Source organism: Macrobrachium rosenbergii, chromosome 56 (genome assembly GCF_040412425.1).
Source record: "Macrobrachium rosenbergii isolate ZJJX-2024 chromosome 56, ASM4041242v1, whole genome shotgun sequence".
NCBI classification, from domain to species: Eukaryota; Metazoa; Arthropoda; class Malacostraca; order Decapoda; family Palaemonidae; genus Macrobrachium; species Macrobrachium rosenbergii.
Genome location: NC_089796.1, coordinates 21,656,057 through 21,800,235, shown reverse-complemented (window position 1 = coordinate 21,800,235; position 144,179 = coordinate 21,656,057). Strand labels below are relative to the sequence as shown.

Sequence of the window (144,179 nt, the reverse complement as noted above, 5' to 3'; positions counted from 1 at the left end):
GTTTCCTTTCAGGTTCCCTCTGAGGTGGGTTGTCTTCCCTGACTTATCCTTAATTTCCCTCTGTTCCTTCCCTGCTTTTCATTTCCCCTTTTCCTTACCTTGCCTCTCATTCTCTCTCGCCTTACTTCATTTCCATCACTTTCATCACTCCATGTTCCATTCAGTACTGTCCTTGTTTTCTTTTCTCTTGCCCCTTCACACACTCCAGAGAACCTGCCTCCAACAGCCCCTTCTCCAAAAAACACCCTTGAACATACCTTTCACCATTTCTTCCACCCTTTCATCATTTCCCTCCAACTTTTATCCATCCTCTTCTGACTCTTTCATCTCCCCTTTCATTTCTTCTTTTGCACTCCTTAGCATTATATATCTCCTCCAACTGACTCCTCAACTCCCTCATTCTCCCTCCAGCTTAATTCTGGAGTTCCCTAGCCACCCTGGTTGTAGTTCCTCTCTCAGTTTCTCTATCTCACTCATCCTGACCTCTTTACTTTGTCTACCACACAAACAATCCTAACAGCAATTATACAACAGCCCCATGTTGGTTCAGGCCAAATACATGTGGCAGTTTAAAACCACAAAAAACAGTACACAACACTCACCCTGATCCTGGCCTAGAAGATGGAATAATTTATGTCCACGGTCGCCAACACCCAAACCACAAAACAAACAAGGACCTACATAAAAAAAGAAGATAGAACTATATACACAACAAGAACAGCACACTAACAAGAAAAAATAACAACTCTCAAAAAGCACACAGAAAAAAAACTGTCCAGCCAACAGCACTGGCCGGCACTAGCTCTGACTCAAGACTCACTCAAAACCGAAAAATTTATTCCACGACAGACAGCGCCCGTAAACAAACTAAATGACCTCATCCCTCTTCCAACAACTTAAGCACTCCTAACCCAAAGGGAGATGAGATCTCTCTCTCTCTCTCTCTCTCTCTCTCTCTCTCTCTCTCTCTCTCTCACACACAGAGCGTTGGGAAATGCTAATTAAAAAACTCACTCATCCCTCCATAACAGGAAGTTGTCAATCATTCAGATAAGAGACAGGCCTGTATAGCTCTCTGAGCCAGGGAAGAATTTCCCTATCTTTTTTCCCCTCTTCAGAGGAAGAATCTGTTTTTTCCTTTCTTGCCCAGGGAAGAAACTCAGTTTATGCCTCTTTCCTTAGGGTGACCATATTCTACAAATGCCTAACTGGAAACCCAGGTTTAACCTCATAGGAGATATTGGTAGAATAAAGTCAGTTCAGATAGAGGTTTGGTAAAGACGGTGGTTCCCCCTCTGGTCTCTCTCTCTCTCTCTCTCTCTCTCTCTCTCTCTCTCTCTCTCATCCCCTCTTCATTAGAAGAGTGTAAGATTGTGGTCACTCTCCCAAACATATAAGTTTTGTAAACTGTTAATAATACTTTAATGCTCCCTTGGTAGAATCTGATATAAGAGTATATTGTAACAGGCCTGAGGTAAAAGTGATTTTACTGAGGAAAAAAAAGTTGTGTAGTGGTGTGCAGAAACTGGCATAAGGTAAAGTGGTATTTACTTATTTTTTTTACCATGGTAAAAAGGTGGATATAATCTTTTAAAAAGCTAGATATAATCTTTAAACAGATTTTGCCTTAGTGAAATTATTGTTGATAAATTTTTGTGCATTTTTACATATTCTTGTCTTTACATTTCTTTTATTTGTTCTTGTGTTTGCAATTTCACAGTGTTACCCAAAATTTTGTGTTGGTGATTTAACATTGATTTGGTTAGCATTTTATATGTGTTGATACTTTGATACTTTATGATTGCATACTTGAGTTGATTTCATTTCTTAAGATTTCTTTTTCAGATTTGGAGTAAATCTTAATAGTTTGAATTTTGTTTAGTTAACGTAATTTCATGATAAATTAGTTTTGTGAATTAATCTTGTTTAATTCACAATTAAATCTTGTATTGTTTTCAAGTAATAGTAAATTTTTCAGATTGTGAATTCTAATTATAACTTTGAAGTTAGAAATAAATTTTGTATTTAAAGTTTAAAGCACATGTTTTCATTTGACCACGAGTGAATATGGTTATTTGTGTATGCACAAGGTAAGTGATAAACATGTTCTGTTCTCCTTTCCTGTTTTGAAGTGAACAGGACCAGGGAAAGAATTATAGTTGTTTGATGGACTGATGCCCTTTCCCCTGTAGTATATTTATTGCTTAACAGTTACCTCACTTGTAACTTGATGAACCTAGATTGATTTTTTCAAGTGATAAGCAAGTTTTAGGGATCACTGTTACCTTTAGAGTGTTCTGTTGTAATATTATTGTTATGAGGTTTCAGGTATCTGTCTGAAGTGAGGTAAATTTTTGGATTTAATAGTTGTGTAATAACCAGGTACTTGATCACTTCGTGACAGTATATTTGGTGCCCAGAGCTGGGAGAACAAAACAGAATGTCACTCTGATTTATGGTTTATACTGGTGGTGTTAGGGATACATTTTGATAGGAGAGTGACCACATAGTTGTTTTGAATTGTATTGTACAATATTTAGTTGAGTAAATTAGAGAGAATGGCTCTGTTTGAAGTTCAGGAGTTTTTAGGTGCTCCATCCATCAGAAAGTTATCTGAATCTAACCTGACTAAGGCACAGTGGAATGTCTTAGCAGTGACATGTGGGGGTAATGTAACTAGTGATATGATTGAGGCACAAATCAAATGTATTGCAATCCGAGCATTGATAAACGCTGGTAAAGTAGATAGAGAGTTAAATAAGGCATATGAATTGTTGAATTCAGCTGAGATAGAATTTACATATAAGCAAGGGCAAGAGAATGGGAACAGTGATGCAGAGGCAGAGCTTAGACGTTTAGAAACAGAAGAAAATTTGTGTAGACTGAAGGTGCTAGAATCAGAAGAAAAGTTTCTTAGGCTGCAGATGCAGGCTGAAAGAGAAAAAGAAGACAGAGAGAGAGAGCAAAAGAAGAAAGGGAAAGAGCAAGGAAGCAAGAAGAGCATGAAAGGGAGTTGGAGTTAATCAAAGCTCTATCCACATTACCTGTAAACCCGTATAACTATATCCAAGGTAACACAGACCCTGTGTTTGATGTAGTGAGAGTACAGAAGTTAATTCCAAAGTTTACAGAAGCAGCTCCAGATGAGTTTTTAGAGCACTTTGAACAAGTGGCTACAGGTATGGGATGGCCAGAGGATAAATGGTCAGTCTTGTTACAGAGTGTTCTCATTTTTAAAGGAAGAAGTGCCTATTTAGCCTTATCAGCTGATCAATGTAAAGAGTACAGTGTACTGAAACACAGTATTACAATGAAAGATTCAGATCTTTGAAGAAGGATGACAAGATGACATTCTTGGATTATGCCTATAAAGTAAGAAGATGTTTCAGACGATGGTTGGAGGCCACTAAAGTTAAGTCTATGGACGAACTTGAGGAGTTAGTAGTCTTAGAGCAATATCTGAGAGGAATTCCTGATCACACAAGAGCTTATTTAAGAGAGAGAGAGGTTAAGAAACTTGACAAAGCTGCTACCCTGAGTGAAGATTATAGTATCATCAGTAGCAGAAGGGATTATAATGTCCAGTATCAGAACCAACAACTCACAGGTTATAGGTCTCAGTTGGAATTTTAAGAACACTGATGTGAGAAATCCTTCTAGTAGCTATGCCAGTACAAAGCCAGGATATACCCCTCAACAATTGAATGGTAAACCCTCACCTTCCAGTTTCTCAAGACAGGTGCAGAAGACTAATGTGGTTTGCCACAAGTGTGGAAGAGTAGGACAGTATAGTCGAGATTGTTATAAGACGCAACAGCAGACCAAGCCAGTTGGACAAGTGGTAAAAGGTAACCAAGTAAAGCCAACTATGAGGAATAGTGTGGGAAACAATGAGACTAGACAAGCATAGTGTTTAGCAACCAGTGGAAATGTAATTTCAAGCAGTGAGTGGCTGAACAGTGTGGAGGCTTTTAAGCCATATATCTATGAAAGTATGCTGACAATTCCATCCTTGAGTGGGCAGGTACTCATGTTGTGGAGGTTCATTTAGAAACCAATTATGAGATGTATGAGACCTTTAAGCAATATGGAACAATTTTTGAAGTAAGAATGAATCTTGATGTCTGTAATGAAAAGTGGAGTTCTTGGAAATTATTCAGCAACCATGAGGAAGCTGTCAAGGCAAGTTGCAACATGGTATTTTAAAAATTCATAATGTAAACATTAATGGTGCTCTCTGTGAAATTGTTCCTGACAGCCAGAGAGGATAATGGTAATTACTTTAAAATGAACAGAATCCTTCAGAAAAAGGTTGGAACAGTAAAATTTGATGATATCTCCCATCTCCCAAAATAGTGTCCTCATTCATGAAAGTCTCCTACACAGTCGTGTATGCTTTGCAACATGAAAACAAACAGCAATGAAATGGTGATCAGTGTCAAACCCCATTTAAGTTTTAGTTATGGTAGGGGTGTAATCTTCAACAGAGATCTGTATGAATTTACAGAAGAAATATTAAGCATGTGTGTGGCAAAAGTGTGGAAGGTACATAAAGCTTCTTGAACATTGGTGATTATCCTTCCTTTTGAGGGGCCTGATGTATACTCTTCCATGTAAATATTGAAAGTGAAAGAATCTGAAGTTGCCCCAGGATACCAGCATAGATATGCAGAACAGAAATTAATCAATTTTAGAGCAGAAAGAGAGTAATCCTACAATTCTCCCTTTACTGAAAGAGTTTGCTTCAGCTCTGGCAACTTGTAATGACACAGCTCGAGGCTCTGACGAGATTCCTTATGAAATGATAAAGCATGCTTCTGTAAACACAAAGTTATTTATACTTAGTACTATTAACAGAATATGGTGTGATACCAGTTACCCTACAATGTGGGAATTATATTTTTTCTTGCTTTTTTTCCTGGAAAAGATAAATTTTTAGCAGCAAATTACTGACCACTTGCTCTGACAGCTTATGTAAAATCATGGAGAAGAAGGTAAACAATAGACTGGTGTGTTACTTGGAGAAGAGAGGTATTTTATCACCTACCTAATGTGGTTTCCATAGAATGCACTCAACTGGTGTTCTGATCCATCTTGAGTCGTCCATATGCGAGGCATTTGCATCAAAGCAGTATCATGTGGCTGTGTTTTTTGACCTGTAAAAGACATGTGATACATCTTGGAGGCATGGTATACTTAAAAGTATACATGAATTAGGTGTGAGAGGAGAATTACCTCTATTTATCCAGGTATTTTTGGAACATAGATTTTTCCAAGTTAGAGTAGGTGACACCCTATCTGAAAGCAAATACCAGCAAGGAATTCCCCAGGGTAGTGTGCTGAGTGTGACATTGTTTGCCTTAGCTATCAATGGGATATCCTCTGTTATCCCCAATGACATTTTATCCACAATTTTTAGATGACCTGTTCATATCATTTGCTGTAAAACAAATGGCAACATTTGAAAGGAAACTTCAACTGATTTTAAATTTCCCCTCAGTAAAACTGGTATAGTGCACTTTTGTCATATTCATGGAGTGCATCCTGACCCAGCTATATACATCAAAGGCCAGCAAATCCCATTTTTAAAGGTAACCCGGTTCTTAGGATTAATTTTTGACCTTAGGGTGAGATGGGTTCCTCATTTGAAAGACAAAGTTAGGTGTGGAAGCCTTGAATATATTGAAGGTGCTGGCACACATATCATGGGGTGCTGATTGCAATATGCTTTTAAAATTATATAAAGCCCTTATCTTTTCAAAACTAAACTATGGATGTGAAATATATTCATTAGCAACACCAAGTCGTTTAAAGATTTTAGACTCTTCACACCATGCTGGAATTAGGCTGGCCACAGGTGCTTTTAGAACTTCACCCATTTGTCTAGTTCTTCAGAACTGGCAGGTGTCTAGTTCTGCAGAACTGGCAGGTGAGTCTAGTTCTGCAGAACCTGCAGAAGGTGCTGGAGATACTGGGGGAGGGTCATCTAGTTCTGCAGAAGGTGCTGGAGATACTGGGGCAGGGTCGTCTAGTTCTGCAGAACTGGCAGGTGAGTCTAGTTCTGCAGATCCTGCAGAAGGTGCTGGAGATACTGGGGCAGGGTCGTCTAGTTATGCAGAACTGGCAGGTGAGTCTAGTCTGCAGAACCTGCAGAAGGTGCTGGAGATACTGGGGCATCTGAGTCTGGAGATGCATGTTAAGTAGAGGGTACTGGATCTCTTGCAGGCCTCTCTACCTTCTTAAAAAAAGTGTTCCAGGCTAAGCTGGATGGATACCTTCCTCTTCTCCCAAATCTCCATGTAACACTGCAGGGAATCCATGACCCCTCTGGCAACCTTAGCTGTACCTGGCAGTGTTGGGGTCCTGAGCCAATCCCTCCTCCATTAGGGCAAAACCATCTGCTAACTCCTTGGTTGTAAATCTCTTGGGCTCTGGGGTTGGTGTCTCATCATCTTCCTCAGTCAATTGCTTTTCTAGTTGAATGAAGTCCTCAGCAGATAATTCTTCGCCATGAGATGCCAACAGCTCTGTGACATCATCAGTCTTCACCTCCAAATCAAGCTGCTTGCTCAGTTCAACAACATTCTTGATGACAGCCTCAACTGACTCCTCAAAGCCATAGAAATCATACACAAATTGGGGACACAATTTTTTCCGCACACCATTCAAGTTCATTTGCTTAACTTCATCCCAAGAATCAGAAATGTTTTTTATAGCAGGAAGAATATTGTAAGATTTCTAAAAGTCCTTTAGAGTCAAGATTTTGTCTTTATCAGTTGCCGTGAAAGCCATAGCAGATGTTCTTCTGAGGTAGTAAGCCTTGAAAGAGGCAAACATCTTGGTCCATAGGCTGTAAAACGGAAGTAGTATTAGATGGAAGGAAAACCACCTTGACATCAGGATGAAAGTCATCCAAATGGGCAGGGTGACCAGGGGCATTGTCCAGCACTAGCAACATCTTAAAGGGCAGCCCTTTTTAACACAGTACTCCTTCACTTCTGGCATAAAATAGTTGGTGAACCAGTCCTCAGATATCTGAAGTGTCACCTATGCCTTCTTGTTGGATTTCCAGATGACATGTAGTTGATCTTTCCAAATGCCCTTCAGTGCCCTTGGATTGTCTACCAGATATACCAACATAGGCTTCAGCTTGAAATCACCAGCAGCATTAGCCCCAAGAAGCAAAGTCAGTCTCTCTTTGCTGACTTTGTGGCTTGATGCTGTCTTCTCCTCCTCCTTGACAATGTATGTACGAGTAGGCATGCTTTTCCAGAACAAACCTGTCTCATCTACATTAAACACCTGTTCAGCACAGTAACCCCCTCCCTGATTACCTCAGGCAATGCACTAGGAAATTCACTTGTTGCTTTCTCATCTTCTCTCACTAGCAGCTTCCCCTTGCACCTTAAGGTTATGGAAATTTGCTTGAGCCTTAAACTGCATGAACCAATCTTTGCTAGCCCCAAACTCTTCATTTTCACTCCCTTCTCCCTTTTCTCTTTTCAAGGTTTCAAACAATCCTTTAGCCTTCTCCTGAATCAACATTAGGCTAACTGGGATACACCGTTGATGCTGGCCTTCCAGCCAAAGCACTAATTATCGTTCCATCTCAGTAATGAGACCACTACGCTGCTTTGTAATCACAGTTGATTTCACAGGAGCAGATCCTTTCACATGTTCAAGTATATGGTTTTTATCTCTGATGATCGTCGACAGGTCGTACGATTAAACCCGAGTGCGCAGCCAATGTTCGACGATGTTTTGCCCTTTTCGGATTGTTTTATTATACAGTGCTTCACCAACTTACAGTGGACTCGATCGTACGGCACTTTTTCAGCGTCAGTACTAGCGTTTTACAGCGCCGTAAATTGCTGATGCATCAAGTTACGGCATCATAAGAGCTGTTGACGATGGTTAACGGCAAGAATAGGCATCAAGTTAACGGTGCTGTAACTTGATGCAACATCAGGTTACTGCACCAAACATCAAGTTACAGCGCCGTAAGTGCTGTTAAAGGTGAAACACCGACTTATGGTGGAAATCAGCTTACGGCACGGCGCTGGAATGGATCCCTTGCCTTAAGTCGAGGATCTACTGAACTTTCACTTCCATGGAGATGGCTTTTCTTTTCTTTGTAACACTGCCTTACACTTGGGAGCCATATTGTAATTCAAAAAGTTCTCAAAAAAAGCAACACAAATGAGAGAGAGCGAATGTAACACAATTCAAGATGGCGTACAGCGAGCGAGTGACCAATGCCATCTTCCCTGTACTGTATTGCAGTGTGGGACAACGTTATTCGTCCACTCCAAACACAAACTAGTTCCCAAGTGAAGTTTGAATTTACGTCTGAATGATGGAACAAGAATTTTTGAATAAATTTATCAAAGATTGTGAGACGCTAATAGCGAAAAGTATTTTAGGCACTGTGAATCACACCATAGGTCTCCACAACCTTATGGATATAGGGTAAAAGAGATTTTGAATAGTCTTCACATTGCTGGGAAGAGGTGCTTCCATTCAATAGAACAACCACCTCTCATTGGAAGTTACTGGAGATGATATTTTGCAATTACTTCATCGGCACTAAAAGTCATATGATGCTCAATATTTAGGGAACATGTTGAAGAGCATAAAAACTCGACTTTTATCTTCACTGATGGCTCCAAATCCAGTGTTGGCATTGGAATTGGAGCAAATAGTGATTTTTATTATAGAAGCACATTACTGTCAGGACATCTATTTTTACTGTGGAACCGTATGAAATTTTAACTGCTATTGAGAGAACAGCAACTTTTGAGGAGGGAAACTAATTTTAGTGACTCAAAAAGTGTTCTACAAAGTTTAAGTGCTTTTAATTCTACTAATCTATTGGTTTTAAAAGTGAAGTGTTGTTGGATACCAGCACTTGTAGGAGTGTCTGGTAATGAAAAGGCTGATAACTATCAAAAGAAGCTGTAGCTGATACGCTTCCAAGGAAATAGACTTCATGTAACAGCTGGGGTAAACAAAATGCAAGAAATTACATGTGCCATATTTCCTTGGAAGTATAGGAAAATGCCCAGAAAATGGGAACTGTACTCTGCCACGTAAGGATAGGGCATACCCGCCTTACACACAAGTACATATTGTGATGACAGCCAGGTCCCTTTGACTATCAAACATATGCTAATCGAATGCCCCAGCCTTAGGGACCTGAGCAGAGGCCTTCTCTCTGAGGCCCAAGATGAGAATGGCTGGTAGGTTCTAGCCAAAGTCCTTGGGGAAGAAGTTGTTTTGATGCCAGTGGCATTTTTAAATTTGTGTTAGAAACAGGTTTTCTGCAAAAACTATAGATTTTATTTATTTTTTTCTTTTTATTTTTCTTATAAAATAGGTTTTATATAGGTTTTGTCATTCTTCACAAATGATATGGAACATTAAATCAATCAATCAATCGATCCAAGTAAAGAAAATTAAAAAATGTTTTTAGAGACATATTTAGAGAAGTACATTCTTCTGTGGTATGCTGATTTTATCTCAAACCAGGTAACGACCTTGTTTTCAAACTTAGATTCTAGTATTATTATTATTATTATTATTACAGTATTATTACTGAAGTTTTGATTAGTTGTAAAAATTAGTTGTTGATGCGCACTACAGTAATTCCAGGAATGATGACATTGCTTTCTGTGCATTGATCCCATCTGGATGTAGACCTGTGTTTGCTGAAGCTGTTAACAAGATGTTAATACAGTTAGTGCAAGTTGCAAATTAGGGGGAATGAAGTTACACCCTAACTAAACTCAAAATGATTGCTAGCAAGGCTAGAGCAGTAAATCTCTCTCCCCGCCTACCCACCCAGATCTTTTCATTTAGTTTTTATGCAACTAATTCAAAATTCTAGGTGCCATTCTGGATTTCAGATTCACTTTTGAGGGAACTTGTCTATTCCTTTACTGGTTGCACAAAAAATTTATATAGTGAGAGAGCCTTTCAAGATTTAGGGAAATGTTTTAATTTTTTATTTCCTTCTATTGAATATTGTCACCCTGTTTGTCTTCAGCTCCTGACTCACATCTTGAATTGTTGGCCAAACTTGGAATTTGTTGAATTTCTTGTTCTTAATTTTGATATTAATCTGTGGCACTGTCGTTCAGCTACTTTATTGTATGTTCTGTAGTAGATATTTCATAATTCTGGTCATCCATTGTGTTAAAATCTTTCCAGGCTAAACCATCCAATTAACACATATGTGCATTAGATGGCCATATACCTAACAGTTTGGTCTTTTCTTATGTGAGGTTCTATATTGCACAATTTTCTAAAAGTTTTACTCCTACTGTGATCAAATTGTGGAATGGCCTTCGTAATCCTGTACTAAAATCTTTGAAATTTCCAAAGTTCTGGATTGGTTTACAGGTTATTTTGTTGAGCAGGCAGACGTGAGTCTCACATCATAATTTGTTGCTTGCCTTATTTAATTTACTATGTTATGGATCATGTTTTCATGGTTATTTCTATTTTGTAGTTTATTCTGCACTTCTCAGCTTCCATTTATGTACTGGGCAGATTAGCAGATAACTTCCTTCATTGCCCTGGGAATGGCACAGTAGAATAGAATGCTAAAAACTTCCTGTTCGGCCTGGAAGTAGAGTTCAAGCATATGAGAAAACCCCAAGCTCAAACTGTCTTTTCAGCCATTAGAGGAATTTAGGACCCCTTTGTTTTTACCTCCCAGGGACTGAGCTATTCTGCTTGACTGTTCCACCTTGGCAGATAGCTCGATGGTGTGTCAAATTGTCCACTCATGTATCTGCCAATGCCAGCTTGCACAGCAGGAGCAAGACCTTCCCATTTTTATTTGGCATGTCACTATGTTTGTGTTTTTGCTAACAGTAATACTGAGTGACTTATCAAATGTTACTAGAAACTTGCAGGAATGGCAGTGCTTCTTGCATTTCTAGAATGTTGATATGCAGATGAGGTGTGTCTCACAGCTGCAGACCTGACAGATGAACACTCAGGAGTGTCCTAGACCTCTGATGCATCTGTCAACAGAGGCATTTTGGGGTGAGAGTTCAGTGAAACTCATCCTAAGAGGTTTTTGTCATCACGCTAACACTTCTCTGTTCTTGGCATGAGATGATGAGGCAACTGGGTGGCCAAGGTCAACCTGTTAGAGCCAGTGTGTTTGGTCCTCCCAGGATAGGAACCAGTGCTGATATCTCCCTGAGTTTGCTGTACTTCAAGCATACCCAGATACTTGTCTGTGAGGTCTAACCTCTCTCAGTTTGCCCTGGCTTAACCATAAAGTAGGAGGACGCTGTTGTGGAGCAAAGTGCCTTGGAGAACTACAGGACCATATAATTGCCTAGGTAACACAGCAAACAAGCTCATAAACGACACTCAGGTTTGAGAACCATAGGGAAACACCTGTGGAGGTGTCATCATTTAGAAACAGAGCTTCAAATGTTGACAGCCCTGTGCCAGACAAGTATGGGCACTTCCTAGAGCTCTGATGGATGGGTACTTGTAAGTACACATCCCTGGGAATTATAAAAGCATCAAGACTTCCTCCGTTATGGACTAATACACAGTGCATGTTGTTTCCATCTAAAAGTGAGTGTGAAATACAAACTTCTTTAATAGTGAGAGTTTGAATACCTGTCTCCAGTCCACTTTGCCCTCTCCATTATAAAGAGGTGACTAAAATACCCTGGAGGCTGGTCCTGTACAACTAGCACCCCTCTCCGTCATCACCTTCACCCTGCTGACAAGGCTAGCGATCTTGAGAATCTGAAGAGGAAAAACAGACAGTAACAGTGTTCAAGAGAGGGGAGGGTAGCTGTCTCTGAAGAGATTACTGTGATCACCCCAGAAGAATGAAAATATTCAGGACATTGTTCCATGTCTCTCCTCCATTGCCAAAGGCAAGACACGCACCCCTGTAATTGTGGCAGCAGTGTAATAGGATTGCTAATTCAGCAACCCTCATTCTTTCTTCTTCCCTTCTCTCTCTGCCTAGCCTACTGGAGGAAGGAGAAAGGGTGGGAAAGTTTCCCTTCTTTCTATAGTATAGTAAGAAGGTTGGGCAACTAGTCTGGGTTTGGAGCAGATGATTTTCTCCCAACCTCAACCAGAATGTAGGTAGAGCATATTGTATAAAAGGGATTTTGACAAAGGAAAAATCTATTTCTGGGGGAAGACCTGTGTCACCCAGTGAAATGGTTCCAATAGCACTCATTTCTAGGTATAACTATATATTTCACTGGGTGACACAGGTCGAGCCCAGAAAATTAGGTTTTAGAAATGATAGATTTCACATTGAAAACAATCAAGGCAATAACAAAGCTATCCTAACCATACCCTATGTTTAGCTACAGATGTCCCTTCTCCCAGACAGAATTTAGTAAAAACAGTATATGGTGGATTAGAGGGACTCTAGGACTTCAATTTCTCTTTTCCACCACCTACTCTGCATTACCCTTGAGAGGGGTAATGTGATGCCTCATACTGATGTGCCCCCAAGGGTAGCCTCTTATTCATCTTTCTCAAGGAGATCGAGAAAGTGTTCAACACTGGCAATGGGGGGAGCAAGGAAAAATTTATTGTTCCTTCCTTCCCCTTAGTGCAAGAGCAGTTTAGTCTCATGATTGTTGTTGCTGTAGTCAAAGGAGCCAAGATTGATGCTGCTAAGACATCGTTTCCAGTCATAGGGCAGTGGTTTGCGTGAGTGCTGGAAGGCAAGGAACCATCTGAGCAGCAGATAAGATTAACTTGATCCAAAACACCATGAGCAAATGCAACCATAGCAGTCAGAGCAACTGCTTTGGCTTTTGAATGGACCCTACAGAAACTCCATACAAGAGGGTTCACAAAAGAATGACCATAAGTTACTTCATCAGGATCATTAGGCTCACAAAGAGCAAAACAATCTTTGTACCAGCTTTGCTGTTGAGGTCTTAAAAGAAAAGCAAAGTCTTCCAAAATAAACAAGCAAGCATTAGAGTAGCCTTGAGCTCTCCTTTGCATGATACTGGTTCCTTCCCAGTGTTTAACCCTCTAACGCCGAGCCTCTATTTACAAAAACGTCTCCCGATGTCACGTATTCGGGAGTTGCTACCGGCGTAAAGAAAGTTTTTTAAAAATCACAGCATGCTTAGTTTTAAGATTAAGAGTTCATCTTTGCGCTCCTTTTGTCACGCCTGAAGTTTGTTATGCAACCATCAGAAATGAAAAAATATCATATATAAATATTAAACATATGACAGCAAGAAAAAAATTTATATAATTTATACAAATCAGCGTTGTGAGCAAACAGTTAAAGCTTAACGGGTTATTTTTTTCTTTGTATTGTATACTAAATTGCGATGATTTTGGTATATAAACAAATTGTAAAACGATCAAAGCAACACAGAGAAAAATATTATCACAAAATGATGCATGAAATTAAGTAACGCACGGACGAAAAATTTTTTAAAATTCACCATAAATCGAAATATTGTGCTAAAGACTTCCCGTTTGACAGAAAATGAAGCTAATTGATTTGAATATTACTAATTTGTAAGTGTTTTAGCTTACAATTTGCGGTTTTCGACCATTTCCGGTCGAGTTAAAGTTGACCGAAGGTTGAAATTTTAGCAGTTATCATGATTTATGTGAAAATATTTCCATTGATAGCTACAATATAGGTTATTTTCTATTTATTCTACATGATGCGCACATTTCATATATAAAAGTTTGTAACGGCTAACGTAAAACGATTAAACATTACGACAGCATTGTGAAAGAATTTCGAGATGTTCGGCCAAGTTACAGCGCGAGCGTAAGGAAAAAGTTTTTTTTTAGAAATTCACCGCCAATCGGAAATATTGTGCTAGAGACTTCCAGTTTGTTGCAAAATGAAAGGTACATGATTGAATATTACTAAGTGTAAAGGTTTAGCTTATAGTACGTTTTTACCATTTTAATTCGATTTAAAGTTGACCGAAGGTTGAAATTTTTAGCAGTTATCGTGATTTATATGAAAATATTTAAAAACTGATAAAGCTACAACCATAAGTTATTTCTATTGTATTCTGTAAAAATTGCGCACATTTCCATATATAAAACTTTATGTAACGACTAATATAAAACGAATTTCAAACATTACGACAATGTAAACGAAAAGAATTTCTGCGGGACGTAAGGAAAAGTTTTTTCAAATTCATCATAAATCGAAATATTGTGCTAGAGACTTCCAATTTGTTGCAAAATGAAGGTAAATGATTGAATATTACTAGAATGTAAGAGTTTTAGCTTACAATTGCATTTTTACCATTTGGTCGAGTCAAATTGACCAAAGTTTGAAATTTTGGCAGTTATCATGATTTATAAAATATTTTGAATGATAAAAGCTACAACCATGATTTGTATTTTCTGTATTTTACATGAAATTTCTTTCATTTGATATATAAAACTTTATGTAATGGCTAATATAAAACAGTGCAAAATTACGACAAAATGATGAAAAATTTCTGAAATTTTTGGCGAAAGTTACCATGCGGACATAAGGAAAAGTTTTTCAAAAAATTCACATAAATCGAAATATTGTACTGAGACTTCCAATCTGTTGCAAAATGAAGGTAAATGTCTTGAATATTACTAGAATGTAAAGGTTTTAGCTTACAATTGCCGTTTTCGACCATTTCGGATCGAGTCAAGGATTGACGAAGGTTGAATTTTTGTAGTGGGCGTGCGGTCGTCCACTCGGCATAACAGACAATTTTAGTCGGCGTATGGTCGTCCAGTCAGCGTTAAGGTTAAATTGCCGTCAGTTCAAGTGCAGATGTTTATTTGCTTGGAAACTATGAAGAGGTGAGCTCTTGATACCAAGAAGGTACTTTACTCTAATGCTGTGGAAAATTTGTCCAAATCTTTTTCCCTGTGATTGAAGTTTGTCTTTTGCTGAGTTTTTGCTTAGTATAATATTACTGTTCAGCAAGTTGTTTTGTCAGTCTGAGTCTGCAGAATAAGAAATGACCTCCCCATGGAGAAACTCTAAAGTCTTCATTCTTGGTTATGGAGTCAGTTGCCATGACCTGCTTCCAGGCAGCATCATGGTGCAGAGAGTTTTTGGTAAAGTTCTTACTTCAGCAAACTCAGGGAGGTCAAGGCACAGTTCCTGTAGTAACAGAAACCAGCTCAACTTGGCAGGTCATCCTCAGTTATCTGTTGTCCCTAGAGAGAACTATGCTTCTCAGGCACCTCCACCAGCACTCACTTTATTGGCAACTGGAGCAGCATTGGATAGCCTCAAGCAACCATTTTTCTCACTTCATGTCCTTGAGCCAAGAGAAAAATGAATTTTCCACCTCTATAGACACATCAAGAGGTGTGAAATATACATGGGAGATCTATATGCTAAAGATGTGTGGACAAAGAACAGCCTTCATCTGCACATCAACATCTTGGAAATTTTGCAGTGCATATAGTCAAAACATTCCAATATCATGTAATGGTCACTCCATATTGTGGATAAGCGACAGTGATTTGGTAACAGATGCTCAAGTGGGTTTGCCATTGAGTTGAGCTGTTAGCCATGTACATTCCAAGTAGAAGAAACATTTTGGTGGACCAGCTAGTTGGTACAGTTTGGTCCTTCTTTCTTTAGTGGGACAAGTTTATCAAGCTTTAGGTAACTACAGTGATCAGCTTCTTTGCTTAATGTTAACCAAGTATTCTGCTCTTGTGTTCCAGACCCCTCAGCTACCTTGGAAAATGCCTTCCAGCAGCTTGTGGGACATCCTGGATGTCTTGCCTTTCCTTCTGTCAGTCTTAATTTGCCATGTTCCTCACCCCAGGTATCCTGATCTGCTAGAGCTTCTGGTTGAGGCACTCAAAAGATTTTTATTTGGTCCAGTCTTCTCTGTTAGACATATTTTGAGGTAGCCTTAATTACTTGTCCACCCTCATTGATACAAACTCCTCTTGGTCCCTGCAGTGAAACCTATTGCACTATCTTGAGTCAGGTCTTCCATCTGATGGACATAGACCTATCTAGCTCAATAGAGTTGCCCACACTCACTGGGGCTTTGAATAGTTCTCCCTATCTCATTAGCTTGAGCCTAGCCTCCACAGTGGCATGTCCAGTCTGGGCAAGAGCTCCTGAAGCCAGGGGCATTGGCCATCCATAACCATTTCAAGGGTAGGTGTATGGCACTGCCAGACTCTCTACCTCATTATCCCAGGGATATTGCCCACCTTTGTAGGACCTGTGTTGGCTGCTCAGCAGGTTGTGTAGTTTCTAAACTCCTCTCAGATGCATCTCAGGTTGTTGGATGGCCACATTGCTGGCAGATTTCAATCCTATCTTCAAGACTCTCGTAAGGTACGACTCCCTCCACTCTCCCTTTTTACTATGATTTTCTTTAAAGGCATCATCTGCAGTCATCAGTTTGACTGACCCAGATATTAGCCACCTTCCCACTTATGCAGAATAAAAACTTGGATAAAATTACTAAATATAACATTTTTAGGAGATTTGGATTTTTTCTAGGCATACAAACCCGAACCTTTTATATATGAGTATCTTTCAGCATGAAGTGGATCAATCATTGAACTTGGCAAGTAGGTGGGTACTGGTGGTTAAGAGGGGTGAGTAGGGGAATACTCTTCTCTCGCTTATCGATTCCAGCCACTTTTTCTATGGCTGCAGGGACCAAGCAGGGCAGTCGAGGCGAGTTAATTATAAAAGGGTCTGGTTTGCATATTTAGGAAAATACAAATTACTCTAAAAAATTATCTGTTCCTATGGGAATACAAGCTATCACCTTTCATATGTAAGGGAACTTACCCATTAGGTGGGTGCAGCTGGGTGCCTGTGCAACTTGAAGAGGAACCACTGTGGGTCCCAAGAAATTATCTAAGGACCTGTTGGTAATGTCCTTCAGGTAGAATGAGAGAAGGAATGCCTACAACCTAGACATCTGCTCTCATTGCCCAGAAACTCCACATAGTTCATCTGGTAGGGCTAATGCCAGTCCTACGCCAACTGTGTGTATCCTTGAATGAGCACAAGGGGTGATGTCCTCCTCAGAGGAGTCATAAACTCATTGGGTACATCTCAAAGCCATAGAAAGATGTTCCTGGGCACATATTCCTATGTTAGCCTAAGACAAAGAACAGGAGCTGTACTCCAAACTAAAAGCACAGGTCCTTCATGAAGTATCTTATGGTTTGCAGTGGGTGTTAGAAGCATCCCATCCGGAACAACCATTCAAAGTCTCAGTGGGAGGGGTCTGAAAAAACTTTTGAATCTCCCATCAGGAGCAGAGAGACTGCTCCACATCAAGACAGGAGAGAAAAGACACATCCCATCCCTCCAAAGCCAGACAGGGTGCTAGAAAATTCATTGCTACTTTTCCTCAAGGCTTTGCTTGTCAGACTTTCTTGAGAAAGAAAGAACTGAAAGAGGCTTCACCCAAGGGCTAGTGAGGTGCTTGGGCTAGGCTGCAAAAGAGAGTTTTACCTCCCAGTTAAGAGAATAATGCTATTGATGGAGGAAAAGCAAGTTCTAAATGGCCTGTCCAAGTCTCAGTGGAGAAATCCAAGGTTTTCAGACTGAAGACTGACTTACGGCTAAGTGCAAGCCATAGAGCATAGTCTGACAGGAGATAATCTCACTAAGGATGAATGAGGAGTCCATGATCTGCTACAGTATCACCCTGATCGGAGGGAGACCTCCAGCCTCGAGAGTCAGCAGCACTGGATGCCACTCGACTATTAGCCCTGAGAAGCAACCGGGGTCATTTTGAAAATTAGTGATCAACACTCTTCATCACCTAAGGAGAAACTGGTTAAATAGTAGACAGCATAGAGTACAAAACATTACCAGGAGGATAATGGAATATAAATTCCATTATTGCCCCTGGGTAATGGGATGGGAGAACAGAATACCATAAAGTCATGTTCAGCCTGGAAACTCCAAGATTGAGCACAGAGAAAACCCCAGCTCAAACTGGCTTTCACCATTTGCTAAGAACTATTCCATACCAAACTGACCCAGCCACTGAATTACTGTAGTTTGCTAGTTAGTTCCCCACCGGCAGACAGCCCATCAGTGTGGCAAACCATCCACGTATCCATCTGCATGTGCCACAAGGGTAAGTGAAACCAAAGCCTCCCTCTTTGCTTAGCAAGGTTCCCAACAGTTATGCTGTAACAGGCATTACTGAGTAACCTATTGACTATTCTCAAAACCTGCAGGGAAGCAGTGCCTCCCACATTCCCAGAATGTTGACATGCAGATGTGACAAGTCCTATGGCCAGGAGAACCCCCCCATGTACAATCCAGGATTGTTCTAGCCTCCTTCAACGCATGTGGAGACTGATGCACTTTAGGAGGAAGAGGAGTCCAAAGAATGCCTCCTAAGGGGTTCTGTCCCCATGCTAAGACGTCTGTGACTTGCACCAGGAAAGAAGGGTGGTCGTTGGGAGCTGACAGTGGTGCCTCAGCATCAAAGATAGAGAAGGATTTTGCCCATGCAAAAGGGCTCCTATGAGACGACAGGTGGCTAAGGACAACCCACCAAAGCCAATCTAATTATTCGTGCTAGAACAGGAATCGGCACTACTGTAATACCTCCTCAAGCTTTTCATGCTTGTGAGCATACCCAGGTACTTACCTCACCTGTTAAAAGGAAGGACTCTCCTGGAGAGACTTGTTGACCAAGTAACACTTGGCACATACCAACAAAAGTCTTACAAGACATTCAGATGGGGAATTTAGTAACTATCTGTATAGCTGGCTTCATTTAGTCTCAAAATCACCAAAAGGAAAACTTATGAATTCTGAGAGACAGATACTCAAAAGTACATTCCTCAATGATGATGTGAACTACTGCACAGCTTGTACCATTCCATCTAACACATGGCTTTTTAATGATTAGGGTTTGCAGAGCTGAATCCAGTCCCTGTTGCCCTCACTTGAGAAGAAGCAATCGTAAAGTACTTTGTGGAGACTAGTCCCTCACAATTTCTAGCACCTTTCTCCATCGTTTCTTTAAACCAAGTAGGTAAGCTAGAGATCCCGGAAAATTAAGGGGAAGATAAGGAGGGATCATCTGAGAAAAGGAAGGGCAAAATCTTGATAAGACTAGAATCTTCACCCTGGAGGCCTGGGGTACCCAGGACTTTGTTCCCTGTCCCCATACTATTACCAAAGGCAAAACACGCAACCCTGTAAATGTAGCAGCCAAATTAACGGGATAGTTACATACTAAACCTCCCCAACCTATTCTTTTCCCCATCTCTCTTAGCTAGCTGAAGGAAAAAGCTGGGATACTGGTCTGAGATTAAGTAAGTTGGCTTCTTCTCAACCTAAAAACCTGAAGGCCTAACTGCACCTAGAGATTTGGCTACAGATGATTTTACTGCTACTAAGGGTTTGATAACATATCGGGTGGTGGAATAGAGAATATGGGAGCCCTGCTCCCCTTTCCATCACAGGCTCTGTGTTGCCTCTGAAAAGGGTACCATCGAGTCAAACACTGATCTGATGAGGTTTCTTCTCTTCCCTTAAGGAAAGAGGGAGAATGGAAGAGTTTGACAATGATGATGGGTAAAAGTAAGGAAAATTTGCAATTCCTTCCTGCCCTTACTTGAGGTCTACTTCCACTAAAGACAAGAACCAATAGGCTATGATTGTTTCCATTGTGGGGAGGAGCTGTGATTCATGCTACTAAAACATCCTGCACAGGAGGAAGTTGTTTGCTTGATTGCTGGATAACAGGAACTGATTCATAACACTACAAGCAGACCACAACCAAAGCATTCAGAACACCTGCTTTGCCTCTTAAGTGACCCTTCAAAAACTGTTCAATAAGGTTCATAACTGGATGGCAGTAATAATTCAAGATTTGTTAGGCTCTTCAAGACCCCAGTCCAACGATCAATGCATGAACTCTGCTGCAGGGATAATGGAAGGAGGTAAGGCCATCCAAAAGGTTTGTCTTTCTTATTTTCTGCAAGGTTGTTGAGGAATGCAGCCAAAGACAGACTAGTACTTGGGATGTTAAGAGTAAGTCATACTTTGCAGATTCTCATATGACAACAATGCCAAGTGTCACTTGATTCCTTGTACCCTGAGATGGTGTGAAAGGGATTATTGCATTTGGGGAACTAAATGTCTTGAAAGGGGTAAATCCAGGCATAGAAGGAAAAGGAATGGAATTTGGTGCAAGAAGAGCTGGAATGGTCCCAGTGGTGTCACCATGGGAATATTGGCCCTTAAGAAGCTGGCAAACACCACCTGTCCTTCTTCCTCTTATTTACCAAACTTCCCCTGTTGTGGAGAGGACCATGTTTCTCCCATGTCACAAGGGAGAGATCAAGTGCAATCTTTACCTCTACAAAATGAGCAAAACTTAAGTGGGCTTACTGATAAGGGGGACATGAAGTGATCACTTGACCAGCCCAAGTCCCTCACACCAGTGTTGGGCATGTTTCTTTTCCATAACGAAAGAAAACATCAGGACCAGAGTGACACAGTATACTATCAAAAAGTGCATGTTACACGAAGCCAATTTCTTTTTCCATAAGGAGAGAAAAAACAAGACCAGAGTGACACGATATACTTTCAAAAAGTGCATGTTATACAAAGAAGCCACCACACTGCCTTTGCTCGTTTTTATAACACGCATTTTTGATAGCGTATTGTCACTCTGGTCTTTTTTCTTGCATTATGGAAAAATACAGGCCTAATGCTGGTGCAATGGGTATGTTTCTTTTCTAAAGAAATGGCTAGTGTCAGTAGCTAAGTGAGGGGTATTCCCTCACTCGTCGCCCCTCAACTACCAGTTAACTACCTTGTTACCAAGTTCAACAACAAATTCAGCTTGTGCTGAAAGATTTCCATAGGGACTAATAAGTGCAAGGTATAAGTAAATGAAAAAATGGAAATATCCTTCGCAGGAATACAGTAAGTAGAACATATTATGAAACTTACAACCTACCTTTACTGCAGCATTTGGTTCACATTTTCCAAGAGTGCGAGTTCGGACACATCTGTCTAGCTTTGGGACCCATCAATTTTGCATCCTTAGGAGGTTAATGGAGTCATTGCTCCCTACTCATGATCATGACTGGGAGCATGGCATTTCTGGGTGGAAATTGAACTTGCCAATCAAGAGTATATCTTCCTACATAAATAGTTGTCTTCTGCATAAGAGGTAAAGGTATTTCTTGAGAATGTACACTGGTATTTTGCATGCAGTAGGCACAAATCGAGCCTTTTATCATCTCATTTCAGCCACCTTGCAGCTCTGACATCAAAGGAAAAACTGCTGGCTTATGTTAGGTGAGTGGGTCCCCACCCCACCTTCATCTGCCCACCACCAATTAACCATCTTGCTACCAAGGTTCAACATGTCCCTAGCTAATCCTGGGGAAATTCCAGTATAAAAGGATTGGTTTGTTACATAAAAAATACAAATCACTAAAAAACTGGTATTTTCAAGCTCGTTCTCCCTAAAATATTAATTTTTCAATCGTAAACAACCTCTCAGCTTCTAGCAGTCACCTTAATGTGCTCTGGATAAATATTTGATACCAAATTGTCAACAAATAGTAATATGCAAACATTTGTTGACATCACTAAAGAAATGTTTATGCAATTCTGGAGGTACTGTATTTTATACAATATTGCATAGATATTCTTTTCCATCTAACACTTAACTAATCTATACTCTGATGATTGAGTGTTTCCAATGCCTTTATTTTCTCCACATGTATTCTGTTCATTAATTTATGTCAGTTTCATATTATTAAAAAATTTACTTTTTTAACTTTTCTGATGCATGCATTCCCTTTTGCTCTATTTCATATTGTAAACATGGGACCGCTTGAAAATTACAAACCCACTTCACCACAAGGCTAGATTACATTACACTCATTTTACCTTTTACTCTCTCATGCCATTAATTTTGTGCTATACTGCTTACCTTTTATGCATGCATTTCACTCATCTTTTGCTTTTCTTAAGCTTACACATGAATACTCTTGTAAAAATCTTGGTTGATTATATCTGAAATTTTTTTTACAAATATATGTTCTACTGATTACTTTAGCTCCTGTGTTTCTTCATCCAGTCGTTCATTCATCAGCAAAACAAATGTTTGTCACAAGTCATTCCTTATGAAAGATTGATTATTTCTTACACGGGAATATCTTTGAACTGAGCAATGGTATGAATGCACCCATCTCACTATCAAGATACTTATATCCTGAGCAGTGCATCAAAAGACAAGGAAAATGGGAGAAAGGGGGTGGGAAAACAAGTTATTAGTTGGTGTAAGATTAAAAAAATCACTGACCCAGAGAGGAAGTTTTCAAATGGATTGACCTTGAAAGGAACTTGGGAAAATGAACTGCACATAAATGTACCTAATGCTGCTGGTAAAACAACTGTGGTTGGTATATTTACATACTTAATGGTGTAGGCAAAATATGCCCACTACACTAAACACAGACTATGATCAAGAACATTAATATATACATTTATCAGACAGATGTAAAACCTATTCATTACTTGGAGCAGGACTGAAGAAAAAAATATAGCAGTAAGAAAATTTATTATCGAGTGACCCAGTAACACTTGCTTTGCCCGAAGCTAAACCTAGTGAGTTTTAGAGAAGGCCACATAAACTTTTTTTGTTTTGCCTGAAGGGGGAAGACTTTTAATAATACTAAAAAGAGTCATTACACTTTGGAAGTCGACCCTCTTATGACTGATGTTCATGTGATCTTCTCATTTACCCACATCAACTGAGATTATGGGGGAAATCCATCTAGTTGTGATATGGCATTATATTGCAATTATGGTACAGGTGTGGTAAAGGTTACATTAGTGGAACAGCTGTGGTGGTGGTAGTGGTGGTGCAGTTGTGGTACAAACGTGCAATAGTTAATCAGCGGAAATAAATTGTACAGAATAAAAACTTGGATAAAACTACTAAATCTAAGTGCCTGGGATAAAAAAAAATGAAAAAGAATAAGAAAATATCTTTGGTAGGAATGAATAATAAAAAGGGCATTTTTAAAAACTTATAACCTACGTAAAAGCAAACACTTACAGGACACTGGAATGATGAGAGACCCATCCTTTGCTGTAAACAACAACCACATGTGCTTTAGACTTGTATTAAACAATGATATTAGTACTCTGTTACAGGTTTTTAATTCCATACAATTTAGTTATCAATGACAATTCCACAGCATCTGCAAGATTTAACAATAGAATTTCAACAATAACAAAAAGTTATATGCATTAATACTGGGAAATACTGAATTTCATAATTCATTTTGATTTGACACCACAAGGATACGGTAATTTAACCATAAGTAAAATCATTGTATCAGAGCCTCTGATGTATGACAGTAAATTCAAATGTCAACGTAAGCAGTTAAGTTACTGCTCATAGAAATTTCACAACATTCACCTGCCTTAGACAGGAACATTCACATTCAATACATTATTTTATAAGGTTTGGGGGAGGAAAGGAGAGGAGGGAGGAGGAGGAGAGGAAAAAAAAAAAAAAAAAAAAAAAAAGGCCTGGAAAAGTCATTAATATCATTGTGCCGTGAGGGGGGATCAGAAACCAAAATGTGGATCACACAAGTGTTAAATGAATGGGGCACTATTTTTATGACACTCCCACAACCAACATTTATATCCAAGAACCACCTTCTGCTTGTGGTACCAGAGTATTTTTGAGAAAGAAAAAGAAACAGATCATAAGCTGCACTTCATGGGCTGCCGTATCAGACTAAATTCTACTGTTGGCATATCCAAACTAAATCCAATCACAAAGTCCTTTATCATCATTAATAAAATAGAATGAGCCATGAACAGTAGATATTTATTACAAAATCTTTATTTTTAAAATTTGGTAAAATTTCCCTTAAAAAATTAGAGGTAGAGATATTTTACATTATGCTTTCAACATTAATAGAATAGAAATTAAAGACAGAATTAGAGAGCTATAGCACTAACCTATGAGGCCATATAATCAAAGATGAATTTGGGTTGTAAATATTGTACTGTTGTGATGGCCTCTTTAACAGGAAAAAGTAAAATAATAATCAGGCAGGCAATAAAAATAGAATTCATACAGCATGGGATACCAATGGATCTTCGATATATTCAACTGGGGAATGTAGTCAAAATAGGCCACTTAAAAACTCCATGTGGGAGGGGGGAGGGGGTGACTAGTGCCTTATTGTCAAATACTTTACCTTATTTTGAGCTGTATTTTTAAAATAAGCTAATTGTTTGCCCTTTATAAATGTATATATATATATATATTTACAAGAAATTAATCAATACAGGTTAATTTGATTGTATATATAAAAAATAAAATGAATGAAAAACACTCAAGGTAAGGTGAAGTGGTTTGACATCTCAGTACTCTTGAGTACAAATCAGGAATAGTTCAATATTTCTTTTTATTATTCGTACCCGTCACAAGAACAGCTAAATGCTAACTTTGTACTCACTTTTTGATGGCACAAATAACTGTTGGTGGTTCCAAAAAAATTTTTTAGCACACATCATATAAAATTCTATGAAATAATAAAAAACTCTATTATCTGTACATTTAAAACTTTCAAAAAGCATATTCCATTCACAAGTGGAAAAAGGTGAAGCCAAAATACAATATGTACAGTTAATTATAACATTTATACAAAGCTTTGATGAATCCAGTGTTGTTTTGTTAAAACTGCCATAGTTGCATCCTAGGGATTTTGGTTGACTGTGGTTGGGGTTTTCTATGGTTGCTTCTTGGTGTGGAATGAGTGCTATGAATTACACGCGGTATATATATTTATATATAATATATAGTATTTATATAGTAATGAGGCTCGTAGCATTGATATGATTTAAAACAACTCAAAATTACAGCAAAAAATAGTCTTGAAGTCTTTATTTCCACATTAATTCTATAACAGCCTCTTGAACTACTTTTTCAGCTTGAGCCCTGATAAAAGAAATACGATCTTTTTAAAAGACCTTTTATCTATCACAAATAATTTAGGCACACAGAAGGTATGGTCATTAATTTTATTATTTTTTTTATTGCTCACTGGTAGTAGCTGTTTAGTGTCCAGCAGACAGACAGACACTTTAAACTCCTGTCCAAAAATAATTAACAGTAGCCATCGTATCGCATGTTGCACTAGTAGTTCCATTCAATCACCTTCTCCACCTTAATCCCTTTCCAGCAGTACACGTCGAGCTTTCAACGTCAACGACTAAACGTGTACTGAAGGTAACCTGAGTCAATAGCGTACGGAGCTACAACAACCCTGCTGTCGTCTGTGGCGTCTTGGTCATCAAGCACTACAATGTAATATTTTTTTTTTCCTGGACCTAATGTTTCTCCATTTACTTTTCTGGGGAAAACTCCAAATTTACTTTGTTTCACAAAGGTTAATCATAGAGGAAACTTTTTTTCCCAATAACATCTAAACGGAGAATACAAAAGAATGCTCAACCACCTATTAGCACCATTGGATCATTTACTTCATTTTCATGATTCTTTTTTTCTGCAATCAAGGTACAAATGTATGTTTTTCTTTGGAGGTCATCACCGTAATAACCCAAGATGCTGGCAGTTGCATGACCTGACCCCTACTGAAATAAAGATGACAATGAAAGGAAATCGGGAAACAGCCCGACATCAATGGGTGGCACCATTGATACCTGCAACCTTGTCAGCAGGAAGCAAGGCACTCAACCAACTTGGCTTTTAAAATCAGATCATCTGATGTGCATAAGCAAACCTAATTTTAATTGTCATCGTAATTAATCCTGACCAACACAATGGCCACTCTTTCATGTCTGGGCCAAATCCTAAGAGGTCCTTTCAACACATAGTACTGTACTACACTAGATTCACGTCTTTCTTCGTTTTAAGAATGCCCTACTTGCTTCGCTTTGAGATTTTTTTTTTGTTTTTCATAATAATTCTAGTAATCATTAGAAGCTAACATTAGTTCACATTAAGTAACCATAATACTTTTTCTACTACCATTTTAGGGTCACCGCTGCACCACATAGGAGAGACAGACAATGCCAATTCTCAAATGGCAGTGTAACACACAATCATTTTGCAAGGTCATCGTTTCATCACATGAGACGGCTGCATTGAGGCAATCCATCCTAATAATAATAACAGTTTAAAACCTCCTGTACATTCAATAGATGTAATTTGAAAAGACCTTCAAAACACAGGTTGAGATTCATGCAGCTTAAATTTTTCTGAACATACATGCATAAATTGTATATAAATATATTTTTACTTTGCACTTTATAGCTTACTGTATTTGAAATCGTGTTATATATCCCAAATCACTACACATTATCTGATGAATGTACAGTCATTTCGTTTATAAAGGCTGGGTGACATGATCGGTGGTAACATGTAAATGGTAAAAGACATAACCATTATTATTCCATTCCTGTTCAAGCTTCATCTACTGTGCATGTTTTCAATTTATATATATATATATATATATATATATATATATATATATATATATATATAAATAGTTTCAACAACTAACCCATTCTCAACACTAATAGAGCATTTTTACTTATATGTGCTTACATTTGAAAAAAGGTTTTGTTGCTAGTATACAAATATTACAATGGTATATATATTAAAATACAAAATTTTCCCATTTTGTAAGAGAGCAAACAAGGATTATTTTTTATCAGATCATAATTATTAATGCTTATGCCTACTCTTCACCACTGATCTCGTCACATTACCACATCACAAAATCAAAATGCGAGTAATATTAATTACACATCTACTTAAAATTATAGGAATTGGTGCATGATTATGACAAATGCACTCTCTGAGGTCTCAGTTTCTTGTAATTTTTTCTTTTAATCATAAATTTCAGTTAATAATTATTGGACCACATTCCATCTTTATGCCTTGAACAAATGGCAATGCCAAGAGAAAAAAATTGAGTTTAATGTTCCTCAACCAGTTAAAAAAAGGAATTGCCATCGATAAGACATAACAGAATCTGGTGCTTCATCGCCAATCTCTGATTCTACACATGACGAATAAACACCCAGTCCACTAACATTCTATTTACAAAAGTCATTTGAGGTATGTCAGGCTTGTTAAAAAAATTAAGTAAAACATCAAGAAACATAACAAATACAGCGCCAACTACAAAGTCCTTCATTAACACCTTCCAATCATTAAAAATCATACATTGTTACCATTATGTCCTTTTTCTCTCTCTCTCTCACAGACCCATACATTTACATTTCCAGTAACTTATATTGTATATTTCGAGCTTCCTATAAAGAAAAGTCAATGGCAATATTAATGGTTTGAAAAAGTTAATGATGATTAATGTAACAAGTGCGACTCAAAAACCTTAATGCATGTGTTTGGATTACCACCGTCTCCAGCTGACCCGCAGTAGTAAGTGACCTTCATGCTGGAGGGGAGTAAGTAGTCTGAGGAACCTTCACCAGGGATTCGCTAAGGAACTTCAAGAACTCTGGGGGGAGGACCTCCAGGAGGGTTTCAGTAGAGGCAAACTTACCCTAAGCAGTTTCAGTTGAGGAACAATTCACACGTGAAACAAAATACGCTTGGTTACAACCACTCTCTCTTCCCGGAACCTGGCTGAACAACCACATCTCAACAAGAGAGGGGCCAAGTCGTCTCTCAAAACCTAAAGACTGAATATTTCTCTTTCAACACAAAACACACTATATCACGCCTTGAATACACGGTAACATAACATTCTCAAAGAGAAATTCACAATAGACTCCTAAAACACAAATTCTTTTCAGACTGGATCAAAGCTTGATGAGGAGAAAGCAGCAGCCAATGTTAATGAAGCTTCAATGAGTCAGAAAAATCTGAACTTGGAGATTTGGTGACTTTCTTTGAAACACATACGACACTTGCATTCATATTCATTACACTATAGATAATTGTGTGTTTTATGTATGTGTATATGAAGTGAAGTATGTTTGATCAACAAGCAATATTGCAAATACAAACAAACAACTTCATTTACTAAATATTTGTATTAAAGGAAAAATACCAATATTTAATAAATGAACGATAAACCTTCTGAATACCATACCCATCATGAAATATCAAAAACATGTTGGACTCTTATCTACAATTGTTGTGGTTGGCAAATGCAAGTCATTCACCCTAATCCAGTATTAGTGAGGTGAGAGCCTGTTAAGAAATTCTTCATAAATAGAGATTGGCATTTTTGTTAACATAGCTGAAGATCAAAACTGCAGTACTAAACCTGAAAATGCGATTGTAATGCTTTTTATGTTCTTACTGTGGATGTTGTGTATCAACAATAGCTTCTGAAGTCATAAAGCTACAGAACAACCTAGAAACCATTCAACTCCATTTCACTGGATAAACAACTTTAATTGAGGTATTTGCGGCACCGTCGTGTGCCACAAGTGCACGGTATTTTATCGTCTTCTATTGGGAACTTGTAGTCATAGGTCAATTCTTCTCCACGCATTATCCTTCTGAGTGCAAAGATTATAATGTGCTTTTTGCCAAGGATATCTACAACACGAGAGTAACAGTTAGGCTGGAAAAAAAGAAAAATAATGAGGTAAATAAACTGAAATCTCTGTACTAAGAATTTAAATTAAGAATAAGTTTTGTATGACCAGGAAAAAAAAAAGGCTAAGGTACCTGTAGCTGTAGTTAACAATCCTCTTATTCATTAGACCAAGAATTCATAAATAAAATCAAACAAATCTCTTATTAGGCTGAACACTACTATCCGTAGGCACTGTTGGTAGAGTACCTGAACTTAATTTGCAAGAGTATATAAAAATTACAACAAGGAAGACAGGAATTATGTGCTGAAATAAACATTATCTTAAAATTCTTTCATAACATGTTTAAAGATAATCAAAGACCAATGGAAAATCAACAGCAACTTACATCACAAGAATGATTGATGAATCTTGCTGCGTTACCATGCATGGTAGCATCAATAACAGTATCATCATCAATTCTGAACATGTAGCACCCGATGCCTTTAGATTCATAATCTTTTTCACGCATATCACACATGCTTGAACGTATGACCTGAAACAGCATGGTAACAATGAAACATTTGCAGTATATTTTGTTACTACTGCATATCTTTATCTATATTTCTAATCTAAACTATATATAATATATATATATATACACACACACACACACAAAGTGCTAACCCTATATTTTTCATATATTCATTTCACTTTTCCAGCACTTTATTTTGTTATATATGATTTTTGTGAACGTTTTTTCATCTTCACTTTTCTGTGGGAACTTTCACCAATTCGTGAGTTTTTTCTATGGACTGTATCTCTAAAATTATCACTAATTTGTTTTTCTTCTTAGAGCAACACTATTTATTCACTAATTACTGTGTTTTTTCATATTGTGTTTGTGACTAAATACAGATTTTTATGATAACAATGACTTACAGTGTACTTATACTGTACTACTGGATCTGTTTAGCTCATTCTGGGTTGAGCATAACAGGTTTACGATTCTCTCTCCCTCTCTCTAAGGGTAACGTAAGATGTATCTGAAATGATATTACTGTAAAGTGTTTTTGGATGGTAGAGCATACTGTACAATATCTAAAATATTAGGTAATTGTTCGCTAATATAGTTACTGTGATGGCGCAGTGGTAAGGTTCTCACTTCCCAGTCGAGAGGACCGGGGTTCAAATACCCGGTGGGCCACCAAACTAATGGTCTGAAAACTCGAGAGGGTTGGTAAGAAAGTAGGTTTTAGCCCTGAGGCTGGGGTTAAACAGTTGGTCTAGCAACGCAATGGCCACATGTCTTAGGTAACGGGACTTCTCCCCCACTGGCTGTTGGCCTGTGGTACTCATCTGCTTTAAAATTTGTCCAATTCAGTACTCAATGCATTTTGATAGGAAAAACTTGTCTTCGTACTCATCCTCTTCTTGGTACTCAACGTTCAAGCTAAATCATATTTGCGTCAAGACCTGGCTTGCTACACCTTTCTTTCAAAAGAAAGGGTTCAAGCTTTAGTCACAGAATTGCTTTCAGTCAGTGCGCAACCCTTGTTGGTCAGCTCTAACTTTTTTTGGGGGCTCATTTTTGTATTTATTCTGCACTCATTTGCATATAAGGTACAGTCAAGGGATTTATCTTCTTTTTTATTCACTTTCCTGTTTTTTTCAAATGTGTGTGGACAGGGTGATCAGAAAGCAAACTTCCTTGGTGGATTCTCAGGAAAATGCCTTTGTCTTTACCTAATCTTTTCCTTCTGAGCATTTTATAATTTCTAAATCCATCCTGACTGTCCTCCCTCAGTTGTTGTAGCAAACCTGCTGTATTTCTTATTTGCCTTACAAGGTGTGCCTGCCCCACCTTGTTGACCAGTTGCTTCCAGAGCTTTTTTCAGTGACATATGGTGATGTTTATATATAATTTCAACAGAATTTTTGTTAATGTAAATATTGATGATGATGGCATTGTTGTTTATTGTCTGAATGACTTTTACGTTACTGTTGTTGAGTCTACAGTAAACCCCCGCATTCGCATTCTCATGGTTCAAAGGGACTCACGATTCATGGTTCCTCTGTGGAACATATCTAGCCATCATTCACGGAAAATTACCATTCATGTATTTTTCACTGAGAAATATTCACTAATTACTATATTTTCATATAATTTTCATGAATAAATGCACTTTTTGTGATAAAACTATTAAAATACTCAGTATAAACATTTTTACAGGGTTTTTTCTTAGTTTAAGCTATCAAAATGGGCAGTTCTAAGTGTTTTTTAGAGGGGTTTTAAGCATTCATGATTTTGACCTATTCATTCGGGTGTGGGACACATCCCCATGTATATGGGGGTTCACTGTATTTATTAGTTCTATTAATGATTTTATATTATTAATTTTGATTCTTTCAGGAGACACTGAGCTGAACCCTGGGCCAGTTACTCATTGCAATAAGAAAAATTGCAAAGTACTTTACTTAAATATTTGAGGCTTAAGGTCAAATTTTCTAGATCTCCGGGGTTGTGCCCATAACTACAATTTGATGTTTTTATCTGAGACTCTTGTAAGTAGTAACAATTCGAAGGTTGAGTTTGATGGCCCTGATTTTTTTACCGTCGCAACATCTCACATGCACAAGGTATGGCTGTATACAAAAATTCCTGATGGCCTATTAATCGTCAGAGAAATTTGGAGCGTACTTGCCATGAAGTTTTTTGTTTTAAAATTTTCATTAAGATCTACTATGTGTATGCATTTGCTTTTACCGCAATCCAAATATCGACGATTCTATATGACTGCCTCTTGGAAAGGATTAGTATGGCTCAGTCTCATGATTTAAAGGCTTCATTCGTTTTTGTGGAGACTGTAATGCAAAGCACAGCAAGTGGCTAATTTCAAATTACACAAATCAACATGACTGGTCTGCTCGAATTCTGTGCATCCTCCGATTTTATCCAGCTAACTGAGGAACTCACACACATTTCTGGTAATAGATTAGACCCCATGTTCACAGATGTTCCAGCTATTGTGGAATCCAAGGTCTATGAGTATGTAGGCACTTCTGATCATTGTGCCACTGAGATGGACACATCTGTCAATCAATCAGTATATTCCTAATGCCACTATTGGAAAAATAGTGTGGCTGAAATCTAGAGCCAACTGGGATCGCATTATTGAAGCTTGTCAGGCACTTAATATTTCAGATGCTATATTAGATCCTGATCCCAAGAAGCTAAATGAAATGCTGATGGATATTTTAGTAAAGGTATGTCCATAGGAAGGTCATCAAATTCAGGACAAATGACCAGCCACAGTTTGATGATACATGTAGACAAGCTTACCATAACAAACAGACCAAATTCAACACAACGGAGACAAAATCGTTCAAATGAAAATTACAAGCAGAACATATCATACAGCTGAGAGAAATTACAATATACAGCTGAGAGAAATTACAATAACTCCCTGAAGAGGAAACTTGAAGGAATTAATCAGCCTCATCTGTGGTGGACCAAATTGGTATTATCTATCTTTGGTCAGGCTTGCCTTCGATTCCACCACTAACATACGTTGGTTACTGGCCCTATGGAAAATGCTGAGCTTCCATCATTCTTTCGAAGCTAAGCAACCAGCTGAGGATGTCCCTCTCCCTGATACTTCTCATCCTGACCCTATTCTTACAAAATTGGCATTTCACTCTAAGGATGTTACAAAAACTCTGGATAATCTTGATAGCTGGAGTGGAGAAATTCCTCATGGTTTCTTTCCTTTTTTTTTAAAAAAAGGTTTCTAGTGTTTGTCTCCCAAGATCAACAGATTCTATAGATTTTTATGTTGATGTAGTATCTTTGCAGATGCGCACAAGCCTGTTCCAAAGAGTAGCATATCTGCTGACTGCAGTAACTACAGGCCAACTTCTATTCTCTCTGTGCTCTCCCAAGTTGCTGAAAAACTTATTTTTAAGCCACTACGTATGTGGAATCTAACTGATTTTTAGTTGGTAGTCAATATGCATATAGAAAGCAGTTAGGTATCTGCGATGCTCTTTTAGACTTGACATACCATTTGCAAGAGAACCTTGATAAGGGTTTTGAGTGCAGTGTATTTCAAATATATTTTAGTGCTACTTTCAGTTTTGTAAATCATAAGGTACTTATTTATAAACTTTAATCTTGGAGTGGGTGGATGTTTTAAGATTACTTAATACTTAAAGATTTCCTTACAGGTAGGCAGCAGCTGGCTGCTGTTGATGGGATCTTTAGTGAACTGAGCTACTTTATCTGGAGTTCCACAAGGTAGTGTTCTTGGCCCACTATCATTTTTGGTGTATACAAGTGATATGGTTGTTGGCCTGGAAAACCACATTGTTCAGTATGGCAATGATGCAACACTTCTGGGTGTAGTAAAGTCTCCACTTATGAGAAATGAAGCTGCCCTCAGCCTCAATTGGGCCATAGGCCAGATCCGTGGGTGTAGTTGGTGGGGTATGAGGCTGAACTCCAGTAAAACGAGAACACTATTGACTAGATCTTGTACAAATTTAAACCCCATCCTCCCCTTCAAGTGGATGGGACTTTGCTGAATGAGTCTGAAGCTTTACCTATTCTAGGTGTAACTTTTGTGAAACATCTAATGAAAGTTTCAGCAAATGCCACACGAAACTTAGGTATTATTCGTAAGGCCTCATATATTTATAACTGAAAAAATCAGTGCAACCTGTTGTAGGTCACTTAAGCTTCCTTTACTAGAATACTGTTCTCCGATGTGGATGCCTGCTTCTGCCAGAGATTTATTTCCTTGAGATAAAGTGGTTCATGGTGGTAAGTTTCTGTTGCCTAATATTAGCAGTTATGACTTGGACCATTGATGGATGGTCTCTTGTTTGTTGCTTTTTCATAAGATGTATTGTAATAAGAGTTCTTTCACATTCACAATTGATCTCTGATTTGCTGAGCAGCAGCACCAATATACAGTAAACTTGCCTCGCTGTCGAACTTCTCAGTTCCTGAGGCCATTTATTCCTCACACTGCTGGACTGTGGAACAGTCTCCCTGAGGATGTCATGCAATTGGATCCCTGGGGATGTCATGCAACTGGAACTTTAAAAGTTCAAGCAAAGATGCGCTGCATTACTACCCTAATGCTATTCTCCTTGCATTTTAAGACATTTTTATCTATTTATGAATTTATTTTTAATAAGTGAGATCTCTTCTTTCTGAATTTCCCTTTACCTTCTCTTACTTCCTCATGAAATGGTAGTGATACTAATGATACCTAAAAAACATTCATCAGAGGCACAATAGTGCAAAACATGAGATAATAGCTAAATACAAAAGTGGGATCTATGTGTCTGATCTTGCTGCCAAGTATCATATGCCCAGAACTACGATCTCTACTATCGTTAAAAAAATAAAGCAGCAATCAAAGCAGAGGATATAGCAACAGGAGTTAAAGCTGTGGCAAAGCTGAGATCTCAGACACTTGAGGAAGTGGAAAAATTGCTTTTAATCTAGATTCATGAAAAACAATTGGCATGTGAAAGTGTTTCCAAGGCTGTGATTTGCAAAAAAGCAAAGGTGTTACACACTGATATTTTACAAAGTCCGGTACGAGCACTTAAGATAGCCAAGTGTTCAAAGCCAGCCATAACTGGTTTGATACTTCAAAAAGAGAACTGGCATTCACAGTGTGGTGAGGCATGGAGAGGTAGCCAGTGCCAATAAAAATGCTGCCGATGAATTTTTTCATGAATTTAGGAATTATGTGAAGGCTGAGGGTTTTATTCCTCAACAAATATTTAACTGCGATGAGACAGGATATTTTGGAAAAACATGCCCAACATGACCTACATAACTTGTGAGGAAAAGGCATTGTTAGGTCAAAAACCAATGAAGTGAATTGAATATAAGTTTAGGTCAAAGGCCAAGCACTGGGACCTATGAAGTCATTTAGCGCTGGAAGGTAGGTCTGAAAGGTGTAACAGGAGGAAAACCTGGCAGTTGCACTAAAATATTTGTTAAGAGAGGGTGGATAGTGAGATGGAAGAAAGATCTTCTTTTAACATGCTTTTTTCCCATTTGTATGGGGTAAGCACGATGCCTTCTTTTGAAGGACTTTGATTTGGCTTTGGGGTAGACTGTGTAGTCTTGATCGGCTGCCCTGCCAGTCATCGCTTAGACCCCGGTAGCTTATGTACATGTATTGTACCAGTCACCAGTGCCCTTTTCTCCCAGCAGCGAGGAGTCGTTGTGAGATTAGGTCGACAGTCGAGACGTGTGAGGTGTCTGTTATGTTTTTAGATGATGTTGGAGTGGCTTTGTTTATGTATGTATTACTCTGTAACACCCATTTGCTTTTAAGCAAACCTATCTGTTGATTACATACATAATCCCGGGGTGTCTACACGGATAGCAAAGTGTCTGCCTCTCTGACTGGTCGGCTGTGGATTTGAAACCTGCACCACACACCTCTAAGAAGTCCGAGGCTGCTGCTCTAACCAACTTGGCCATGAATAGCAAACCAATGAAGGACAGGATAACTATGTTGCTATGTGGGAATTCTAGCTCAAGCCATTAGTGGTCTATCATAGTGAAAACCAGTGAGTTTTCAAAAAGAGCAACATTAAGAAAAACAAGTTTATGAAAACCCATTCTCAACATAACAGTGAGACTACTTGACTTGATTTATTTGGTCACCTAATGGCTCCTTGCCATTAGGGGACAAATAAATCAAATATATTCAAATAGTAGAGAACAATATTACTGTTTTGTTTTAAATCTTCATACTAATTACATGCCTTTGTAATGTTTACCTGCCCAGTGATGTGGAGGGCAAATAGCAAAAGCTTGGGTCACCAGGCAGATTTTCACGGAATGGTTATAAAGTTGTTAGCCCAACCACAAAAATATATTTACTGTTGTCTACCTCATAAAAATACTGTGCTTTGTATCAACGCAACCTTTTATGTTCTTGCTTTTGCAATTAATGTGTGGCTTTTTCTCAGGTGTTTTCAAGTTCTGGCTACAGTGTACAATATATTTACATACTGTACAGGCAGTTCCCGGTTATCGGCTGGGCTCGGTTATCTGTGATCCGTTTTTACGGCACCTGTCTAGCAACAAAAATTGCCAATTTCCACTTATTGGCACTGATCCATACCTAAAAGAGGCGCCAATAACTGAAAATCAGCGATTTTCAGATATCGGCTATTTTCGGTTATCATCACGCCACCAGAACGGAACCCCTGCCGATAACCAGGGACTGCCTGCAATTGCAATATTGTTAATTTACACTCAGAAAGTAGTTTTATATGGTGAAAGTGTCACTTTGTTCAACTGGCAATCATGCTCAGCAATTCTGAAACAGGTAAAATACTAGGTAACTGCATTCATGTATGTACTCTACCTGTTTTTTTGAACAGGTAATCACACTGGGAATTTAAATCATTGTTAATCAAATGTATAAAAAGATTTTTCTAAGCTTTGGTTATTTAATGTTTGTGCTGGAAAAAGGTTAATCAAGTTATTTTCATTATCAGTGCATCCTCAACTTATGCCGCTTTTTCAGTGCCGTTGACAGTGTTTTACAGTACCGTAACTTGAAGTTGCATTTAGTTACGGCACCATAAGGCCATTTTTTGGCGCTAACAGCAAGAATAGGCATGAAGTTAACAACGCTTACAGCTCTGTAACTTGATGGAACATCAAGTTTTGGCGCCTTACAGCGCCGATAACACAGAAAAATTGACTTATGGTGCAGTGATGGAACGGATCCCCCACTGGAAGCTGAGGACGCACTGTTTATTGGTGTGCTTTCTAGGGCAGTTTTATTCTATTTACATACTTCCTTTATGCTTTTGTTCTACAATAGCTTACAACAAGAAAACAAAGTATGAGTGAGTGCAGCAGTGTGGGTTGTTCTTTGTACAGCCTCGGGCTCTTTGTTTGTCAGTACATATGGCAGGGTACCAGGTAAGGCCTGAGGTGCCTTCATATCATCACTGGCTCAAGTCCCAACATTCTGCGCATTTTATGCTACAAACAAGTGTTCACCCCAAAACACTTGTTAAAGTGCATGAGAAATGGGATGCAAACAAGTTATTTGGCTTTGCTCAGAATAGACCTTAAACAGCATACATTCCTCTCTGAAAACCATGTAATTAACAGAAGTGGATTCTTATGTATGTGACAGTTCCCTAGTCTCTTCTTAGTCAATCAAGTAACATATTTCATTGGACAGTGCCTCAACATCCAGCATGCTGCTTCCAGCAACTGATACCACTAATGGGTAGGGTCTAACTTATTGCCACAATTTACTCAATGCACTAAATTTAGCTAAACCTAAGAAATTCAGCAATCACTACTCTACAATCAGGAAATGGGATGAAAATAAAGAAGCATTCTATACAGACATAAAAAGTCTTGTTTTCAAGGATAAATCACATACTGTGCACATATAAAAATAGTCAAGAAAAGTAGAGATTACTTTTCTGTAGCTAATATAGTGCCTATCCAATACTACTCTTTATAATCCATCAGTTAAAAATTAAATAATACAACTACGAAAAGCTCCCCAAACTCCATCCAAGTTTAAACAAGGGTCTATTAATTATATTTAAACCAGCACCAAAGCCAACCAATCAAAAAAACTTTTTTATTACCACCTAGAGATTTCTGTACAACACTGGGAATTGAAAGTGCATTAGAAGCACCCATTCTCTTGTGAAAGCCAAACTGCTACCTAAGGAAACTGTGATTGCTTTCATCATAGGCATTCAAATGTTTTGCCAACAATGTTAAAAACTTTAAATAATGTGGGATTTCCAGAAGTAGAGTTTATGAAAACCCATTCTCAACATAACAGTGAGACTACTTGACTTGATTTATTTGGTCACCTAATGGCTCCTTGCCACTAGGGGACAAATAAATCAAATAAAGATATTCAAATGGTAGAGAACAATATTACTGTTTTCTTTTAAATCTTCATACTAATTACATGCCTCTGTAATGCTTACCTGCCCAGCATACTCTATCACCATCTCTCCAGAATCAATGTCTCTCTTACAGAAGAGTCCTCGACCATGGATGCAAGATCTAAAGACACCCACAGCTTCTCTTGCAGTTTCTCGAAGATGGCGGTACCTCATTGCCATTGGCAATTCCAAGCTTGTTGCACGTCTGTTAAAAAATACAGAGGTTGAATAATGTATAAAAAATGACAGTTCCATCTCTACAACCCCACTGATCATTAAGCAATCAACTGGATAACATAATTATAACATGGGTTTAATAGGGAAGTATTTCTAGTAACTAAAAAATATTTTGGAATTGGTCATAAAAGAGACCTCACATAACTAAAAAGCCACATAATTAATATGCACATAATTATGAAACAAAATTATACAAATAAAAAACTAAAGAAAGAAACAGGAAAAAATATAAAGAGAAACAGGAGAAATGATTACATAATTGCCAAGCTGCAACAAACTCCAGACATCTTACTTGCATGTCAACTCAAATAAAATTATAAAACCATCTGGACAAAAGAAAAGTGTTAGGAGATTTAAATTAAAAACATAAATGATCATAATATTTTTTTGTAAATATTCATCTTACTTTCAGCATTGAGGCATAAAATAATCAAATAGGACTATTTAAAATTTTATGGTTGCACTGCAACCCATATCAATGTTATAAATTTTTTAAAATTATTATTTTAACATTTGAACCAACCTAGGTTTCATGACTAGTGAACGAAAACTTTGGACATGTTTAATCACTTTTTCCAAAATTTGGCTGCACGTAATATCTTCTTACGGTTTTGATATACTGACAGATTTCACTCTAATGACACATACTATGGCCTTATTTTATAAAATTAATGTATTTTTGCATTCAAATAAAATAAATATGCAGCATGTTAGTAGCCAGTTAGTGAATTCTGAACAAAATCTATTCAGTCATGTACCATCACTTATGAACATGGCTGTACTGCAATATTATGAGAATGATTTACATGAAATGAAAAGTAACTTTCATAAAATATTTACTCCATACTGGCAAAGGTAAATGCCAGAAAAACATAGGCCAATACCTGATGGCCCACAAGGTCCCCTTTTTCCCCCCCCCTTAGAATGGCTCTAAATATATCCCCTAGGTCTTACATGAGCTGAGTATCTGATAGAGTAATTGTTACCCAGATGCTGTAGACTACCAGTACTTGTATGTGGTAGAATTCCATAATGCTGTAATATTGCCAGTATTTAATCTAATATCACTATCATTAGTGCCACTGTTATTATTATTACAATAAAATCCCTAATAACTGGCACCACTGGGACCAAAGGGATGCAAGTTATTTGAATTTGTTGGCTGCACAAGATATATCTGTCTAAAATGCCACATGCGTTCCCTGTTGTTGTTGATGGTACTGTTGTTTATTGTTCTGTTGATTTTTACAATGTTACTATTGTTATGCGTTTATTCGGATTCTGATTTTGTTAATTTTATTTCTTTCGGGAGACATTGAGCTGAACCCTGGGCCTGTTACTCATTACAGCAAGAAAAATTGCAAAGTACTTTACTCAATATTTGGGGCTTAAGGTCAAATATTCTTGATCTCCAGAGTGTTGCCCATAACTACGATTTGTTTTTATCTGAGACTCTTGTAAGTGGTAACAACTCAAAGGTCGAGTTTTCAATCCCAGGGTTTGAGGGCCCTGACTTTATTTATTGTTGTAACATCCCACATGCACAAGATATGGCTGTATACCCCAAGTCCAGCTGACCTATTTATCATCAGAAAAATTTGGTGTGTAGTTGCCAAGAAGTTCTTCGTTTTAAAATTTTCAGTAAGTTCTACTATGTTTATGTACTTGCTGTTTACTGTATTCCAAATATCGACGATTCTATATATGACTGTCTTTTGGAAAGGATTAGTATGGCTTAGTCACAGGATTCAAAATGAAAATTTTTTAATTAATTTGTATTTTTCATAGCTAACAAACCTGCAGTCTTAACATTAGGATAAATCTTCTGGCACCAGCTGGAAACCAGTATAAAACAACAAGAATTTTTTATGCAAGAAATTGGTGGCATCTGGTATCTGTCATGGAGGTGAGATGAGAAGCAGGCAGCAACCTTGTTTCAACCCCATGATGTCTTAGTTTTCTTATAGCCCATGGTTAACTGAATGAGGGGTGGCTAGAGGTGGGCAGTAAATATTAAGACCGCAGGTTTGTAAATTTAAATTAATTTAAAATTTGTCATTTGTTCATACAGAGCAAACCTGGGTCTTAACATTAGTGGTGGGAGGTAAGAGAATCCCGAACCGACTGGAGGTTGGGCACACCAGGTCATAATTCCTGAATAAGAGAATTCAAAGGAAGGAGACCTAACCTTCTTATCTCTTAGATATGTGGGTATCCAACAGTCAGACTACTGGGCTAAGTCCAAGGCAGAAATTCATTGCATTAAAGGAAGTTACAGAGCTATATCTGTTCAGATAACAAACTAAGCTAGCCACCCATACGAGTTTGTTATTATTCCTCTCTCCTTGCTAGAGAGAGAGATAGAGGAAGAGTTGCTATTGCTAGGTTTATTCGTGTAAAATAAAAACAATTTAACAGTAAGGCTACTTCACTCACTTTACAATCTTGGAGTGGGTGATATGTTTTATGATTACTTCAAGGTAGGCAGCAGCAAGTTGCTGTGGATGGGATCTTTAATGAACTGAGACATATTGCGTCTGAGTTCCACATGGTAGTACTCTTTGTCCACTGTTATTGTTAGTGTATACAAGTTACATGGTTGTTGGCCTGGAAAACAAAATTGTTCAGCATGCCAATGATGCAACACTTGTGGGTGTAGTAAAGTATCCACTTTTGAGAAATGAAGCTGCCGTCAGCCTCAACTGGGACATGGACCAGATCAGGGGGTATAAGGCTGAACTCAGTAAAATGAAAACACTATTGATTAGCAGATCTCATACAGATTTAAACCCCATCCTTCCCATCAGGTGGATGGAACCTTGCTGAATGAGTTTGATGCTTTAACTAATCTAGGTGCAACCTTTGACTCGCATCTAACTTTTGAGAAACATTTAAAGAAAGTTTCAGCAAATGCCGCAAGAAAGTTAGGTATTGTTCATAAGGCCTCGTATATTTATAAGTGATAAAACCAATGCAACCTCTTTTAGGTCGTTTGCACTCCCTTTACTAGAATATTGCTCTCCAGTGTGGACGTCTGCTTCTGCCAGAGATTTCTCTCTTTTAGACAGAGTGGTACATGGAGGTAGGTTTCTGTTTTCTATTACTGGTAGTTATGACTTGGACCATCGATGGATGGTCTTGTTTGTCACTTTTTCATAAGTTGTATTTCAACAGAGATCTTTCACATTCACAGTTGATACCTGATCCCCTTTTCCTGCCAAGAGCAACCAGATTCGCTGAACAGCAGCACCAGTATGCAGCAAATATGCCTCGCTGTCAGACTTCTCGGTTCCAGAGGTCCTTTATTCCTCACACAGCTGGACTGTGAAACAGCCTCACAGATGTCGTGCAATTGGAACTTCAAAATTTTAAGCAGAGGTGCAATACACTGCTACCCTAATACTATTCTCCTTGCATTTAAATACATTTTTATCTATTTGTTAATTTATTAATTTATTTTTTTCTTTTTAACAAGTGAGTGGGATCCCTTCTTTCTGTATTTCCCTTTATCTCCTCTTACTTCTTCCTAATGAACATCATATTCTTTGGAAGCCTGAATTTCAAGTCAATGGCCCCTCTGGGATTGTTCCATATGAATAGGTTTTATATTCTGAATAATAATAATAATAATAATAATAATAATAATAATAATAATAATAATAATAATAATAATAATAATAATAATAATCTTGTATTCCACCTCTCCATACCAGAAAATTTACACAAAGTGCAGCATGCGTCAAAATCCACACAACTTAAAACCAGAAGACACCATTACTTTGAATGTCACCCAAATATGAACTCTGTGCTAATTAACTAGGTGATCATGCAATAAACTTTGTAAAAAAACGAACACCACAGCATGCAAATGTGTTGGTTTGAATTTTCTTATTCCTGAGCCACTAACTCAAAAGTACTTTTGCTGAAAAATTAATGCATACATCTTCCCCATTCAAACACTAGTAACTTACCTTGTTGTTGAAAGCTGTATTTCATCTTGCTGCACTGGAGCACGCTCAGGCATACGACGATGTTTTGAAGCCAACCAACTAAAGATATCATAGGGAGAGCGTGTTTTGAAAGACTCGGTACGGGCACAGCCTGTTGGGTTCTCTTCAACAGCACCTTCTTCTTGAGGTCTACGATGGAACTGTGACAGTTTTAATTACTTTAGAAACACATTGCTCACCAATTTTGAGGATTGCACATACTGTATATGAAAAAATATTCAACATCGCCGTTAACAGTTAAATCAATGAAAAGTATTTCAATCCTGCTTCTACGCTAAATTTCAACAAACACCGGTTTATTAATCCATAAGAGCAACTTTTAAAACTTACTGCTAAATTACAGACCTTCAAAACCAAATGCACACAGTATACATGATGTATATCTAAAGTCCCAAGTTCAGCCCTACAAGGAGTCACGACTTCCTTGACTGCTTTATTCTTTCTTATGAATATTGCAATTGACTAACAGAGTTGCTTTATAAAATATTTCTATTTCTTCTTTCCCAAGTATTTCTCTACCATATTTATCCACATTTGATCATTAAGTTAATTCTCTTCACTTATCCAGTCCTATCATTTTAAACATGTTGCAAAGGATTTACTTACTTGGAAGGAGTATTTATGACAGTCTTTAGCACCAGGCAGCTGCTCAAGCAGGTACTGAACAGCATTATGAGTGAGGCCAAGCATATGAAGACCTGATATAGCTCCTCCACCAGGCCCACTGTCAAACTGTACACTGTTGGCAACCTTGGCATCCATTTTCATGTTCGCCCTAGCAGCTGATACAGCATCAAATACCTTCTGCCACACTTCTGATATATGGCGGGACTCCACATGAAAGCCATCCTCTGAGGTTAATTCAAAGACAATGTATGGTTCTGTGCTACAAGTCTTGGGTTTTTCAAAGATGGATGGATCATCCTGCGAAGGATTAAGCATAGGGTTGATAGAGAAATTTGGTAACTGTTCATTAACATACAGATCCTGTGATATATCTTTATTGGCAAATATCAGGTCTTTTTCCTCATCTCGACTCTTTGTTTTCTTTCTTTTTGGACCAACAGAGACTTTGGCCTTAATTCTCAATTCCTTGACTTCTGGAGCTGGAAGAGGAGCATCTGGACCAGATAGTGGCAAAACACTAAAACCAGTGCTAGTAGAAGTGTCTTTACGCACAACAAGTCTGTATGACTGCGTCTCCAACTGTTCTTTTTTGTCTTTATCTACACTTCGACTAGCAAAGTCATTTTCAGAATCAGATTCTGAATCTGAAGCCACTCTTTGGAGTCTATTCTGAACCTTTAAAAAGTCTTTGGACTGATTTTCCTCATGCGGAGTCACTCTTTCTAACTGTAATACTTCCTGTCTCTGCTTCTGACGTTCCATCTGCTTCTCTTTCATTGCATCTCTATAACTGTAGGTAGGCCTTGGACGTACGGTGGCAACTTTAGGACTTGTTTCAACAGAAGTTAACTTTGTTGTAGAACTACATGTTGATAGAGAAACTACAGATGTAGTGGTGATTACCGCTGGTGCAACTGTTGCTACAGTTCTTACACCAGAGATTGGCCTTTCAGAAAAGGGAAGACGAGAATGACTTACACTCTCTTGAACAGATGATGTGTCTCCAGCACCAGATGTTGTGGTGGTACTGAGGGAAGGAAGGGGTTGAATGACCTGAGGGGCTACCGATGCTTGTGGCCGTTGTCGAGCTAATGGAGCTGAATAATTGCCTATTGCAGATGATGTTGGTAAACTTACAGATGGGGTATGGCATGGCACTGCTGAACTTAAAGTAGTTCCAATGGACTGGCTCAAATGAACTGGCTTAGCTCCTCCACTGCTGAATGACAGCTCCGGAGACAAAATGCTTGCAGTTTGCTGTGGCTGTTGCTGCGATGTGCATATTTGGCTGTTATGTATGTCAGAAAATGACAAGCAAGGTGATGAATGCATCTGTCCAGTAGGTTGCTGCATATGGTGTGATGCTGCAATCTGAGTACCTGGCTGAGATGAAACAGCAGCAGGATTATACTGCATAACTGAGCTGACCTGCTGTTCTGGGTGTTGTTGTATAACTTGAGTCTGTGTCTGTGGCTGCTGCTGCTGTTGCTGTTGAGGCAAATACTGAACAGGCTGCATACCAGAAACCATTGCTGGTTGATTTATAACTAAAGCTTCTGGTGTCGTGAATGAATAAGTTATGTTTGTGTTGACAACTTGTGGCATTACAACAGAACTTTGCTGTGGGGTAACAACAAGCTGCGGCTGAGGGACAACTACAGGTGTAGTAGGGTAAGTTACCAAGCTTCCCCCTCCACCTGCCATTTCCCCATCACGGAAACTACCTACGTACTGTAGAGTATATCCCTGTGGAACAGCCACAGAAGGTGCAGAGACCATTGTCAAAACCTGAGCCTGAGGATTCACTTGTGGGGAAACTTGCTGTGCAACCTGTGTTGCTACTGGAGATGCCATCTGCATAGCAGGACTTAAAGTTACTGGAGAAGCTAGCTGAGGTGTGGCTGAATAAGGGCTTGACTGTCCACTAAACTGCTGGAAAGTTGCAGCAGTGGGTGCAGCCTGTGTTATTAACTGAGCTGAAGTACTCCCCATTGGCTGCATTGCTACCTGTATTGGAGCTGCTGTTACTGCAGTAGCAGGTGCCATCTGAATGCCAGAATTTACACCCTGATAATGATGTTCTTGGGCAGGCATAGATGGAGCCCGACGGTAACTATAATTACGTGCCCCTCGGAGCAAACGCATATTTGAATACCGTCTGGGACTTGAATTTTTCTTCACTATAGGACTAAACTTAACAGGCGACACAGGAGGTGGTACAAAGACATCTGTACCAGGTGATGGGCCTCCTGGGACTACTTGTAACAATTCCACATCTTCCCCAGAGGCTAAAGAATTTTTCTTGATAGCTGTTCTCACTTGCCTATGAACTCCAGGTTGGCGAGGTAAATTAGTGTCTAATCTAATTTTTTTAACAGCCTGTTCTTCCCCTGAGGGTTTTGGACGGCCAAGTACATCAGGGTTATCTTGAGTCGTCTCACCTAAAACATTACCAGCTATTCCCTTGGCCTCCAGGTTGGAAACAATATTTTCTATCAATGAAATGTTCTGACTGGTTGAGAAGTCCTGGAGAGGAATCTTTGGTGAAGCAGAACCTTCAATGGATTCTATTCTGATAGAGGACATAGAGCTTTTTGGAGTTTCAGAGATTTCCTGCATAGTCCCAGACACTGGGAATGGGGGTAAATCTGTTTTTATTTTGTCATCATCATCATCTTCAAGTTTAGTACTTTCATATGGATCATCCTCATCCTCTGAAGTACTAGAACTGTCAACTTCAAAAGTACACGTCTCAATGTGCTTCTGGTAACTTTCCTTGGTTCTGAAAAGAATAGAGAAATTACCTTTCATTTATCTCTAACCACATATCAAATGAATGTGAAAAAACCTTGAAATAAAAAAAATGGCTTTGCCAAAGAGTAAAATTTCTTAAATATACAGTATATACAAACAATTACAAAATCTCTAAATTTCTTGGAAAGATGCCCAATACTTTTTAAGTATATAGTAAAGGATTATGCTAACAGTTCTCAAGCAATGTATCTTATAAGGACTAGGAAATAGGTATAAAGAAACCTACTGTTTTATATAAACAAGTTTTTATACAAAGCATTTCATCATGACAGCCTAAATTTGTGAGAGGCATCCAGGTGCATGAAGCATAAAGTCCTGGAAGAAAGGAAAGGAAAGAAAAAAAAAAAATCCCTGTGCAAGATCCGCCAACTCCCTTATTACTTGAGATACTTCTTGACATTCCTCATTCTATCTTACCAAAGTGAAGAGAGAAAGACACTATAATTTATGATGAATGGTTTTGTATATAAATTTTTTTGTAAAAATATGAATTGTAATCACAAACCCATACATCACAAAACAGCCTGAATTACTATTTAGGTGGAGGGACAAAGCAAACAAATCCAGAAGCAAGACATTGCCACTAAAAGTTCATTAGAAGGAAAGATAACAGGGTGTAGTGAAGTGCAGGTCCACAATGAATGCTCATGGGTTTAAGATTTGCAATGGAAGGATCTCCAGGCTTTGGCCACTCCCATTATTATTATTATTATTATTAAAACAATTTAACCATACCACTGAGCTTACTTATCAGCTCTCATAGAGATGGCCTGAAAGATTTGGATGAAATGCCAGGTCTAGGCCAGAGGCCAAGCACTGGGACCAAATAGGCCATATGTTATGGTGATGGAATGAGTGAATATGAAATTAAAAACTGCACAATGGGCATACTATCTAATACTGGAACACACTCACACAACAATTACATTTACTTATGTTTCCATATATACTCACTAAAACGGTATATTAAAATTCAGAATAAGTTAAGTAATATTTTAATTTTCTTATTTTAAAAATCATTAAATGCCTTCATGGTTTTGGGATTTTCATTATTTATTTATTTTTATACTTTATCAATTGAATCACAGTTCTTCACGCACATTAAAATCAAATTATTAAAAATGTAGAAGATTTTGATAAAATTTCTCTCATTGATCTACGTCCAAAATTTGATAATCGTTGCTGGTTGAATTTTGGACATTCACACAATACAAGCTTGACTCTTATGATCACTTTGCACTCCAGGCAAACGAGTATGGCCTATTTGAAGACGTGTCAGAATTACTTGTGTGTATCTCTAACTCACTCTCTGATAAGATGAACTCCATTTTCCAACACTGGATTTTATGTTTCAAGTTATTATTTTCAGCTTCTTCATTCTATATATTTTGTCATTTCCTTACAATGATTGTTTTTATATAACTTATATAGTCACTAATAGGGATGTTTACATTTGCTATCATCATGTGGACTGCTTCTTTAGCTGCTTTATCAGCCTCTTTGTTTCCTTCAATACTTACATGGGCAGGGATCCAACATATTTCAATATTTTTTCCATTTTTATACAACTTATGGGGTGAAAACTTAATTTGTTCTACAATATTATTTTTTGGATTGTAACTTTGAATGGCTTCTATGGCACTTCTGGGATTGCTATAAATCACAAAATTACTAAATGAGGCTTTTTTACTTAATTTTATGGCTGAATGCTATTGCACATAACTGTAAATACGGAGGCATTATCACGTAGAGAGAACTGATATGTTTTGTCTTGAGATACTGCAGCATACCCCACTCTGCACTGTGATTTAGATCCATCTGTGTATATTGCAAAATGTGGACCTTTTCCGATATGTCCCACTGTATGTTGTCTATGGTGTTCTGGAGTATGTGAGTAACTTTTTGATAAATATTTTAAGTGTGCAAATTCTCATTTTACTTATATTTTACTACTGAAGGTAGTTATATATTTAAATTCAGTGACTCGAACAATCTTCTACCTCTAATTGGGAAAGGTGGTAAATGACTGTTAATAAATACATGTCCCAACCCAAATGATTTTTTGGTTGGAAAATCACTTGTCTGAATTCTCAGAGCACTCTTCATTATCACTAACTCTATGGAGAAGGAGAGGTAGTTCACCACATTCAACTTGTAAAGATGACTTTGGTGATGATCTATTATCATATGCCTTTTCAATATAAAAAAAAGACAGCTATAGTAATTTGTTTTCATTCAAATCCTCTTTGTATATGGTCTTCTAATTTACATAGAGAATCCAATGTAGATCTGTTACATTGTGACCCGAATTGAGTGGGAGACAAAATTTTGTTTTCTCGAATGTGCCATGTGAGTCGAGCATTTACCATTTTCTCTAGTAATTTCAATAAGCAACTTCTTAAAGAAACTGGTCTAATTGTTTACATTACTAATTTTGAAGCCATAAGTGATCATAAAACTGTAACAAGGATGACTTTGCCAAAGGTGCTAAGTGGCAGATCGATTCAAAACAAATATTGTCACCTTCATGAGCAGATTTATTGCTGTTCAAAAGAGCAAATTCCAACTCTCCCACATTAAATTTTCTATTATTGTTATTAATTTCTATACTATTTTTCTTTGTGTGTTTCTTTGTGTGTAAGTGTTCATCTAAACTTTTATCACAACTTACTTTTGCAAAGTTTTCTCCTATTGCAATACTTATTTCCTTTGGATCACATATTCTTTTCCCATCTTTTAATATGGCATGTCTAGGTGGTTTAACATGGGTACCATTTATTTCCTGAATTTTTCCCATATTTTTTGTATGGGCATATTATCAGACAGATCTGACACAGATCTCCTCCATGAAATGATTTTTCCTTGAATTATTTCTTTTTTAAATTTCGCAGATATTTTGTTATATAGAGGTTTTAATGTATCAGTTTCTAGTTTTTGTAGATTTTATTCTAATAATGGTAATGTTTTATTCATTTTACTGAACTTTCTATTCAAATTATCTAATCGTCTTCCAATTTGGTGTCTTATTTTTATTAATTGTTAGTTTTTCAGACCACCATGGGACTTTGTGTTTTGTTGGATGAGATTTTGATTTTGGTATTTCTTTGTCTGCAGCATTTTTAATGAAATCAACAAGAAACTTATTTGTTTCACTATGATCTTGTAGATACTCAAATGGTGGGATATTCCTAGTATGGAATTCATATCCTCCCAATCTGCTTTATAAGTGTTATATTGAGGGACATGTTTGGTGGGATTATTTTGTAATAATGAAAATAATATTGGGAAATGATCACTGGTATGCAAGTTATTAACTGTATTCCAATCCAATCTGTCTACTATGCTTGTTGTACAGAAAATTAATCTACTGAGAAAAACATTCCATGTGTTTTTGAAAAATATGTGCCGATTTCTTTGTCATTTGAATCTATGAATTCTTCTGTTTTACTTCCTGTTCTATTCGAGTTTGTACAATTACAGTCCCATATCGGGTTGTGAGCATTAAAATCACCTACTATTAATGTAGGTTCCTTGGCATTAGGTGATTCTTTAATTTTATCAATGTCATAACTTTTATTACGTTGGTTGTATAAATTATAAATTACATTATCATTTTTAATTCAGATTTTAATGCCTGATATTGCAAGTCAGTAATGTTTACAGGTACTATGTCTTCTACCTCTGTGGTAGTATTTTATGTTAGTATTTTGTTGTGCTCCTATTTGCATTAATACTTCAAATGAATTTGATAGAATATTATCCATGTCATTTCCACCTGTTTCTTGATTCTTTGCTATTTTAGTTTTTTTCTGTAAAGCATTAATTTCTTCTTGAGATTTATTTTGCTGTGTTTTGTTACTTCTGTCTGTATGTTTTTGTTTCATTATTTGTTCTGGTTATCGAAGAATATGTAAGTTTCTTAGAAGGATCTTGAACCCTTGTCACTTTTAATTCCAATTTAGCCTCTTTTATAGACATCCCTGTTCTTTCTTGTAACATTTTCAATTTTGTACTGTATAGTAATACATGCATTCTTTGGATCTTGCATGATGATTCTGCCCACAGTTTGCACACAAGTTCACTGCACTTCCATTGTGTGGTATATTCAGTAGATCCACCAATAAGTACATACCGATTTATTACAGCAATTTTTCTTGTGTGCCCAAACTTACTGCTAATTTGGACACAGCAACGGCTTAGGGACTAGGGTCTTAACTCTCTGTTTTGGCCTAAAATTTTTGTTTTTTTGAGGTAGACCTTCACCCTCTAATTTTATTTTTGCTATTTTTAATATTTGTTTATTGCTTTTTTTTACTTGGTACAACATATACCTGACAATCCTAGACCTTGGTGTATCTTTTTTAGAGAATCTAACAGCATTTTCTTATTGATTGGTTCATTGTTATTTCAGGAAGCACAACAGTACCGTGAATACTGTTCATAGTATCATGTTTTTCCACCCTTACATTAATATTTTCTATATTTTTCAAAGAAAAATAGTCTTCGGACAGACTTTTTGTTGTGGCTTCTGTAAGTCAAGTCTTCCTTCTTTGTCGGAACAACATTTCCGTCATTGGATGCCTATTTAATAAATAATTTTCTAATTCTAAAGCAGAAATATTTTGGTCAGCTTGCAAGTTAGAAACCTTGACCAACTTCCACTCCCAAAGAGGGAGCCGAAGTGAGTCAAGGTTCGGGTCATGACGGTACTTAGGTTTTTTGGGTCTAGTTCTAGTAAATGGTATTAATGTTTTAATACCACTCTGACTTTTGTGATCTGAGTTTTCCTTATAACAGTCCATATCCGTGCCAAAAGTCGTAGGGAGGTTTGATGAGTTTGCCATTGAACGAAAAATAAAAATTTCGTCCTGGATGAGGTCCCTCTCACCATATACTGTTACCCACAGTGGTAACTGCCCTGGAATCCTCACTTGGATATACAACATAACCCCCACAGTGCCTTAAGGGTTGTTAGACTGTCGAGATTGGACCCAGCACTGAGGGCATGGCTTGACATAAATATTTCCTCTTGCTCAACCACATCAGATACTCTAGATTTACGAGTGGAATGGCATGCTGTCCAACTCCACCCTCCAAGTTAAAAGAGCAGTGAATTCAATAATCTAATACCATGCCAAGGTCATCAACGAAAGAGGAAGAAGGGAAGGGGAAAATTTAGTAGGAGGAGTAAAGGATTCACAGGTCCCTATGTTCAGTTGAATTCACAGCAGAAAGAGTATGTGTAAAGAAGCATACACTACCTGCAGTGGATTCCTTTAACTCATCAACTCATCTGGGAGTAAATGGTTGGGTTTAACTGACCACTGAGCTGATTAACAGCTCTCCTAAGGCTGGCCCAAAGGATTAGATTTATTTTAAGTGTCTAAGAACCAATTGGTTACCTAGCAACGGGACCTACAGCTTCTTGTGGAATCTGAACCACATAATGAGATCTGAATTTCTATTACCAGAAATAAATTCCTCTAATTCTTCATTGGCCGGTCGGAGAATCGAACGCGGGGCCATCAGAGTGCTAGCTGAGAATGGTACCCGCCCGTCCAATGAGGAACTGGGGTCAGGGGGTAGCCACCCCAAAAGGCAATGAGTCTGCAGTGGATGAGAACCCAAATGACACTATAATGAACAGGCATAAAACTGAATTCATGTACAGTAAACGCCCAGGGGTCGCAGGGGATGTGTTCCAGACCCTCCCCCCTGCACAAATACTTAAAATCCATGATTACTTAGAAACACCCCCCCCCTCTAAAAATGCTTATAACTGCCTGTCTTGAAAGTTCAAATAACAAATGTATACTTAAAGTCTCAACCTACATCAAATATACCTTAAATTATTATCCTATTACTGTATTAATCTTTGAAATTATGTGATTAATATATTAATATCATTTCAAATTCATCTTGAACATTAGTACCCTTAAAAATATATACATACATGCTTCTAACCCTCCCAGCCAACTCAGAAAGAGAGTGAGTTTATCTCTTAAATCTCTTGGGGAATGTTGATCTATTTCTCTATAAAAATTTTTCCTGAGAGAGAGAGAGAGAGAGAGAGAGAGAGAGAGAGAGAGAGAGAGAGAGAGAGAGAGAGAGAGAGAGAGAGAGAGAGATTATCTCTTTAATCTCTTCAGGAATGTTAACCCTTTAACGCTGAAGCCCTATTTACAAAAACGTCTCCCGTATGCCGGCGGCGTTCGGTGAGTTAAGCGCCTGAAGCGGAAAAAATTTTTCAAAAAATCACAGCAAGCTTAGTTTTTTAAGATTAGAGTTCATTTTTGGCTCATTTTTTTGTCATTGCCTGAAGTTTAGTATGCAACCATCAGAAATGAAAAAAATATCATTATCATATATAAATATTGGAATATATGACAGCGAAAAAAACTCATATATAATTGTATATAAATCGTGCTGTAAGCAGAACAGTTAAAGCTAATGAGTTAATTTTTTTTAGTTGTATTGTACACTAAATTGCGATGATTTTGGTATATAACAAATTTTAAAACGATCAAGCAACACAGAGAAATATTATCACAAAATGACGCATGAATTCGTAACGCTCGGACGTAAAAAATTGTTTTTTTTTTTTTTTTTTTTTAAATTCACCATAAATCGAAATATTGTGCTAGAGACTTCCCGTTTGTTGAAAAATGAAAGCTAATTGAATGAATATTACTAGACTGTAAGTGTTTTAGCTTACAATTGCAGTTTTAACCATTTACGGTCGAGTTAAAGTTGACCGAAAAGTCGAATTTTTCTATTTATCGTGATTTATATGGAAATATTTCAAAACTGATAAAAGCTACAACCATGAGTTATTTTGTTGTATTGTACATGAAATTGCACACATTTTCATATATAAAACTCTATGTAACGACTAATATAAAACGAGTGCAAACATTACGACAACGTGTGAAAGAATTTCTGGCGCGGACGTAAGAAAGTTTTTAAAAATTCACCATAAATCGAAATATTGTGCTAGAGACTTCCAATTGGTTGCAAAATGAAGGTATATGATTGAATATTACTAGATCGTAAGAGTTTTAGCTTAAAAATTGCGTTTTTGACCATTTTAGGTCAAGTCAAAGTTGACCGAAGGTTGAAATTTTGGCAGTTATCGTGGTTTATATGAAAATATTTCCAAACTGATAAAAGCTACAACCATGGGTTGTATTTGCTGTATTGTACATGAAATTGCACACATTTTCATATATAAAACTTTATGTAACGGCTAATATAGAACAGTGCAAAAATTGCGACAAAATGACGAAAGAATTTCTGAAAAATTTTAGCCGAGTTACACTTCCGATTTAAGAAAAAAAGTTTTTTCAAAATTCACATAAATCGAAATACTGTGCTAGAGACTTCCAATTTGTTGCAAAATGAAGGTACATGATAGAATATTACTAGAATGTAAGAGTTTTAGCTTACAATTGCATTTTTTGACCATTTCAGTCGAGTCAAAGTTGACGAAGGTTGAAATTTTTGTAGTCGACGTGCAGTCGTCCACTCGGCACCCAACAGACAATTTTAGTCGACGTATGATATGTCCAATAGGCGTTTAAGGGTTAATCCATTTCTTATTACAACATTTATGTTATCTTTTCCTGACAGAGAGAGAGAGAGAGAGAGGGCTGAACAAAGTATCTATTTATCTATCTATTCATTTCTCACATTCTACTCTTTGGCAAGAGAGAAAGCAAGAACAGAAGAGAAATTGATTTGACCATGTTGTGGCAACATCAAGAGTAATTTGACATACTTGACAGGTTCATCCTCCCCAGTGAGCTTGAAGACTCAGGAAAAAAGACTGGGGGTGAAATTTGTTCGTTTAATTATTTTTTTCAATGTTGTAAACACAGCAAAATTTCAATAAAATTTTTTTTTAGAAAGTTTTACCCAAGCCAGCGAATGGTAGAGAAAGAATATGAGTGCTGGGATGCTGTATACCCAGGTACAATGATACTCGACATGCTATTGGCTGTCATCTACAAAGCAGCCAATCCAGGAGCGCTATTCATTTTCCTTGGCACTCATTGGCTGCAGACTTGGCGTTAATTGACTGGATCCTTAATCCCACCTTGCGAAGATGGAATTGTGGAAGCCTCATCTCTCCCAGTTCACTGTGTAGTACGTAGCATCTTCTGATCGGGTGTAATCGTGAATCTGTGTCGTTTGAAATCTTTGTGTATCAGCCAATCATGCTCTAAAATGCCTCCTAAATGCCCTGCTCTTTCTAAGACTTCTGGCAAAGCGTCTAAACGAAAGAAGGCGGTCATGAAGCTTGATGAGAAGGTAAGACTTCTGGATATCTTAAAGGAAGGCAAAAGTTACACACCAGTGGCCCACCATTTTACCTTGAAAGAAAGTACCATGGAAGGCTGTAAGCATGAACTTCTTCGGTAGTGCAAACACAGTTTTGACGTGCGTTATAAGGCAATTGTTAAGATGGAATCTGCACTGGCGTTTTGGATAAAGGACTGCTGTAAGAAGAACATCCCCCTCGACTCCAACATCATTCGAGAAAAAGCACAACTACTATTCGACTACTACGGAAGGCGGTGACATACACACACACAAAGGCAATGACGCAGGGGAATTAGAATTTTTTGGCTTCGACAAACCTGTGCCTGAAGAAGAAGAAGAAGAAAAGAAGAGGGGGAAGAGCCACAAGCAGGACCATCATCAACTTATCAAGGTTTTCAGGTCAGCAAGGGGTGGTTCCACTGGTTTAGAGGCAGCTCCAACTGAAGAATGTTTCTCTGCATGGGGAAGCAGCATCTGTAGATACGTTAGTGGCTATGAAATATCCAGAGACCTTCAAGAAAATTATAAAAGAGAAGGGCTGCCATCCAGAACAGGTTCAATATGAATGAGACTGGCCTGCTCTGGAAGATGCTGCTGTCCCAGACATATCTCATGAAGGACAAAGCCACGGCCTCCGGATTCAAGGCCCAGAAGGATACGGTTACCACCATATTATGTGGGAATGTGGCTGGCTTCATGCTGAAACCAGGCCTCATTTACAAGGCTGCAAACCCCAGGGCCCTCAAGAATAAGAACATGGCGTTGCTGCCTGTCTGGGATGCACAACCCCAAGGCCTGGATCACCAAAGTCCTTACATCTAACTGGTTCTTTTAGAGCTTCTAAAACTAAGCTATACTTACTTTAGAGCTTCATCCCTCAAGTTAGGCAATACCTTAATGACTTGAGCATGGAGTTCAAGGTGTTGATTATGGATAATGCTGGTGGCCACCCTCTTGATCTTTATTACCAGGGAGTCCAGTCTGAGTTCCTCTCTGCCAACACCACCTCTCTACCCCGTCTATGGACCAGGGCTTTGATCTGTGCCTTCAAGGCACTCTACACCTGGAACTTCCTCGAGCACCTCGTGAATGCAATGGACACTGACCGTGAATTTACACTGAAGGAGTATTGGCGTAAATTCACTATTTCCACGTCTGTCCATCATCGACTGATTGTTGAATGACATGAAGGAGACCCTTAATGCTTCCTGGAAGAAGCTGTGGCCAGTGTGTGTTCACAATTATACAGGCGTCTCTCCTGAAGAAATTCAACATTCAGCCACTGATAAGGCAGTCCAGCTGATGAGGATTCTTGGTGGAGAAGGCCTTGAGGACATCACCCTGGATGAATCGGCACCCTCACTGATGCCCACTCTGACACCCCCGATGGACCAGGATTTGGAAGAGCAGACTAAGTCTGCCAGCGAGGAAGAAGACACACCAGGTTCAGAAGACGAGGAGGAGGATGAGGGCCTGTCTTTGGAACGTCTGTCCCAACAAAAGAGGATGATTAAGGAGGCGCAGGATGCAGCTTCGTTATGGGATCCTTGTATGGAACGCTCCTTAAAAGTTTTCAAATGCCCTTGATGCGGCATTGATGCCCTATAATCAAGCCCTCATAAGCATAAAGCAGCAGCGACAGCAGCTGCCTATCACTATGTTTATCAAACGTACAAAGAAAGACCCTCCAAATCCCTGAAGAATTGTCTCCCCAATCACCTGATGCAATGCCTCTCCAAGCACCTGAAGAAGTGCCTTCCCAAGTGCCTGAAAAAGTGCCTCCTGAAACTGAGATCTAGGTCTACCTCCACAAAAGGGCTGCTGCTGGAGGGGAGAGGCAGTCTTGGGTACAATGGCAGGCAAATCCTTGGTGACTGAGCCAACAGATCTTGTATCGCCTTTCTCTGAAGGTTGGATGCAATTTCCTTAACTGTGTCCTGAGGGAAGAGCTGATGGTCCAGAGGTGAAAATAACAGGGCCAATTTCTGCTTCTGTGTGACTCTCTTAGTAGTAAAGGAGCACCAGAGCTCTCTCTTCTTAAGTACTCCCAAGGTGAAAAGAGCGGAAAGCTCTAGAGAGCCATTCTAATGGCCTTGTCTGCACGACAAGACTCCCAGCCAGTCCGAGGTGATGTCTCCAGATAAATCCTGGAAGTCCTCAATTTTCTTGGTCAGTGCTCCCATTGTCCAGCCAAGACAGCTAAAAACTTCAAAAAACCTTGAAAAGATTCTTAACCCATAAGAGGTCAACCATGTCATATGACGTGTTGCAGTAGTCTTACCACACAGGTTATCCACATCATATGACATTCTTAAGTTTTAAATTTGCACGCCTTCATAGCTCATTGTACAGATATTGTTTATGTTAGATGGGTGCTTGGCAAACCTCCAAAAATGCAACAGCGCCTGAGGCCAGCCCAGGGTTGCCAGACTGGGCTACAAATCACAAACTAGGCTCCTTTTTGAACCTCTGGGAGACCAGATTTCACAATCTGCTACTTGTGACTTTTTGGGCTACTTTTGATTTGACTTGGGCTATTTTATTCAATTTGGGCTACTTCCATTTATTTTTTATAATAATAATAATAATAATAATAATAATTACACCAATGGCCATACAATGGTCTTATTGCCTTATTAGTCATCATGGAGCAAGGTCGAGCTGGATGGTCATGCTCTCAATCTCCTTCTCCCTTCTCTGTGCACTTATTTTATAGTTGTAAGCATCGACCTGATGATTTTGAAGGTGATGAATGCATATAGTGAAGATTCAGTAGATGATGATGATGATAAAGATAAAACTTAGGTACATGAAGATATTAGTGATAAACCTGAAGTCGAAAGCGAAGAGGAAGTTTCAGCGAATGAAGAAGTTTTAGCTCTTGGAGAGGGTATAGCTTCCACTTCCTCAGCTACCTCTATTCTCCAATGCTCTCCAACACCACATTCTCAATCAAAAAAGAGTAGAGGAAGAGTTAGCCCATCGGTGTTTCTCTCTACTGATAACTCTGATATTGATGATCCCCCCCTCATCCCATCCCATCCGATACCCTCACCCCATCTCCGACACCACCACCAAGAGGAAGACGAGCTGCTCCTTCATTTTTAAGAACTGCACAGAGGAGGGGAGGTATGGGTGGCCAGGGAGGTAGGGCTGGCCGTGTCAGAAACGTCAGACCAGCTGATCCAGGGTGGCAATGGATTGGTGGTGATAACTTTCTGCCTCACACCTTCGATTTTGATGAAAGTTTATCAGGAATACAGGTGGATAATTTTTAAGAAAATAATTGTGAAAGTGATTTTTTCATTTTTTTTTTTATGATTCTATAATGGAACTGATTGTAGAAGAGTCAAATCGTTACTTTCATTTTATGCAAGGTGGTCATACATCAAGCAAATACTCAAGGGAACTACAGTGGTATGACATCACAGTATCAGAGATGAAAAATTTCTTTGCCTTGGTTAAGCTTATGGGTATTGTCAGGAAGGGCAATTATCGTGATTATTGGGTCACCGATCCTCTCCTGAATACAACCATTTTTTCTAAAATAATGTCTATGAATCGTTTTATAAACATTCTATGTGTAATGGATATCTAACTAATGCAACAGGCAAGATAAACAAATTCTTGCAGTCTTTGATCATATAAGAAATAGATGCAAAGAAGTGTTTTATCCCTTTTGTAATGTGGTCACACATGAGAGCCTTGTTTTATGGAGAGCTAATACATAATTTAGACAGTACACTCCTTCTAAATGTCAGATTTGGATTGAAACTGTTCATTTTATGTGGCTGTCAAACTGGTTTTTTTCAAGGTCTTATATTGTGCACTGGTGCTGACATTGACACTGACACAGAAGTTACACTTGACGAGACTTTTGAGTTGTCTGGTGGTGTAGTGCTAGCCCTTAATGAGCCTTATCTTGAGAAAAAATAATGTATATTTGTCGATAATTGGTATACCTCTCCAGCTCTCTTTCAGTATCTTCATTCCAGGAAGACAGGAGCCTGTGGTACCATAAAAAGGTGATGAAAAAACATACCAAACATCACTCCTATCATCCACAGGGGTGAAGTAACACACAAGCAAGCAAATAATACCCTTGCTGTTCACTGGAGAGACAAACGGGAGGTTTTCCTCCTCACATCTGTTCACAATTCTCTCATGATTCTCAGTCAGAATGTTGATCCTCATACTTGTGAAATATTATCCAAACCTGAATGTGTCACTGATTATAACACTAACATGCATTTGGTAGACAAGTCGGATGCAATGATATCATCTACTGATTGTGCTCATAAGACAATAAAATGGTACAAGAAACTTTTTTTTCCCCATGTTAGATATCACAATGTTGGATGCACAAATACTGTTTATGCTCAAGAGCCATAAAAAAATGTACACCCCCAGATTTCATAATTGAAGTGATACGCCAGCCGTTAGAAGATAATGCTGCTGAATGGCCCTCACCCAGTCGTCGCTCTGCTGCCGGAGATTCAGCCCGACTTTCTGCACATCATCTCATTCGTACAATGCCAGTGCCACCAGGTGCCAAAAACAGGAGTACAAAGGGGTTGCTATGTCTGCTGACATACAAATTGTCGACCAAAGCAGAGAAAAGACACTCGCTTCAACTGCTGTGAATGTGATTTTCCACTATGTCTAGAACCATGCTTTGAAGAATATTGTACTCTTAGAAATTTGTAGTGCTACAGAAGAAGAAAATGGATAATGTCAGGAAGGGCAACTATCGTATTATTGGGTAACTGATCCCCTCCTTTGTAAGCTGCAATACTGAATAAAAAGTAAAATAAATTTGTTTCTAATTTAAATTTTATAAGACAAATTTATATAATTGTTCATAAGTGGGAAAAAAATGTGTATTTGGGACCTATAAGGAGAGAGAGAGAGAGAGAGAGAAATGCAAACTTCCCGTTTTGGATCTTTAAACGTGAGTTGTGTGCCCTTTAAATGCGATTTTCTTCCTTTTGGGACCATTTGGCATGGATTAAGCAAAAAAAAATTATTTTCAATTTTTTGTAACCTGAGGGGGTAAACTTTCTTTACAAGCCACCCACGTACCTTATTACAGGTTAACAAGGTGATCTAGTTCTGCCAACGAAAACATTATTTTTGCTGACGAGAATGCAGAATGTCAGGAAGAGTCGATGAGGCCAGAGAAATCCACTTGAGAGGAGGCAGCGACTCCCAAAGAAGATGCTTCCCCGGTGGTGTACGAATTAAGCGTGAGGGAGGGAAGGCGAAAGACCGTTTTCCTTGCTCCCTTTTAGCTGAAAGCCAATCTCCCATCTCCTTGAAAGACTTCATGGAGGACAAAAAAAATCATCATCTTAGGGAGTCTACTCTGCTTGTCTCCTCATCAAAAAGGTCAAGGCAGGAGAGACCGGAGCAGCTGGGGCAAAAAAAGTGGAGAAATTCCCCAGCAGATAATGTAGAAGAGCTGCACAGGAAGGAGGAGCAGGTTTTTGATTGACCTCTTCCTCTTCTGAGGAGATCAGGGACAGGATAACATCATGGGAAGTCTTGGAAGCAGACGGAGCTTTCTTCAACAAACTCATGATTTTAGCTAACTGTTGCTTAATAGGAACCAACATGCTAAAATCAGACATAATTCTGCCAAAAAACTAGGTAACTAATCCAAAAGCAAGTTGTACTTCACCAAAAGACAGCTAAAAACCATGAAAAAGCTGCTGCAATGGCGCCGATGTGTACGACGAACCGGCAGAAACAAAACTGAGCTTACCTGTCAGCTATTTCCCAGGTGCTCTGATAGTGGGCGGGGCCCGTCACCTACATAAAAACAATAGAAGCGCTACCGCAAATTTTTAAAAGGCTGCCACACAAGTAGAAATGTCAGTTATGTAATTACTTGGTAAGTTACTTAAATGAAACAAAAAATTATCATATGAAAATATTACACACTACAAAATTCAAATCAGAAAACAAAAATTTAATTCTCAAAAGTAAAAATGCTATGCACACTAAAATTATATACTTACTACACCAGGTTCCTGATTACAGATCCTTCATACACTCATAACAAGGTATATAAAGGTTAACTCACTGCCTTTAATATTTCAGAAATTAATATTCCTGCATGCAAATCCTAGTCAAAATTTATGAGAACTCTTTTCCTAGACATAGCTTTTTCCGAATTAAATCTGTCAAATTCTTTTAAAAAGCAAGAGAGTAAACCATTATAGAGCTGTTGGTAACAAAAAAGCTGGCATTTATCTCCTTCCTTACAAAAGTTAGGAAAATGGCAGAATAGTGAAACTGAACACTCCACAGACCATACTGCTCAGCATATTAGACAAAAATGCTAGAAGTCCAAGCACATCAAAACTGACAAATCAGTATCAATGTCTGAGAGCCTAATACATTATACATACACAAAAGTATGACAGCACCCCGTTACAATTTGGGAAAACTGTAAAACAAAGCAGGTAAGTGGAATAAATAAGTTCAGGTAGAATTAACAGAAAAAATTCCTAGAACTTCCCATAATTGCAAGAAAAACCACTGAAAAGAACTCCAACTGTAACACATAATAACACAATTAAAAAAAAACAAAAAAGAAGAGTAGAATGAGAACAGCTAAGTACCTCTAGTAATAAGGAGTTGGCTAAGTATGGCTAAAGATCTGTTCTTTTTGGAATGTTTTGCTCTCAGCCCCGAGAGGAATCTGACATGATTAAATCAATTTTATGAAGAATGGGTTTGGGATGATCTGTAGTTGCTATTTGCTAAAGTTCACATGTGCATACAAGACAATATAAATTTACACAAAGAATACCAACATTAGCAAGAACTTATGATTCAAATGTTTTACAAGGTATAGATAAAAGTTTCCAAACTGAAATGAACCTGAAATGCCTTAAGAACTATGAAAACTGTAAAATAATTGAATGAAAATATAGATAATTCCATACCTATAGAGTCTCTTGCATTTGCCACATTTATATGGTCCCTCCTCCCCAGGGGAACTTCTGGCTAAACTTTGCTCCTTGATACGCATGGCCAAGGCAGAGTGCAGAGGTGGTGTTTGTGAATCTTCTTGTTCTCGTGACCTTTCTCCTTCTTCCAACATTCCTTCATCTTGACTCTCACTCATTTCTGCACTAGAGGATGATCCATCAGCAGCACCATCTAGCTGCAAGACTGTTTTATGGCGATATTTATGAACACGTGACTTTGAAAAATCACACAAGTTATTGTTATTGTTAACAATACTTACAGTAATGTCACTATTGTCATCTGAAAACTTAAGGACTTTCTTTGATACAGAATTCTCTTTGCCATTTTCATCATCACTAATCCCATGATTTGACTCGTGCTCTTGTCCCTCCTGATCTCCAGACTCCTTATGGTCTTTCACTTCCTGTTCCTCATCAGAATCCAAAATGCCACTCCACTTTCGCTTGAGGCTTTTACACATCATGCCTGAGCCTTCACCTCTTGGAATCTCTATGGTTTCGTTGATTTCGATCTGGACGGTCTCATATGGCTTGCTCTTTCTCATCCCACTTCTTAAAGGATACTTCTTTATGACAGTTTTGTAATTTCTCTTCATACATATCTTCTTTCTCTCATTCCCCTTTCCACCAGAACTGAGGCTATCTTGTTCTCCAGAAATGCGAGGTGATCGTCGGGACACTGGGGGAGACTGATCATGAGCAATGTTATCACTGTGTTCACTAGCAGAGGATGAGCGTCTGCCACTGGTGGTTGATGGCATTGGCAATACTCGACAAATTTGCTTGAGTGCTGAACTGGCTTTGGCTGAAACTAAAGTAGAGGAGTTCTGAAGGATGCACCTAGCACTTTGTGATGAGTCACTGTTGCTATCAGTGTGACCCAGATTTTCAACAACAGCTCTGCAACAAGTATCAGGACTGCTCGTATTGCTAATAATTCCACCAATGGATCTTTCAGGGCTACTGTTTTCTTCCCCAGTGCTGCTGCTACTGCTGCTGCTGCTGCTGCTGCTGCTACTACTACTACTACTACTGCTATTGTTACCACTGCTGCTGTTACTACTGCTGCTGCTGCTACTGGTATTATTACCACTGCTTCTGCTGCTGCTGCTGCTACTACTACTATTGCCACTGCTGTCACTTTTGTTATCACTGCCACAGTTACTGGACTGACTGGGACTACTGGGAGAGACTTGTGCACTGTTACTGCTGCTCTTGGCACTGCTTATAGAAGGAATCAAAGGCACTGAACCAAGATGCTGTTCTTCTTGAGTGGATGGAGGTGGTATTGTGTCCATTATGGGTTCTTTAACATCATCATCATCATCATCATCAACAGCAGCACCTACATCATCTCCCATTACTGCTGCTGAAGATGTAGGGGCTGGCTGTTGCACTTGGTAAGAAGTATTTTGGTGTGTAAGATGGCTATGGTGATGGTGGTGGTGAAGAGGATGGCTTTGAGGAGGTTCAAGGCTCGACTGTGAAAGTGCCTGGGAATGCAGAACCGGAGGAGTCAATGATGCTGCTACTGTATCATCATCCATCATCACCTGTGAGTTACCAACTGTTTCCTGAGACAAAGTTCCTGAGTGAGACACCTTCCCTGAGTCCATCATATGATCGCAGGTGCTCAAGAAATCCATATCTAAGGGGCTTGGCCTGCCTGAGGTTGAAGGGGTTGAGTGCAGAGTAATAGGGTCACAAGCATCAAGATCATTAAGCACCATAGAAATAAGTTCATTGTCATCAGCACTGACAATGGCTGGCAAGTCATTGTCAAAGAGCAAACTTTCTTCTTCCACTGAACGACTCACTTTATCTATAATATCATCAATACACTGGCGTACATCCGACTCAACAACTGCTGGTGGTGTACGACAACGAACTACTTGATCTACATTCCTCACAACCTCTTTCTCTTTAATACTGCGGTAAAGTGGACACAAATGCGGAGGAATAATGTTAGTTTCTCTAGATTTCTTTTCTACTTTGCTTTCCTCCAGATGTTTAAACCACTTTCTGACTGCGGCCATTTCCCTCTCAACAGCCTCCTCACCATTTGAATGGTCAATAGTCCTGTGGATAATGGCAGTTGCTCCCTCCCCAGAGATCAATGAATCCTCAAGAGAGGGCACTACCTTCTTTGTTCGACATGTATATGTAACTTGTTTGGTGGGATCCACAGTGCTCCAGTACTTGCGGCTACACACAAAATCTACAGGGATCAGTGCCTCTGAACTATCTGATTCTTGAACAATTCTCCCCAAGCTTCTAATAATAAGTGAGCCTATGATTATATTAACCCTGTTACCAGGAACTTTCTTCCACTTCTTTTTTTCTGAATCCATATCTACATAAACACAACGATTAACCTGAAAATCATCAGACTTCTCTTCACCGTTGGTAGGACTCATGTGTACAGGACAGTATATTCTTTTATCTTCCATAAATTGACAATAACTTCGTCTTGCACACATAAAGTGGTAAGTTGCTTGGCAAGTTTTGTGACAACAACCAACAGTAGCCCCCCTTTCCTGGCATGTGGAACATTTGACTAATCGTCCCCTGTTAACAGCCAAGTATACATTCTGTAAGCCACCATCAACTTCTTCATAAACTTCAGATGACCAAAGGCCACAGTTGATATGCATCCATTCATCCTGACCTAAGTACAACAACCGACCAGCATAGTTTGGTTCATCATCCCCTTCTCTTGCACAGAGAGCACATTTACGACGATCTGGAGTGCTAGACTGACCTTTAAGAGGACTAATGCTTCGCTTACGACTTGCAGACATATCACGCATGGTAAACTGGTGATGTGTAGTACTTCCTAATAAATGGGTATGAAAAGCATAGTTGTGATCGAAGTGAGGAAAAGGAAACGGCCTTTTCCGGTCCACCAATTCAAATATATTAGCTGTTTTTAATTCAAACCATGGAAAACTTTCTTTCATGTGTTTGGCATAAGTGGCTAAAACATTTCTAGTCTGACCTCTATTTAAATGCCGGCCATTTTCAATGACTCTGGCTGTATCAACATGAAACTGTAGTACAGTGTTATATTTACCTTCTCTGAGCTTCTCTTTGACACTCAACAAATCTTTGGGTTCTTCTGGGTCATCTTGAATACTCTCAATTTCAGTATCAGTATCACAGTATGAGCTGGCCTCACTACTAACACAATCATCATCAATATCTTTGGTGATCTTGTCTTTGGGGCTTATTAGCTGGTTCTCTACTTGTGCTAGACTACTACTGTTCTTTTTCTCCTTGGTGCCTGTCTCACACTTCTTATCTAACAAGGCTGCAGTGGACTCCAACATAGACAAATTACGATCTTCATAGAAGAGATTACGAATGACATGACTGGCTGTAGTCGTCTCATCATTTGGTCCATCAACTTGTGTGCATGAGACATCCCTTCCTATTGTACATAAATCTGTCTCTTTCACATTTAGTAAAGAATGGAGACCACTTCCAGCACTCCTTTCACCTTCTTTGTCAAGTTGCATCACTTGTCCAGTATCAATTATTTTGTTTCCTGACTGAGAAGATAGTTCCCCAGTGCTTATGGAACTATTTTTGGGCAAAGAATGTAATTTAGGTGTGGTGGTAATATTTTGCCTTTCCTTGGAATCACCATTTTCATCACTATCACTATCGTGAAATTTTGGTGAAGATGAAGCAGATCTTGATTTGCATATGTCTTCAAGCCTCACTGAACATTCTCGTAACTTTATGCTATCATTTTGATTGTGTGTCCCACATTCAGGGGGACCAAGTGTTGTCCAAGAAGAAGAGGAGCGTGTGTTGCGTCTCTTAAGTTTAAGTTTAGGCTCCTCTTTAAAACTGTTTGAAACCATTTTCTCTTCTCTGTGATACTCTATGTTTTTAACAGACCAACTGTTATTAGCAGAGCTAGCCAAGTCCTTGATTACATCATTCTCAAAGATAATGTCCCTGCTGGTACTGTTCATCATCTTCCCTCTTCCTTCATAATCAAGACCTGGCAACCCTGTCTCTCTCTCATTCACTTGAGGTAGTCCCTCAACCCTCTTTCGCACATTCTCATCCAAAGAATGAATATGAGTTTCTAGGATGTTTTGATTGTTCACTGTTTGACCACAAACATCAATATCTGCAGCAGTACATTTTACATCATTACTAATCTGGCTGACTGCCATGTCTCTCATACATGAATTCACATCATGAGAGAGATTCTGATTTTCATTTGAGACAGCACTTTCACTGGCTCTGTCTCCCAGCAAAGGCAGTTTTTCTTCAAAATTTCTAGAACACTGTATAGAGTTAGAATTTACTTGGCTGCTATTGGCAGTTACATCCAAGTAACAGTCTCCTTTTGCAGCTTCCAGTAATTCAATTTTCTTCTGAAAAGAAGTAGCACTCAAAGCTGGTAGACATGAAAGTGGGGATAACAGAGAAGTACCTAACTTCTGTGGTTCTTTCTTAACTAAATGCTTGGCACATTTGCTGTTGAGGAGAGCATTTATCACAGCTTCACATCCAGCTAACAGTTCATTATTGACAGCATCAAGCCAGTTGGAAGAGGATTCCAGCACACAGGTCCGACAGACATATTCTACAGTGTCGGGAAGGAAACTGAGAATTTGGTAGTGTTCATTGTTGAGGCTCTCACAGTGGGCATGGATCCACTCACCACAGCGTCCACACTCCATCATCTGCAATTGCAAGAAATACATTACTTTCTTGAATATTCATCCAATTCTATCATTCAACAAAAACAGACATTTTGTAGAGGTCAAATTACCTTTCTTATCTGACAATTTAAACAGTTTTTTGGTTTTATAATATTTTGGAAAAATGTATGGACTAAAATTAATTTTTAGTTAATCAAAGTTCAATAATATAAACTATCGCTTAATAAAATCTTGCCTCGCTTTCAAAAATGGAAGGAAGCATTGTTATATATGACCTCCACAAAAATAGGCAGTTTAAAAACTGTATAATGCAACAATATGGACAAGATTTGGCAATGATTAAAATACTGCTCACGTAGTGGACATTCAAATTACACAGGGCCCTAATTTACTTAATACAAGAAAAATAAATACTAAGAGAAAATACACAATTACTTTGATAGATTAGAATAAAAGGAAAGAGTAAAAGCAGAAGAAAAATACTCTAACCTGTCATCCCCTCACAAGGAAAAAGTAAATTCTAGGAGAAACGCAATCAAAAGAAGCCCTGAGATATGGCAAACATACAATAAGGGAAATTTTTACTGACATACAAAGAAATATCCAAAGGGGAATGAGATTCAGGGGACGAATAAAATACTCAAATGCGAAAAAATTATATATAAAAAATCTGCATTTGTGGGTACTTGGGGTTCCAGAAAGAGAGAGAACATCCTGCCCTAGGGCATCACGAGCACAAAGAGAACAAGCTAAGCACACTATCGAAGCAGCAAGAATCATAAAAAAAAAAATAAATAAATAAATGAAAACAACAATGAATCTGGGAACAGATTAACACTTTACCTTTCCTATCACCAAACTTGGCCAAAAGTCCTACAGACAAAAGAAAAAAAATCAGGGTATTTGGGTATCTGCATCAAAATCTGATGGGTGCTATATTACGGACAACTCCTACTTATGATACAAGACAAAAAATTCCTTCTTAGAATACATGATTAATACTTTTAATGTAATATGGTCTATCTTATAGCCTACAAATACAAGGGTTTAGAAGTTAAATTACCAGTCTACAAGGGAATACATTAAATCCAGAATAAGTGCTCTTACTTGATTTCTGCCTACACTTGGGGAAAATAAACATACAGCTTATGTAAACTAATAACACAGGACAAGGCACAAGAAGTTCATTAAGGACTAACAAGTAAAAGAGGCAGAGTATAAGCTTCATGGTTTACAAAAACAAAATATCAATTTCAGTCTCCATTTCCTGTAATGTAACTTCACACAAAACCATGTAACGTTGGTCACATTTCGTACATTCCTCTTGAAACTCTTACAAATACTTTGTACCTAATTTGGATTTTGTACAATGACCAAACCACAGGCACAACAACGTAGAGTGGGTAATTTAAGAGCTCACGTACATCAAGAGGCTACTGTGGCCCCTCAACCACTAATCAACAAAGAAGATTCCATACATGAGGAGAGCAGAATAACATCGAAAACTATCAGGACTATGAGTTACATGATTAAAGAAAAACTGAAACATGGATGTCTGGCAATGAGACAAAATAGGGCCATCAACATGGTATAAACTGCCCAATAAACACCTCGGCCATCAATAACGATTATAAAAATAAACATTTATAATTAACCTTTCTACTTTTCCTTTTATTTAGCAAAGCATTCCCCACAAGAGGGAGAAGGGTAAATGATTACAGTCTTGCACAGTGGACTGCAGATAGTAATACTAGTATAAGTTCTTTGCAATGCCCCCTGGGGCCCCAAGGTGCATCACTGTCCAATACTTTAAACTTTACATTAATTTACTTTCCATATCACTCAAGAACACATCCTTTGGGTGAGCCCAGGAGTCAAGAATTGTGAACCAGTTGCCTGATCAAATTACTTTTTAAGGATTAGTGTATCCACACCATTAAATATGATAGTAATACAGTGTAAGATAGGTCACAGTACTTTCAGCCTGTATATTTAAACAAGGGACAGTGGTGAGAGGCTGGCCCTGGGATGGACTACAGCAAGTCTAGATGTGTTTATTAACTGTAGACTGACTCATTATAATCAATAATATACACTGCGTATTATCATATAGATATGGCATAAATTCAGAAAATGGGTTTGTGCTTTTTGAACAGCTCCTAGGAGAGAGAGAGAGAAGAATAAACTAATGAAATATGAATGAATGAACAAATAGAATAAATGGAAAGAATAAAAGCACTGTAAAAACTTTCAATTAGCAGAATGCAAGTCAAAACCATCCTTAATTGAAAATAATATAAACTCCATGGCCACTGCTTTGGAGGAAGAGAAACAATCTCTTAAAGGGCAGGTCTGCAAGTCCTCCAGCGTGCAATGCTTCCACTGGCTTGCCAACTAGCTTCAACGATCAGCTGGAGGTAAGAGAATTCTAAAGCATTCAGACCAGCTAATGTACCTCCCTAAAACCCCTAAGTTAATGGCGACCAAGGCAGAAGAAGCAACAATCAAGTCTACTCAATGGGGTTTGCCTTCGAAGCCTCTATAAGACAACTGTGTCTTTGAATAACCTCAATTAACATATCAGGAGTACTTCTTCAACTTCCTCAGGGATGGTTCCAGTGGTGTAAGACCCTTGGTACCAATCAGTTCCACAACCAAAGAAAAGCCTTCCACCAAGGCAGAAGGAGCAGGTGCACTATAACAACTTGGGAACACTCATAGGAATGGAAGAAAGTCAAACCAATCCCTAAAGATGAAGGGTTATTTCTCCCCACCAACCCAGCCAGGGCATGAAGACCAATATTGGTCAACATCTTTGACTGCTACTGCCAACCCAGCTACCAAACTGGCACTAAGTGTTGGAGAGCCAATCCTGAAGACCCTTATCTGTCTGTCGGGGACCAAACGAACCTGGCTAGTGAACATAGATATACAGCATCCAACCTGGGCACACAGGCATTGGTGTGTATGGTAACACAGGCATTGGTGTGTATGGTATACAGTTCAACCCAAACTGGGCCACTGCACACAAGTGACTTGTAACCACAGACAGATACCAAGTTAGATGTAAAACAGTGCTAACAAATAAGTAATAAAACCAAAAACATACAAGAGAGCATGACACAGGTCAGATCTCCCCCTGTGGACAGGAGACCATTCAGGAGCACTCTCAAGACCTGTGGACAAAAAAAATCTGTCAGCCCTCTTCTGTAAATAGTGGCCCTTGCGTGGAATTCTACAGAACTTCTTACTGGAAAATGATTGCCATGCCTTCTTCCTATCTCGCATACGAACCAGTGATCAAGAGGTCATCTAAAAGGCTTAGAAGGCAGAAGAGGAGGAAAGCAGTCAGAAAAAGACAAAGAACAGGAGGGGGAAACTTGACCACATTCCCCATACTCCTCTCTAATATGGCTAAGGATGCAATTTAGACGAGCCTCTGGTAGGACTCAAGAGTGGCGACAGTTGCAAACATCATCACACCTCCCCAAAACACACACACACACACACACACACCTGTAACTGGGACGGCAAAACCATCATCACTGGTATCAATATCAGCAGCAGTGTAAACAGCATCTGGAAGCAACAGGCAGCAGCCAAAGCGGACTGAGATAGAAACAAGGCAGCAAATGGCTCACCTTTATCCAAAAGGATAGCCAAAGAGCCACCAGAAACTCCTAGAGATCTGGAGAGAGCTTGGGAGAATCTTGCATACCAGGGAATGGGATGGTGATCCCAAGGGACTGCTTAATAAGCAAATGAGAATGCTCAATAAGCCACTGAGGGCATCATGGGAAGAGGAGGGACATTTGAATGATTCCAAAATTCCCCCTGACTGTCCAGCAAATGGAGACTGATGAGAACTGGCCTCAATGACAGTCATAGCCCCATCAGATAAGGCAGCTGAGCTCTTCAAGGTGGAGGGAGATGTGTTACCTCCCAGCAAAGCAGATGCCTTCTAACCCATATTCTGCTTACATACCAACTTATGACACTGAGCAGCAAAACATCAATTACACTCCAGGCAAGGAAGCTCTTTGGAACAATCATGACCTCTGCAAAATAGAGAACACACCACTGGGGAAAGACGAGGAATGAGGGTAAGCTTGCCAAATGCATACACACCTACAACCAGGAAACATTTTCAGTGTCTAACCTACATTCAGTCACAGACACAAAACATAATAAAAAATATCTACAACCAAGAACATAAATATCACGAAAGTGATTGTCACTCCCAGCAACCAGAAGTGCTGAGGAACAGAGACAAGTTTACTTTACACCAGGAAGAAAGTGATTGATCTGTCAGGTGAGTGGCAAAGACTGCACTTCACTCTCCCCACACTCCCCTTCAACTACCCTGTTAACAGTCTCAATGACCAAAGTACCCAGCTCAAAGATACTCCTATGTAAGATGGAGGTCTATATACTTCATAGGAACAAATCACCTTTTTGGGTAACATTATATAAATTCTTCTAAATTCTGCGAAGACTACTGATGCTGTAATAATAGCAGAAATAATATGTTTACTCTAATAAACCAAAACATTTAATCATACAATTTTCAGCGTATAAAAGTTTCAACAGCCACTTTTCCCCACTATGGGTCAGATGCAAAATAAGTAGTCCACACTCTTCTGTTCTGTGCTACACTTGCCTAAACTCCTATCAGGTCTAGGTCTTCATCGATCCCCTTTTTCCATGAATTCCTGGGCATTTCTTCAGTTATTACTTAAATATCAACTTCTATTCTCACCCATTATTCCTTACTCTTCTCATCACAAGCCAAAACCATCTTGATATTCTTTCCATCCATTAAAAATTTCCAGTTTCTTTGCAAGAGCACATGTTTCAGCTGCACATGCAACACTCTTATTCACCAGAAGTCTAGCTTTGTTTCCACTGCATCCATGGTAAAGCTACTTGCTTCCTTACTGCTCTTTAAACTTCTGATACACAGTCCAGTGTGTTTGCGATGCTCTACCTCTACTAAGATTCAATTTCCCCATCTTCTCCACTTACCTGTTATATATTTCAAGCAACATTTCTTACTCTAGGTATATTCTGTATCCTCAACACTTCTTGGGACACCATCTGCTATATTTGACACACAATACAGAGCTCACCTCACACCCTTCCCACAACCACAGGGACACTTTCCTGATTCTAGTGAATGGCTGTGTACAAGTGACCAATGATATACTAAGCACAATGAGTTTGGTATGCTTAATACTAACAGGAAAAAAAAAAGACTGCTAATACCTCATTAATCTCACAGACCAAGTTTATCAACTGAACTTTTTTCTTGTTTTTCACTATCTTTGGTAGGAAGTCTTCTGATCAAAAATACATATTCATTCAAGATTTTAAATATAAATAGCTAAGCCTTGGCAAAAAATACACACCATCCATGTCCCATCAACAAAATAACTGACACATACTTTAATCCCTCTCAGGAATATAAGAGCCTTGCCTTCTGTAAAATATAAATTGAAAGGCTTTGGAGGTTTTAAATCTTCCCCAAATTCTTCTATCCAAACTCAGAAATGGTAAACCACCTCTAACTCCTTATCATGTCATAGTAATAACAAAAATACAAGCAAGTGATTCACCAAAAAAATAATTATTTGATCAGAGATATATTTACAAAAAATCACCGCCATTCCCGGTTAGAGCAAACAGACTGAGTCAACAAATATCAATACACAATTTCCTCCTGTTATAGAACCACCTCCTATTTGGACTAAGACTAAGACACAAACTTGCACACACTTGAAATACTAATGAAAAACTGTGCATATACCCCAGAACATTTATGCTGTAGAACATGGAAGACATAAAGGTCCATACTCGGCAATAGACACTGCTGGTCCAAATCTTCGTTAGATGTGGGATTTGCAGCCATATAACACAACGAAACATAACCACTTTCCTTGTCACACAATGTTTCAATTTTCACAGAAGATTTCTGTGCACCTGGATTGATCATTATATTACTGAAGATACAGCATTGCAAAAAACTGCAATTTTTATGACTAGAAATGCTAATATAAACTTTTCAAAATTACAATCTAAAATATATCCTTGCAAATTAAATTTTCACTTAACAAATTTTATGAGGATAGTAAAAATGTAGAAATATACTGGCTTTCTGCCCATGTAGGCATTAAAGGAAATGAAGTCAATACGGCAATCAAAGCTACAACTACTATAACAAGATGACACTTTTATATTCCTATTCCTGATTCTACACCATCTCTTAATAATAAATAGCAAAATATATGCAACTATAAAATGACAGTAACAAATTAGAATAAATTAATTCCAATGTTAGAAACGGAATTTAACATATCAAAACAGACACAGGAATTTTGACCTGTCTTAGAATTGATAATTTTTGTTAAGTCAAAAATATAATAAATGAGCATCAAGTTTTGGAAATATACCAGCTAATGAAATTTTGTAGGTACCTCCATAATTTTCAATTTCCCAAATTATAAAATTTTTAAGGAGCTGTAATTTAATAAATAAAACCTAAATTTTATTATCATCTCAGACAAATCCTTTGGGACAGGCCTGTGAGCTAAATAAATTAGCTCAGTGGTCTGGTTAAATTATTAATAATAATAATATACCAAGGTAACACTTCATTGTCAACATGACATTTTTATGATAAAATAAAGTTTTATACACTTACCAAGCAATTACATAGGTACTAGCTTTCTACACGTCAGTCTAATAAAATTCAAATTTTCACAGTGGCGCTACCATTGCTTGTGTGGGTGACAGGATTCCGCCCACTTTCGGGACTGATAGGTGCAACTCAGCAGAGTGCTTCCATTCGTTTGATGCCCTATGTCCACTGAGGGGAGGAGGGTGGGCTCTGATTATGTAACTGCTTGGTAAGTATATATAAAACTTTACCATAAAAATGTAATTTTTATATAAGTGACTTACATAGCTGATTCCACATTGAGGGGAGGTGGGAATCATGGACATGTTCTAATCCAAACCATTAATAAAGATAATGACTTTGGACTAGGAAGGTTGCTAGCATTGGGTCAATGCTTGTTGTACCTTACCTGGTAAGAGAGCTGCTTCAGGTGGGTATTGCCTCTGGTTGGTGCTCATCTTAACTTGTTGAGGATGTGGCAGTATGGCCAAGAATTGCCTCTACTTCAAAGTTAAGAGGATGTGGCAGTATGGCCAAGAATTGCCTCTACTTCACTGGGGACTTTGCAGCCATGGAAGTTCACCTATGGCTGACAAAGACTAAATACGAGTGCCATTGCCCTGGGGGATGACCAGAATAAAAAACAACACTGTCATCTGCACTAGAATGAAAACCCACAGCCCAACCATTAAAAAACTGGAGGGTACTCTGCATACAATGTAACCCCAGGCTTCCCTTGAACTCAACACGTAACATGAAGGTGAGAGGAAAGCAGAGGGACAGAAAATCCCTTATGCTTCCTTTCCTAACACCATGCCAGCCACAGATAAAGGACCCAAAGTACAACAGTTATCAAACACAGTTTCCACATCTTTAAGATAATGTGAAACAAAAAACCGACTTCCAATGTGTTGATTGTAGAATGTTCTTGAGAGACATGTTATGTTTAAAAGCCTGAGACGTTGCAACAGCCCGAACCTCTTGAGTTTTGATCTTACGGGAAGGTAAAAACATCTTCCTGACCTTGAGAATGCGCTTCTGTAATCAAACTTCTAAGGAAGAAAGAAAGAGCATTCTTTGACAGAGGACATGAAGGGTTCTTCAATGAGCACCAAAACTTGCCGGAGGGTCCTCTGAAGATATACATAGTCCCACCCTTCCCACTTTTTATGGTTCCATGATTTCCACTTTTCATTTTGTTGTAGATTTTTATGGAACACATTCTTAACTCTTTTGCAGGAGAATTTTCACTAATTCATGAATTTTTTCAGAGCAATATTCACTAATTGCTGTATTTTCATGATTTAAATATTATTTATGATAACAAATGATTTACTAATTTTCAAATGTTAATATTAATGTAAACACAGCAAAACATCTATAAAATTCATTACAAATAAATAAATTTAATATTAAATCATAGTCTTGGTGCCATTCTGGGGCCCAAATTTAGAATGACAGGATATCTCTGAACAGGCTTAAGTTTATGATGCGTGTCTCTCTCTCTCCCTAAAAACACAGCAAATTATCTGTAAAATGTTTACAGTAATAGAAACTAAATAAATCTTTAATACAAATCATAAAATTTAGCTCATTCTAAGGCCCACCCCATAATGAGCTTAATGATTTACGATCTCTCTCTCCCCCTCTTTTAGGGGTAATGTAAGATGTATTTGAAATTATATTACTGTACTGTAAAGCTTTTTTGGATGGTAGAGCATACTGTACAATATCTGAAATATTTGCTACTTATTTTAATATTTTCCAGTCTGCTTTTATTGAAATGCAAAAACTTGTACGGTAATTATACACGGAAACCATGAAAAAATTAATGACAAAGTAACATCACGTTTACCTATAAAACTATACTGTACATATCAAATAAATCTACATGCATGAGAGAGAGAGAGAGAGAGAGAGAGAGAGAGAGAGAGAGAGAGAGAGAGAGAGAGAGAGAGAGAGAGAGAGAGAGAGAGAGAGAGAGAGAGAGAACTTTAGTGTTAATACACTGGATCATAGTAACTTGCTGGTGATGGGATGAGACTTCACAATGGCTGGGAGGAGAGTAAAAATGGTGAGTGTTGCCTACGTATGAAATTCGGATTTTAAATATTTTTATGGTGATTAGAGATGAAACATCAACAGTGATAAAATATCTTGTGTACTGTTATAATGTGTGATAACCATGGTCAACTAAACTTGTAATGAAATACGGTACAATAAATCAGACAAAGATAAAATATGGCAACCCTCATTGATCTGTTGTGAACTTGCTGGATTTTTTTTTTTTTTACATAGCAAGAATATATTAATAAATTTATGGGAGATGGCGAGGACTAACCACAAAACGATGTACAGCACATATAATTTCAAAATCATCTTACAACACTGAAAAATAACAATATATGTAAAATGTACAGTATGTGCACTTACCTAGGCCAAAGAATACATGTGTCTCAGTGATAAGGGATACTTAAGAGTAACAGTAGTAGGCTGGTACTTAATTTTGCAACATGACCTTGAAATGATATTAGGATGTTCTGGGATGACAGTTTGAGGTATATTTTTGTTTGAACTGTCAAGTTTGGTGATGAACTGTTAAAATAGGCAGTTATAAGCATTTTAGGGGTGCATATAGCCTACTTAAAAGTAACAGTAGTAGGACAGTACTGTAATCTAAGGTTACTTTGGGTGCTTTGGGATGATGGTTTGGAGTGTTTTTTTTTTTTTTATATTAAATTGTTTTAGTATGATAATTTAAGGCATACTTTTGTTTGAAATATCAAATTAGGCAGTGAAATGTTAAAATAGGCAGTTATAAGCATTTTAGTTTAAGGGGTGTAAGGTATTTATTTGGCAGTTATAAGCATTTTTGGAGGGGATTTTCGCATTTCCATGGATTTTGCATTTTCATGGTAGGTAAGGCCCTCACTGGGCAAAGAAGTCTCTTCTTCCTCTGGGCCGAGGATGTCAGTTAAGCTCTTAATAACGAACGAGCAAGGCCATGACTTGGAAAGCCGATGGAAAGGAAAGGAAAGCAAAGCAGTGTCCAAATTCCAGGAGACAAATCTAGGCTTTTTTAACTTGGAGGTTATGAAGGATCTGATGTGGTTGCTGATGTCTTGGTTGGATGACAGATCCAGGCCCCTATGCTTAAACACTGAAGAAAGTATAGATCTACACCCCTTGATAGTAGAAGGAGACAACTTCCTGTTGGTCATCAGGAAAAGTAAAAAATCAGTTAACTGGCTTATAGAGGTTTCAGAAGACATTATGTTATTATGGCAGCACCATCCTCTGAAAACTGGCCACTTGGATTGGTATAGCCTGCTAGCAGATCTGCACCTAGCAACAGCTTCTGCAGCTTGCCTTGAAAAGCCTTTCACTCTCACGAGGCTTCTGACAATCTGAAGCCTGTCAGGGCCAGAACAGACAATCCTTGATGGAACCTGAGGAAGTGGGGCTGTTTGAGCAGTGACTGTTTTTATGGCAAGTCTTGGGAGGTCCACTACCAGTTGCAGCAGATACACCTCCTGGGTCAGAACGGAGCAATCAGGTCAAACCTGGGAGAGGAGAAACGTTGCAACGAAACATCCATCTGGCTACACACACAATAAAAGGGTCCAGGACTGAGCAAAAAAGACATTCATTCTTCTCCTGAACCCAAAGAGACTGATAATCTTCACCTGGTCGGCAAAACCCGATTGCAACCATCTGCCAGAGAATTCAGAACAAAGTCGAGACCGGTCCAGTGAAGGAAGGAGGGTGCCCCTTGTTTGTGGACATAAGACAGTGCCATGGTGGTGTCCATGTAAACTGCTACTACTTTGCTGGAAACTAAAAGAGAGAAGGCCTGGAGACCTAGGTGAATGGCCTTTAGTTCCTTCACATTGATGTGGAGAGCTCTTTTATCTACTGACCACATCCCTGAGATCTTCCAACTCCCTATAAGGGCTCCCCAACCTAGATCTGAAGTGTCAGAATGAAATTCTAGGTCGGGGTGCAAATGTAGAAAAGACTTCCTTCTCGAAGTCTTTCTATGGACAACCACCATCGAAGGTCTGCCTTGATCTCTAAGGAGATGGGGAAAATGAAGGAGTCCAGTTGGGTTCTCCTGCTCCAGCACACTTTCAGTTAAAACTGGAGAGGCCTCCTCTGAAGCCTGCCCAACTTCTCAAGCAGTTCTTCTGAGGCCAAGGTCACCAGCAGACTCATCCACTGAACTGCTGAGCTAGTCCTGAGGTCTAGGAGCTCCCGGACAGTCTGGAGACAGGAGTCAATCCGTTTGGGGGATAGAAAAACCTGAAAGTCTGAGTCTAGAATCATCCTTAAATAGGGAATCTTCTGGGTGGAACTAACTGCAACTTCTGCAAGTTGACCAAAATGCCCATCTCCTGTGTCAGGCGAAGAGTCTTGTTTAAGTCCTTCGCGCACTTCTCCGAAGACAAGCGGAGCAGCCAATCTTCGAGATAGAGACAAATGTTATGCTGAGAAGGTGCAGCTATTTCCCAAGAGGAGCAATGATGTGAGTGAACACTTGTGGGGCTGTGGACAGGCCGAAGCACAAGGCTCGAAACTGGAGAACTTTGCCCTGAAACACAAAATGCAGTAACTTTCTTGAATCTGGATGAATTGGGACATCAGTCGCCCTGGAGAGAAGACATGACAGAGTGGTTGGTCTCCATATGAAATTTGGTTTCCAGCACAAAATGGTTCAGGGAGCTGACATCCAGAAATGGTTTCCAGCCCCCCGATGACTTAATAACCACGAAGAGACGGTTGTAGAATCCCTCCAAGTCGTGATCCAAAACCTCCTCTACCGCCCTTTTGCGAAGAAGAGCCTCGACTACTTGAGACAGGGCGGCAAACTTCTCAGAATGAGCAGAGTACGCAGTCAAGTTGATCGGTGACTTTGATAAGGGAGGCTTCTCTTGGAAAGGGATGGAATATCCTTCCCTCAATGCTTGGACTATCCAAGGTTCTGCCCCTTTGTGGCTCCATTCCTCCCAAAAGAGGTGCATCCTGGCTCTGACCAGGGAGCAAAGGAGTGTGTTCTCATTTCTTAATGGCTGGTTTAAATGATGACTTCCTGATCGATCTAGGCAAGGGGCACAGATTGGTCCAAAGGTCTAGGCTGAGGTCTAGACTTTCCCCTTGAAAGAGCTGAGGCTGTTGAGGAGAGAAGGGCTTGGTTGCTATTGGGGAGCTTCCTTAGGTCGCTTGAAGATTGAGCCAGAAGATCTGTTGTAGACTTCTTCTGAAGGTCAGACAGGATCTCCTCAACAGTGTCTGGGGGAAGAGATAGGATCTGTCTAATGGAGAGACCAAGAGGGCTGACTTGTGTGTTATGGTGACTCCTTTAATGGCGAAGGAGCACCACAGCTCTCGCTTCTTCAAGATCCCCATTGAAAACAAGGAGGTGAGCTTGGAAGAACCATCCCTGACTGCCTTGTCTGTGCAAGACAATACTCCCAACCAGTCAGGAGAGAAATCTTCGGCCAGGACCGGAGATTCCTCGATTTTTCTTGATAAAGCCCCTATTGTCAAGTCAGGGAAGCTAAAAATTTCTAATACCTTGAAAAGGTTCTTGAGATGATTCAGTTCGGCTGAAGAGAAGAAGTCTTGACCTGGGAGAACGCAGAATGACATGTAGCGTCAACCAAACTGAGGAAGTCCTCCTGGAAGGCAGCACAGACTCCCAATGAGGGAGTCCCCTGGTGGCGTAGAAGCGATACTTTTTCTTGAGAAGTTTGAAAGGATGGAAGGCAAAGGTGGCTTTACATTGGTCCCTCTTCATGGCCAGCCACTCGTCTACTTCTCGAAGAGTGTTATTTTGTTCAGGTTCGTCCTCATCAGAAGAGACGGGATAAGGAGGTGTCCTTGCTCTTGGAAACGACAGTCTTCTTCTTCAAAAAGCCCACGAGTTCCTGAAGCTGATGCTTCATTGTGGTTAAAGCAGAATCTTCCTGAGTTGATGAAGAAGGAAGAGGTGGGCGCTCCGAGCTGAGAGAGTGCTTAGCAGACAGTGATGAGCGCTTATTCAAAGAATCATGTCGCTTTGAGACCAAAATAGGGCGCTCGCGACTCGAGCGAGGTTCCGAACTATCCCATGAAGGTTGATGACAAGCAGAAGCGATAGCAGGTGGAACAGCAAAACTCCAGGAGGGCTGAGGACTAACACTAGCCTCCTTATATAAACCTCTTGACAGGAGGAGGGGAGCTGTCTGCCACATCGGAGTGTCTCTTCAACTGCCGAGGAATGGAAGATCGACACCGCTGACGCCTTGTGTCGGCAAAGAGTCTTCCAAATCTGATGACAGATGAAAAGCACTGAACAAGACGCCTTTTCAATGGTGCTCTGTCGCAGTCTGGGACTGCGCAACAAGCTCGATGGAGGGGGTGAATGTCTGTGGGCAAACTCCACTGGCTTCCCTTGGACCTCCAGTATGTCTTCTCCCCGGTGCGGAGGAGTGGGACAGTGACCTAAGTCTAACACTGACACTTGGAACACTGGAGGCAGTTTTCAACACAAAATCCCTGAAAGATTGAACCTAACTCCGTAACAGTATTGACCAAAAATTCACATTTCTTATCAAATTTTGCTTGAGATTGGCACCAGTGTTGTGATCGGAAGCACGGGAACCTGGTAAAGGTGTAGGAGGGCTAAGAGAGACATAGAATGATTCCAAGGGGAAGAAACAGAGCTATCTTCTACCACATTAGATAAAGAAGGCATCTCGTGACTAACTCTACTTTCAGCTCTAAGGGCTGCTTTCCTTTTTCTATCTTAGTCTAATTTGTCCCAATCCTGACACTCTGGACATGTTGGACACACTTAGCGTGAGAATCGTAAGTCACCTTAGTTAGTCTAGTATTACACCCCTCACTGTAATAACGAATGCTTGAAGAGCTGCAGTCTGACATATTGACTATCTTTAGGAATAAAGTTAACTAATGCTAACGATATTACTAAGCTTAAAAAAAAAACACAACAAAAAAGTGAGAGAATATACTTCACCAAAAAATACAGGAAAAAATCCAAAAAGATGAAGCAGTAACCGCACAAGACTACCGGTGTTAACTGGGAGCCAGCAGAAAATGCATTTAAGGTCTCTGCTGAGTTGTACCTATCAGCCCCAAAAGTGGGTAGGAATGTCACCCGCAGAAGCGATGGTAGCATGACCGCGAAAATTTAACTGCCGTGTAGAAAGCTAGTAGCTTTGTAATTGCTCATAAGTCACATACAAAATTTTCATGTAATGTAGAACTATGAAACAATAAAAAATCCATTTATCTAATTACCCTAATCATAGTTACTGTATTGATTAACTATATAAGACATATTGTAATCACAATTAACCTCGCAGCAAGTTCTGCCACACTTTTCAATATCTGTATAAGGTAAATTAAGAAGCAAAATCATTTATAAATCAAATAAAATCATTCCATAAATCAGTTCCATTTAAGATCATGAATTTAAAGTACACTTAAACACCACTTCCTTATTAACTGTGCCCTGAAACAAAAACCAAATATAATAACCAGCAGTGTGTTAACCCATTAAGATTCTGATGATTATTATAGGAGTCATCCATTTTTCAACCTCTTGAGATTCTGATGGTAGCCACAGCCATTGTTGAAAGATATATTATTAATAAATTCACCAAAATTGTAAAAAAGCATCACAACAAAATCTGAATACAGCCCCCATGGATGCTTCTTCTTGTCTTGGATATCATTACATTTTCTGATTTAAGGCTAATTTACATAAAACAAAGTGTCAAATTGTTGTTTAACTGCGTAACTTGTCATTCAAGAATATTTTAAATTTTTTTTAATGTGCTTACTTGCATCATACATGGCTCAAATTGTAATGAATTCCATGTCACTGGAAAGAGAACTTACCATACTTTTGCAATGTGTAAACAGAAATTGGATATCTCTTATCTCTAATTTATCACTAATTTTTTTTAAGTAACAAAACTTTTTCATTACATGGTATCTTTTTTCTTTGTTTACGGCATCTTTAAACACATCATGATAAAGAACTCCTGATATTTAAAATGATACCAAATTCTTCAACATAGCATGAAATATGTTACAAAGCTACCAAAAAGAATTATTACTAAACATTCTCACTCAGTAAAAGGTGAGTGTTCTGGCACTGACAGATTTTGACTCCTTCCCAAAACCTCAGTGGGTTAATAATCATAAAATATAGCATATGATAAATTTGCTAAATTACAATCTTAAATATAAAAAATCATAAACTTACCTTAGAATCATAATCATCATCCTCGTAGCAACCATTACAGAGGGGACAATAGTTGCCTCGCTCCCTGAGTGTTACACAGCGATCACACAATGCCAGCTCTGTGTTTAGAGAACGATCTTCACTTGGTGACTTGGTTTTAATAGGAGTAATTTTATTGTAAACACTCAACCACTGTGAGACATTTGGATTTCCACAACTGCTGCACCGTGTGCAACCCACACATTTCTGAAAAATGGAAAAAACATGACTCAAACAAACATTTCTTTAAGGAAGAGGATTAAAAGACGGGTAAGATTGAAACCTTTATTGTTAAAATTTATAATTCATGCTTATTTAAGAACAAAAATGTCTCCGAGGGCCAGCCTATCTGCAACCTTTAGTAAGTTTGAAAGTTATAGGAACTAGTGACATGGACAACTGCTGATAGTCTGGTATTCATCTTACCTATGTTTTTGGTTTGGTTTGTTTGTCCACCTCATTAAAGGTGGGCCTTCTGACTGGCAACAATAGAATAGATTTGGGAATGTGACTTTTTGAGAGATCTTTTGGATGGATTGCTCAGCCTTGTCTCAAAATTCAAAACATACACTTGCAATGACATGGTCACTAAATTTTGAGATAGGAATATAACTTTTAGGTAAAAGCCTTTTGTGGAGGACTGGAATTCTTGAAGATTTATATATCAACTAATAGGTAAAACAGTCAAGTTCAACTGATGTATGTAACTGATCCTTTTAAAAAACAGGCTAACCTGAATAATTAAAAAACAATTTGAAAGATGAAAGCACACACAAACATTATAATAATCAATAAATATTGAATTCTTAGGAATCTAAAACTAGAGTAAGCAGAACATACAGTAAACCCCCTTATTGCAGGGATGCGTACCACAACCCAGGTGAATAGTTAAAATCCACAAATGTCTAACCCTTCTGGCAAAAGAGAGAGAGAGAGAGAGAGAGAGAGAGAGAGAGAGAGAGAGAGAGAGAGAGAGAGAGAGAGAGAACTTAATTTACTATAGAAATTAATTGTTTTTAAATATAACATGGAAATATACTATAATAAATGCATAATTGTTGTAACTATATAGCAAAAACAAACATTTGTTACATATGCATAAAAAATCTATCTCAGTGAGAGAGATTTTTTTAACATAATCTAGACTAGTAGATGAGAGAGAGAGAGAGAGAGAGAGAGAGAGAGAGAGAGAGAGAGAGAGAGAGAGAGAGAGAGAGAGAGAGAGAGAGAGAGACTCTTTGGCCAGGTGCTAAACCTTTTCTTTAAGATGACAGTTACGCTTTTACCCTCCTCCTAGGTCGGATACAGAAAAAGATCAGGGATTGAACTAAAATCTTACTAATTCACTTCATTTTCTTTAATGAACTGATATTTCCCTTTTTACATTATTTGAAAATTAGTAAATCATTTATTTATCATAAAAAAAAAAAACATATTACATATGCATAAAAATTTCCTCATCTAAGAAGAGAGAGAAATTATTTTTATTATTTATATTACTTAAGTGTTATTTCCTCTTATTAAAAATTTAGTACTGCAAATCATTATTTTGATAGGTTCTATAGAAAATTCCACGAATTGAGAGAATGCAAATCCAGGGGGTTTACTGTAAATTGTCCCCCCTTGGCAACTACTTTAAACATGCTATGTACACACGGTATGTACTGACAAGGTCAAAATTATAACTTGGTATGCTGTCATTTAAAGAACTACTAGCACATGAAATCCATCAGCGTTCAATAATAGGTCTCACTAATCATATCAAATATTCAGCAAGTTTCCTTTACTACTCTAGTTCTGAATGACCTCTTCATCAGTAGCACCTTGTTACTCTATGAACTTCACAGGATTACAGATGCCCATGCAAACTGGGACAAGGAAGTTAACCTATTCAAGAGAGTCTGGAATGTACTCTCAATTAGTAGTGTAAAAGGTGGGGAATAAGGAATGGATACCAATCAGTACAAATGATTTTATATTTCATGTTTTGTCTCTCTTGGGTTATAAATCCTTTACTTCAGATGAGCCCTGCAGGGATAAAGGCCTTCGTTAAAAATTTCTCAACTGAGCCCACCAGTCTTTAAATGTGATCATCTCATCACCATAATATTATGCTATAAGAAAGAACGCAGTTAATGAATACTGTATCCCTAAAATGAGCACAATATTGAAGGTGTCCACTTTTCATGGAAATGAAAAGCAGAATACCTTTGACTCTATATTAAAAGTGAAGACAACTTATCAATCAAATTATCTTTAATATTCAACTCTTGAATAGAATACCTTACAGCTTTGGAAAGAAAAAATAGTTTCTATAAATACTCAAGCTAATACTTGACACCTGGTACAAAAGTATCTGATCACATTAACTGTCTGATTATCCTAAGAAGCAGATACTGCATGCAACCAATCAAATGTCAACAATAATTATTGGAATAACAATATGAAAATATGAATGCTGTTTTCATGCTTACTGACAAGAAACCATATCCTTTAAACTTTTATATCTTATAGATTAGGATCTACAATTTAGCATTTACTTTCCAATATCCTTGAAACATTTTGCAATTTCTACTCATAGAGCCATGATGATTACCATGTCAACTACATACATTTGTGACCCTGTCATCTATTAAATGAACGCAATTATACCTACAGATTATTCACTGTAATTGAGTAAAATAACCCATTTAGAATATCCATAATGCTTTGGAAGAGGTGAGAAGGGCAATTTCTCAAGCACTTACTCACAACACTATAAAGATAAAACAACTACCAACTTCCTGGGGAGGAGGAGTAATCAAACATTTAGAAACCTTGTATGTTTATTGCATTTCAAGCACAAAACAAAAGTGAAATATTACTCAGATCTTAAAAGGTAATAAAAATGTAATTATATTTCTCATTTTACTGCAGACTCAACATACAATCTGTATCAACAAATAACGCCAAAGTAATAAAATTATTTTCAGTATATACATTTATTGTACATTATATACACCAACTATCACCAGCATTTTACAATAAATCCGCAAGAATTCACGAAAATAATCCTAAAAAGTTCTTAAAAAGTGTTCCTATTTCTTTTGCAAACTTTTGTTTGCAAAGTATGAAAAACTATAAAACCAAAGAGAGAAAATTAAGAATGAAAAAACTAAAATATTCCAATTCAACCCAACATGCTGATGCATTAAATTCCGTCAATTTGTTCTGCTGGAGGAAGTTTCATATAAAACACCAAATACAGTTAAAAATGCTGCATAGTGGAAGAAATATGTCTTTCAAAAAGAAATAGGAACCTAAAAGAAACAATGTACACCATAGTATACTATGGAAAAATTGAGGACTAAGAAGAATGATAAACAAATCGGTATGGAAACATGAAGAAAATGAAAAATATACTATTGGGGAAAAAAATAACCTGGATGAGAATGTAAAAAAGGGAGGGGGACAATCAGTATGGAAACAGGAATGAAAAATATGCTGATTAGAAAAAATAAGAGAGAGAGAGAGAGAGAGAGAGAGAGAGAGAGAGAGAGAGAGAGAGAGAGAGAGAGAGAGAGAGAGAGAGAATTAGGGGAGGTAAATGTAGACACATGGCAGTGATAATGACAGGCAACAGGGAATGGTACATGGATGGTGAAAGAAAATTAGATAATGGAGATGTACAGGCAACTGGAACATGATGGAGAACTGGAGGAGAGATATGTGTGATACAAATGAAAATGCAAATACAAAAACATGATAATAAATGAAGGTAACTGAATAACTGAGAATGAAATGTGTGTGGTTGATAACTGACATGATTAAATTAACTAAGGTATAACAGAATACACATTCACATAATTCTATTTTGTCTTTTCATGCCCCACAAAAGCAGAATGAGCAGGAAAATCATTCAGATACAGTAATACCACACATACAAAGTAAATGAAATTTAGTTACATATCCAAAAGTACTTTTGGAATGTAAATGACATTGTCAAACCAAAATCAAAGTTCAAACACTATACACATAAATAACGGTAAGAGAAATAGCAACAGGGTAGGAATAATGTCTATTTAAACATTCCCAACAGTAGTTGTGCTCAGTTTGAAAGAATAAACTAATAAATACTGTAGTAATAGTGAGCACTAATTGCCAACAGAAAGAATTGTGCCATGTAACAACTAGGGAATTACCCACAGCAAAGTTCTTCCACAAACTTTCCAAATGCAATCAAATAAAAGAGAAAACACCTTCAACATAACTAACTCTGTCACATAAAATAAAAAAATTGAGATCAACCCTAGGGAGCCTCCCCTATCAGAAAATACCATGTACAAAAGGTCAGAGGTCTGGGGGAAATAAATTTGGTAATTACTACTAATAAAACTAGTTTTTTAATCAAATATATAAGAACCCCAAAATGGAGTACCTCATGCCTTGGAGGAGCCAATTGCAAGCCACCAGTGAGACAAGCAAGATTTTTAGTAATCATTATAATAGAATCACTATACTCACAATACCTAATACCCTTCACTGCAAGAGATCATTCAAACAACCCTGGGTATCTCATACATATTGCACTATTGTGCAGCAATGCAGATAAGGATCCAGATTAAAACAAATATTAATTATACCTTAGTGTGAAAATTTATATATGAATCAATATGGTTAAGCCAAAGCAAACATAACTGAAGTGTATTATATACTGTACGTACATCCTATTCACAAAAAAACATTTCTAAATGCCTTTCACAAATTTAAATGCTTTCTAAGTTTTGTCACCCTTTGGTTATTCACAAGGAAAAATAAGTGGAATAGAGAAGGCTCACTAATACAAGCCAGAACACAGGAAGAAATGGCAATGGAGATTATCACAAATTATCACTTCAAAATAATTGGCATATGAAAGACTAGCCCTGTTCATCAAACACAAGCACAATAAGAGCTGATCAACATACTATTCTTCCTCAACCATATCCTCCTAAAATGAGTTCCATGAGAGGAGAGGAGGGAAAAAAAAAAATAAAAATAAATAAAATCAATTACTTTAGTAATCTTACTTCCAATAAAAAAATGCATGGAATCTTCAAGTGACATTTTTTTCATTTCATCTCCGTTAGTATCTGAAGTCTAACTTTTCAATACATCTGAGAAAATTTTAGTATTTGAAATGAAAATGTTAAGATGTAGTACCACATTAATTATATTTTCCCCTTACCTCAAGAATAATCAAATGCTAAAGTTCTCTAGTAACCATTCTGTAGATATTCCTCATCCTAATTCTTTGCAATTACACACTCAGGCAAAGAACATTCAACTCAAATTCTGAATAACCTTACCAAATTTACGGAGGTATGGAAATTTCACAACAAAACTCTCTACCATCTAATTTCTTCAGCAACTGCAAGAGGAAACCTTGGACAGGAAAAAGAGAAGAGAGCCATTGAGAGAGAGAGAGAGAGAGAGAGAGAGAGAGAGAGAGAGAGAGAGAGAGAGAGAGAGAGAGAGAGAGAGTTCTTCAGAGAGAGCAAGAGAAACCTTGGAGAGGGAAAAAGAAAAACCAAATTGAGAGAGAGAGAGAGAGAGAGTTACTTCAAGGCATTGAGATCAGCCATTTTTGTCTATACACGACTGTAAACCCATAATTAAAAGATTAATTACAAGAAAACCCCAAAAATTACTACTTAACAACAACAGTTATAAGGGAGATGATGATGAATCAATGTTTAATTTAAACTTGAAATCCCTGAGCATCATTTCTCTTTTCCATTTCATTCAAACAGTATTCATTCATGAACTACTACTGTATATACTATACATAAATTTATACAAATATACATATGGTAACACTGGAGTATAATACATTTGTTATGTACATAATAGATTACAAAAATAATTCAGATAAAACCATTGTACACTAAACATTACTGTAATCAATAGTCCATCATGGCTTTCCTTTGACTGGCCAACAGTGAGGCACGGCCTACAGACCTACGCCGTCTACCTGAGGCTAAACTCCCACTGGAACTTGGAGTTCCCTCATCATCTTTAGGATTATCCACAGCGGATCCCCCTCTCTTACTTATTTTGCCTTTAGGATCACAGTCACTCTTTGCAAGAGATTCTTCTAAAAAGGTTTCAAACTTCCGTTTCTTGTCATTAGGAATAGATTCAAGAGCTCCCTCTGAACTAAAGGCCTCATCATCAACATTACCACTACATTTAGCATCTGTATTGCTAATATCTATCACTGAAGCTTCATCACCAAGGCCATTACACAGTTTTGTCATTCCTTCACTTTCTTCTTGTAAAACCTTTTCAATTCTTCTCATTCTTGGAAGATTCTCTTTGTCACTGTTTTCTTCCTCAGGTTTGCAGGAACTACTTAATTTCCTTAGTAAATCACGGGACTTCTCAGTAAAACTTGGCACAGAAAACACTTTTTGTTGATGACTTGATACAGCACCATTGTCACTCTTGGGATTAGTTTCTTCATCATCTGTAAGACATTCTGAATTATCACCATCCTGATCGCATTCAGTCTCCTGCACATCCTCCAAGTCGCACAACGAAAATTTCACATCCATCTGAGAACTGTCTACACAATCCTCAACTTCCTTTCGTACTTTGTCCATCTTCTTGTAAATTTTGTTATGACTGACTTCTTCATTTACATCTTTAGTTTTTTCAACCTCAGCTGAGGAACTTTTCTTCCTCTTTCTAATTTTGGTATTTCTTACAACACTGTCAATTTTTCCCTGAACACCTTTAAAACTTAATGCTTCAGATTTAAAAAGTCTTTTCTGTATAGCACTATTGCTGTTCTTACCAATATCCTCATCATCATTATTGCTGTTCTCCTGGTTACTAAAACCAATTTCTTCAGCAAATTTCAACATATCAGTATTTTCTCCAGTACCACCTACTTTTCCTTTTAGCTTTTTCAAGTACTGGTTATACTTCCTTTGCAACACTGGAGATTCTTTTTTCCTTCTTTTAAAAGGCTTATCCTGATTTCCCCTGTGAGCTGGTACTTTCCTCTTGGACAAAACAGATGTAGTTGCAGAGGAAGGCTTCTTATTCTTATTCCTTCCTTTTTTTACTACTACCCTTGATTTGTCTTGTGACTTGAGCAGCTTCTTACATCTTCCTTTAAAACCTTGTAAATTCTTTGATTTCTTTTTCATATTCACCCCTTTCAACTTTTTCAAAATCTTTGTACTTCCCCTAACAACACCCTGGCCTTTAATCTTGACCTTACCTACTTTTTTCCTCCCTTTAACTTTCTCAGAATCTGTAGGAGCTGAAAAAAGCACCCTGGTATTTTTCTTTTTTTCTTTAAGATTTTGTTCTTGTTCCTCCTGTCTCAATTCATCATCCTCAAGGAGACCATCTGTCTTAATGTCACAATTTTCTTCTGATTTCTTGAAGAATAATCTATCAAATTCCTCCCAGCTCTTGGGCTGCCTAAACTTGATTCGTTTTGGAGTTTCCTGATCATCTAAAGATGGTCTCTTGTCGGAAGTATCATCAGGTACAATAAAATCAAAAAATTTCTTCACGAGGTTTATTCAAAGTACCAGGAGGGCGACCTCTTCTTTTCTTCTTTTTCACATTTATTGCAATTTTAGGTTTTTGTCCAGGTCCAGCCTCTTTGGCTTTACCTTCTTTTTCTAACTCTTTTCGACGAGCAAGTCGTATCTGCTTTTCTTTTTCCTTTTCTTTCCTCTCTTCTTCTAGTCTTCTTTCTTCTCTCTCTTGCATCTCCTGTGCTGCCTCAAACCTTCGAAACTCTAGAATATCCTCCCAGTCCCAATCACTCTCCTCTGATTCACACTCCCCTTCAGAGGCTGTGTCTGTTTCAGAATCTTCTCTTGCTAAACAAGGCTTCTCTTCTACCAAACCCTTTCTTAACATCTCTTTCCAAGTAGGATACCCCAAGGTATCAAAAAGTTCATTGTGAATGATTTGCAATAACCTATAATATGAGATCTCTATCTTTTTAGAAGCATATTCAATTAACTTCTTGTAACCAAGACACAGGTACTCATCAGCAGTAGCAAGAGTCAATACCTCCTTCCCATGCAAGTTACCAGTCACACTAGATTGTGATTTATGTAAATCTATGTTTCTAAAGACTTCAATAATACTATCTTCAAGGCAAATAGCATCATCCAGGTCAAAATCATCACTGGATTTTGCCTCTTTATCCACCTGTTTTTCTTGATTATCACCAACAGGAAGGAAGTGTATATCAGGTTCATCAAAGTCATCATCGAAGACTTCATCTGCATCCCTAAGTACATCCAGTTCAGTAAGCATAACCACAGCATCAGTCAAACCAGTCTCCCCGCAGCTCTGGGCATCGTACAAAACCGCCTGGAGCGGCCACGAATGCCTCAGGTGAATCATCATCTCAGCCTCCTGGAAAACACAGGGATAACGGGGAAATTCAGCCTTGTGTCATAATATATGAAATAATTCCCATGGCATTGCTTAGGCTCAGCAAATCATAATTATAGATGGAACCCATCAAATTACTTAGGAAAGGATACAAACAAACAATGGGCAAAAGTCTAGAGGATTCCTTTTACCTTTCACTTATTTTCCTCTAAAAATTTTTTAAGACAATCTTAAAGACACTGAGCTGCCATGAGTGCACAAGACACAGCTGTACCCCAATATCCCATGTGATTTCCGAGGTGCCATTCTTGTCACCCATCCACAGATGATGATGATGATGATCAAATGCGAACACAAAAAAAAAAAAAAAATATATACCAAAACAAAACTCCTTTATCGCTTCTCTCGCTATGTCTGAAGTCTCTTTCCACCATTTTACATTTTATCAAAAGAACTAACTTCTCTGCTAAGTAAAATGGGTGTGTAGAGCCAATAAACTGACAGCAAGTGACATGCGCTAAAATTAGGAGAAAATCATTATCTTTTACTGTGAAACTTAAACTACGAGATATACAGTATTCAAAGGTTATCACTTATAAACCAATTGAAATGGCAAGTGGCCTCCGTCACGTAACAGTAGCAACTTTAGATCTAAATGGCACCTTTGGGTAATCACATAGGACAGAGGTATAATTACAGCATATGGAAAAGTCACCAAAACAAATCACAAAGATAAATATATAATATATATAGATATATGTATAGATAGCAAATACAGATATAGAGGAAAATGGTGGAAATTTAAATTTTGTGATAACCCAATTCTAAATATTAATATGCAAGACTAACATCAAACATACTATAACACTGGTGCTATATGTTGTAATGTACATGCACCCTATGCAGAAGAAAACAGTAAACTGCTAAAGTTGTACTTACCCTTGAGCAGTGAAAAGAAAACAAGAAACCCTGACTTCCATTTTGATTACATAATTGAATCTGTTATCTAGTCAAACAATCTAACATTAACCATAAACCAGTGCATAATAATTACATCTAAAATGCAGCTTGTCCTCCTTACTCAAGAAAAGGATCCACATATGGGGTTTTTAGTATATATGGAGAGAGAGAAAAAAAAATATTCAGCTGAAGTGAAGAAATACCACCAAACATATGCTCATGATATGCTTCATGCTCCTACACTGCATGGAAGTGACAACCCGGAAAATTTAACATCTACAAGAAATGTACTATACCTTCAAAGTTCTATGTCTACAGACAGCTCTAGTTTCAAGCTATATAATCAACAGCAGACCCTTTTTTCTATGGCATCTAAACATCAGACCACTATTAAAAAAAGAAACAGAAATCCTGTCTCACTTTTTCTAGACATCCCTACATTACATTGCCTTGGGAGGGGTGGGGCTACAACCTAAGTACTCCCACAATTATTCACCAAAATTCCATAAAAAATATATATATACAGTATATATATTTATAATAAATATAAATAAATTATATATATATATATATTATTTCCCAGTCTTGAGAAGAACTCCTAAAAAGAGTTCAGAGGTCTTAAACAAATCATTTAAACAAATCATTTATATATTAATATATAATATATATATATACTATATATATATATATATATATATATATATATATATATATAATATAAATATAATATATAATATATATATATGGGTACATATTACAATTCTCCGAGTTCTACCCTGTATAGTTTACCTTTTTGTAAATCCAAGTTTTCAGTTATCACTCACATGGATGGGAGACTGAGAATTGGTTACACCATTAAATTGATTGATGACTTACAATGTTTGCACAAGGATACTCTGCTGAATGTTAATTCAATATAACTCAACATTCGAGGTTTCTAACCCCATTAAGAATCTACATAAAATATGCTCAGTATTAGACAAACATAAAAAAAAATCAACTAAAATCTAATATATATATGAATGTATGTGTGTGCACGAACTCTGAAACACACCAATCAATTTCAACCAAACTTGGTATACATATGAATTACTATCTGGAAATCAGCACTGTGGGGGTAAAACATCCCTAGCACTAAAGGGGGTGGGGGTGGGAAGGGCTTCCCTGAAACGGGGCTGGTTATGCCCGTAGACTTAGTAGACTTATTATACCTAATTTCAGTATACATATGACTTACTATCTGGAAAAGAATACTGCAGGGTAAGGCATCAATGGCACCAAAGAGAGAGAGAGAGAGAGAGAGAGAGAGAGAGAGAGAGAGAGAGAGAGAGAGAGAGAGAGAGAGAGAGAGAGAGAGAGAGAGAGAGAGAGAGAGAGAGAGAGAGGTGTTAAGGAGAAGAGGGGATAAAGTGAGAGAGAGAGAGAGAGCTTATCAGTTGTCATTCAGTTATCCCAGCTGGGTTGGTCAGCTAGTATATGATAAAATCAAGAGACTTTAATTTGACATTCTGAGATTTCCAGCTTTTGCCTATTATACACCAACTGGTACAACTTCTGATGTGATCTGCTCAAAATTCTAATATTTACTAATGTCTGCAAGAAAGGACAGAAATTTATGTTCAATTAGTTTTGTAGAACTGCTTCACACTGGATTTACCAACGATTACCTAAGACCCTACAGGATTTACTATTAGTCTATTCTCTTGCGTCCCAGTTTTCTGTTACTTGGTGTATTCCCAATTTGTTACTTAAGAACTTTCCTACATATTCCATGTATTATTCTACCTTAGACACTAGTTTTTCCAAGCTCTGATGTCTAGGTATTTTTCACTTTTCTTCCCTCTTCTCTACACACTGGGAAAAGTGTAGTTGTGAGGGTGAATAATGCCTAAAATCATATGTCACTCCCAAGTTCAGGTCTGCATGTATTTGAGAGGGTTTTTATTGATTTTACTAGCTTTAAAATTTTCCTGATGCCTTTTATTCTGCATAAATTTTTACTTCGGTAGTTTACTGTCTTTACCTTTTCTCTTCTTTTGTTCTATCATCTATTTACTTAATATAAAAAAAATCTAAATGCCAATTTGCCCAAATCTTCACATTAAACTGATAGAATCACATAATGGCAGCTCTTACATGTACATAACCCTATGCACTACGAGATAAACACTCCTACATACAATAAATTAAGTGCATTATTATTTAACAATGCCTTCCTTAATACCTACAATACTGTGCATTTGAATCTTTTTTTATTGCAAATACCCACTACCAATCTAAGTTATAAGGCTACCTCAAATGAGCAATATGTCGATTAAAGTCTGCTAGAAATGTCAATAAAAGTCTGCTAGAAATGAACTTTAGTGATATTTCGAATGAATAAGATACGAACACTAAAAGAAACTTGCAAAAAGCTATTTCTCTGACATTTCCAAACACAAAACCACTTGCAAATCTGCATGGAAATAATCTTTAATGTTCGGTGCAGATCAAACAAACTACAAGGCAATTTGACGCAACACCAAAAAACTAAAAAACAGCAATAGAAACAGGTGTCGGAGAGCAATACAAGGCAACCATAAAAAATGACACACTTACCCATGGACGGTCTGGAGATGGCTGACAGGTGCTATGTGCAGAGGGTCCAAGGCACTCCATGTGGTAATAGTTACGGCAGTCTGAGCACCTCAAGAGGGAATCAGCCCCTGGTGCACCACATACGTGACAGACAGCACAACGTCGGCATATCCATAATATTTCCTCGGTATCTGACTCAGGACCCTCACCATCTTCCATGCAAAATGGATGGACTCCCTCACAGCACCATATGCAGAAAATGAGCTGCAGAGTAATAAGATTATTTAGTCTGATGGAACTTAAAATTTATTCACCTACACAGCATTGCAATCTTTGAACTTATAATTTTAAATCAACTGTCAAATTAAATACAGAAAATGCAAAATTCAATGACAATATTTTGCAAAACATTTTTCATACAATTCCATCAATCATACAGAGGTCTAATTTGTGGCCCAATTATTCCCAGATGTGAATTCTAATGTCTTGTAGACAGTTACAATAAGTGCAAATCTTCATGCATGTACACTATGCCCAAGCATAAGGGGTAGTAATTATCAACAGAAATTTTTCATGTCAAGTATGTGACCCAATGCGAGCATGGGGGTGGTAGGTGGGCAATTCCTATATGACTGACATATATTTTACAAGGAACAATTAATTTAAAATTGAGCTCGATGTTCAAGTAATTACTTACAAAAAGAGGCAATTTTACATAAATACAACCCAAACACTTATTCTTTGTTTCATACTTGACTTTAGCAGATAATTTAAATAGTTTGAGTTTTATTAAATTTTAGTCATGCACCTCTGATAAGAATTAATTTTTTGAATGCAAGTACTTTTCTACATCAGTAAATTATTCAGAAAATTTTATAATGATCATAAAAAGATTTAATCACTTAACTTTATCCTGAAAAATTTGAATGTTTTCTCATGCATTGTCAATGTATGAATAAACTTGAAAGTGCTAGGTACTGAACTTCCAGTCATAATTTCAAGAATAAGTGTTAATATTTGGTATTAACTTCTGCCTGTTACTTTCCTTTGGTATGATTTTCATCTATATATATGGTAGAACATGAACTTTGAAATAATTTCTCAATTCAGCAGATACAGTACTGTTGTAAGGTATGAAACATTACATTTAACCTATTTTTATTAAAAAACTGCTACATAATGGCTTCCCCTCTTGGCTTTTAATAGTTTAATAAATTTAGTTATACAAATCCATCACACCTAACAACCAGGTTCTGTTCCTACTACTAGGTCGATGAGTGAGGAACTGCATCTTGGCAATACTTCAAGCATACCATACTGGTAGTGGATTTGTAAAAACTATCTTTAGATATAATTTCAGTGTCACCTTTGCACCATTAATAACTTTTTCAGCATACTGTAAATATGTGCATGTAGTTTACTGTACACAAAAAAAAAAGAACAGGGGAAATCAGCTCTGATATAGTGTAAAATCCATCATAACTGGCACCCTTGGGACCAAAGAGCTGCCAACTGCATGAGATAAACCTTTTCATATGCCATGCAAGTATCATGATTTGTCATTTGCACCAATTACAATTACCACTTTTTTGGTTTTATTATAAATTCCTAATATATCAAACTGAACATTACCCTGTTCTCACCTAAATCCTATAGTAGTACAAGTACTTAAATTTTTTCACTGATGCATCAGATGACAAGCACATAAACACTGATGCAATAGACAGCACACAGACCCACACATATGGTGCACGTTCGCTCTCTCTCTAATCTTTTCACAAAGAATTTGACATTCGCACAGTAATGGGGTTGAGGGGTGGATTGAGCTTTTAAATAAATAATTTTTTTTTTTTTTTTGCAAATTTAACCACAAAAAATTCATGGTTAATATCAGTTACTCATAGGCTAAAGGAGACAAGGGGAGTAAGAAGAAAAAGACTCCTGTGTAGCAGACATCATAGGCAGAGATGATTTTGGTGGCTGCGATGATACTGTCATCATAAGCCCAAGAAGGCATAAGTTAGCAGCATCAGCAGATTGGCAATCTGGGCTGATGATTGATTTATGAAATATAGGCTGTCAAGCCCAGTGTTGGGACACTTTCAGCCACATAGGGCTTATGACAATGAAAAAGACGGATCTCTGATGACTTTGAGTCTTCATGTGGATACCTGTGATACTTTTCCAAAGTTGCTTAAGAGAGACTACTGAATGACAATGATTAAGGAAATATGCCAGATCTCATCAGCCAAAACAAGTTCTCTTCCCTATAGATTCCACTGGTTGTCTTACGTCTCCTCTAGGTCACAGCTCCATTTCCTGTGTGAAATCTAGTCGGATGGTTTTCTGTAATGCATCTTCTGGGGCAAAAGTGTAAAAAGTACTCTTGATCATGTCCTATGTTTACAGATGGTCATTAAGTGACCTTTCTGTGGACAATAAGCTCAATCTACAGTAGCTGACAACTTCTAGAGCTAGAGCATCTTAGGGAGGGTTCTTGCATCCAGCCTCCTTCCTATGTCACTGTTATGTTCTTGGTCTTCTAGCTAACTACAGCTGGTAGTATTAAATGACTTGATAGGAATAGTAGCTCTACTTACTCATCCCTCTGGTCCCTATGACTGCAACCATTACCCTTGCCATATTCATGGTTACTCTGACAAAGGGTGTGGTCCTAACTGCAGTCACAACATGGCTAGAATAGGAAAGCTTACTAGAGTGGTCACAGTCCTGACAGTCCCTGGCAGCATGACTAACACTCCTCCTTTGTAGATGCCACCACAGAAGACGTTTCAAGAAAAGCACATCCTTTCTTTAAGATTCTTTGTAGTAGTTCACCCTTAATCTCTGCTTGTATCATAATGAGAAGATGAGCAAAGATAAGATAATCTCAAGAGATGGGTATCTTCAAGTCTAGGCTGTGGAGGGTTAGATAGCAGTGATATTTGGCTTGATTGAACTGTTGCTGCAGTAAGTCCCGACTTAAAGCAAACAATACGAGCCTTGCTGGAAAGTAAACAAAATCTCCAAGCAGAAAATATTTCTTCCTCAGCAACAAAACCAGTGGGTCCCAGGTGAGGGATACCTTCAAGCCTGATCTGTGAAGATGGCACAGCAGCAACGGTTGGGTTGTTGTAAGTGATTCAACTTTTGCTGCTTCAAGTTCTCCACCAACACAACAAATACAACTGCTTCACTCCAACACAACAAATACAACTGCTTCACTAAGTCTTGCATCAATGCATATAGTCTCTAGACAGGAAATTTTTTCCTCATCAATGTGAACATCAGCTGGTCAGGTGGCACATGAAGCAAGATAGTCAGATGCTGAGCAGCCAGGATGGCTGGTATCTCAGGGCTACACTTGGGTGGTCAAAAGCAACATTGCCAGCATGCAAACAACCCTTCAGAGTTCAAAGTAAAATGAAAACCCCACTGCTAACCTGGAGACTGAAGCTGTTGACTCAAAACAAGACAAAGCAGATGAACATATCAAGCTTGCCTCTTCTTGTAAGTTTTCCTACTGAAGAAGTGTGACTCTGAACAGATCAATCAAGACTTATATGTTGAGAGAGCACACCTGACTTTGGCACAACATAAACGTCTTTCTTGAGGGTCAACATTAAAAGCACAGCAGGGCTTATTTTGCAATCCATTAAATATTTACAGAGACAAATGGATACACAAAAGTGGGAAAAATACTTTAAACAATAGTAACATGGCTGTTGGTGTACACGAAAAACAACATATCCACATCATAAATGGTGATAAAAAAATTCATCATCAAAATATCAGGATTAATTAAATTATGGGCAGGAAACACACATGATCAATATGCTTATAAAAAAAAAAAAAAAAAAAAAAAAAAAAAAAAAAAAAAAAAAGGCCTGCCAAGGGAGAACACAAATCAACAGACCTAATCTTTGTGCTCACCACTCAGAATTATAAAATTACACCTAAATCTAAAAAAAGCAAAGATAAATAAAATTCACCAAACATTAACGACAATAATGATTAGAAAAATATGTTATTCCTAGGAAAATGTGAAATAAGTTGGGACTAGCCTCACCACAAAACCAGTAATCCTACGCAGACAATAACAACAGACAAATGCTCAATGTAGAAACCACGATTTGAAGAGTGAAAAAAAGCTGGAAAAGAATGATCCACTGGGTAAAGAATAAGAAAATACAGACACTACCCTACTTACAAACGAGTTATGTTCCTGATGGCTGTTTATATGTTGAATTGTTTGTAAGTTGATTATTGTACTCTTAATGCCCATCTAAGTCCAGTATGATATAAAATCAATACAGTACTGTATGTTTATTCATCCTAAAACACAAGACACTGTACATACAGTGCTGTATGTACAGAATATTAGGCAAGCAAACCAAAATTTACATTTATGGGTGGCAAAGGGGAGCACTCTGAACACATTTTTAATTTGCAATCCTGTTTGTTTGTATCTTTATTTTTAAGTTGAATGTTTGTAAGTACAGTGATGTCTGTACCTCTGAAAATTGTAAAACTGCACCAAGGACATCCTAAGTAACTCTGCTACTGAGACTTGCACTGTGACATTTAAAGTGGTTCAGACTCAAGATCAAATCAAGTAGGTGGCTGATGGCTACCTGAAGGTCAAGGTGGCATGTGTCACACTACTACTTATCTTCAATAGTCTGGGGACATTCATATTCATGACTAATGGGATTGTAATAACACTATTTTCAACCTGTTTAAGAAGGCTGTAAATACAATTAAAATAAAACTTGTATAAAATAAATTTTTAAAAATACAGCAGCACTATGACTGGACTTAGGAAGATTACATCAGAAGACCAAAGTAATATTCTTGATAAAAAAAATTTTATTGTATATCCATATGCATCTCTAAATTGTTTCATAATGTCATACTTATATTTTTTAAGCACACTTCTGTGATGTGGCTAAAGCCCTCATTCATCGACAAAAGTGTCTGCACTATTTACAAAATAGAAATTTTTATAAAATCTACTTTTTTAAATACTTACCTCTCTACTATGATAGCTGTATTCCCTGCATCAGCGGGAGGACGATAGTGTGAAAACTAAAAAATTAATAGGATCATTTAGTCTGAACCATCTACTGACCCATCCCTTTCGGGTGGTTCGAGCATCTAGTTTTCCATTCATTTTTTCTCCATCCAAATGAGTGGGGAAATGATACATAAGTGATACATAATACGAGAGGAATTATTTAAAAAATAAACTATAAAAAATTAATTTTTTGAAAAGAATCTCACCTCTCTATTATGATAGCTGATTCCCTCACTGAACTAAGGTGTGAAAAGGTGAAGACAAAATCAACGGCCGCCCCCAACAAACCCCGCGACCAAAAAGGAAACCCTAAAATTCCACCTGGAATAAATCTCTACTTACCTAATGATTAGAATTCACCTGCCGTACTGCTGCCAAGCAAGGACTAATTCATTAGGCAGCAAGACCTTTGAATGATGCTAGAGGTTCCTTGATAGGGATACCATGCTCACTCTAAAGAAAGGGACAAAAGGCCTTGTGCCTAGGCCAGCAGAGCAACAGTGGTAAAAGAATGAAGGCCTTTACCTAATTCATCATACAAGTAATCATTCAATTGTCTTGATTAATGGAGGCAAGGGCCCATCGGATAATGGCGAAATCCAGACAAGGGCGGGTAAAAAAAATCTAGGGATGTTCAAGATCCATTCCGTAACCTTCCTCACCTAACCTTGTCAATACTACATAATTGTAAACACTCACACTTTAACCATTACAGGCTGGGCTAAAATATAGACCTGTCAAACTTTAAGGTTGGCCAATTTCAGAAAAATACACATCAATAGAAAGAGGAAGATATGCAAAATGCACAGTGTGAAAGAAAAAATTAAAAAAAAATTTTCTGTACCCTCTGCAGGAAGTTGAAAGTGAATATTTCCAACCCTGTGCAGGGGGCTCTTTTCCATGACACTTTTAAAAATATGCTAATTTTACCAAGTCATACATGTTTTTTCTAATAATCTTTTTTTAATTTTATTTTGTAAAATTATAATTACAGCTCACACAGTATCGTAACAGATAAGAACTAAAATCAGTAACATATTCTGAGTATATTTATTATAATATTTATGAGATTTACTGAGATGGGGAGATGCAGTATCTTTTTGTGAGGTATACATGTTTTTTCTAATATTCCTTTAAATTTACTTTGCAAAATTACAATTATACCCGATATACTATCATTAAAAGATACGAACTGTAACCAGCAGCAATCCCTACACATATTTATGAGCAAATAAACAAAAAGACATGCTGGGATAGGGAGGCGCAGTACATTCCCAATGAAATCTCAAGTCACACTGATCCACCTCTATCCTGTACTGAGCTAATAGAGTTGTTGTAAGTGTTGCCATATGTCATTTATGGCCCACTGAAGTGATATGATAAATTTTCCCGCAAAATTCGTTCAAACTGTATGGCTATTACTATGCCTCACATGATCATGTCCATGAAAATTCATATGCAAAAGGCAATTATCTACCTTCTTTCCCACGTATTTGTAACAAAATATACTGCATAAATACTTTGAAAATATAATACAACCCCTTCTTTTTCTCTTTCTCATACACAACAATTCAGAAAGTAGCCTACCTGTGTTTACCCACACCTACAATGATTTTGTGACCAGTATTGTATTTTTATACAGCAACTTTCTTATTAGTTGTTACAATATTGTACTGCCATATACAAGATATCACCTGTGTGTGTGTGTGTGTGTGTGTGTGTGTGTGTGTGTGTGTGTGTGTGTGTGTGTGTGTGTGTGTGTGTGTGTGTGTGTGTGTGTGTGTGTGTGTGTGTGTGTGTGTGTGTGTGTGTGTGTGTGTGTGTGTGTGTGTGTGTGTGTGTGTGTGTGTGTGTGTGAACTACTGACCTAGGCTTGGTGATACAGTCACAGTATCCATTTGCACAAGTCAAATAGGGTATTTAAAATAGAGGTAACAGTAATGAAATTGATATTTTACTTACAGAATCCACTTATACTGTGTTATTATCATTTTATATCATCACTGTGATAACTATAAGAAAACCTATCGATGCCATTTGCAATGACTAATGTTTGTTTTCAGAATCAGAAGATTGAGCCTAATAGTGAAAGAACTAGAATAATTTTTTAGTTGCTATAGGAAATTAATGTATTACTGGAATTACTATTTTTATTTTCATGCATAAATGTACAACAGTTATACAATGGTAAACTACCATTTTTTTTAAAGTAAAATCCCTCAAAATTGCAAAACAACTGTTTCCCAACCCGTTTGTTTACATCCTATTCAATGTTGTTTACGTCAGTTCTTTGGTTTAAGTGGTGTTAATTATAAGAGATCTTTATGAATTGTTACATATCCTTAAGTCTGGTAATCTTGTTTGAATGCCTAGCCTACTATATCGAAAATGAAATTCGTTCGGTTTCTAATACACAAACTGTTGATGTATAACATTACAACAGCCTGTGTTTAACCGCTTTAGTACATATGGCATTTCTCGATAACTGTTCAAAGCAAATTTATTTTAAGAACCCTACTAAAAAGTAGTTAATCATTTTCTGTTTTATTGGAATTAATGATTTTTCATTTCACCTCATAACATCTTGGAAGCTTTAATTGTATGCCTGTGTGTGTGTTTACATATTGTGCGTCTCTCTCTCTCTCTCCCCCATACCCTTTGCAAATGATTGTGCTTATCTGTTGGGTTGTAAAAATAAAAAAATGAGAAAATACAGTAAAAACATAAATGGGAATAGCATAAAATATATATATAAAAAAAAATCAAAAGCAAAACAACACAAAACAGCCTCCAAATGCTCCCCACCTCCACCCACCTTCCAGCAACCTCTTCTCAAAGCTCCTCTACACAGCCTTACTGGCCCTCCTCTCCCATGGCACCCAGCCACCAAACTCCCCACTCCTTGGAAATGATCTCCCGTGGCCCGCGCCCCCCGAACCTTTTCTCACTCTGTTTGTGTAAGCAGTGTTACCAAATTTTTTGAGAGGTCGCACAGCATTGCCAAACATCGGAGACTGGTCTTTCAAAGTTTCTGAAATTTATATAAACATCTTGTATCTTTGGAGATTTGATCCCTGGTCTAGGTGTGTTGGATAATGGCAATCCACATAACTGAAGGATTACTGTAAGTGCTTCCATACTACCGAAAATGAGACAATTTCCTAAATACAGTAAATACAAAAGGTTTGAGTACAGCTACCCAATTCATTCACGATAGGAGTTTCCCTTCCATAATGAGGGGCAAAAGAGCTCTGCACAATTCATTTTGAATCTCCCCATCTCACAGATAGTGCAAGGAGACAAAGTGATCGCTACCACTCACACACTGTGAAATTTTACTTTCAACAGAGGTAGAAAAGAAGTCTCAGTTTGCGTATGCCTCCCTGACTAGGGTCTTAAAACATAAAAAGTCCTGGAATTCTTTGACAAAGGTAGTCAAGCTTCCTGGGGCTGCAAAACAGTTTCTTGACATTTCGTCTGATTTCCTTAGTCCTTTGTAAAAATATCAAGAGATCTCTGACTGGACATAGGAAAGCCTGAAGCTCAGTAACTTTGTTTGCTGAGACCAAGGTTAACAAAAACAGTCTCATCACTGTCAACTTCTTTGGGGAGGATGTGTTCCAAGGTTCAAATGGGGGGTATGCTTAAGTACTTAAGCACCACACCCTAATGCCAGCCCAGGGGTTCAACTGAAGACTCAGGAATCTTAATTTGGAAGGAGTGGATGGCTTCCTTGATATTCATGTTAGAAGAAATACATAGGCCAGTATGCCACATGTTAGAAGAAATATATAGGCCAGTATGCCACAATACATAAGTTAACACAGGTCAGTACCCTTTACTGGCAGGAACTGAAAACATCTGTTGTAGCATAAGTAAAGATAAAATTTAAAGATGTTATTCACAGACGTAAGGGTACAGATAAACCTTTTGGCAGAGCACCAAGCCCTATACACTGCCACTGCCGTTGATACAAGGTATAGTCAACTTCCTCTGGAGTTAATGATAGACCTTATGCATTCCCTCGAAAACCCCCGCTTTCGTGCAAGATGGTTAAGTCTCCAAGTGGTCAGCTAATGCATGGGGAGGTTTTGTGAAGTCTCATAAATCCTGGCTGTTTGCAAAGATCCTTCCTTGGTGGAAGGAGCCTTGGGCGATTTACTGACATAGGCAGGTCTGGGGAACCATTCTCTGAGTCAAGTGTGAACTCAGCCATACAAAATTTTGCCAGAAACCTTTGTATCATAGTAGAGGGGGAAAACATACACAGGTCTATAGTAAAGGGGGGAAAAAACACAGAGGTCTGCATAACACCAATCTAAATGCACTGCATTGACTACCCAAGCTTGAGGATCCTGAACCGAAGCAGAGTGCACTGGCGGGTGATTGCAGAACCTGGGGGCAAACAGGTCTGGAGGAAGGGTAATCCATAGCTTGACTTGTGGATGCAAAGTCCATTTTGAAGGCAGAATCTGGTCCTTCCGGCTTACTTGGTCTGCCACAATGTTCATTTTTCCTGGCACAAACTGGGGAAACAGAAGGAATTTCCTTTCCTCTGACCAAGTGAGAATATGGCTTGAAAGTAGGAACAAAGCTTCTGATTTTGTGCCTCCTTGATTGCTCATATATGCCAGAGTTGTCGAATTGTCCAAAATGAGAGCTAATTCTTTGCCCCGTACTAGATCCTCCCATGCCTTCGGGCCTTCTGTACAGCCAACATCTTTAAGTTACTGATATGGAGTTCTCTTACCTCTGAGGACCAAATCCCTGCCACATGCCTTGTCTGCAGTGACCGCTCGCCTACCTTCTGGCAATGCATCAGAATATAATGAGGTCTGGGCTTTTCAACTCGAGAGAGACTCCCTGCAAGAGACTATGGTTGAAGGCTCCACCATCTCAAGAGGATCCTCCAATTCCCTTGAGACTTAAATTCTAATGGAGTCTGGCTGAAACTTTCGGTTCCAGTGCCTCTTGAGAAAGATGTATTGGCCTCATTTTCAACCTGGCACCCAAACTAACTTCTCTAGTGATGCCATGTGTCCCAACACACACACCCCTCTTGGATGGCAAGGTAAAAAGGTTCTTAGTTGGTATTATATTGGATTTTGAAATTTAAAGATTCCCTCTAAACTGGACGCTAGAATCAGCCAATTGTCCAGGTACAGAAGCATCCAAATGACAAATGACAAACGTGAGCCCACTTCCCCAACTGCGATAGGAATCTTGTAAAAATCTGAGGAAAAATCTGAGGAGCTGAGCTCAGACTGAAGTTCATCGCCTGAAACTGGTACACCTTGTCCTGAAAAACAAATTACAAATACTTCCTTGATTTCAGATGAATTGGTGCATGAAAGTGTGAATGCATTATGTCCACTCACACCATCCAATCTCCTTGATGAATTGCCACTACAACTGAATTGGCTTACTTCCTGGTGAATGAAGTCATGAAACTACTCAGTTGGAAACATCCAGTACTAGTCTCCACCCTCCTGAAGCTTTTAGTACCAGAAAAAAGCAACTGTAGAACCCCATCGATCTCCTTGTTGTGGAGATAAGAGGGGAAACTGCAAAGGAAAACTGACTAGAGGAGGTTGGGAAAGGAAGGGAATTCCGTATCTCTCCTTCATACTTCCAAGGATCTGCCTCCATATCCTACCAAACCATATAAACAAGGGCTCAACCTCCCTCCTACTGAGAGGTTGATACATCACTTCTTATCAGAAGCTGGATTTTTTCTAGGATGCTTACTGTCCTTCCTGGAAGCCTGAACTGTTGACTTGAGGGCACTGACAAGTTACCCATTTGTCTGGCAGGGAACCTAAGGAATTTTGTGTTAAATGAAGGAGTGGCTGCTGCCGTAGCTGTGTATGCCTAAATGTCTGAGAGTGACTCAACAAATATCTGGTTTCTTCTTTTTCAACCTCTTGTATTATCATACCTACTGCTCAGGTGTCCAGTAAAGAATGCACTGGTTGTTGAGCAATAACTTCGGCCTTGTGTGCCAAGGAGACAGAGGGAGCGAGAAAAAAAAAATTACAATTGCTCCCAATACTTGACAACTGCATTAGTAAAGCATGCACAGAAATCTACCAAATTGTTCCCCAAATGTTGTTTCTCTTGAGGAAGAGCAGAAACAATCTCTCTTGCTTAGTCTTTGGCTACTACAGACCTTTCCGAGAGACATTATCTCCTGATACTGAAAGCCGAGCTAGCAAAAAAAAAAAAAAAAAAAAAAAAAAAAAAACACACTAACTTTATTCAGGACCAACAGCAAGAAAAAAATTGTCTCTTGAAAGAGTTAAAACTGGCAATTGCCTCATTTCATAAGACACTGCACTCCTCTTTCTCGTATAGGGGGAGGAAAAGAGGAAGAATGTCTCAAAGAAACCTTCTGAAGGAGTAATTTAGCCACTGTCTAATCAGTGCTGACTTAACCAGTTTAGATGAAAGGGAATCCACTTAGCTCCAGACCAGCATTCCTAAGGGACCTAGGGCCCTGAACTGCTAGTTCCTCATACAAATCAGGAAATTGCTAACACAGGCCTTAATACATCTCAGAAAAGCTGAAGACACTATCTGCTCTTCTTCAGCATCAGAATCCATTTCAGGAGCGTCAGGCTCAAGGGAAATCCTGGGGAAGCAGTAGAAGCCCCTGCTCCCTGAGACAAAAAGTTTCATCTTCTCTAACAAGGATTTAATTTTGGATGCAAAAACCTGCTTCATACCAGAAAAATTATTATGCCATGGCTTCTGGAGCCAAAAAATCATCTGCTCAGAAAACAGACATTTCCTGTACATTCACACCATCCTGCACTGACATCAAGGAAGTGGAAGGTAAAATGTAATCTGCCAAAGGAGCAGACAAAAAAACATGGATTAGGAAGATAATCCGATGTTCTGCTACTGAAACAGTAGCAATCAAAGATGGATACTGTATGCTCCTCTAACTGGGAAGCAGCTCGTGGCATCCACAACATCAAACGCAGTTCAAGAACATGCCTAAAATGCTCAGCAGCCCCAGGTGACAAAGAAGAGAGACAAGACTGGAAATGCGATGCCTGTGGAGAATGGTTAAGTATAATGTGGCACCCAAATCTCATGTTGTTAATGGCAACAGAGACGCAACAAGAACGATACAAGCTCCGACTTTTGCAGTTTGCACAAGAAACTTGTTCTGTTTTACAAGGTGTCAAACACTGATGAGGATGCCTGAGAATGGAGAACATAAGAGAACAAATGTGTTCACACACCTGATTGCAGCTACTCAAAAAGAACTCCTGCATGTCATGACAACTGGCATGAAGACAGCCTGGCATAGCCATATCTACTGGGAGACCAAGAAGATGAATGGATGCAAGTACCTGGAGCCAGACAAGTGCCTGCGAAAGAAAATCCTCTTGCAAAGAACCATAGGAAGACCGCGGAAAGGGATTGCTAGGAGTATGCAGCCTCCAGCAAAGTCTAGGGGAAACAGAAATCTGGTATCAGGTGAGTGCACTTTTCATCACCTAGCATACCTAGCATGCAAGAACTTTGCTTGATTTTGCTGCACGCATCATTCGGCACTAGCCACTTCCACTCCCGGATATCCCCCGATACCCTGTACTGTACCTCCAACAGTAAGGGAAGCATCACAGAGTGTAGCTAAGGTATGGCTAACAGGGAGGGAGAGCATTGGTATCTCCTCTGCCAAAAGGAGGGAACTTGAAAAAGGATGATTAAACTGGACCAGTAAAGCAGCAGATGTTGAGGTTACCTTCATAAACTTTTCAAACGTACCTCTAAGACTAGCTACACCAGCTCCTAATTTGCCATACCTCATATCCTGAACAATACAGGGAGCTTTAAGAAAAAAATAATTTTTGAAGGAGGAAAGGATTACTAGGAAAACAAGAAGAGCGAGAAGAGCCACTTCCTGACAGATCGTGAAAAGATAAGAAACTCACTCCTCCCCTCACTTCCTGTGCTAATGTTTAAATATTTTTTCCTGTCTTTTCCTATTCTTATCTGTTTCTCTCATCTTATATTTTAAATAACATTACCTCATCTGGCCAATAAATACACTAATCACAGCAATCATTAAAAGAAGAACCCTTGTTCCTACATTCAACACACAACTTGTGACCATCATGAACTGATCAGTAAAGCTGGGTATTACACCCTCTTACTTTATGCACTCAACAGAATTTTTCTTTATCCTCTTTTGATGGAATCCTAAATAATGAAAAAACCATGAAAAGCCCAAAATCCAGAAAACAATCCAATCGGCAATGAAAAATTAAAACAACAATCAGTAAGTGTTCACAGACTGAAGGGAAGGAAAAAAAAAAAAAAAAAAAAAAAAAAAAAAAAACCACTTAATAGGAAAACTGCAAATGCTTGAAGCACCCAAAATGGATAGGTCAATAGATGATACACTGTTAACGATCCTATTAATTTTTTTAGTTTTCACACTATCGTCTTGCAGCCCACGCAAGGAATACATTTATCATAATGGAGAGGTAACTCATTTCAAAAAATTTTCCTACCATCTGAGCTAAATTCCTTGTAAATAAACTCCATGCTCTTAAACACAACACCTTTCATGAACTATCCTTAAATTCTGGCCTCAATGTAGCTACAACTATTCGTATGCAAAAATGCTTATTTTCGTGGAGGACAAAATACAATATAGTTATGCATATTTTTTACCTTTGAAACCTATACCTCTACTTTGAGAAGTCTGACTTTTGTCATATTTATGTCACAGACAAAACAAATTATGAAAAATCACAAAACTGAAAGCAACCATAACAAAAACTACAAAAAACTACTCACCCGTTCTCTCCCAGCAGAGCCACACCGAAAGCAAAGCGTTTGAGGGTAAAGAGGTGAAGAAGTTGTGACAGAAAAACCTGAGAGCATCATTTCATCAACATCATACCCTTGCCAATAGTCAATGTTCACTAATGCTCCTGGGACAAACTTTTTACCAGCTGCAATGTCACACCGATCCTGCGAAAAAAAATGGAAACCATCATGTGTAGATATGAGATTACTATTCAAGAAAAAACAAAATTTCCAAGTAGAATACATTCAATAAACAACTGAACAAACAGACAACACGACCCACCTTTTGATCAGGCTGAACACGTGTCATCTGTCTTGGAACAAACACAGATGACTTATCATGCATGGAAACCCTAATATCAACATCAGCCTTTTCCTCAGCAACATCAGGCTTTGACAAAGACTTTTCCTCTTGTACTGCTGGACTCCTTGGTCTTTCTTTGGCTTCTACTGGTTCATTTGTTGTAGCAAGTGGCAACGTTCTCTTGAACTTTCTATCCTGAACCAATGCTGACTGTGCTGATTTGGCTGACAATCTTGGATTCAAACATTTCCTCTTGCTATAAAAACCAATATAAAAGACATTAAAACTTACTGACCAATTTAAGCCAAATGGGTTACACAGAATGACACAAATAGGAACCACTTGGAACCAAGAAAAAGGGGAAGAAGCCATAATGGAAGAGTGAAATAACAATATATAACATGGTATATAAAGATAACTAGGGACAATACATAAGAATACAGTATATAAAAGAATTAAGGGCAAAAAGGAAAACACTATTATTCAGCATTTCAAAGGAGTGAAGGAAAAAAATCTATTGTTTAAGTTCGGTACCTTGCTTGAGCTATATTCAATTTACATTACTAACATAATGGCAACCTACGGGCTTTCATGTGCTGAAGATTAGTGTGTCTAGCCAAATTGGTTAATCATATAACTGCATTTGCAATTCCAGATCTTTATGAAATAAATTTTTCATCCTTAATAATGTTCAGTCCCTGGTTATATTTTTCCAAATTTTACACACAATGACAATTGCAGATCATTAACCAATACAACTGAAAAAATTAAGAAAAGCAATAGGCAAAACATACATGCATGGTTTCTTTTTCGTGCCGGGCCCACCAAACTTCTTCATGTCCAAGCAGTTGACACACTTCTGACAATTGGGTGTGATACAGCCAGTACACTTGTTGCACCACATAGTCTTCTGCAAGATTTTCCCACTAGCTGCTCTCTGCATAACTGTGACAACTTCCCTCTTTCTCTTCTTCTTACTCTCTATGATAGGTGATGATGAATCTAGGTCTTGCTTTCCATCTTTTTCAGGTGATGGAAAAACAGCTCGCTGGATACCTTTCAAAACCTGGTAAAATGACACGATGAAATTTCGACACGTCCTCTTTCTTAAACCAAAATGACATTTACACACCTCATCAAAATATTATGAAAAATTATTCTTGTACTACATTATCACCAGCTACCCTTTATATAAAAATATGCTATTACAAAAAATTACAAAAATTATCCCACCTGTGCTTGACTGCGACAAACATGCTTCACTCGAGGCCCTCCCGGTTCTGGTAAAACAACAGGAGGCTCTTCTGCCTCATTCTTGATAATAGGAATCTTCCCACTTTTTCCTGTCACCACTATTATTTTCTTGCCTGACCTTGCAAGATGTGGAACTCTTCCACCTCCATCCACCAATGAAGATGACACATCCAGGGTTCTCCCCAGCCTCGAGTAGTCTGTAATGACTCTTCTCCTCCTCCTACCATCTTCCATCGAGGCACTTGAGTCTTCTGATGTTTTAAGAGCACCTTCACTATCAGAAATATCACTCGCCTCTGACGAATGCCCAGACCCTACCACTGCAACTGGCACTGTGTTATCACTAACTGAATTCGAACTATGAGAATTGGGAACCAGTGATGACATGGAGCTCTTACCTCTTTTTAAGTTCGGTGGGAAATAATAATCAAGATCTACTTTGGTTACGCCAGCTTTCTTAAAATAAGCCAACAATTCAATTCGGGATCTTATAGTCTGACCATCTGGACTATGCAATAAGGCCACTTTTCCTTCACCTTTTTCATTCCATTTTATTTTACGGCTCCAATTGTTTCCAAATTGAACACTTTCATACATTGAAGTTTTCTTCTTTAACTTGGGCCTTGTTTTAGATACTCTGCTAATGATTGACTTGATATTAGAAGAGCTAGTTTTGGCCATAGAACTTATGAATGATTCAGCAGCTGAATCATGGGATTCATCTTCAGTTCCATAATCTTGTTCCTGTTCTAAGCCACCTGATACAGATTTCTTTCTTACCAATGGTGGTGTTGGACTTTCAGCAGTGCTGGCTTGAGATACCACACCACTAGTTTCTTCTTCCTGTTCAAATACACCCGGAATACTTCTTTCTCTGGCTCTATCCTTATTAGGTTCTTCAAATGGTGTAAGGGATGTGAGGGAGTTTTTACTGATTTTTAATATGACCTTCTCGGTATTTGCTTTTGTATCAGGTACAAGATTCGGTACAGCAAAATGATCACTGTCATCCAATGAAGTTTCTCTTTTCCTGTCCAAGGTTTTCATGGATCGTTTTCTTTCATCCACACTTTTGCTGGTGTACGACTCAAAATCATTACCACCAGTATCACAGAGAACTGTATTCCAGGCACTACATAATCCCTTTTTCTCAGGTGACTCCATTTCTGATACAGAACTTAGCATTTTACCTCTCTCCCCTACAAAAGCCCTTGTAAACACTGTTTCTTCCTTTGTTACCCTTTGTTCTGACTCACTTTCAGTAGTGTCTGTGTGGCTGGTCTCTCTCTGTTTGGAGGTCAATAATAAAGATCTGGTTCGCAATCCCTTTTTCTTGTGTTTCCTCTCAGTCTTATAATTTTCAATGTCATTTGTACAACCACCACTAGACATGTCTTCACTAACATCAGCTCTAACAGACTGTCTACTTGAAGACCTGTGAAGCCCTTCATCATCATCATCATCTGTTGCAACTGTTGAGGGCTGGTCAGGGTGGTGGCTTTTTATTACCTTGTCCCCAGCAGTAACACTACTGCTTTCTAACTTCTGGGAATCAACTTTTAAGTCAGGAATCTTAGGTGATTCTGTTCTATCTCCTGACTTTATTTTATTAGATTTAATTTTAACTTTCGATGATTTTGAAAGTATTTTTGGAGCCTCAGATTTTGGAGTTTCAAATTCAACTTCTGAGGCCTCTGGTGACTTGTCATCAGAGCTAATATCTGATCCTATTTCAGAACTAGACACAGGCTCTGTACTAGAAGAGCCAGTGTTATCACTTGAACTTGGTGTGGAAGAATCCGAATTCCCATTGACAACTGGAAAGTATTTATGAATGTCATCAATCTTTCCAATTGCCTGAAAATAGGCACTCAATTCTCGTTTAGATCTGAAAGTTCTTCCATCTGGGCTGAAAACATAAGTATCAAATTTATCGCCAGCTGAGCGCCACTTGATTCTTCTGGTCCAACCACCAGGTAATGTGGTCATGACAACTCTGCTGCGTTTACTACTCTTCGTTGAAGGTGCAGGCCGAGATTTTCCCTCACTTGTTTTCCCAACAACTGAACTACTGTTGCCAAACAAAACACGGGCATCTGCACAAATTCCTTGATTTTTTAGATATTCCTCAAGTTTCTGCATACTTCTAAACTTCTCTCCACTAGGACTTATGACTACAACTTCTGAGCCTGTTTTACGTCGCCATCCACCAGGCAAATCCATGACATTGCCAAAGGCTCCCCCTCCCCCTCCTCCTCCAGCTCCCCCAGGATCCAGAGGCAATCTCTTGGTGTGACTGGTAAGTTCTGAATCCTTTTCAGTAGCTGCCGCTGATGAACCAAGATTCATACATCGAGCTAGACTTGTAGGGATTCTCTCTTTCAGGGGAGGGGGCAAGCGTTTACGCAGGCGGTCATGCAGTATGTTGGGCATAAAGCAGGTCTGGAGAATTCTACCTAACCAACATGCAAGGCAACGCTCTTCTTCCTCCAAGCCTTGTATTTGACATAAGCCCTTTGAGTCTAAACATTCAAAGATTTCTTTGGGGCCATCACTGGCACTACTGACAAAGGAGCAGCACATCTCACAAATAGTAACACCAAACTTGCGAGTGTTTTCTCCTTCATCTCTATCACAGATAACACACTTGCCTTCAACTTTTCCTGAAAAGATGGAAACAAGCAATTAAACTCACAAAATAATTCAAAATGAAATCTTTAATATTTTTATTTCTATACAACCATGGCAATAGTGCAACTTCTTCACGGGACAAAAACTGTGTAACTGCATCATGTCCTGTGTAGTTAATATTTTTTTGTGTAGAATTACAATTTATGGAACAAACCCTTTTTTTTTTCCAAGTAATAAATTTCAGTCTTGTATATGTTCCTCTTAAACTGCAAGAATCTACAAATACAAGGGTGAGAGTTCAATGAAACATTCCTCATGAGCTGTAATACATGGGTGATAGTTCAATGAAACATTCCTCATGAGCTGTAATTTGTTAAATAATAGCAAAGTATGTGAATTTATCTGCATAAAGTGCAAGTGCACAAATGTACCCCATATTTTGCAGCCTATTAAGAATTTAAAATCAACTTTAGGTGACTTGTCTGGTAAAACATTAATATTGCAACTGAAAACTATAATACTCTCAATTCCAAACTATTCTGCCTCATCCAATTATGTCAAATTCTATACCAAACTAAAAATAGCAAAATTACAAGATAAAAAAGTACAGATCAAAAGTACAACACTAAAATAATTAGTAATCTTACCAATTTTATAATAGTTTATATTCAACTGCATAGTTTATTATTATTATCAATTAGTTTAACAAGACTCCTGACCCTAATCTATTCGACTCTCAGAGCTGGCCTGAAGAATTTGTCTTCATTAATGATAGTTTAGACTGTGATGACTAAATATGGCTCACAAATTTGACTTAAATCAGGATTGAACCCCAGAGTTTTAAATGGAAGGCAGAGTGCCCTTGCCTTTCATTTAAGAGTCCTGAGTTCCATCCCAATTTGTCAGAAATTTGAATTATGAATCCTTAAAAACCATATAATTGGGTTGATGTAAAAAGACGGAGAATCTGACAAAATGTCTTTAACCAACTTGTTTCCAAAGCCTGAAACTTCTTGTTGATTTTATTTTGAACATTCACACAAAAATCTTATAAGTGGGTTTGGATCATGTGGTCTATTCATCAAATAGCCATGGGTCAAATGAGGGAACAATTCTAAGACAAGTCAAAATTAAATGTGTGCTGTTACTTTTGATATGATGAATTCTTTACTCCAACATTGGCCTTGATCTGCTTTAATTTGTTACTATCACTTTTATTATCACATATACTCTGCCAGTTACTGATGAAAATGGGATTTGGAGATGGTATACAACCACTAACAAGAGGATCTGCTTACGGTCTTGTCATAGCAGTTGCAGCTTTGGCTGCTTTATTGACTTCATTTCCTGTAATGCATACGTGGGCAGGAATATAATATGCAATGTACCCCAAACTTCCCATGATTCAAGTTGCCGAATTCTGAACACGTGAACTTTCATTGGAACCTAACTAATTGTCATACACAAGTTTTCTGAACATGCTGAATATTCACGAAATGCTGAGAAACCCTGCAAAAGTGTTTATGTTTAATTTTTTATGTAATTTATAAGTTTTCAGGCTTTTATGTGTAAATTAAATAACATTAAATAATAAAAGTAATAATCTCTCCCTCTCTCTCTTTTTTTACTATGAGAGAATTTTTGTGGTACTTGTATATGTTTATTTTTGTATGATAAATAAATTTTTTACCTAATAATAACTACTAATTTTCAAATATTAATATGATTAATAAGATTAAATAATAATAATATAACTGTAATTACAAAATTAGTATGTGATACGAATTTTAAACAAACAAATATCTTCCTCTCATCTTTTGCAAGAAGCTCGAAGGCAAAGCTGTAAGACATGTTGATTTAACATGACAAGAAGGGGGAGTGTTGCTGACTGGTGGGCAAATTTTCTTACGTAATTCTCTCTCTCTCTCTCTGTGTAATAATTCATAAAAATTTTCACTCTTTTACGGACAACTTATCTCTCTCTCTCATTCGTAGTTAGCGTATTACCGTTTCTCTGTATGTCTTTAACTGTACAGTACATAATTTTAAATTGATCTAATTTTACCTGTGCAAATAAAAACTGTAAGAAGTTTTGTTTAAAACAAAGTCCGAAAGACACAAAAAATAGATCAGTGGAATGGGAAGAGAGAGAGAAATAGTATACTAATCTTCACACTATAGTTTTACATCAACCATTTAATTTTTTTTTTTAAGGGTAATGTACTAAGCTAACTTTTAAATGAAATTACAATGACTTTAATTTCACTTAAAAGTTAGTTTAATAATGAATTTCCATCTCTTGATATCTAGCGAAAGAATGACTTTCTCTCTCTCTCTCTCTAATGTTATTCTCTCTGTCTCCGTAATAATTCATAAATCATTTAACTTGATATTTCAAGTAAGGACAATATCCTCTCTCTCTCTCTCTCTCTCTGTTATTCTCTGTCTCCGTAATAACTGATAAACAATTTCACTCTCTTAAGTAAAGACAACCCTTATATATCTCTCTCTCTCTTTCGTTCATAGTTAGCGCTCGCACATTTTTACAACTTATTATTTCTCCATACATCTTTACCTGTACAGTAGTTTAAATTGATCTAATTTTAACTGTACCATCAACGAAGTGTAAATGTGCTAGTGTAGCAAATAGTTCTAAAACAAAGAGAAATAATAACTAAGAGTTGTATAGTCCAAATAAAAAACACTGTTTGTTCATGACAAAGCATCTCAGAACAAAGAGAAAGAGACATAGAATAAAGAAGTTGATAAAAAGGCAGGTTAGAAGACTTCTAAAAGAGATCAGTCGGAAGAGGAGACAGAAATTCTCTTCAACTCTCTATTTTATATCACCATTTATTTCTTTTTAAGGGTAATGTATTAAGCTAATTTTAAATGAAATTACAGTAACAAATTTCATTTAAAGATTGAAAACTTAATATTAAGGGCATGGTTATGTCATATTTAGTGTTTAAACATTAGAAATAAGCATTTATTAGCATTTTAGAACTATACCAAACTTACGAAAGAAATTTGCCTTGTAGGAGGGAGTTCTGGAACCTAACCTCATTTAAGTTAAGAATATGACTGTGTGAATGTATTTTCAAAATAAAATTAATTTTCATATATACTTACCAAGTTATTACATAGCTATAGTTTTAACCTTCTGTGGCAGACTTTTATTTAAAAACTGTGGTAGCACTTTGATAGTTCGTGTTGGTGACAAGCCCCGCCCACTTAACGGGTAGTGTTGGAATGACGTAGCTGATAGCATTGTTCTGTTTGTGCCCTTAAGTCCATTAGAGGGGAAAAAGGAGGGCTCTGAATCTGTAATTACTTGGTAAGTATATAAGAAACTTAATTTTATTATGAAAATATAATTTTCATATAAGTAACTTCCCATGTGGGTGGGATGAATGGACATATTCTACTCCAAAACATTAAAGTGTGATAATGACTTTGAAATAGAAAGGATGGCTAGCACTGAAACAATGCTTGTCATTTCCTTACCTGGTAAGAGAGCTACTGCAGGTGATACTCTGATTGGTGCTCATGTTAGCCTGTAGTGGCGTGGCAGTTGAGCTAAGGGTTGCCTCTACAGAAGTGAGAGTATATAATGAGTGCCCTTGTCCTGGGCACAGTACCAATAAAACAAACAAACAGACAATGCTCTCACCTATGCTGACAAAAAACCACTACTCATCCACTAAGATTGGTGGGCACCCCAGGTACAAAGTACCCCCATGCTCCCCAAAAACTCAACACCTTATGTCAAGTTAAGAGACAGAGGAGTGAAAGAATGCTTCCTATGCTTCATACTCCAATACCATGCCAGCCACTGATAATGGCCCCAGGGTACTGCAATTTTCAAACACTGTTTCGACTTCTTTTAATTAATTGAGACGTGAAGCAAACACTGTTCGACTTCTCTTGAATGTGTGCACCTCCAAAAGGTCAACTGAAGAATGAACGAAAGGGACAAATTATGCTTGAAAGTGAGAGGGATAACGATTGCTCGGACTTCATGCGCTTTCACTTTGAACGAAGGCAAAATGTCCTGAATCCGAGAGAGTGCCTTGGAAATCAGGTCCCTTAGGAAGAACAACAATGCATTCTTCGAAAGAAGGCTAGGATTCTTGACAGAACACCAGAAGATGCTGGATGGTCCTCTGATCTTCTTGGTCTTTCGCTGATAATATCTTAGGGCTCTGACAGGGCAAAGAACCCTCTCCTCTTCCTCCAGGATCAGGATTTCCATTAAATTCTTAAGGTGGAAGGAATGAGGCCAGGGTTTGGATGGGTCCCCATTCTTGGCTAGGAAACCTAGGGTAAGAGAGCACACTGCGTCTCCTTGGGAGAAGCTTACCCTCTTGTCAATAGCTTGCAGTTCCGCTTTGCAGTCGCCAAAGCTACGAGGAAGTGTTTTCTGAGTGACGTCCTTTAGGGAAGCAGAACCGAGGGGTTCAAAAGGAGGGCATGTGAGCCACTTGAGCAAAATGTATAGATTCCAGGAAACCAGATCGGCCTTCTTCTGTTTTGAAGTGTTGAATGACCTGATGAGGTCATTAAGATCTGGGTCTAAGGACAGGTCAAGAACTCTGAGCTTAAAAACCGAGATAAAGCATAGCTCGTCCCCCTTTAAAGAGTGACAAACCTTAGACCCTGTTGGTTTAAACTCCAGTTATCTGTCAAATGGAGTGAAGTCGACTGAAAATGCTTTTTAAATATTCAAAGATGTCTCCAGAAGGCGAGATGTTAAATCTGAGCCACCATCTGGGAAAACTGTCCAGCTTTGTTTTGTTTCTGGCGTTGGTAGAAGGTTGTCATCTGCATTTCACGAGAAGCACCTTCGGGGCTGTTCTTGAAAAACCTGTTTGTTCTTTTCCAGCTTCTGACAGTCTGCAAAGAACTGCAGAGATTCATGGCGTCAGGACTTGAAAAGCCATTCGTTCGGACCAGTGTGTCCTGACTGTCTGAAGCCTGCTTCCAAAGCTGTTCTTGAAAAGCAACTTTCATTCTGACCAGCTTGATGAAAAACGTCTGAAGCCTGTCATTAGGCAAGTGGACAAACAATCATTTACCTTCTCTTTGCAACAAACGGAAGGTCTGTTTTAGTAGTCATGGTGATTTTTGGAAGTAGCCTCCGCTCTGCACGCACGAACTCCACTAAATGCTGTCATTTCTTGCGTCAGGGTAACCACTCCTTTCTTTATAAAGGCCAAAACAGGACTTCATGAGGGTACAGAAAAATATATCATTCGTTGTGGTCAGGGAGTGTTTTAATATTTTCAAAATCCACCCCTCACAAAATGCTGAACATTCGGGGAAGACTCGACCACAAATCAAGCCTGTAAGCCATAATGGAGTACATTCGGTAACTGTCAATCCTTGCCCAGGGGATCAACAGGACTGGAAACAGAAGAGGGAAGAGAAGGTTTCTTGAAGTTTTGCAAACAGGTTCCAGCATCAGTTTGCCCCATTTCATTTCTTCGTCAACTGACAGACCATGGTATCTATGGTCCACTTGGCATAAAGGACCTGCTTCAAAATGGCTCAGTTGAAATCAACAAAAATATTCATTTTCCTCTTCACGAATAATATTTAAGTGACCAGCGATCACTCAAATTTAGTCTGCCATTCAGAGAAGCTCCTTTGCTGCCTGGCATGAGAAAAACGAATCCACGTGGGCTCAAGCGGAACATTTGACTTTCAATGCAAAGTCTTCCTTCAAACAGCCACACTGGAGGTCTATTTGATTTCTGGTGATGGAAAACATGACAAGAGTCAGTTGGGTTTCCTGTCCCAGTTGGCTTTTTCGGTTTCAATTGGAGGACGTTACAAAAGCGTTTGCCCAAAATTGTGAAATTTCTCTATGGATACAACAAAAAATAGTCATTCTCATCCATTCATGGGCGAACAAGGCGAGGATCAAGAAAACTGCAAAATCATCTTGAGGCAGTTGGCAAATTATCTTGGGGCATCCGGAAGGCCGAAAAGTCTGAGAGTTGAGAATCATCCTCAAATAGACAACCTTTGTGTCGGGGCTAACTGAAACTTTTGGAGATTTATGAGTACAGTCATCCCTTGTCTATCGAAGGGGTTAAGTTCTAGAACACCCCGCAACACGCGTAAATCCATGTAGTAGAAACCTTATATTCATTTTATTGTTTACTCTATATGTATATATTTTAAGGCTTTATAAACCTTCCCACACTCTTATAAACCTTTCACATTGTTTTATCGAAAATTTCCCAAAATGCAATTATTAACCTTTCCCACAATATTATAAATTTCCCTTCCTATTGCACTTGAAAGTTTCTATCCTCTTAAACCTTTGGTGAAGTTTTGAAAAAACTGGGCAGAGCATCAACAGTGATAAAATTCTCTTGTTGTATGTACAATCTGTTTCAAAATTTTACTAATTTTCAAATAGTACTAATATTAATGTAAACACATTAACATGTTATTTCACTAACAGAATTTTTTTTCACTCAGTTCCAATATTTATAATATTATTTTAGATCTGTTATCATCTAAACTATGCATAAAAAAACCTGAAAATGTCCTACATTTGTAAGGTTTTACGTTCTGAGAAAAAACTTTTTCACTTCGACAGCTAACTAAAAGCCGTTCACTACTTTTTGAAAATTAGGGCGATAATTTTTCAGAAGGGCTAAAGGCAACAAAATTAAACTAATGGACATTATTTATAATTTTGTACACAAAGACCTCGTTATGATACTGTAATTCATATTTCATTAAGAGAGAGAGAGAGAAAACTGGAGTTTACTACATATGAACAGTCTCAGCACAGTTCCAGCTTAGGATGAGACTAAGTGCTCTGACCACCTTCCCGACAAGCTGGGGATGAGTGAGTAATCTTCGTAACCTTAAAGTTGCTTCCATATGAAAATCAGATTTTCATAAAATTTCTGGATGAAACATCAACAATGATAAAATACTCCCTCTTGTGTACTGCCAGTCTTATGTGTGATAATCATGGAGAGTCAGAAGACTAAAGACGATGCAATGAAGCACAGTTCAGTAAATTTCAGAAAAGAAAAAAATGGGATCTAAGATTACGGGAAGGACCTACTTCAAAACAGCTCAGTTCATCTGGAGGAACAATAGTCTTTTTATACATCAAGTGACCAGTTCGATGATAACAGATCAGTATAGTTTCTTCTGTAAATAAAATAAAGTAGCTCTAAAATTTTGCTGCTTTTTCATTAAAAGATATGCATAACTGGGATGTTTATGTACATTGGTAAGCTGTTTTGTGATTTTGTAGGATTTTAATTTAGCATTTCATATTTTTTTTCCCATAGGGCTCCCCAGCCAAATTAAGGCATTAATAACAATAATCTATTTAAAAATTAGTAAATCTTTTATCATAAATAATGTATTTAGTCATGAAAATAGAATTTTTAGGCTTGAAAATGCTTATTTTACCACACATACACAAAAAAATAATAATAATAAATACCACAAAAATCGAGATATCGTGGAAAAATCTGTTGATTCAAATTTATATTTCTTGGGGATTTAAAAATTCTGCAAAGTCTGAGAAGAGACATCCCGATAGTGAACTCTTTGCGATATGGGACTTTGAGACGATTGTATTCTAGTTCTGGTAGAAGGTGAAGAATAGTCTGCAAGTCCTTCGTGCACTTCTCCTTCGAAGGGGATCATAGATGCCAGTCGTCCAGGTAAAGGCTGATGTTGATGCCGATCAGACGAAGCCATTTTGCGAGAGGGGCAAGGACTTGAGTAAACACTTGAGGTGCCACGGAGAGGTCCAAGCAGGGAGCCTGAAACTGAAATACTTTGACCTGGAAGACAAACCTGAGATACTTCCTGGAGTCCGGATGGATGGGGATATGGAAGTGTGCGTCTTGCATATCCAATGTTATCATCCAATCCCTCGGGTGAATGATATGACTGACTGGTTCAACTCCATCTTGGACTTCATCTTCCTTACAGAGAGATTGAGGGCACTTACGTTGAGGACTGGTCTCCAACCCCCACAACGCTTTGGGGACTACAAACAGATGATTTAGAAGCCATCTGTGCAGGTGTCCTCAACTTCTTCTATGGCTCTCCTTACAAGGAGAGAGGATACTTCCTTCAAAATGGCCGAATGCTTCTCTGGGCCTTTTGAGTAGGCCGTCAAGACGATGGGCGTAGTGACCAAAGGAGGGGATGGAGTAGCCCTCCTTCAGAATCTTGACAATCCATGGGTCTACCATTCTGTGACTCCACTTCTCCCAAAATGGAGTCTGGCTCCTAACTGGGGCACGAAGGACTTGTTCATTTCTTCAGCACAGCCTTAGAAGAGCTCCTTCCCTTCATGGTTCTGGCTGGGAACCGGACATTGGAACAAGGCCTAGGTTACGACTTGGGTTTACTTCCGCGAAAGGGAGGTTGTTGAAGCGGAGAGACCGTCTTAGGCACAAAAGACAACGACGAAACCTTGGGGCCCTTGGAAGTGCTAAGAGGTTTTGAGTTGACTTCTGAAGGTCCGAAGCAATTTCTTCCACTATCAACTGAGGGGAAAAGGTGAAGCGAATCCAAAGGCGAATATAATAAAGCCGACCTCTGTGACTATGTGGCTCCTCTGGTGGTGAAGGGTACCAAAGTTCTCTTTTCTTCAGAACCCCACAAGAGAAAAGGGCCGCAGGTTCCAAAGAGCCATCTCCAATGGTTCTGTCCATGCCCCAAATAAATAGGTTGCAAAGTACTGATCCATGTCCTAGTGGTCTTTGATCTTCTTGGCAGGGGCGCCTACTGTCCAGTCGAAGGAGCTAGGAGCTACAAACCTCGAAAAGATTCTTAGCTAGGTGATCCAGGTCTGCTGAAGAGAATGTGATCTTCGCCAAAGCAAAGGCCGAGTGACGGGAAGAGTCGATGTGGCCGGAGTCCCCTTGGGAGGAGGCAGTGACTCGCAAAGAGGGAGCTTCCCAGGAGGCGTACAACAGGTATCTCCTCTTAACCAGATGAGAGGGAGAATGTGCTAAAGTAGCTTTACCTTGCTCCCTCTTAGCAGGGCCAGTCTTCAATTTCCTTGGTCGCTTTTTTAGACAACGAGGAAAGAACCATCTTGGGAAGATGAGCTATCTTCTGGGAAGTCATCAGGAAGGAAAGAAGCAAAAAAAAAAAAAAAAAAAAAAAAGCCAACAGGTAGAAAAGGAGAACTGCATATGCCAGAGGAGGAGCAGGGTCTAGTTGAACCCCTCCTCTTCTTCAGAAGTGATCGGAGACGAGGGATAAGTCGTGAGCAGGCTTGGAGGCGGGAGCTTCCTTGAAGAAGCTCATGATTTCAGACAATCATTGCTTGATGGGTGCCAAAGAAAGCTCATCTTGTTGCCAAGGCGGGCACTTGGCACTCAGAAGTAGACTGGTGATGAAGGGTTGGCGCCGGACGCTCAGGTGGTGCTGGGTGTTCCGGGAGAGACAGATGGGCGACAGGCGGGTGGTCCTTTGGCGCCTGAGAACCAAAGGAGGCGCTTAGCGGAAGGGTGTTCCTGAGAGAATACTTCCATGGGTTGAGAAGGAATCCGGAGCAAGGTGGAGGATCTGAAAAGGAAGGCTGTGGACTGCAGCGTCTGTTGACTGCTAAGAAAGAGCGGCCGATGTTGTCCGTGTGCCTCTTCAATGGCTGAGGCGAATCAAGCGCCTGTGGAATCTGGATTGGAATCAAACTTGACAACACACGATGCACACATCCAGAGACAGGAATTTCCAACGGCCGTCTGTTGACACCTGGGGTCCTCATACAGGCTTGGTGAGGACAACTACCTGTGGAAACAGCCTCCCTTGGACCCCTCCCGGTATGTCTTCTCCCCACATGTTTAGAGGTCAACGGGACAGTAGCCACCTACTCCACTTCCCTTCACTGAATGCTTTATCACAGAACAATTTTGTCCATTAGGACTTTCAGGGACACCCATGTCTGACACAGTATGCACTGCCGTTCAACTTCTTATCAAACCTGGATTCAAAAGGTTGCAATGTGTCAGGGTTGGAAGCATGGGAGCCAGGCACAGAATGAGTGTATTGATAGTAGGGGATGGGAATAGGGAAGAGGGAACAGGGGAAGAAGATCCCTGACTTAAGCTTAGGGGAAAGATCTAAGCTAACGGAAGCTCTACGCTGGAAGCATTCAACCTTTCTCCTCCTATCCACTTTCAAACTTACTAAGGTGAGATTCAAGAACCTTCCACTTTCTCTCATTTCCAGTCCTTGCACTCATCACATGTATTCTCCCTGGACATACCCTCTTCAATTACTGCACCTAGTGTGTGTGAATCATAACATACCTTAATCAATCTAGTTCATCCTTGCCTTCACCTCTAGAAACACTAGAATCAAACATATCTAATTTCAAAAAAGCTAATAAATGCAAACAAAGCTTGATGGCTACCAAAAGCGACAATACTTCACTGATTTCAGCAAGAAATAACAAAAATCGGTGGAAAGCTGCAGCAGATACTATGATGTTAACTGTTGTGTGGCAAAAACAGAATGACACTAACAACTATGTTCAAATAATACCCATTAAGTGGGGTGGGGCTTGTCACCTACTACCTAACTATCAAAGTGCTACCGCAATTTTAAAATAAAAGGCTGTCACTTTTGAGGTTAAAACTATAGCTATGTAATTACTTGGTATGTTACTTATATGAAATTTTACATTTTACCATCTTCACATATTTTGGAAAGTTTAAATGTGTAGTGCAAGGGTATTTTTGGGATTAAAATATTGAAGGGGTTCTATAACCTTTAGTTGCTAAAATTTACATTATTTCTGCACTGGTATCTCTTTAATAATTTTAGTGGCTGATCCAATCATACATAATTTTGATTTTTTTTTTATGGCACTCTAAAATTCTGTAAGAATATCGACAGGGATGCTACTTTCCTTACACATTAATGCGTATGTTGACTCGACTACTTTTTAAATTATGGATCCAACTCACACTTGATTATTATTTTTTTTTTTTTGCTACAAAAAATTTAAACTGCTTCCTTAAGGTGTAAAAATAATTGCATACTGAACTGCAAGATGCACAACAGTGAAATTTTGTGCAGACTGAAATTCACAATGATATATGTAAACAAAGTAGTTTTGTTAAAATAGGCTACACAAAACAAATATATGCATATCTGAGACAATTAGAGAAATGTCAGAATGATGCCTTATGTGAGAAACAGTGATGCTACAATTACAAGTAACTGCAAGCTAATAATTATCAACAATATATTAGGTAGTCATCTTCAATATGCAATGTTTAACAGTTTCTATGATTACAGTGATGATATAATTCAACTAATTTTTATTTATGAATTAGTATTAATTTCAATTATCATATAAACTCTATGCCCTGCTTATGAGTTGGGTCACACTAGACTACGCCAGACACAAGCAACAAATTACTCCCCCCATTCAAGTAGACCACAAACAGATGTCAAGACTGCTGTTGTCCAGCATAATGGCTATCTCAACTGTTATACTTTTAGAAGGGAATAGTTCTAACAGATATATAAACAAACAAAATATCAATCTACTCTGACACTAATTTAAGAATTGTACAGATTTGTTACTGTAAACTGAGAAACCATCCAAGACTTACAAATCTAATCCATCATGATTATTTCAGTTATTTTCTGTACAATGGTCAACTCACATTTTCCCTTTTCTGGGTCTAATCAAGATGAAATCCAAACAATGTCAGGAGAACCTCAGTCGCAGGAAGGTCCCACTCAGAATTGTAAACCAATCTCCAGGATATACTTTTGGCCAATAACATGAATCCACACAAAACGTCATATAAATGCTGCCATGTCAAAGGTGGCAACAGTCATGAAATAACTCGACATAAATGGTGGCACTGATCAAGAAACAAAGCCAAAAAATGGTGGCAACACAGCAGTTATGACCTTCGGTGCTATACACTTATTACTGTTCTGCTCTAGATTGTGCAGTAATAAAATGCTTCTAGAATATTTCTCTCAATTTCATATCTACAATAACTTCTTATAAATAATGCAATGAGTTGCAAATGTTGACATAGATAAGTAAGCAGTTCAAGTTATACACAGACTATGTAGCTTCAGTCATAAATTATATACATGTATTGTAAAACATACAATTAAATTCCTGATATGAGAGCAAATACCTACCTTCATCAGACTGGGGTATAAGTCTCTGGAGGGAATCAGGATTACGAATCTTTTGAAGAGTGCTTTTATTCAAGTTCAGACGGGCTTTTCTCAAAATGTTGCGCGAGAAGGCAGACAGCGCAGGCGAGGTAGTAGAGGCAGGAGCTGGCATCATCTCATCCACTTCACCCTTTCCACCCTGACAGTAACATGTACAAAAGGAATTGTGTAAAATAAAAAAAATAAAAAATAAAAAAAAATTAAAAATTAAAACTATAACTAAGCTTACTATTAAAAACTTCATAACTTAAATGCTACTACTCAAACCTAAATATTAAATCAACTTAAACTGACATGTGCATTGTCCTTAGGGACCACAACATCACTTCCTGAAAACTGTTTAGTGTTATATTTGACATCTACTTTCATCATACCTACGAATTAAGTTTTATACCATTATAAAATCTTTATTGTATTGATTTATACCATTATAAAATCTCTATTGTACTGTTTTCAGGTTGTATCATATGGGTTTAATATGTTGATTATGCGATTCAAAACAAGCCTCAATTGATAAATCCCAGTTGACATTTGAAAACCATCCTCAACATTGTCACAATTTGTGTTTGCACTTAGATCTGCCTATACATATTAAATTTTTATATTCAGATCCACTCATATTTTACAATGAATGACATAAGTGGTGAATCTCTAGGAAAAAAACATGGTCCTCTTTAAGTTAAGAATTCCTCTATTTTTTTGTAACGAATGAAATTACTCAAATACAAACTACAGGTACTTCCATGATAAATACCGCAATGATTATAACTTGGGATTACATTACATAAAAATTCATTCCCCATGATCTTTCTACAACCCCCTTAATCATAAATAGATCTCCTAGCTGAAGAAACCTACTAAAACCTGAAAGACAGATTACCCCAGCATACGTATCTAGATTAACACACAGCCATTACACAAGGCATCACTCTTCAACTGAACTGGAATAAATGCAATTACTTCATGAAATGTGTTAATTTAAATCACTATACAGCAACCAAATACAATGCATAGAAATATTACTGGTGCCTACTGCAATATAACTTTATTAAGGCCTGCACACATACCAAGATCTAGATGAAATGTTCATCAGATCTCTGACCTGGAAATTCCAAAGTGATTGTTCAAAACAATAGCTACTCGCTTTATATAAAATTGCTCACATGCAGTGAAAAGTATTTTTATGATTTACAATGACTACATTTATTACTGAATTCATTAATATATTTAAAAGCTTGCTAGACCTCAAAGATTGCCATTATAGGTATACTGTATACCCAAACAAAACAAGATAGTCATAAAACTTAATGCTAGAAAAAAAAAAGTGGCTACATTAACAAGGCTCAGAAAACTTCAGCATACCATCACCTTCCGACAATTGTAATCTTCAAAGGATATTGCATACTATATTCCACCCACTCCAAATGTAATAGATATTTCATTTCATAATACTCCTCACTATGAAAAGCCATAACAATCTACAATCAAAATGTGGTAAGCCCATGAAAGTAAGTCAGGCAGCAGCAAATGAAGAAGCGATAGACTGAGGAAAGTTGTCAAAAAATGTTATCATTTGAATATTTTATGTCCAATTTTGTAGGCATGTACTGTATCATTGCCACACTATATGCTAAAATTAAATACATACTATCAAACAGAACAAGCTAATATTTGAACATGTATAAAACTTTCTACTTCACACTGCAATGCACAATATTAAGCTTAACCCTTAAAGGACGGGTTAATTATGTACAGGCAGTCCCCGGTTTACGACGGGGGTTCCGGTTTTACGCTGCGTCGTAAACCGAAAATCGTCGTAAACCGGTAAAATCGTCGAAAATCATCAAAAATCCAAAGAAAACCTTACTTTTAATGCTTTGGGTGCATTGCAAACAATGTAAACTGCATTTTTATTGAGTTTTTCATAAAAAAAAAAAACCTCCAAACTTTTATTATTCTGCAGTTTTGGAGCCATATTTCTTCCGTCGGATTGGCGTACGACGCATCGTAATCCCAGAGCATGCGTAAACCGGGAAATAATTTCTGATGAGTATATTTGAAAAGCGTCGTAAACCAGGGGAGAGTCTAAAAAATTTTCCCTACCTTCCACGGGAAGTTGAAAGACAACATTTTTATGATAAAATAAAGTTTTTATATACACTTACCAAGTAATTACATAGCTATTGGTTCCTAACCTACGGCAGCTTAAAATTTCAAAATTCGTGTGACAGCGCTTCTATTGTTTGTGTGTAGATGACGAGGTCCTGCCCACTATCTGGGACTCAAAGGAACAACTTAGCAGAGAGCTCAATTTGTTTCACGCTCAAATGTCCATGCAAGGGGAGGGTGGTGGTCTCTGATCATGTAATTTACTTGGTAAGTATATATGAAACTTTATCATAAAAATGTCATTTTTATATTTCTATATAAGTAACTTACCAAGTAATTACATAGCTGACTCCACACTGTTGGGAGATGGGAAAGACCATGGACATATTCTACTCCAAAGCATTAAGTAATGAATTTGAAATAGAATGGTTGCTAACATTGAATACGTTTGTTGTTTCCTTACCTGTTGAGAGAACTGCTGCAGGTAGGTACTGCCTCTGGTCGGCGCTTCTCTCAACTTGCAGTGGGCATGGCAGTGTAGCCAAGGGTCGCCCCTACATTAGTGGGAACTTTGCAGCGGAGGAAGTACACTGCATGCTGACAAAGTTTTAAAAGATGCTCTTGCCCTACGCGAAGACCAGAATACAAAATAATAACACTATCACCTACAGTACACCACAGAATTAAAACAATAACCCAAACCATTAAAAAATAACACAAAACTGGTGGGTACTCCAGGTACAAAGTACCCCCAGGCTTCCCATAGACTCAAAACCTCAAGTCAAGGAGAGTGGATAGCAAAGGAACAGAGAGTTCCCTACCTCTGCTTCCTCTCCCAGCACCATGCCAGCCACGGATAAAGGTCCTAAAGTATTACAATTTTCAAACACGGTCTCTAGAGAGAGACAAGTTATGTCTAAATGCGAGGGAAGCAACTGCCCTACTCTGAACTTAACTAACGGAAAGGCTTCCTCCTGGATCTGAGAGGGTTTGATATCAACTCTCTCAGAAAAAGGATATGGCATTTTTGGAGAGTGGACGAACAGAGTTTCTTACAGAGCACCAGAGGTTGAGATCCAAGTCCTTTGGAATCTTTTCCGTCCCAAAGGTAGTACCTGGGAGACACCTCACTGGACAGGGAGAAGCTTTCTTTCTTCCTCAGGGTCTGAATACATCCTTAAGATCTTTTGATGGCGAAGGATCTAGGCCAGGGTTTGGAAGGGTCTTCTATTCTTTTAAGTGCAGGAAACCAAGAGAGATAGCAGAGTGCATCCCTGCACAAATCCTACTACTTGTCTATCACTTGTAACTCACTGATACGCTTGGCAATAGCAAGAGCCACTAAAAAGACAATCTTCTTGGTGAGATTCTGAGGGAAACAGAATGAGAAGTTAGAATTGAGGACCTGAAAGTCATCTCAGTAGAACATCTAAGTTCCAAGAGACGCCTGGTAGAACTTTCTTTCTTAGACGATCGTAAGGATTTGACTGCTGCTGACATCTGACTAGAAGATAGATCCATTCCTCTGTGTTTAAAGATCAAGGAGCATCGACCTATACCCCTTTGATGGTAGAGGTTTCCATAACTTCCTGATGAAACTTCAGGAATATAAAAATCAGCTATTTAATTCCAGATGTCCTGAAGAAGAGACGTTATTAAGGGGGCTGCACCTTCTGAAGACTGCCCATTTTTGACTGGTAGAGCTTTTGTAGAAGACGCCGCCTGCACCTCCTCGAATTGCCTCTGCAGCCTGTCTTGAAAGCCTTGTTTCTGATAAGGCGCCTGACAGCCTAAAGCCTGTCAGGCCGAGAGGACAAACCCTGGTGGAATCTGGAAAGGTTGTTTGAGCAGGCACTGCTTTTGTGGAAGGAGTCTGGGTAATCCACCAGGGGTTGAATCAGGTCTGGAACCATTCCTTGTTCGCCAAAAGGAGCTTGGACTAGGTCATGGAGGTGTTCTGATGCGACAACTTGTTGATTACCTCCTGATCATTTCCCCGGGAGGGAAGGCATACACATTCAAGCCGTCCAGCCTAAAGATGGCGCCTGTGCCCCATGCTTGAGGATCCGGGACTGGAGAGCAAGAGAGCACAAGACGTGACTTCTGACATTGCAAAAGATCCATGTGGGGTTTGCCCCATAGTTTCCACAGATTGGTCGAGACTAATGTGGTCTAAGGTCCATTCGGTCAGAAGGACCTGTTTGAGGCGGCTTAATTGCTTCAAATAACGTTTGCCCATTCTCCCTTGAATGAACCAGCGCTGGACAAGAGTGACTTGGATTCTCCTCCACCAAAGAAGGAGATCCTCAAAAAGTCTTGAACAGTGAGAAGGAAATGTGTGGCCCTGCTTTCTTTCTGGCATGTAAGAAAATGCAGAAGTGTTGTCTGCATGCACTACTATCTTCCTTTGCCGAGACTTGATTCCAAGAAAGATAAAGGCCCAATGGAACTGTTCTTGCCCTTGCTACTGATGTGAGACTTCTGCTGTACCGAGTCCTGATGTGAGACTTCTGTTGTACTGCAGTCCTGATGAGACTTCTGCTGTAACATAGTCCAAGTTCCAGAGAATTCCCAGCTGCCCAAAAGAGCGCCCAGCCCAGGTCGGAGGCGCCTGAATAAAATTGAAGGTCTGGGATTGGGAGAAGAGACTTCTGCCCTGAAGCTCCTTTCTGGGCATGACCAATGGAGATCCTTCTTTGGTTTTTGACGTGAATCGAGAAGACGAGTCTGGTTGGGTCTTTCTGCACAGTTCACTTTCAGGAAAACTGAAAGGGCATCATGCAGTCTGCCTAATTTTACAAAACTGCTCTACTGAAGCAAGGGTCACTAGAAGACTCATCCACTTGTACTGCCGAGCAGGAAGGAAGAGCAAGGAACTGACTGACAGTCTGAAAGCAGTTGTTGACTTTGGGCAACAGAAAAGCCCAAAGTCCGGGAGAGTTCAGTTACCATCCCTAAATAGGGAATCTCCTGAGTCAGTGTCATAAGGATTTCTTTTCGCTTATGAGAATGCCTAATTCCTAAGTCAGGCGAGAGCTCAAGTCCTCCTCAGCACTTTTCCCTCCGGGACGATGAGCGGGAAGCCAATCATCCCAGGTATAAATTGCTGCTGATTCCCAGAAGGTGAAGCCAATGCCATAGAGGAGTAAGGGGATTCGCAGGAAAAACTTGCAGGGCTGTTGACAAATCAAGCATAGGCCAGAAACTGTAGTACCGCCCTGAAAATGTAGCGTAGAAACTTCGTGGAGTCTGGATGAACGGAACGTGAAAATACGCGGATCCTGCATATCCAGGGTGACCATCCAGTCCCCCTGTTGTATTGAGGACATGACTAAACGGCTTCCATATGAAACTTCGCGTTCAGCATTTAAACATCTGGCGCTGACATTTAGAAATAGCCTCCAGGCCCCCAAAGGCTCCAGAACTACGAAAATGTGATTAAAAACCTTCTGAGTGGAGATCTACACTTCTTCCACTGCCCCCTTTAAAAAAAAAAATGGATTCAACTTCCTGAGAGGGGCCAAAAAATTTTGTAGAACCTTTTAACAGGTGGTCAAGGCGATTGGAGATGTAACTAAAGGAGGAGCTCTTCTCAAAAGGAATGGCGTAGCACTCCTTGAGAACCTTGACCATCCGAGAATCCGCTCCTCTTCTCACTTTTTGGGGTTGGTCTTGAAGTAAGACGTCTTACTGGACTTCATAAGGGGTTGCAAGTTTGATCAGGGCCAGACTGAGTTTTTGTCTCTCCACACAAAAGGGCTGAGGCTGTAGAGGGGAGAACAATCTTAACGTGGAAGGCAGAGGCTCCTCAGACATCTAGTGACTGTGCCACAAGTCAGTAGTAGACTTCTGCAAGTCTGAAAGAATCTCCTTTACAGTGACTTGAGACTTATCTAAAGGATGCCTATAGAAAAGAGGGAGGCTAGTTCCAAAGAGCCGTCTCCAATTGCCCCCATCTGAGCACAAAAGAACTCCCAGTCAATTGGAGGCAAAATCTTCGGCAAGATCAGGACAGTCCTCAATCTTCCTCACTAGAGCCCCGATGGCCCAATCGAGAAATCTAAAAATCTTGAAACACCTTAAAATGTTCTGATAAGGTGATCCAGTTCAGATGAGGAAAAAAAGACACTTGGCCATGGAAATTTACGAGCCGAATCCACCAGACTCGAGAGGAAGTTCCCCCTAAGAGGAGGCAGAAACCTCCAAGGGAGGAGCTTCCCCGGTGGTGTAGAACGAGTACCTCATCTTTAACAATTTGCTGGGTGGAAAAACGAATGTTGCTTTACCCCTGCCTCTTCCAGCAGCCAGCCAAGGCTTAACTTTTCTGAGAGCCATCTTCGAGGAGTGAGGAAAAGAACTAGCTTGGGTAACCAGGCACCTCTGATGACTGCTTTCTAAGAGGAAGGTAGAAGCTGGAGAAGTAGGAGAAGCAGGAATGAAGAAATCTGGAAAGCTATCCATGAGGGAAGGGCAAGGAGACGAGTAAGCTGGAAGAGGGGGGCCATCTACTGAACAACCTCTCTCCCCTCTGAAGAGATAAGAGACAGATTTATCCTCAGATTCTGGAACTGAAGAGGTTTTCCTCAACACCTACAAGTCTCGGCCACTGACGCTGGAGAGGGGCTACCCACCTTCTGAACCAATGATGACGACACGGATTAAGAGAAGAGTTACTTTGGCGCCGTGAAAACAGAGGCTACGCTCGGCTGTTGGCTGGCTCGGGAGTTGGCGCCAGGCGCCAAAAGCAGATGTCTGGCTCAAGATGGTGGGCGCTAGGCGTCGCTATCAGCTGAAGCTGGCTGAGTCAGCGGGCGCTCAGAAGAAGCTGGCGCTAGGAATGCTGGTAGTGCCAGGACTGTCTCCAAACAATGAAGATGATGAGCTGAGAAGCAGGGATGGTCCTGAAAACTGCAGAAGGAGTCAGGCTAGCTCCTGTACTCTTGACAGCCAGAGGAGGAGAGGTATCAAGATCCGCACATCTCTTGAGCGGGCGGAAAACAGAGAAGAGATATGGAGTTTCTTTTCGCCTGGAAGTTTAAACTGATGAAAGCTGATGCACTGAATGCCTTTCCAATGGCATTTAGTCAAAGCCTGGAACAAACGACAGGCTCGACTGCCTCGGCAAACTACACCAGCCTCTTGACCTCCAGTATTTCTTCTCCCCGCAAAGGGGAGTGACTGTAACCTTCGCCTAGGAACACTGTGGAACAGACAGCCACCTCCTCTCAACATCTCAGCCTCACTGCACTTCATTATTCATCCTTTCATTAGAGATCTAATAGCAATCCCATTTCCATAATGGTATTAGAAAATAAACCAAATTTGATCAAATCTAATCCGAGGCAGGCAGTGGCACTAAGAGCGAATCATGGGAACCTGGAAGAGTAGATGGTAAAGTAGGAGGACTTAGAATGGAGAAACAGGAGAATTGGGAGTAGTAGTACTGTGTTCTATCACCTACATTATCCAAAGGAGCAGAATCTGTATTGGCTTTCCCTTCCTATCTTCTTCCACGTTTTGATGAGATTTCAAGGTTTTCACCCTTATCCACCCAACCTGACACTCTATGCAAGCATTATTATTTTACTACATTCTGCCCCCTACACTTTAATGATTTTGTATGAGAATCAAGAAAACTTTGGTTAACCTAGTTCTACAGCCCTCAGAACAGAAGCAAATACTAAATTAATACCTAAAGTTAACTAGAAACAATAATTCATCAATGATAGAAAGCGACAACAACAAATCCTGAATTACTTCAAAAGACCAGACAAATAACTAGCCAAAAGCAATGAAGCAGCTATGTAAAACTACTGATGTTGATCGAAGCCGCAGGAAACGAATGAGCTCTCTGGTTGTTCCTGAGTCCTGGAGGTGGCGGACCTGTTACTATGCACAGAAACGATAGAAGCGCGCTGGGCCAAGCCGAACTTTGAAATTTGCTGCCGAGGTCAGAACCACAGCTGCGTAATTACTTGCAAGTTACTTTTCACATAAAAATGACTATATATAACCTCTGTGTAAATACTTCTTACAAAAACACCTCCGTAAATTTTTTCTAATATATTACATTATTTTTGTAAATTATAATTACAATCACACAGTATCATAACAGATAAAACTAAAATCAGTAAATAAAGTTCTGAGCATGTTTGTTGTAAAATATGTAAATACTGATCAGGAAATGCAGTTACTTTTTGGGATTTATACATGCTTTTTCTAATATTTCTTGCAAAATTGCAAACTATAATGACATCATATCAAAAGATAAGAACTACAACCAACAGTAATCCCTGGGCATAGTTTAAGGTGAGCAAATAAATGTAAGAAGTCATGGCAGGAAAGGAGCAAGATATTTCCACCCAAGTCAAGAACAATACTTAAGTTCCCAAGATGCTCACGATCAGAGGCTGAGCTGAATTTTTTTGTTGCCACATCCATTTATGGCTACTGAAGTATTAAACCTTTCCGCTGACAGAAAAATCATATGGCGGGTAATATTATTCTCAGATGGGATCTGATCCACCACCCAAACCCTGGTTTAGATCCTCTATTGAGGGGATTTGTACATTAAGGGTTAAGCTCCAACTTTTGTCATTCGTCTCTTGTGTGGAACTTTGTCAAAGGCCTTTTGGAAATCTAAGTAGAGTACATCTATTGCTCTACTACTGTCATAAATACACAGTACGTTATGAAAAAACTCCAAGAGGTTTGATAAGCAGGGTCTGTTTTGTCTGAAGCTGTGTTGACTGCTAAACAACAGGTTGTTTCTATCAGTGTGATCCACAATATGATCTGCAATTATGGACTCAAAAACCTTACAAGGGACTGACGTTAGACAGATTGGTCTATAATTTCCTAGCTCTTCTCTTGGACCTTTTTTGTAAACTGAGGGCACATAACTAGTTTCCCTCCTTTTGGTGCCTTTCATTGTTCTGCGGTTCTTCTGTAGAGTTTACGTGAGTAACTATCTCCTCTTGTAACTCTTTAATTTCCCTTGGATGAGTCCCATCCGGGCCAGCAGAATTGAACTTTAGTTTTTCTACTGTGTTTTTAACGTCGTCTGTGAATATTATTTTGTCAAGCAGTTCTAGCCCTTCATATTTAATAGCTGGTTCAGGGATTGTGGTAGTGTTCTGAATTGTGAAAACACTAGTAAAAAACTTATTCAGTAACTCTACTTTTTCCAAGTCTAAGTTCACTAGGTTTCCTTTATTGTCTCTTAAGGGACCCATGCTATTTTTTATTAGCTTCCTACTATTAACATGCACAAAGAACTCTCTTGGGTTTTCCTTACAAACTGATGCACTCTTATCCTCATTTATCCTTGCATTCCTACTAAATTGTCACCATCCTACAGAGTTCTTTATGCTTGCTTGCTTCTTCTGGTGTTGGGTGTGGAGTCACTGATTTGTGCAATCTGTCTCTCATTTTATTATTAATTTCTCTGTTGAACCACTTAGGCTGAGGGTTGCCATTTGTTAGTATTTGCTTTTATGGTATACATCTGGAACATTTTTTTGTGTATTCTTCTAGAAAGGCTTCCCAGTACTTACCTGTCTGTGTTTTTGTTGTAATCTAGATTTTTAACATACATTAGTTTTTTAGTCTCCTTGACGGTAGTCTAATCTCTTTAGTATCTTCTCTTTTTTTATGGCGAATATTAATAGGAAATATAATAATTCTATGGTCGCTTTTGCCTAGAGTTGCACCTACTGAAATGTCAGACACTATGCTATCTTCTGTTGACAGGATGATGTCTAGTATGCTGTTTCCTCTAGTAGGTTTGTCGATTCATTTTTGACATTCTAAGTCTCTTTCCTTCTACGTTTGATGTGGAGGTCATAGTGTCCCATCGTACCACTGCAATGAAATCTCCCATTATGGTGAAGTGTTGTTATTTTGTGTCCTAGTAGTGCATGCGGCTCCTTGTCAGACATTTGTGGTTGGTGGGGTGGTCTTTACACTAGTATTAAGAGTTAGCTTCTTTCCTAGACTGCTTATATTCATGCCAATTACTTCTTGCATGGTTGTAATTTTACACACAATTGGACTGAGCTGGTCCTTGACATATAATGCCTCCACCTTTTTTTATTGGGTTTATCTTTTATGGATAATTTATATCCTGCTATTTGGTACTTCCTACAGTCTCTTGTTGCCTCTTGTACCCATGTTTTTATGATACCTATTATGTTTAATTCTTGACTTGCTATCCATGCTTTGAAGAGATCTACTTTGTTCCAATTAGATTGTGCATTAAAATGCACCACTCTGAGGGACTTTTCTATCTTCTCTTTTGTCCTTGGTGGCTTATTCATTTCCCTTATTTTCATTGTTTCCTGCAGGGCTACTACTAACCAAATTCTGGGAACTTTCCGACTCCCTCCCTTGAATGTTCAGTTCACTGAGGTGTTTCAAGAGGTTTTCATTAAGAAGATTTCCTAGTAATTTTGCTCCTTCCAAATTCAAGTGTGTTCCACTTCTTTTATCTAGTTTTTTATTCCCTACAAATCTGTCCCAAAGGTTTAAAAACCTAACACCTTTTCTTGGTATATTCACTCCAGTCTGTCATTGATTCCTATTGCCTTGCTGAGGGAGTCCAGTAGTGGCTTACACTGGTTCTAGGCAGACGTCCTACAAGAATGCTGTTATCGGTTTTCTCATGGATGTTTTCTACAACAACATCCCTCTGGTTGGCTACAAGACCTACTGTCTGGCCAGTTCTTCCATCTTTTAGAAATAAGTCATTTCCTCCTCCCTGCACAGTTCTTCCATCTTTTAGAAATAAGTCACTTCCTCCTCCCTGCACTATGATTGCATTTTTTCTACTTTCCACTTTGATTTTCTTCACTACCTCAGTTATCTTCTTTGCTCCTGCACCTGGGTAAGAATTAACTTTTCTCCTATTTTTATTTTTGGCCACAAAATTTTACCCCTGCTCTTTTACCATTGAGTCTCCAATTAAGATTGTTTCCTCTTCTGATTCTGAGAGCACAGCAAATCTATTTGATGTGTTTATTCATTTTGGGGGGGCAACTATGTTTTCTGGCTGCTATCACTCTTCTACCATACCTTCTCTGGTGCTTGTTTCTGTTTCATATCTGATTCTGGTCCTAACTAATCTTTTTTTAATCTCCACTACTCTTTCCATTTTCTACCATGTTGTTGTTCAATTACTTTCTCTCTCCTAAGGTCTATCACTTCTCTTCTTAGGTCTCCAATTTCCTTTTCCATTCTGTCTTCTCTTCTCTTGACTCTGAGTTTACCCTTTGTCAGGTCCTTTGATATTTCTTCTATTTCCCTCCTCAGCTTAGCTATCTCTTATTCTTGTTGACAGGAGGGACAGACACTCAGACTACCTAACTTTGACGGGCATGCCTCTTTGTAGCCTACGTACCACTTATTAACATTGCATTTTGCACGTGTGCGCTTTAATTTCAGCTTTTCTTGAGTTATCTGCTTATTACTTGGTTTCAATATTTCTATCTGAGCTTTAATTCAATATTCTTTGTAGTGTGGCCAGTTGAAAAGGAAGAAGGGGGGGGTGGTTGAGTACTCCCACAGTCGCTGCATCCGCTCATCTATGGAAAGCTTTTCATAGTTCGTCGCCAGGATATCTTTTTTCACTGCCACACTAACATATGGTCTCCCTGTTGTTCGATGATCCTAAACGTGTTGCAACTCCCAACTGAGCAACATAATTTGCCTAAGCAAAAGATTTTTTGCCAGGAGTGAACAACAGTATCCCTTAAATTACTAAATATCCAAAAGCCATGAACAGCCATAATCTTATTATCTGACTGCTTCTCCTCCAACCATGAAAATCGACATGGAATAGCCACAACGGCCACACCAGCAGACCCAGTGGGAAGGAAGTTCCACAATCAATGGCACAGAAGCTCGTCTGGGGTTTTTAGTTGGCTAGGACTACAACAAGACACAAATGCTCCGTAATCTCAGAGCAGTTTAACCTTTACTCACAGGGTAGGGGGGGCAGGGGTGGTCATTCATCACATGGAGTGAGCTTAACGGGGCACAATAGCAACATTCCATTTCTGCATCCCCAGTTGCCTAAGGATCCATCCTATCCTGGTCTTTGGAAACCTTTAAGCATCTTCACTACATTATTTAAAGAGGATCCAAAGCCTCTGTTCTGATGTATGAGGTAGTAGCTGTCAGCTCCTTCCACTAATCTTATATATATATATATATATATATATATATATATATATATATATATATATATATATATATATATATATATATATATATATATATATATATATATATATATATATACACATACATACATATATATATATATATCTATATATATATACATATACAGTGAAGCCCCGTATTCGCGGGGGATGCGTCCCACACGCCTCCGCAAATAACTAAAATCCACGAATACTTAAAACCCCTCTAAAAATACTTAGAACTGCCCATTTTGATAGTTTAAACACAGAAAAACCCTGTAAAAATGCATATACCCGAGTATTTTAAGAGTTTTATCACAAAAGGTGCATTTATTCATGAAAATTATATGAAAATACAGTAATTAGTGAATATTTCTGTGAAAAATACTGCAAATGGGTGAATTTTCCACGAATAATGGCTAGATATGTTCCACAGAGAAACCCGCGAATGCGTGAGTCCGTGAATCATGAGAACGGGAATACAGGGGGTTTACTGTGTATATGTGTGTATATATATATATATATATATATATATATATATATATATATATATATATATATATATATATATATATACTATATATATATATATATACATATGGCAGTCCCCGGTTATCAGCGATCCGGTTTTACAGCGCTTGTCTAGCGACAAAAAGATAACCGAATTTTCGACACATACTCCTGGTTATCGGCGGTGCTGGTCCCCGATTGTCGGCGCCGATAACCAAGGATTGGCGCTATTATCGCCGATTTTCAGTTATCTTCACACTGTCAGGAACAGAGCCCGCCCGATAACCGGGGACTGCCTGTATATAAACACACACACACACACTATATATATATATATATATATATATATATATATATATATATATATATATATATATATATTTTACTGTAACACTACAGTATATGAAGATAAAAAGGCCCATAAAACACTATTTGAACGTTGCAACCATATATTTCGGGCACTTCCTTCTGTGCCCCTGTTCACTGGTAAAATATGGACAGATGAAATGTTACAAGGGTATATATACAAAGCATATATAAGTGTGGCATTAAGTCCCCAATGGTATTGTTTATTCCCCGCCTTCTTAGGAAACGGTCACCTGCATACCATCGGAGGAAATGTCACACCTACATATGCTCTGTATATATAACCTTGTAACATTTCATCTGTCCATATTTTACCAGTGAACAGGGCACAGAAGGTTGCAACATTCAAATAGTGTTTTCTGGGCCTTTCTATCTTCATATATATATATATATATATATATATATATATATATATATATATATATATATATATATATATATATATATAGTGAACCCCCATATTAAGTGGGGATGTGTCCCATACCCCAAAAAATAGGTCAAATTCGCAAATGCTTAAAACCCCTCTAAAAACACTTAGAACTGCCCATTTTGATAGCTGAAATCAAGAAAAACCGTGTAAAAATACTTATACCTGAGTATTTTAATAGTTTTATCACAAAAACTGCATTTATTCATAAAAATTATATGAAAATGCAATAATTAGTGAATATTTCTGTAAAAACTACCGCGAATGGGTGAATTTTCCCGCTGAAAAAATGGCTAGATATGTTCCACAGAGAAACCCACAAATGCATGAGTCCGTGAACAGTGAGAACGCGAATACGTGGGTTTACTGTATACATATAGTGTATATATATATATTTCTTTTTATTTATTATTTAGATGTAACAGTAGGAAATCCTCGCAGTTACAAGATCAAATAAAGGAGTGAGAGTGTGGGATGGAAAGGTGGTAGAAAGGCAGTTACAATGGATGTAAAGTAGAAGGTTTAAAAGAGGTCGCAGCTCGGGGCCAAAGGGACACTGTAAAAACCCTTAAGTACTGCCTACTGCGCACAATAGAAGGTACACTGCAGGCATTACTTCCCAGAGAGAGATTTATCACTCAGAGTTATGCCGGGCAGCGCCAATATGCATGTATATATAATACATTCATATATATATAATATACAGGCAGTCCCCGGTTTACGACGGTTCCGGCTTACGACGTTCCGAGGTTACGACGCTTTTCAAATATATTCATCAGAAATTATTTCCTGGCTTACGACGCATGTTCGGGGGTTCTGACGCGTCGTCGCGCCGATCCGACGGAAGAAATATGGCCCCAAAATGGCAGAATAATCATAATTTGAAGGTTTTTTTGATGTAAAACTCAATAATAATGCAGTTTACACGTTTTCAATGCACCCAGAGCATTAAAAGTAAGGTTTTCTTATGATTTTCGACGATGTTCCGACTTCATTTATTTTCGGTTACGACGCCGGCGCAAGAACGGAACCCCGTCAGAAAACCGGGGACCACCTGTATATATATATATATATATATATATATATATATATATATATATATATATATATATATATATATATATATATACATTCCAGCACTGTACTGTAAACTGATTTCTCGGTAAGTTGTGTTTTATAGATATCAGCACTTCTGTAGCTTGATGTTGCATCAAGTTACAGCGCGTAACGTGATGCAATATCAAGTTACACCACTGTAAAAAAAACAAGTTACAGCGCTGAAAAAGCACTGTAAGATCGAATCTGCCATAAGTCGGTGACGCACTGACCAACATTTATACAGAAAATTAATCTTTATAGCAACTTTAAGTACATGACTCTCATTGTTAAGTAAAAACTACAGTAGTGTTTGTCAGTTTGGTTCCTTTATAAAATTTTGGCCATTCAATGCTCAAAAGACGGAGCAGGAATGGAGGTAAAAGTGAAAAGCTACATGGGCTTGTTTAACCTTTGATAATGCCTACTGTGCACCACTTGACATACTGGGTAAAATGGACAAAACCTTACTTGACTTTTTGAATTTGACAACTAACCCCAGACACCTACCATTTGAAAATCATCTTGATGCCATTAAACCCAAGTTACTGTATCCTGCTTCAACACAGATTAGGTTAAAAAAACATTGCTTCAACATAGATTAGGTTAAAAAAACATTCATATTAGAAACAGAAATAGAGAAGTGATTGTATCATATTCAGCTCAATTGCAAATTATAAAGTATATATATATATATAAGATATCCCTTAAAACAAGTTTCAGTCACTGGATAATGAGATTTTGAACTAAGGTAATTACTGACCTCCTCTTTAGTCTACTGCATGAGGATATTATATTTCAGCTGTTACAACTGTTTTGAAAATGTTGGCAATAGCACTATAAATAGAAAAAAATACCAAAATATCAGTATGCGCAGATTTCCTCTGAAGCCCTGACAAGCCACTTGCTTAAATCAAGACCCAGAGCCAACATACATAGCTGTTGGTTCAATACCCCTGCGCAGTTCATCATTTAACAACACCAATAGGCTTTTACTTCAACAATGCATATCAGCACACAAAAAGTGAATAGGCAATTACTTCAACAATGTTGCACAGAAAGCTGGCCATTAACTCACCTTTCCTGACTGCTTCAGTCTGTCATCCCATGGCGATCTCAACAACTTTTCTATTTTCTCCTTGACCCTCGACTCCTTCAGATCACATTTCTGGGGAGACTCGGGCACATCCCCTTCCACCATCTCTTGCTGGGGAGCTTCTAGACGTCGCAACATACGTTTTGGCGGTCTTCCTACCTGACCTCTACAAGGCCCAGTGATAGCTTCAGTGTACAAAGAAATAGTCCTTCGCATGCGATCCCGCCCTACACCTTCAGACCCTTTAAGAGTACTAGCCCCATGGCTCCTAAAGAGCCTTGTGTGAGGGCGTGATTTTCTGAGCTTGACTAATCTTTTACTGGACAAACTAAGACTATTTTTACTTTCGGCTGCATCAGCACTAGCTTTTAGCTCCACTGAGCTGCTGGTAGAACACATTTCAGTAATGTCTGCAAAAAGCCTCTTATTTGGCTTGATAATTCTTGATGACCGGGCACTCATAGTTGGGAGAATAAAACGTTTTGGACTCTTCTCCCCAACAACAGGTAAGGAGGGCAACTTTTTCTTGGCTTTCGCCAGCAATTTCTTGGCCAGCGCAGTTTTAACAGTAGGTTGTCTACCCATCCTACAATTTGTCTGTTTATGAGCACTGTGTCCAATTATCGGCACTCTGTTTCTACGGCCAAGGGGCACTACAACGTTCGGCACAGTGACCATAGCACTTTCAGGAACTGCCTTTTCACTGTCATCACCCTCCTTATCTTTACTATCAACTGGTGGTGTTTTCACTCTGGTTCTTTCATCAAGGGCTTGAGCCTTCTTTTCTTTCCCTTCCCTCACTTCTTTCACAGCCATGGCCACAGCACTTGTCCTTGTCCTTCTCACCAGCCCTTCCTTCTCCAAAAATGAACACACTTCGTCCACTTTTTTCTCCGCTGCCTTGGGTTTATGTGTTGGTACACTTTTTTTCTCTTTACACAAACCATTTGTAAAGCCTTCAAACTCATCTTCATCCTGGAAAGGGAAACGTCATTACAACCTTGGAAAAAATAAGACCAAATATCAACTCACTCCTCAAAAATTCTTCTGATACTGATAGGGCCAAGATAAATAATAACTTCAGTGAAATTGACAAATGTTCATCAAACTGACGTTACTTTTATAACCTGGGTGTTGTCAGAAACTAAAACCCTCAATGTTAATTGATATAACTCAGAAATAAGATAGCTGAGTATTGTACCCTGATAATGCCAAATTTGGACAATCTCTTACTGTAAATTGTGTAACATACAAACTAACATTTTTATACCACAATAAAGTAGATAACCACCATGTCACCCCAGAGTATACACACAAAGTAAGCAGACAACAGTGTTATACACTGTAGCCTGAGCTTGAGCAGTAAATCCCCATACCTGGTTGTTTAGCACGAAATGAATACAGTATAAAAAAAATTTGTCTCCTACTGTAACAATGGGGTCTAAACAGATTTACTTAAATTTGCGTATATAAAAAAAACCGTCAGGCAAAACAGGAGTCTTTTAATACTGTAATAGCAGGAGTAGCCCAACCACACCCCTACTTTTGTCAGTACAAAACAAAAATCATCATAATAGTACTTGATGCAGTGGATAAAATATTAGCCAGTCAAAATCAAAGTAGCAACCATAATAGTAAGTGTAATATTAAAATTTCTATCCTTATTACAGGTCAAACTACAACCCTACATGAGAATGCATAGCACTACAAGGCCAGGAATGCAAATACAAAAAAAAAAAAAAAAAAAAAAGGGGGATCCTTCCTAGATAATGACCCCCAAGGCCTTTCGGGGGTCGTCATCTAGGACTATTTCTTGGGGTCATTATCTCTATGAAATTTACAATCTTTTGTTTTTTTATGGTGGTCCCCAACAGGCTTGTACTAAACATGCCGCAAAGGTGGATACATACCAGATTAAAATCCATGGGTGTCACTATCTAAGAAAGATCCAAAAAAAGATAGCAAAGCTTAACTATAAAAGAAACAATCAAGAAAAAATTATATAAATATTCAAAATAGCAAATAATCTACTAGACCCACTCTGCCTACTCAACAAAAACATTTGCACCAGCCTCAAGTCTCAATTTGCCACAACTCAGCTACTTGATTCGATTTACTCCATAACTGGTCTCAAACAAAAGTCACCTAAAATTCCATATAGTACTGAGCCTCACATCAAATTAGTAATTTGTGGTGCAAAGATCAGAATTACGAAAAATTTTAAAGATAGCACAATGAGCTGACAATGACTGTAATAGAAATGACTACAATACTAAAATCTGGGGTGAGAATATTTAATCCAATTTAAGATGCAAGTCTATTGCTGACGAACAATGCAAAATTTGACAAAAATTCAGATTGTGAAAGAATAAAAATACTTATTTCTAAGTCTACCTTTTATCATGATAGCATTACACTTACAGCAGCCTACAATGAGAACTGAAACGTTGCAAGTTTCCTTCAAAAACTCAGATTCTCAATATGTCATTCTTGCTGTAATGATCATGTGAAAAAATTATAATCCATATTTAATATGGCTGTATGATTGGGTTCCTATTTACTGTTTTACATAGGTGGATCATAAAAATACCTTTCACACAATACCTAATAAATTGTGTATGCACAGTCTTGGAGTTATTCTATGGGAAATCTGGCTTAAGGACATATAAAAAAAAATAAAAACTAGCTAGCTTTTACCCCTCTGGCATTAGCTATGTTGTATAATACAGCAATGGTTTTCTTCAATTACAAAATCCTGCAATCATTCAAGGAATCCTCCTTTGTCATCCTTGCAATAAGGAGGCCAAAATTCCAAGTAAAAATCAATAACACTAACTAGGAATACGAGTAATACGGGGATTTCCAAAGCCTAGGCCAACTGCAGCCTGTGCGCATTACAGCAGTTGTGTTCTTTTGACAGAAAACAATACAAACTTGCAAATGGCAGCCAACCCTGTCCTCTAACTTAAATCTAATAAGTATAGAGCTACTAGCCATTGAAGCCTTACTAAAGTACCTGACTTACACCAACATATGCCAAATAACTACAGTATTTGAAGGCTATGAACCCTCAACTCATGCATATCTCAACTACATTTAAATTAACCATAGCTGCTAAAATCATGATGTTCAATCTATCAACTGATTAAACCATAGAAATTTCATATAAACAACACAATATCAGCATGCTAGCACCTAAACAAGAAGTCTAACCACAGGCCATGTTAAAATCATATACAATTTATTCCTATAAGCATGACCTAAAAATAAATTTTCTTCTTTATGATTTACATCATAAATGTGCAGTTACTGGTATTCAAGTACTAGTAAAATGTAGAAATAAGGATTTCTTTCTTAATACCACTATATTTGATAGAGTATTTTGTAGACCGTACCAAGTTTGTGTGGCCATCTACCTAACATTCACAAAATTACAAAATTTATATTTTTTTCACTTTTAAATCAAGATTAGGATATGAGGACTTTAGAAATGCAGCATTCTCATCTCCAAAAAAAAAAAAAGTAAGACAGGGTAGGGTAGGGTAGGGTAAGGTAGGTTGTATTCCTGTAATTATCATTATTGGTTATGTTCCTGTAATCATCATAATTGGTCATGATGTAATATTGAGTAGTCTATTCATTAATCACAAACCCAAACAATTTTAGGATCTTCAAGAGTTTTGCCGTACATAACCTTGTTACAGTGAGTCACAGCCTAACTACTGAACAGCAAGAGGCATGGCAATACAGCACATTAAGCTAGGCCTATAGACTACAGCCTGAATAACACTGCAATAAAAACAGAAAGCCATTTAGTACTTCCGCACCATGCCAAGAGACCTCTCTCGCCTAATTACTAACCATACACTTGTGACCAAGGTCACAGATCTGTTTGTGGTTGCAATACTTATGGTAGTGGACAAAATTAACACTTTCTAATTAGAAGAAAAAAAAGTCTGCCATTTCACATGAGCAAGCCACTAGCCTAACACCATCCACAAACAGCCCAGCTGCAAATTGCAGAAATCTAGGCTATCATCTCTCACTTCGGGTAGCCTAGGCTACTTTAGATGCATTGACAATCTAGGCCTATAATCACAAGTTCGTGCTTCGCTATCCTCCTTGATAATAGGCTAGGCTCCTTAATTACCTTTCGTTCTAAAATCACGGTTTCAGAGTTCAGTTAAGACCTACGACTGCAACAGGGTTACTCATCAAGTATCACAGGTTCCTTACGCCCGATTTAAACACTGGGCTGGGCTATGGGCCTATATTTATCCAACAACTAAAGGTCGGAATATTGACAGCGTTTATCAGTTAGCATTAACCCACCAGACACCCGTGAACATGACGCCATTCAAACTTGCAGTTTTTGAAGGGCGCCTGACCAGTAACCTTGTTAGGTGACCTGCACAGGTTCCGACAAGCTCACAACAAACAAAACATGCAAAACAACAAAAGGTACGTATGACCTTGTACACTACTCAACAACAGAAATGTACATCATCTGGTCAGCACAACAGTCTAGGGGTGACACATCTACTTTCTACAACACAAGGGGGCTCCATTTCTACCCTGAAATTCACAGAGCGTTCGTTGCAACTCGAAATGAACCGAAAACAACAACGGCTTCTCCGTTATGTTTTCATGGCGTCTGTATCGACGCTCAAGACGCCACAACGATGCTATCAACACCGTTCACACTAATAAAAGGGAAGTATGCCGTGATATTGAAAGGAGGAGACATGAAGGAAAAATACAAGATTAATACAGGCAATTAAATGGGGGAGTCATTGATTACGAAGGAGGCAGGGATTGGCGCCATGTTGAAGCATTAGAGGCTTCTTCCCCCGCTCTTGTACCTCGTCAGAGTCACCGAATAATTTGTGGAAAAGGTCGAGCCCTCGGCGAATTCTCCTTGTGTATAACTCCTCCGGTGTATTGTTCGGGTATCGGCCTCGAAATCTCACTCGTTTTCTTGTATTCAACTTTAGCGCTTTGCCGGGAAATCTGAACTTTGCCATATCGGTTCTTGGGATGATGATGAGGTTGAGCCTTTTTGGTCCTTTTCGGTTCCCGCCTGATAAAAACTAAAATGCACGTTCCAGTAACGCTCGAGCACCGGCCTTTACGGTCTTCTCAAGTGATAACTTAGCCGTTACGTTATTAATAAAACACTTTGATAGTCTTAAAAGAGTATATATATGTGTTTTGCAAATTTTAAACAACGTTTTATCAAAAAGAAAATAAAACTTTTAGAAGAATGTCGATTTACTTTTCAAAAGTGCAGTAGCGCACAAGGCTAATGCGCGGAATGAGGAGGGGGAGGGGGGATGTGGAGGATGAGGAAAGCGACGGCCTTACAGGGAGGAAGGAGCCCGCCAAATGTTACAATAACACATACACTTCTTTTTAACATATTTCATTCTTTTCATGACAAGTTTCCAAGTTAAAGGACAAATAAGAATTTGCTTGGAACATCCAGTTTCATGTAACTTCTACGTAAAGGGGTCAATTTACCTCTAGAGTGTGATAGGCCTATGTAATTTAAATCACTCGACAGGTATTATTTACCTATCACTATGGCTTTCACCCGTCGTGAAATATTCTAACATCTAATTTTGACTAAAAGAATCTAAAATTACACTTCGTTTCCTGAATTTTATTAATCAACTATGTTAAGAAATTACGTTGCTTCCCTCCAAAACCCTGGACCCCAAGCAACCCCTCCCCCCAAAGCAAAGGGTGCCTTGCCACAGCTCCCCTTTACCGCATGTTTGCAACTTGTCAACTTTAATTTGAGCCCAAGTGGTTACTGCATAAACATTCGTATTTTAGGCTAAATCCATCATAGTTAGTCGTATTAAGGCTTATTTTCCCTTCTGGAGCGCCATGTTAGCGAAATGAACACGTGGCACACG

At 38.4% G+C, this 144,179-nt stretch overlaps 1 protein-coding gene across 4 annotated transcripts; it reads right to left on the bottom strand.

Annotated features, from left to right (window-relative positions):
• Nucleotides 1-26,616: 26,616 nt before the first annotated feature.
• LOC136836444 (histone-lysine N-methyltransferase 2A-like) lies at nt 26,617-143,365 on the bottom strand. 4 transcript variants are annotated; one of them, XM_067100708.1, is made up of 16 exons: nt 143,121-143,365; nt 138,241-139,233; nt 122,418-122,595; nt 107,586-110,269; nt 107,147-107,418; nt 106,332-106,608; nt 106,037-106,213; nt 92,164-92,406; nt 80,197-80,421; nt 66,089-66,118; nt 60,516-65,266; nt 42,406-45,208; nt 41,761-41,939; nt 37,595-37,757; nt 28,989-29,135; nt 26,617-28,626 (listed from the first exon to the last, which is right to left on the bottom strand). In XM_067100708.1, exons 1-16 carry the CDS (start codon nt 143,280-143,282, stop codon nt 28,453-28,455), a joined length of 13,458 nt encoding a protein of 4,485 aa, XP_066956809.1. In that variant the 5' UTR covers nt 143,283-143,365; the 3' UTR covers nt 26,617-28,452. The 4 variants fall into 4 exon arrangements, with proteins under 4 accessions (XP_066956809.1, XP_066956811.1, XP_066956812.1 ...); XM_067100710.1 differs by having other exon boundaries at nt 142,833-143,139; XM_067100711.1 differs by lacking the exon at nt 143,121-143,365 and adding an exon at nt 142,591-142,692.
• Between the last annotated feature and the right edge of the window lie 814 nt (nt 143,366-144,179).

Coding starts and splice junctions, on each gene's coding strand:
- LOC136836444 (XM_067100708.1), bottom strand. CDS start 143,282: ATGGCAAAGTTCAGATTTCCCGGCAAAGCGCTAAAGTTGAATACAAGA. Junction 110,270..122,417: donor TATACCCCAGTCTGATGAAG/GTAGGTATTTGC, acceptor CCATCTTTTCAG/GAAAAGTTGAAGGCAAGTGT. Junction 45,209..60,515: donor AAATGCAAGAGACTCTATAG/GTATGGAATTAT, acceptor TATTCTTTTCAG/AACCAAGGAAAGTTACCAGA.